Source organism: Nomascus leucogenys, chromosome 19 (genome assembly GCF_006542625.1).
Source record: "Nomascus leucogenys isolate Asia chromosome 19, Asia_NLE_v1, whole genome shotgun sequence".
NCBI classification, from domain to species: Eukaryota; Metazoa; Chordata; class Mammalia; order Primates; family Hylobatidae; genus Nomascus; species Nomascus leucogenys.
The window spans coordinates 62,745,259-62,889,437 of record NC_044399.1 but is presented as its reverse complement, the minus strand read 5'-3'; the positions used below and the strand labels follow the sequence as shown (position 1 = coordinate 62,889,437).

Below are 144,179 nucleotides of genomic sequence, written 5' to 3'. Positions count from 1 at the left end.
GCTAATTTTTATATTTTTAGTAGAGATGGGGTTTCACCATGTTGTTCAGGCAGGTCTCGAACTCCTGACCTCAGGTGATCCACCCGTCTGGGCCTCCCAAAGTGCTGGGATTACAGGTGTGAGCCATTGCGCCTGGCCTGCTTTTGCATTTTTAAGGCATTTAGTTAAGAAAGCTAGTACATACAATTCAATGTCTTTTTCACACATCAACTCTTTTCACTTGAGATATTCTGATTCCCCGCACATCCTCAAGAGCACACCATGGTTATGGGAGAAGGGCCAAGGCGCACCGTGACGAGGCAGGGCTCGGCGTCATCCAGGTGGCTCTCCAGGAAGCGCAGCATCTTCTGCTGGAAGGTCTCATAGGAAAAGTTCTGGATAACAGGATGGGCCAAGTTCTTTTCTCGAATAATATTCAGGAGATCATTTCTCAGCTTCTACACAATGGACCTATATTTGCAACATGAGAAAGTAGAACTCCAGTAAAAATTCAATGATGATGAGGTGAGACAGACACTATGAGAACTTCTGCAATGCCATCAATGCAAATCACTGGCACACATACAGGAAGGGAAGCCCAACACAAAGGATTGGTCAATAAATCAGGTTCAGCCACAGTGGGTTACTATGCAGCTATAAAAAACAGATAAAGAAGTTCCTTATATGCTAACATAGAATGATTCCAAGATATAACATTAAGTGAAAAAAGCAATTTAGAAAAGTGTTCACGTTAGTGTGTAGGATATGCTATCACGTATGTGTATGAGAAGAATGGGGAAAATGGATCTACGTGGATGTCTGTACACACACACACACAATTTACTTGCACATGCATAGAGGATCTTTGAAAGGATAAAAGAAAAAAAAAAAGAAATTGGTTGCCTCTGAAGGGAAGAAGATGGCTGAGGGTCACAGATGAGAGTATTTTCACCAAATTCTTTGGTTATACCTTTTGAATTCTGTATTATGTACAAGTATTACCTTTTCAAATAATAAAATTTATATAAAGGCCAGGTGCAGTGGCTCACACCTGTAATCCCAGCACTCTGGGAGGTCGAGGCGGGCGGATCACTTGAGGTCAGGAGTTTGAGACCAGCCTGGCCAACATGTTAAAACCCTGTCTCTACTAAAAACTTAAAAAAATTAGCCCAGCATGGTGGCACACGCCTGTAATCCCAGCTACTCCAGAGGCTGAGGCAAGAGAACTGCTTGAAAACTGGGAGGTGGAGGTTGCAGTGAGCCAAGATTGAGCCACTATACTCCAGCCCGGGCAACAGAGCAAGACCCCATCTCAAAAAAAAAAAAAAAGTACATAGAAGAAATAGTTGGGCATGATGATTCACGTAATCCCAGCACTTTGGGAGGCCGAGGTGGTAGGATCACTTGAGCCCAGGAGTTCCAGACCAGCCTAGGCAACATAAAGAGACCCTGTCTCTACAAAAAATTTAAAAAATTAGCCACGCGTGGTGGCATGCAGCTGTGAACCCAGCTACTGGGGAGGATGAGGTGGAAGAACTGCTTGAGCACAGGAAGTTGAGGCTGCAGTGAACTGACTGCACCACTGCACCCCAGCTTGAGCAACAAAGCGAGACTCTGCCTCAAAAATAAATAAATAAGCAAATGAATAAAAAGGAAGAAGAAAAAATAAAAGCAGGGGACCAACAGAACTTTCGACATCAGGAAACAGGTGCTATGTCCTCACCAAAGAAGTTTCCTCGCATCTGCAGGATCAACATTTAATGTAAATAAAGTTAGAAGCGTTACATTTGTCAGCTCCATACCTGGTGCTGATCATTTAAATCAATGTTCTGTTATAAACTAGACAGAAATAAGGCAAGTGAATAGTTTATGTAAATTTCTCTAATAACAACTAAATTTTGAAAAGCCAATCTTACAGTGAGTTATCTTGGATATAAAAGATAACTTGCTGCAAGTGTTACATGTTGAAAGGAGAATATTTAGGTAATATTCCTGACCAAGAACCCTTTCCCTATTTCCCCACAAAAAGCAAGGAGATGAATTTAAGTCACAGGAGCAAAAATGTATCAAATTTACCTGAGTTGTGGGGTCCTTGGACATATGTTTTTTCAAAACTTTTGAAGCCTTTTCAAATTCTTTGTTTTTGATACAAATAATGACAGCCTAAAAGGAGGGGAAAAATCTTTTTTTACTTTTGTAATGACAGATGTAATCAGAATATCAAACATCAAAGTAACTCTCTCTCACATCATATTTCTGTACTTAAAAACTAACAATTATTAAGCCAGGCACGGTGGCTCACGCCTGTAATCCCAGCACTTTGGAAGGCTGAGGCGGGTGGATCACCTGACGTCAGGAGTTCGAGACCAGCCTGACCAACATGGAGAAACCCCCATCTCTACTAAAAATACAAAATTAGCCAGGCATGGTGGTGCATGCCTGTAATCCCAGCTACTCAGGAGGCTGAGGCAGGAGAATTGCTTGAACCTGGGAGGCAGAGGTTGCAGTAAGCCGAGATCACGCCACTGCACTCCAGCCTGGGCAACAAGAGCAAAACTCCGTCTCAAAAAAAAAAAAAAAAAAAAACACTAACAATTATTGTTCAAGTGTTATGAACCACTGGAAGCTGTCTCTTTCTGCTTGTAAGGTTGTCGCTTTTCAACAATACAATGGCTTTTGTTACATGGCTGATAGAGCAAAATCTGATCCCCTGGATTACAGACCATTTAACCAATTTCAATAGGGCCTCCTGAGGAAAGACAGAATGGACAGGAGTCATTCTACGTCTTGTAATTTCAGGTCCCCAGAACAATTGATTCTGTTCTTTTTGGATGCAAAAGCTTTAAAGCAAGGGGGGGATGAGGGACGGAGGACACACTATAGGGGGAAAAAAAGGGATTTGCTGACCACAGAGTTCCGCTAGTTCCATTCTGGAAAGGCCTAAGGCCAGTTCTGTAGGAGAATGAAAGGACAACCCCTTACTACCATAAACCCTAGCTGGCAACTTCAATTAAAGCACCTAGGGAACTAATGAAGCCAAAAAACCCAGGTCATTCACAAGCAGCAAATAAAAAGGGCAAAGTTCCAGGTAAGATAAGGTCTCACCAGCCACAGAGAGAAAGTAGAGTCCTTCCATAAAGAAACCTCAAGAGAATGAGGTTCTCTTGAGGAAAAATAACAGTGACTGAACATTTACAAGGAAGTTATAATATATATGAACATTTTTAAAAATTAGAAAAGCCAACAAAAAATTGGGAGTATTTGAAGGTATATGATAGGATAAAGTAGCTACCTCAAATCCTGTCTGAGAGAGACACAGATTCTTTAAAAAGACCACCATACAAAAAAAGGCAAGCAGACTGGGTGTGGTAGCTTACAACTGTACAGCTGTATTCCCACACTTTGAGAGGCCAAGGTGGGAGGATCGCTTGAGCTCAGGAGTTTGAGACCAGCCTGGGGAACATACGGAGACCCTGTCTCTCCCCCCAAAAAAACCACCTAGCCAGGCATGTTGGTGTGTGCCTGTGGTCCCAGCTACTCAGGAGGTTGAGGTAGGAGGATCACTTGGGTCTGGGAGATCGGGGCTGCAGTAAGCACTGACTGTACCACTGCACTCCAGCTTGGGCAAAAGAGTGATACCCCGTCTCAAAACAAACAATAAAAGGAAAGTTGGTTCATAGATATTTTCGATCTTCACAGGGAAGAATGTACAGAGACACAGACTAAGAGGAAGAATAGCAAGGAAATCCATTAAGTACTAATCTCTGTTGCTTCTATCTTCAACGTGCTGAGCACAGCCATATAGGGCAGAAGGCAACTGAAGTCAAATGCCCTTGAATATGCAGGCACAACTGTTAAGTTCTTGCTGTGCAGGGAAGGTACAAAATAAGTCTTCATTTTATTCAGATGACCATATCCATTTATACGTCACTTTCAGCAGAAAAACATATGCTCAAACTACACTTAGTTGAATACAAAGTTTTTACTTTTTTAATCATACAGGTCTTACTATGTTTTAAAATTCTATTTAACTTGCATACAACAAAATTAACTTGTTTAGGGCATCTGGTTTGGAATTTTAACACAGGTAGACCCCTATATGATCCACTACAATGAGGATCCAAAAACCTGCCTTGGCTGTCCTGTGTAGTCACACCTAACCCTGGCAACCACTGATCCCAGTGGCTCATAACTGTAATTCCAGTGCTTTGGGAGACTGAGACAGGAGAATCACTTGAGGCCAGGAATTTGAAATGAGCCTGGGAAACACAGTGAAAACCTATCTCTACAAAAAAGTAGCCAGGCATGGTGGCGTGTGCCTGTGGTCCTAGCTACTCGGGAGGCAGAGGTAGGAGGATCACCTGGGCCTAGGAATTTGAGGGCAGCAGTGAGCTATGATCATGTCACTGCACTCCAGCCTGGGCAATATAGCAAGACCCTCTCTCTAAAAAAAAAAAAAAAAAGGGCTGGGTGCAGTGGCTCACACCTGTAATCCCAGCACTTTGGGAGGCTGAGGTAAGCAGATCATGAGGTCAGGAGTTCAAGACCATCCTGGTCAGCATGTGAAACCCTGTCTCTACTAAAAATACAAAAATTAGACGGGCATGGTGGTGCACACCTGTCATCTCAGGTACTTGGGAGGCTAAGGCAGGAGAATTGCTTGAACCTGACAGGCAGAGGTTGCAGTGAGCCGAGATTGCACCACTGCACTCCAGCCTGGGCAACAGAGCGAGACTCCGTCTCAAAAAACAAGAACAACAAAAAAGCTGTTAAGTATGTAGGACTTTTTTTTTAAAGGATGTAGCCTTGAGCTTGGCTCCTTTCACTCTGTATAATGCCTTTAAGGTCCATCCATGTTGGTGCACTATCAATAGTTCACTTTTTCTTGTCGTTGAGCAGTATTCCATTCCATGGATGTACTATAGTTTATACATTCATCCACTGAAGGACATTTGAGATGTCTGCAATTTATGGTTATTATAAATAGAGATGCTAAAACATTCATGTACAGGTTTTGATATGAATAGAACTTCTCATTTCTGTAAGGTAAATACCCAAGAATAGGATTGCACAGTCTCATGGAAAATGTGCTTATAAGAAATGGCCAAACTACTTTCTGGAGCAGCTGTATCATTCCGCATTCCTATCAGCAATATATGAAAGTTCCAGTTGCTCCCCATCCTCACTAGTGCTTTTTAAAAAATAGGCTAGGTGTGGTGGCTCACGCCTGTAATCTCAGCACTTCAGAAGGCCAAGGTAGGAAGATCATTTGAGCCCAGGAGTTCAAGTCCAGCATGGGCAACACAGTGAGATCCCATCTCTATTTAAAAAAACAGATGAAAATTGTACATACTTATGTACAACGTGATGTTTTGAAATATGTAACTAACACTTTTTATAGTTAGTTTTTTAAATTAACTTTTCTTGAGATAGGGTCTATATCACCTAGGCTGAACTCAAACTCTTGGCCTCAAGCAATCCTCCTACCTCAGGCGCCCAAGTAGCAGGGATAACAGGCATGTGACACCACGCCCCACTATCAGTATTTTTTAAAGTTTGGTCCATTCTAATTGGTATTTGAATCTACTGTGGTTTTAATTTGTATTTCCTTAATGAGTAAATGATGTTGAACATCTTTTCATGTAATTTTTTTTACCATCTATATTCTTTTGGGTGAGCCTTTTGCCCATTTAAAACTAGGGTTATATAGGCTTGTTTCTTTTGAGAGCTCTTTATATATTCTAGCTATCAGTTCTTTGTCAGGTGTGATTTGTAAATATTTTCTCCCAACCTGTAGGTTGCTTTTCCATTCTCTTAACAGTGTTTTTCACAGAGCAAAAGTTTAAAATTTTGATTAAGTCCTATTCATCAATTTTTCTTCATATGGATGTTTTTAAATTCTTATCTAAGATTTTTTTGCCTAACTCCAGGACATAAAGATTCCTTCATGTTTCCTCTAAGTTTTATGGTTTCACATTTTACATTTAGATTATAATTTTGAGTTAATTTTTGTACAAGATGTGAGCTTACGGTCAAAGTTCATTTGGTCAAAGTTCATTTCTCATATGGACATTCAACTGTTTCAACACCATTTGTTGAAAAGACTTTCCTTTTCCCATTGAATAGCCTTCACATCTTTGTCAAAAATCAATCAGCCATATTTGTGTGGGTCTGTTTTAGATGCTCTCTTCTGTTCTACTAATCTCTATAGTTGTTAAGTACTGTAACTTTCTCATAATTCTTAAAATTGGGTAGTATGAGTCCGACTTTTTCTTTCAGTATAACACTTTTTGGTTATTTAAATTCCTTTGCCTTTCCATATAAATTTTAGAATCAGCCAGTCTGTGTCTATAGAAAATCCTGCTGAGGCCAGATAGGGTGGCTCAAATCTGCAATTCCAGCACTTTGGAAGGCTGAGGTGGGAGCATCACTTGAGCCCAGGAGTTCAAGACCAGACTGTGCAATATGGGAACATAGGGAGACCCCATCTTTACCAAAAAAAAAAAAAAAAAAAAACAAAAAATTAGCCAGGCAAGGTGGCACATGCTTGTGGTTCCAGCTATTCAAGAGGGTAAAGTGGGAAGAGCACCTGAGCCCAGGTCGTTGAGGCTGCAGTGAGCCATGATTATGCCACTGCATTCCAGACTGTGACAGAGCGAGACCTTGTCTCATTTGGAAAAAAAAAAAACAAACAGAGAGATGAAGAAAACAAAGAAAATCCTGCTAGGCCGGGTGTGATGGCTCATGCCTGTAAATCCTAGCACTTTGGGAGGCCAAGGCAGTCGGATTGCCTGAGGTTGAGAGTTTGAGACCAGTCTGGCCAACATGGTGAAACCCCATCTCTACTAAAAACACACAAAAATTAGCCAGGTGTGGTGACACACACCTGTAAATCCAGCTCCTCAGGAGGCTGAGGCATGAGAATCGCTTAAACCTAGGAGACAGAGGTTGCAGTGATCTGAGATTGTGCCATCGCACTCCAGCCTGGGCAACAGAGCAAGACTCCATCTCAAAAAAAAAGAAAAAGAAAATCCTGCTGAGATTGTGACTGTAATTGTATTAACTCTATAGATCAATGGGAGGTAAGTGACATCTTAATTTATATTATGTCTTCCAATCCATGAACATGAACATTCGGTCTTAATTTTTTTTTCTTTTTTGAGATGGAGTCTTGCTCTGTCGACAGACTGGAGTGCACTGGTGCAGTCTCGGCTCACTGCAACCTCCACCTCCCAGGTTCAAGCGATTCTCCTGCCTCAGCCTCCCAAGTAGCTGGGACTACAGGCGCATGCCACCACGCCCAGCTAATTTTTGTATTTTTAGTAGAGACGGGGTTTCACCGTGTTGGCCAGGATGGTCTCGATCTCTTGACCTCATGATCCGCCTGCCTCAGCCTCCCAAAGTGCTGCCTGGCCTTAATTTCTTTCATCAGCATTTTACATTTTTCCATATACAGTTCCTCCACATTTTGCTAAACTTACACGTATTTCTTTTTCTTTCTGTTTTGAAGCCATTGCAAATGGCACTGTTTTGGTAATTTCATTTTGAATTGTTCACTGCTAGTATATGGAAATATGACTGACTTTTCTTTTTTTACTTTAAAATGCTGTTTTCATGTGAGGTATGACTGATTTTTGTGTTGATCTTGCTAAACTTACAGGATTTTGTTTTTGTATACTTCATGAGATTTCTACATAGTCCTGCCATCTGCAAAAAGAAATAATTTATTATTTCCTCTCCATTCTGTATGCTTTTTCCCCCTTGCCTTACTGCATTGGTTAGGTCTTCCAGTATGATGTTGAGTACAAGTGGTGAGCATTCCAATTTTTACCATTAAGAATGTTAGCTGTGGGCTTTTTGTGGACACCTTTTATCAGGTTAAGGAAGTTCCCTTCATTCCTAGTTTGCTGAGTGTTTTTATCATGAACTAATGTTGAATTCTGTCAATTTCAGCATCAATTTATATGATCATATGGTTTTTCTCTTAATATGGTGGACTACACTGATTGATTTTCAAATACTGAAGCAGCCTTGCATTCCTGGACTTTGGTTTCCCCACTCTGTCACATACTAACTGCATCTGCATCCAGGGCCAAGCAGCAGGACAGACAGTGGAAGGCTATGGAATTTGTTCCATGTTCTGGGGATCACAGCTCCTTTGGCGAGAAAGAGTTCTCCTCCTTCAGTTTTAGATGTCTGCCCTGTTGCCACTGTCATTGCTAGGCAGCTGCTGCCACCAGGATAGTATTGCCTGGGGGCCAGGGCAAGAAAGAAGCGAAAAAAGAGAAAAAAACTGGGATTTCTTTCACCATCTCTGACCCTTAGGAGATCCTTCCTTGCTCCTCAGACCAGAAAGAGAAAGCTTCTCTTGGTGCTCTTTCTGTTCACACCTGGAGTGCACTTCCAGGTTTCAGGCTGCCTTTGAGTCTGGGCTGGGTGATACCAGAGAAGGAAAAAATGGTAAACTATTCATCACTGGTTTGGTGGAACTTCAAATTCTGGTCTCCTTCCCTATATGCCTATTTCCAGACAGAATCCTCAGATAGCTACTCCATGCATTCTGTCCAAGACTTACAATTACATTAAGAGGGAGGGACAGAAGAGAGTATGTTTGCTCTCTGTTCTCCAGAACTGGAACACATATCCTTCTATATTTAATGTGTGAAGCAAGAAAGGAAATATGAATGCCTTCAAATTGAAATGTAGAAGTCTGCTTCAAAGGTTGTGCTATGAGCTTATCTTTTAAAACTATGTATTAATTTCCTGTGGGGGGAAAAAATTAAAAAGATGAATCACTGCTTTTTCACTTGGCAGTTCTCAGAAGTATAATTTCTTCTCTTACGTGTTTGTTAAGGTTTCTAGGGTATAAGCAATATCGATGGTCTCTGGATAAGTTAAATAAAAGGGAAATTCCAAGCACAGATTTTCAAAATAGGTAAGGTAGGTCTATGTTGGGAAGAAATGGCAGAAAGCACATATATTAACGAAGGAAGAGAAGACGACCAAAACTCACAGAACTGAAGCGTAAAGAAGCAGATGCAAAAAGAAGCAAGGCTGTTCTGGGAAGTAGCAATGTTTAAAAAGCCTCAACGAATATTTTTCTTTCAAATGTAAAGTTCTAAGAGAGTGTATCTGATATACAGGCACCCCAAATGGGGTAAGGCCCTCAAAGAACATCAAGCTGCTGTTGCCAAAGGTGCAGGGGACAATACTGCATAGTAAAAAGCAACACGTAAATGCTTCAAGGACACGCTATACGTGTTGCTACTCCTTGTTCTCCAAAGAAACCTAACAGAGCAATCTCTCCTTTAGTTATGAGGAGAAAACAAATATAGTCTTGATATAATTAACAGCTTGCAGAAGCAGGTCTCAAATTTTTGGTCTCAGGATTCTTTTATATTCCTCTTAAAACATTAATGCAGACCCTCAAAGAGCTTTCTGTTTATGTAGGTTATATTTGTTGATATTCACTGTATTAGAAACATAAATCAGAAAATTTTAAATATTTATTAATTAAAAAATGACAATAAACTCATTACAGGGTAACATAAATAACATCTTTATGAACAATTACGGCATTTACTAAGATAAAAGTTTAATGAGAAGGGTGACATTGTTTTTCATTTTGAAAATCTCTTTAATATCTGGTTTAATATAGAAGATAGCTGGATTCTCATAACTGCTTCTGTATTCAATCTGTTGTGATGTGTTGTTTCGGTGGAGTGGGGTTTTTTTTTGTTTTGAGACAGAGTTTTGCTCCGTCACCCAGGCTAGAGTGCAGTGATGTGATCTCAGCTCACTGCAGCCTCCTCGCCTCCTGGGTTCAAGCGATTCTCATGCCTCAGCCTCCCGAGTAGCTGGGATTACAGGCTCGTGCCACCACACCCGGCTAATTTTTGTATTTTTGGTAGAGACAGGGTTTCACCATATTGGCCAGCCTGGTCTCAAACTTCTGACCTCAAGTGATCCACCCGTCTTAGCCTCCCAAAGTGCTGAGATTACAGGTGAGAGCCACCATGCCCTACCCTTGGTTAAGGCATTTTAAAAAATTTGGCTTTATACACAAAGTTGAAAATGGAGGAGTATTTTAATAGCTTTTTCAGAAAACTATGGCTATTCTTGTTTGATTCTACACGAAACTGCAGTAAGTAAACTTTTCTTAATCTGTCACATTAAAATCCATCAGTCAGCTGGACGCAGTGGCTCACTCCTGTAATCCCAGCACTTTGAGAGGCCAAGGCGGGTAGATCATGAGGTCAGGAATGCAAGACCAGCCTGGCCAAGATGGTGAAACCCATTTCTAATAATAATACAAAAATTAGCCAGGGGTGGTGGTGGGCGCCTGTAATCCCAGCTACTTGGGAGGCTGAGGTGGAGAACCGCTTGAACCCAGGAGGTGGAGCTTGCAGTGAGCCGAGATCACGCCACTATACTCCAGCCTGGGTGACAAAAAAATCCATCAGCCTATCTTGTAGTTTAAATAGATCTTTCATCCATGGATGACTTCGTAACATCATGCATTGGTCATCTGGAAAATATTGGTTCACTGAGTTACAAAGATCTTCAAATGTTGGCACATTCATTAATTTTTTTTTTTTTTTCTGAGATGGAGTCTCACTGTTGCCCAGGCTGGAGTGCAGTGGCGTGATCTCGGCTCACGGCAACCTCCTCCTCCCGGGTTCAAGCAATTCTCCTGCCTCAGTCTCCCGAGTAGCTGGGATTACAGGTGCCCACCACCACGCCTGGCTAATTTTTTTTGTATTTTTAGTAGAGACGAGGTTTCACCATGTTGGCCAGGCTGGTCTCGAACTCCTGACCTCAGGTGATCTACCTGCCTTGGCCTCCCAAAGTGCTGGGATTACAGGCGTGAGCCACCGCGCCCAGCCTAAAAATTATTTTTTAAATGTCAGCTGTTAATATTACCAATCTTCAGAAAAGACTAAGTATTGGGAAGCTATCAAGCACACAAATACAAGTTTTCCAAAATTCTGTTTTTCACTAGAAAGCTTAAACTTTATCACTGGCTACAAATACTGTCACTTGTTTTGTGTGACAGGTTTGCTTTACTCATTCTCAAGAAAATGACTGCCAAATACCCAAGTGTGAACAACTATAATTTGTCAGTTGTTCTTTCAGGTAAAATAGTATTCCATAAAAAAAGCAGCTAGTTCAGCATGCAACTCTAATAATAACACAAGTGCTTTTCCTGGTAACCATCACGTCTTCGTACACAGCAGAAACATTTTAGGCATACTTCCTCTTTTTTTTTTTTTTTTTTTTTTTGACAAGGTCTTCACTCTGTCATCCAGGCTCGAGTACAGTGGTGTGATATCAGCTTACTGCAACCTCCACCTCCCGGGCTCAGGTGATCCTTCTGCCTCAGCCTCCCAAGTAGCTGGCACCACAGGTGTGCACCACCACACCCAGCTGATTTTTTGTATTTTTGTAGAGACAGGGTTTCACTATGTTACCCAGGCTGGTCTGGAACTCCTAGGCTCAAGCGATCCACTCACATCAGCCTCCCAAAGTGCTGGGATTACAGGTATGAGCTACTGCACCTGGCCCATACTTTCTATTTCAACACACAAAATCCTGAAAAGATGTTTACTCATGGCTCTAGAGTTAATAAAATTCATCCAGTTTTTGCTGCTTTACCAAAGACATTCTTTCTTTTTTTTTAAATTTTTTTTTAATGGGAGTTCTGGGCTTTTAAACAACTGTGACTAACATTCTTAATTAAAATTGGTAGTTTTAAAAAAAATTGTGGCAGCCATAAGAAATGATGAGTTCATGTCCTTTGTAGGGACATGGATGAAACTGGAAACCATCATTCTCAGCAAACTATCGCAAGGACAAAAAACCAAACACTGCATGTTCTCGCTCACAGGTGGGAACTGAACAATGAGAACACATGGACACAGGAAGGGGAACATCACACACCGGGGACTGTTGTGGGGGAGGGGGGAGGGATAGCATTAGGAGATATACCTAATGCTAAATGACGAGTTAATGGGTGCAGCACACCAACATGGCACATGTATACATATGTAACAAACCTGCACATTGTGCACATGTACCCTAAAACTTAAAGTATAATAATAATAAACTTTTTAAAAAAAAGGAAAAAAATTGTGGCAGTGAAGAGTACAATGACCACTAGTACAATTAGTACCATCTTAATCATGCTAAGGAATCACCCATTTTACTCATCCTTGCTTTTGCACCATCAATGCAAATGCTAATGCATTGAAAAAGTCAAGTAATGTTTTGGTTTTGCTTATGAAAACAGTTTTGACCTCATGGCTTCTCTGAAAGGGTCCTGGGGACCTCCAGAGATCCCTAGACCATGCACTGAGGGTTCTAACTTAACAAATAACTTACTTGATAAACTTTGCGAAAGATTCAATATACTTTTAAATAAATTGTTTTGGCACTTTACAAAGCTTAAATGCATGAACAAGGCTCACTGAACCTAGGCATCTGCGGAATTTTCCCGATCATTAACAGATTCTGTGACTCTAAGTGAGAAACTTTTACAAAGTAAATTGAAGAGATGGATGAAATAATATCATTTAACAACTAGGAGATCAAGGTAATTGTGGTTGCCAACCTCAAAGACAGCCCCCAATGCACCTCACCTCTTGCAGAGTCCCATTCAGACACTCTACCAGAGTAAGTCTAGTCTGTATGACCAAAAGCATATGGCGGAAGTGATAATGTGTCACTTCCAAGATTAGACTATACAAGAATGAGACTTCTGCCTTGGGTTCTTGCTCTCTTGCATGATTTGCTCTAGGAAAAGAAAGCTGCCATGTTGCAAGCAGCCTTATCTGTGGAGAGGCCAGGAGCTGAAGTGTCCAGCCAACAGCCAGTAGGAAAGTGAGTCTTGTTAACAACTATGTGAGTATGGAAGCAGTTGAGTCTTGAAATGACTGCAAACCCAGCTGACAGCTTGACCGTAACCTCATGAGAAACCCTGAGCCAGAACCACTCAGTTAAACCACTAACAGACTCCTGATCCTCGGAAATTGAAAGACAGTAGTAACTGTTTTGAGCTGCTTAGTCTTGGAGTAACTTGTTACACTGCAGTAACAATAAGCATAAGATCTAGTACCTGGTGGAGACTGGAAAAGCAGAACAGAGTCAACGTAAGAAAATGGCTACTTTGAGAGCTTAGATTTTTCTAACAGATTTTTCCTAATGAACCACCCAAATAAGGAGCTCTATGAGCCTAAATAATAAAAAAAATACACAGCTGAAAGATGAAAGCCCACAAAGACTCTTCCAGAAAAGGGGCCAGATGGCAAATCTATAGCCCTTGTGTTCTAAAGGAGTTGCTACAGGTTGAGCATCCTAAATCTGAAAATCCAAAATCTGAAATGCTCCAGTGAGCACTTCCTTTGAGCGCCGTGCTGGCACTCAAAAAGTTTCAGATTTGAGGGCATTTGGGATTTCAGATTTTGGGATTTGGGATGCTCAACCTAAATTTAATGCAAATATTCCAAAATCTGAAATCCAAAATGCTTCTGTTCCCAAGCATTTTGGAAACGGGATACTCAATGTGTACTTAATAGAAGTTAAATGAATTACTCTGAACTGGTACCCATTCAAAAGATCCTTAACAGTTCTGAAAGTAGGCATGAATTTCTCCTCCCTTGATAATGTCTTTTCTGGCATATGCACCCCCTCAACCTAAACCTGATTTTCCTATACTAAAAATGTACTCTTGAAATTATTCTTCCTTGGAAATGACTACTATTTAAGCATTTTTTACAAAACCAAAAGTAGTATCTGCCCAAGGTCCTTAATTAAATAAATAAAATATGTGCACCTCATGCACACTAGTTGTTTTTAATAGGGTACCCAAGTACCTTGTACACAGCCAAGAGACAGGTTTTCCTTGCGAAGCAAGGTTTTCTCTTTCTACCCTACCCCCATCTCTGGGATCCCATCCTTTTAGGGGTGCTCTTTTCTTAACCATTTCCCTATTTTCTACCACCAGGGCAATGCTTAGCTGATGTCTTCTATCTTCACCTCTGCATCTGCTTCCACACGCCCCAGCCTTTATTTTGGGGGAAGAAAAATCTTTTTCTGACTGGTTCCCACAGCCGCTTCTGTTTTAAACTAAAATAGGCCGGGCGCGGTGGCTCACGCCTGTAATCCCAGCACTTTGGGAGGCCGAGGTGGGCGGATCACGAGGTCAGGAGATCCAGACCATCCTGGCTAACACGGTGAAACCCCGTCTCTACTAAAAATGCAAAAAAAAAATTGGCCGGGCGAGGTGGCGGGCGCCTGTAGTCCCAGCTACTCGGGAGGCTGAGGCAGGAGAATGGCGTGAACCCCGGGGGGCGGAGCCTGCAGTGAGCCGAGATCGCGCCACTGCACTCCAGCCTGGGTGAAAGAGCGAGACTCCGTCTCAAAAAAAAAAATAAATAAATAAACTAAAATAATTTCTACTGTTTGAAGCTACCTGAGCCACAACACAGTGACAATCCCAAATTCCTAGACACTCCATTAGCTTTTTCCTTGAATTCAAGAACACTGCCTGTGCCAGCTTTGTATCATTCTTCTACCATTACTATTTTGCTAGCTGGCTCATTATCCCAGCACTTCTGATTCTAATCTATCTATTCAAAAGGGATGTTCTCTAAGCCCCTCTTTCTGCAGACAGAAAGAACTCAAAGTCAGTACCACATTTTCCAAGGCCCCAGCTTATCTCCTTGGTTTATTATAAACAAGGGTGACCAAACCCTAGGCCAGAGTTACTTAAGGCCCTTGCAGAGTGCTCCTGAATGGCGCAGTAACCTCCAAAATGTCAGAGCTTCAATGCCAAAGCCACAAGGAAGACCACCCACATCACAAAAACTGAGCACCTGCCATTACTTCCCAAGCCTGGGTGGGAAAGGAGACACCTGAAGAGATAACGTCTGTGTGTGTGCTTTCTTGCTTGCTCAATCTCTCCCCATTCCTGTTTTCCTCTGCCCCACACAGTAAAGAGTAAGTGCTGTATCCTCAAAGACCCCTGATTTTTGGTCAAAGAAAAAAGAAATAAAAATAGCTTACTTACAGCTTCCTTGACCAGTTTTCTACTGGATTCGACCACTGCTTCTGTCAGTGTAAATTCCATTTTAATCATCTCCAGCACATTGACAGCTGATTCCAGTGGTGTCAGCTCAGCCTCCATATCAAAGGAACAGTCTAGGACAAAGCACAGTTTTCATTTTAAGCTCTTTTCTAAGGGCAAAAAAGTTATGTCCAAAAATTACATATATTTATGGAAACGGAGCATGCAAATATGGTAAGATTTGCATTTAATTTTTTGACATATTTGCTACAGGTTGACATACACGATAAGGGTCCAAATTCAAATCAATGAATTTAACGTGACCATTTTTTAATACCTGTCAAGACAGGCAAAAAAATTATTTTTAAATACATGCATTTGCCTCTCAAATTCAGAATATACCCATCCTCCTCAGATACGAGTGGCAAGAAACTGACAACAGCCTAATAGCTTTCAAGTTAAATTCAGAGCGAAAAAATGTAACTCTACTCTGAAATACACTCTACCATGGGGGAAAAAAGATGTCTATTATGAACATAACTCACTTTAGATAGGAGCAAAGTTGGGGTGAGCAATTAACAGGTGGGAGAAGATTTTAAAAAACACAGAAAGCAGCCAAGACAACCTTAACCGGAGAAAACTAGAGCCAATAGAGCCAGAAAACAGACCCATCGTAAAATGGAAAAGACCACTCTGATGGAAACTATCGCACTTTAACCTGGAATCCTTCAGTTCCAGATACAAGTTTTTAAACAAAACCCTACGCAAGTAAGCCCAGAGAAGAACACAAAAATAGCCATACCTAAATTTTCCTTCTTCAATGCGCGACAGACACTGCATAACCCGCAGCAAACGGGACACGGTGTGCTCCTTCCCCAAGGGCCTGACAAGCAAAGCTGGGAGAGAAGACATCGCTGGCTGGGCGACCCCCAGTCCCGACCCCCGGTCCCCCCGGCCCCCCTTCCCCGGCGCTCCAACCCCCTTCCCCCGGCCGGGCCCTCACCCTGCATGATGTCCCGGATCTGTCTGAAGTCCCCGTACCGGCTACCCCGAAAGGCCCGCAGTGCCTCGTGGAAGTAGAACTTGGGCATCCAGCGACTGACTGCCTCTTCCAGTCGTGCCTCCCCCGCGCCGCGCTCCGCCGGGCCCCCCAGCCCCGGCTCGTGGCGCCCCCGCCGGACCCGCCCGCTACTGCGGGACGCCCGCCTGCCAGCTGCCCGCCCGCTGCCGTCGCTACTCCCCCCTCCTCCCGCCATCGCGTCCGACCGCCGCGCGCCCTCCCCGCCCTCCCGGCCCGGCCGCTTCCTCGGCTGTGACGGCGCTGGGTCACGCACGACGCCCGGGCCGGAAGCGGGGCCCGCCGTCCCGGCTCCCGCGGCCATGATAGAAACAGCATTCCGACCCGCCCGCGGGCTTCTGGGAGGGAAAGGACCGGAGGGCCCGGCCCCCTTCTCAGACGCCGTAGTTCCCGATGTGCCGGCCGCAATGCCTCCTGGGGCTTGAAGTCCACGCCGCCCAGGCCGGTGAACCCGGCCGGGTTTGCAGTCAACTTCGCTCCGAATTTACAGAAAACAGCTACTATGCTAGGGACGCGGAACAGTGTATTAGAGACTGAAAAACAGGCCGGGCTCGGTGGTTCACGCCTGTAATTCCAGCACTTTGGGAGGCTGAGGCGGGTGGATCGCCTGAGGTCGGAGTTCGAGACCAGCCTTACCAACATGGAGAAACCCCATCTCTACTAAAAATACAAAATTAGCCGGGCGTGGTGGCGCATGCCTGTAATCCTAGCTACTCGGGAGGCTGAGGCAGGAGAATTGCTTGAACTCGGGAGGCGGAGGTTGCGGTGAGCCGAGATCGCGCCATTGCACTCCAGCCTGGGTGACAGAGCGAGACACCGTCTCAAAAAAAAAAAAAAAAAAAAAGAAAAGAAAATGAAGAAAACCAAATATGTGCACCTTATTAAGCACTTTGAAAATTGTGGAAAAGAGCATACACAGAGGAAAGTCTTTGAACAAATTTGTATTTTAACAAATACTATAATTATAAAGCAAAGACCAGTGTGATACCAATAAATAGAATGCACCTGGTAACCCAGCCTCTAGACATATACTCTTTGTAATCACAAAAATAACACATTTTGTTGTAGAACAATTAGAAAAATAAGCAAAAGGACCACCCATAGTCCCATAGAGGGTCTGAGTCACTTTCAGATATCTCTGATACTCTTGGAATTCACCAACCGGCACTTGACCAAATGGAGTACCTCCAGCTCAGACCTTAGTTCAGGATGGTGGTTGTGGGTGCCTCTTCCTGAGAGGCCCAGTAACTGGTCTAGCTTCAAAGATTGTCCTGCCAGCCCCCCTAGTCTGGAACCTGCGAAGATCCAGTTTGGGGCCACTCAAAGACAACTCAGAAGGGCAGGTGGCCATGTCCTTGAGGATGTGAATCCCATGCTGGACCTGTGAATTAATTATATCAGGACCTTAATATGTATAGTATCCTGGAAAGCCGAAAGTTCCATGAGGTACACATTCCAGGATGAGAGAAGAGGCCTCTAGGTCTGACTGATCTTTGGTGATCATGGCTGCTTTTCTTTTTTTTTTTTTTTTTTCTTGAGATGGAGTCTCGCTCTGTCGCCCAGGCTGGAGTGCAGTGGCACGATCTCGGCTCACTGCAAGCTCCGCCCCCGGGTTCATGCCATTCTCCTGCCTCAGCCTCCCGAGTGGCTTGGGATTACGGAATTCCTCTTTCTCCGAGGCACATCATAAAAACTGGAAACCTGGGTGGGACGAGGTGGCTTATGCCTCTAATCCCAGCACTTTGGGAGGCCAAGATAGGCGGATCACCTGAGGTCAGGAGTTTGAGACCAGCCTGACCAATATGGTGAAACCCTGTCGCTACACTAAAAATACGAAAATTAGCCAGGCGTGGTGGCACATGCCTATAATCCCAGCTACTCGGGAGGCTGAGGCAGGAGAATGGCTTGAACCGGGAGGCGGAGGTTGCAGTGAGCCAAGATTGCGCCACTGCACTCTAGCCTGGGTGACAGAGTGAGACTCTATCTCAAAAAACAAAAACAAAACACCCAAAAATGTAGAACCCCTCTCCCCCAAAGCAAGCCATAAAATCTAGAAATATCACTTACTCTAACCTTTGCCCACCTTTCTATGGAGGAGCTGGCCATTAAGAAATTCTCTGACCTCCCTCATCTGATAGTAAGTCATAAGGCCCTCTTTCCAGAAAGGTCCTACCCTATATCTGAGAGGAAGAAATGCTACACAGAAAGGCCAAGAAGAATTGGCACAGACAGGCCTTGCTAGGTTTCCCCCTCAGTCTGTTTCCATTAGATCGTACCCCCTTGACTAATCACATCTCTATGCAGCCTCCCATTCTTCCTTGAATCTAAGCAGAAAAATGGACAGTTTTCCCTGGGTGTTTGGGTCTTCGTTGCTGAAGTTCCCTGTGTCATGTAAAACTTTGATTAAATATCATGGTAAAAACTCTCAATAAACTAGGTATAGATGGGACATATCTCAAAATAATAAGAGCTATTTATGACAAACCCACAGCCAACATCATACTGAATGGGCAAAAACTGGAAGCATTCCCTTTGAAAACTGGCACAAGACAGGGATGCCCTCTCTCACCACTCCTATTCCACAGTGCTGGAAGTTCTGGCCAGGGCAATCAGGCAAGAGAAATAAATAAAGGGTATTCAATTAGGAAAGGAGGAAGTCAAATTGTCCCTGTTTGCAGATGACATGATTGTATATTTAGAAAACTCCATCGTCTCAGCCCAAAATCTCCTTAAGCTGATAAGCAACTTCAGCAAAGTCTCAGGATACAAAAATCAATGGGCAAAAATCACAAGCATTCTTATACACCAATAACAGACAAACAGAGAGCCAAATCATGAGTGAACTCCCATTCACAATTGCTTCAAAGAGGGTAAAATACCTAGGAATCCAACTTACAAGGGATGTGAAGGACCTCTTCAAGAAGAACTATAAACCACTGCTCAACGAAACAGAAGAGGACACAAACAAATGGAAGAACATTACATGCTCATGGGTAGGAAGAATCAACATTGTGAAAATGGCCATACTGTCCAAAGTAATTTATAGATTCAATGCCATCCCCATCAAGCTACCAATGACTTTCTTCATGGAACTGGACAAAACTACTTTAAAATTCACATGGAACCAAAACAGAGCCTGCATTGCCAAGACAATCCTAAGCCAAAAGAACAAAGCTGGAGGCATCATGCTACCTGCCTTCAAACTATACTACAAGGCTACAGTAACTAAAACAGCATGGTACTGGTACCAAAACAGAGATATAGTTCAATGGAACAGAACAGAGCCCTCGGAAGTAATACTATCTGATCTTTGACAAACCTGACAAAAACAAGAAATGGGGAAAGGATTCCCTATTTAATAAATGGTGCTGGGAAAACTGGCTAGTCATATTTAGAAAGCTGAAACTGGATCCCTTCCTTACACCTTATACAAAAATTAATTCAAGATGGGTTAGAGACTTAAATGTCAGACCTAAAACCATAAAAGCCCTAGAAGAAAACCTAGGCAATACCATTAAGGCTATAGGCACGGGCAAGGATTTCATGACTAAAACACCAAAAGCAATGGCAACAAAAGCCAAAATTGACAAATGGGATCTAATTAAACTAAAGAGCTTCTGCACAGCAAAAGAAACTACCATCAGAGTGAACAGGCAACCTACAGAATGGGAGAAAATTTTTACAATCTACCCATCTGACAAAGGGCTAATATCCAGAATCTACAAAGAACTTAAACAAATTTACAAGAAAAAAAATGAAACAACCCCATCAAAAAGTGGGCAAAGGATATGAACAGACATTTCTAAAAAGAAGGCATTTATGCAGCCAACAGACACATGAAAAAATGCTCATCATCACTGGCCATCAGAGAAATGCAAATCAAAACCACAATGAGACACCATCTCACACCAGTTAGAATGGCGATTATTAAAAAGTCAGGAAACAACACGTGCTGGAGAGGATGTGGAGAAATAGGAACACTTTTACACTGTTGGTGGGACTGTAAACTAGTTCAACCATTGTGGAAGACAGTGTGGCGATTCCTCAAGGATCTAGAACTAGAAATACCATTTGACTCAGCCATCCCATTACTGGGCACATACCCAGAGGATTATAAATCATGCTGCTATAAAGACACATGCACACATATGTTTATTGCAGCACTATTCACAATAGCAAAGACTTGGAACCAACCCAAATGTCCATCAACAATATACTGGATTAAGAAAATGTGGCAGATATGCACCATGGAATACTATGCAGCCATAAAAAAGGATGAGCTCATGTCCTTTCTAGGGACATAGATGAAGCTAGAAACCATCATTCTGAGCAAACTATCACAAGGACAGAAAACCAAACACCGCATGTTCTCACTCATAGGTGGGAATTGAACAATGAGAACACTTGGACACAGGGTGGGGAACATCACACACCGGGGCCTGTCGTGGCATGGGGGGAGTGGGGAGGGATAGCATTAGGAGATATACCTAATGTAAATGATGAGTTAATGGGTGCAGCACAGCAACATGACACATGTATACATATGTAACAAACCTGCACGTTGTGCACATGTACCCTAGAACTTAAAGTATTAAAAAAAAAAACTTTGATTAAATAAATGTGTAAGGGCTAGGCGCGGTGGCTCACACCTTAATCCCAGCAATTTAGGAGGCCGAGACAGGCGGATCACTTGAGGTCGGAGTTTGAGACCAGCCTGGCCAACATGGTGAAACCCCGTCTCTACTAAAAATACAAAAATTAGCTGGGCGTGGTGGTATGCGCCTGTAATATCAGCTACTCAGGAGGCTGAGACAGGAGAATCACTTGAACCCACAAGGCAGAGGTTGCAGTGAGCCGAGATTGCGCCATTGCACTCCAGCCTGGGGGACAAGAATGAAACTCTGTCTCAAATAAATAAATAAACAAACAAACGTGTTATGCTTTTCTCTTGTTAACCTATCTTTTGTTATAGGAGTGTTGGCAGTGACCTTTATGATGGGTGAGGAAAGGCATCACACTTTCCCACGCCACACAAGTCTACTCAGAATCCTCTACGAGCTCCCCATTCCACTAGGAATAAACACCAACAACCTCACCAGGCTCTGCAGGCCTCCACAGAGGCTGGTCTCCTCTTCTCACCTCTCTCACTGCATTCCTAACTATCCTTGCCTTCACTTGTCCTACTCCTGTCACGCTGGTCTCCTCGTTGTTCCCTGAGTGCAGCAGGCACACTTCGGCCTCCGTGCCCTTGCAGTTTCCCTTCCCTCCATTTCAAATGCCCTTCTCTTTCCATGCCTCAGTCTTCTCCTTAGCTCTGAAGTCTGGTATCACCTTCCCAGTAAGGCCTGCTGCCCTGGCCACTCTGTGTGCAATTCTACCTTCTCTGACACATTCCCTATTTCCTTTCTCTATCTTATTTCTCAATTTAGCACTTATTGCTATCTAATACAGTTTTTTGTTTGTTTGTTTGTTTGAGATGGAGTCTCACCCTGTCACCTAGGCTGGAGTTCATTGGCGTGATCTCGGCTTACTACAACCTCCTCCTCCGAGGTTCAAGCAATTCTCCTGCCTCGGCCTCCCAAGTAGGTGAGACAACAGGTGTGTGCTGCCACACCCAGCTAATTTTTGTATTTTTAGTTAAGACAGGGTTTCACCATGGTGGCCAGGCTGGTCTCGAACTCCTGACCTCAGGTGATCCACTGCTTTGACCTCCCAAAGTGCTGAGATTACAAGCGTGAGCTACCACGCCTGGCCTTAATATAAATTTTTTATGTATTTATATTCTTTTTTTTTCTTTTTTTTGAGATGAGGTCTCATTCTGTTGTCCAGGCTGGAGTGCAGTGGCATCATCACAGCTCACTTCAGCCTCAAACTCCAGCTTCAGCCACCAGAGTAGCTGGGACTACAGGGACACAGCACCACTCCAGGCTAATTTTTATATTTTTTGTAGAGAGGGGTTTCACCCTGTTGCCCAGGCTGGTCTCTAACTCCTGGGCTCAAGCGATCTACCCGCCTCAGCCTCCCAAAGTGTATTTGGATTTTTGCGTGTCGATCTGCTTCCATAGAATGTAAAGTCCATGAGAGCAAGGACTTTTGTCTGTTCTGTTCACAGCTGGGTCTCCTAGAACAGCGTCTGGCATACATAGGTGCTCAATAATTATTGCACAAATGAATGATGATTTCAAAATGCCCTGCGAGGTGTTAACAGACTAGAGGAAGTCAGTCAGTTAAGGGAGAGCTCAGAGTGGGCTGCAGATATCCAGAAGGGGGTGGAATTTCCTTCAGTCTTTAGAGAATGGGGAGTCCTTGGAAAGGTGAGAAGAAAGGGAGACTCATTTGCACGGTGATTAAGGGTGTGGGCTTTTGGACTTGGTGGCTCACACTTGTAATCCCAGCACTTTGGGAGGCTGAGGCGGGCAGATCACCTGAGGTCAGGAGTTTGAGACCAGCCTGACCAACATAGAGAAACCCTGTCTCTACTAAAAATACAAAATTAGCTGGGCATGGTGGCACATGCCTGGAATCCCAGCTACTTGCTTGAACCCAGGAGGTGGAGATTGTGGTGGGCCGAGATCGCACCATTGCACTCCAGCCTGGGCAACAAGAGCAACACTCTGTCTCAAAAAAAAAAGAAAAAAAAAAAAAAGAGTGTGGGCTTTGTAGTCAGCAGCCTGGGTCCAAGTCCCGCCTCAGCTATGCACAAGCCACCTAATTTCTCTGGGCCTCAGTTTCCATATCTATAAAATGGATCTAACCATAGCACCTACCTCATTGGGTGTTTGTTTTCTTAAAGGATCCAGTGAAATACTATATACATAATGTCTAGGCAAGGGCAGAGTACTTAGGAAGACTTTGCTCAAAAAGTTGTAGTTATCACTGCATAGAACTTAGGATACTTAAGAGCTAGGACTTCATGTCAAAGGTGTCATGGAACCTCTCAAACAGGGAACAGAGAGATGGAGCTAGTTTAGACTTAAGAGGAACAGCCCCTAATGGGTATAACAGTTTCTGTCTCAGAACTATCAGTTTCTGGCCTCAGCCACCTGGGTTGAACCCAATTCCCATCTCACATTAGTTAAGATGGCTTTGCTTACAAGAAAATAAGGAATCAAAATTAGGCACAAACATGGCATGAGGCCTCTTCTGGGGACCAAGTAGCTGCCTGTCGCTGATGCAATCAGAGTAAAGAGAAATGATTCATTTCAATCCCTGCCACCAACCTCAGGATTTTGGCCAAGTGCAGGTTTGGGGTTGGTTGGTGGATTATTTTTTCCCTTCCTGATTTGAATGACTGACTTTGTGTTTCAAAAAGGCACTTTCTTTATGCAGAGAAACTGTGGTGAGGTTTTGCTGAGCTCAGTCTGGGATGGACTATCTTTGCTTATGTCTGGGGAGAGAATGAAATCTAGTGCCCCTATTTTTTCTTTCCCTTCCACCCAGTAAAGACACAGAGCTGAAAGGTGTCTTTCAGAAGGGCTGGAGACAAGGGAGCTGACTCCCAGGTTAAAGGACAGTGTACAGGAGACTGCCAGAGAAGTGGCTTCTTGTTTGTTAGCATGGGTTTGTGGTGAGGAGGTCTGTGAAGCCTTCCCCCAGAGTACCCGGGACTAAACAGAACAAATACAACCTCTATTTGTTCATCTCTACCCTGGCTTTAGATGGTGCTTTATGGCCAGGGTTATGGGGATCAGCTGAAATCCAGGCTGATGTTTATTCCTGGGATTGCAAAGACGGACAAATACCTCTCTGTCCTTTCATTTACCAGGCCAGGAGGGCAGGAGACATTTTTGATCAAGCAGGCAGGCAGTGAAGAGTTATTTTTTAGGTGCCCACTGTGTCCCTGTTGCTGAGCCACGTAAGTATAAATAGAAAAAGCACAAGATTCAGCCCTGAAGACACATAAAATCCAGTTAATAGGAGGAGGCTTGGTGGGCAAAACAAACTCAAGAGAAACTGTTAACAAACAGTGATGTGAGTTAGTAAGAATTAAACGAGGTAAGCGAGGAGAAAGATGAGCAGGAGATGGTGGGGGGTGGTGCAGCTCTTGGAGGAAGCTTCACAGAGAAGGTTTGTAAGACAATAAGCAACATATACTCTGGTTTCTCTTCAAAACGAATACATCTTTCCCCTGTATTCTGTTAGAAACAGAGTGTAGACTAGGAACACAAAACAAAACAAAAGAAAAAATCAAAACATGATTTTTCTGATTACTGATGCAGGACTCGGGTCACTGGATGCAGATTTGATGAGAAGTAAAAATGCAACAGCAGGAGAGTCTAAGGCAAGGTGCCTGGTGGAGAGCTAGATAAACAAATAGTGCTGTGCCTGGTGGCTCCAGGGGCAGATCAAAGCCGGCTTCCCCAGGACAGGTAGCAAGCATGGCAGGAATCTGGGAGACCTCTCACCCAGCCCAACCCACGCTCACAGATGGAAAGCCACAACCGTTATTGGTCATGCCTTTGCGCATTGCCAGCACGCAGGCGTTTGTGACAAATCTTTTATAATCTAGTATGTAGCTCTCTCAGATAGGCAGCTGTGATATGATTGGGCCCTATGATTTCTGGCTAGGCTGCCTGGGTTCAGTTCACAGCTGAAGTCGGGCCCACTTGGCAAGCGTCTCAACTACTTAACTGCTTTGTGTCTTAGTTTCCAAATTCGTAAAACCGGGAGAATAAACTCCCGTAGGGGGTTGTTGAAGGGATTAAATGAGATAATATGTATTTATGCACATGCATTTAATATGCAAAGCTATTAAAATAGTGTCTGGCGCATTGTAAGCAATTATGGTTACTATCACTGCTACCAAAAAAACTAGACTACAGAGAAGAGCTTCCAACCTGCAGGACTCTAAAGATGATTAAAACCCACAGAGAGTGACCTGTTGGTAGATATGCATTAGGAGAAATACCTAATGTAAATGATGAGTTGATGGGTGCAGCAAACCAACATGGCACATGTATACCTATGTATCAAACCTGCACATTGTGCACTTATACCCTAGAACTTAAAGTATAATAAAAAAAGTACAAGTAAATAAAACAAAAAAAAGAAAAGGGCTGAATTAACACATTACATTTTTTAGGTTTTTCTTGTAAGTATACATTGACATCTACTTATCTGATAGCAGCACTGCTGGTTTTGAGTGAGTTTTGTTTCCTTCCAGAGGGAATGCAGTATGGCAGTATTATCTTTGGAACAAATTAAGAAGATCATAACAAATAACAGAAGAAATACTTCTACACATATATTTTCCATGGGCAATAATAGGTAAGTATATAATTATGAAAAAATATGCTTCAACTATGCTTTTTAAAATTTCTCAAGGTTTACTGGTTTGTTTTTCTCACTAAAATATAATGCACTGTCACTACTATCTGTCCTGGGAAAAACAAACCCTGAGGTTTGAATTTCCTCCTTCAGCCAATGGAGTGATATCAAGAGTAAACTTGGATTGAAGTCAACCTGTTTGAGCCAGCAGAGATTTCTGTAATATAGCTGATTATTTTACTAATGTATACATATTCTAGGTTTTAATCAAGATACTCATCAAATATTTTCTATCAAAGTTTTGTATCTCAAACAGGTTATTTGATGATTTATCTTGCTACTATAGGAAGTTTGAAGAAATAACAAATTGTGTAACAGAAATAGACAGTGTCTACCTTTTTCTAGAATTACCTTGAACTTTAAATTTTAATTCATGTTTATTGCTAGAAAATTAAGTATACTTATTAAAACCAATGAAAAAGCACATTTCAGAAAGGAAGTTAGAGATAATCTCTGTGTTTTGCGAAAAGACATTAATAAAAATCTGAGAGTAGCTAAGAATTCGGAGGAATTTATGTAAAAGCAATCAAAGTTTTTAACTTATGGGAACCAAATAAAACTATAACCTCTTATAGTGTTTATAGAACTGAGAAAGAATATTTATTTAACTTTATTACAAGGCAATACATATTTTCCTGCATTTCTAGATACAGTTTGGAAAACTATCCTTAATAGTCTGTTTTATATGCCTTATATTTAAAAGTTTGTTTTAGTCATTTTTGAAAGATTATTGCTGCTGCAAATAGTTGTGTGCTTTACATTCTAAGCTTCAGTAAGTGTCTTTGTTTAAAAGCATCATAATCTGACCTGAGCATCCACTTGGAGAATGTTTTTTTTGTGTGTGGTCTGGGGTGACAAAAGACCACAAAAATGTGTGGTCTAGATTTTTATCAACTATATCATTAACTTTATGATCCAAGACCAGCTATAGGACGAATTCATATATAAAAATAAAGTCGTATTTATGGAAAGAATTATTCTAAGGGAAAAATACAGGGTCAAGCTGTATTTTTTATATCCTCTATATTGCATGTTTCTAGCTTTTTGATGTGGGCATTTAGTACTATAAATTTCTCTCTTAACACAGCTTTAGCTGGTACATTGTCTCTTTGTTCTCAATGGTTTCAAAGAACTGCTTGATTTTTGCCTTAATTTCATTATTTACCCAGGAGTCATTCAGGAGCACATTGTTCAATTTCCATGTAGTTGTGTGATTTTGAGAGAGTGTCTTAATCTTGAGTTCTATATTGACCCCCAACCTCTTCTGGCTTGTAGGGTTTCTGCTGAGAGGTCTGTTGTTAGTCTGCTGGGCTTCCCTTTGTAGGTGACCTGGCTTTTCTCTTTGGCTGCCCTTAACATATTTTCCTTCATTTCAACATTGGAGAATCTGATGATTATGTGTCTTGGGGTTGATCTTCTCTGGAGTATCTTACCAGGATTCTCTGGATTTCCTGAATTTGAATGTTGGCCTGTCTTGCTAGGTCGGGGAAGTTTTCTTGGATGATATCCTGAAGGGTGTTTTCCAACTTGGTCCCATTCTCCCCATCTCTTTCAGGTACCCCCAATCAGTCACAGGTTCAGTCTTTTTACATAATTCCATAGTTCTCAGAGGTTTTGTTCATTCCTTTTCATACTTTTTTTTCCTCTAATCTTGCCTTCCTGCCTTATTTCAGCAAGACAGTCTTCGAGCTCTGATATCCTTTCACTTGCTTGGTCTATTCGACTTTTGATACCTATGTTTGCATTGTGAAGTTCTCATGTTGTGTTTTCAGCTCCATCGGATCATTTATGTTCCTCTCTAAACTGGTTATTCTGGTTAATGGTCCCTGTAATGTTTTATCATGGTTCTCAGTTTCTTTGCAATAGGTTAGAACATACTCCTTTAGCTCAGCAAGGTTTGTTATTACTGTCTTCTGAAGTCTACTTCTGTCAGTTCATCCATCTCAGCCTCATACCAGTTCTGTGCCCTTGCTGGAGACGTGTTGTAATCATTTGGAGGAGAAGAGGCACTCTGGCTTTTTGAGTTTTCAGTGTTTTTGCATTGATTCTTTTTCATCTTCGTGGGTTTATTTATCTTTGATCTTTGAGGCTGCTGACCTTTGGATGGGGTTTTTGTGGGGCCCTTTTCATTGATGTTTCTTTCTGTTTGTTTTTCTTTTAGTAGACAGGGCCCTCTTCCACAGAGCTGTTGCAGTTTGCTGGGGGTCCACTCCAGACCCTATTTGCCTGGATTCCTCCTGCCCCTGGAGGTATTGCCAGTGGAGGCTGCAGAATAGCAAAGATGGCAACCTGCCCCTTCCTCTCGGAGCTCTGTCTCAGAGGGGTACCAAACTGATGCCCACTGGAATGGTCCTGTATGAGGTGTCTGGAGACCCCTGTTGGGAGGTCTCACCCAGTCAGGAGGGATGGAATCAGAGACTGCTTAAATAAGCAGTTTGGCAGCCCTGTGGCAGAGCAGGTTTGCTTCACTGGGGGGGAATCCCCCTTGTCTGGGCTGCCTTGACTCTCTAGATCTGGAAGGCAGAAAAGACTAATACTACTGATCCACGATAGTGCTGCCACCCCTCCTCCTATGGGCTCCTTTCAGGGAGATCAGAGATTTGTCCACAAACCCCTGGCTGGGGATTTTGAAACTCCTGAAGGGAGGCCCTTCCTGGTGAGGAGGAATGGGTTGGGGTCCCACTTAAAGAAGCAGTCTGGACATCAACTGTCACAGCTGCTATGCTGTGCTGTGGAGAATTGCTCCTGGTCCAAACTGCTCAGTCTTGCTGGCACTGGCAGTGGGAAAAATGGCCAACTGGAGCCACAGTGATGGTGGCCACCCCTCCCTGCCCCCCAGAACTTGGTCTTCTTAGGCAGTCTCCAGCTTGCTGTGCTGGTCAGGGGGGATTCCAAGCCAGTGAGTTTTAGCTTGTGGAGTTCTGTGGGAGTGGGGCCTGCTGAATGGGGCCACTTGGCTCTCTGGTTTCAGCCTCCTTCCCGGGGGTGTGGACAGATCTCCTGTGTCACTGGAGTTCCCAGAGCCAGAGTATGCAAAGACTCTTGTGTCTCAGTGCCTGCCTGAGTGGCTGCCCACTCAAGCAACTGCCATGAGTCTGCACAGCTCTGTGCTTGGGACCCAAGGCCCTGGTGGTGTTGGGCTCATGAAGGGACCTCCTGATCCAAAGGTTGCAAAGCTCCATGGGGAAAGCATGGTTTTCAGGGTGGAGTAGCACAATCCCTCACTACCTATCTTGGCTGTGGGAGGGAGTTTCTGTTGCCCCTTGCAGCTCCTGGGTAAGCCCTCACTCCACTCTGCTTTTCCTCATTCTCCATGGGTTGCACCAGCTGCCTGGTCAGTCCCCATGAGAGAACCTGGGTACCTCAATTGAAGATGCAGAACTCACTTGCTGTTTTCATTCTTCCCAGTGGGAGCCATAGACCAGAGCTGTTTCTATTCAACCATTTTGGCTGCTTCCCCCATGTAGTAGCTTTTTTTGTGGATTCCATCAGGTTTTCTGTGTAGATGATGATGTAATTTATGAGTAAACACTGTACTTCTTCATTTATAATCTTGATGCCTTTGTTTCTTTTTCAGGCCTTATTGCATTGGCTAGGACCTCCACTAACAATGTTAAATAGAAGTGGTGAGAGCATACATCTCTGGCTTCTTCTTGACCATAGTAGAAAAGTATTCAGTCTTCCACCATTAAGTATGATGTTACTATACATCATTTGCAGATGTCCTGTATCAGGTTGAAGAAATTTTCTTCTATTCATACTTTGCTAGAAGCATTTTTAATATCAGGTATTGATGGTAAATTTTGTCAAATCTTTTTGACAGCTGTCAAGATGATTAGGTGATTTTTCATTTTCAGTTCGTTAATATGAAGGATTATATTGATTGACTTACAAATATTAAACCAATCCTGAATTCTTGAGATAAACTTCACTTGGTCATGATGTATTATCCCTTTTATATATTGTTGGCTTTTTTTGCTAAAATTTTATTTAGATACAAGTAGACTTAATCACAAGCAGTTGGCTTGGTAATTGTGAGGATGGCCAAGCAAGTCTGAAATTCATAGGTTGGGCAGTCAAGAAGAGATAATGAACAGGCTAGCACCTCAGAGACACAGGCCAAAGCAGTTATTTACAGACAGTCAAGAAGGGAAGATCCAGTGAGAGAAGAACAATTGTAGATCCAACTGCTCTTTGGAGTCTGTTCATCAGGGACTGCCTATCTCTTCTTTTATGTGGCTTCCACTGATTCAGTCAGGCCCACCCAGGTAATCTCTTGTACTTAAAGTTGTCTTGTTAGGGATGTTAATAATTACATCTGCAAAATTCATTCACAGCAGCACCTAGACTAGTGTTTGGCTGAATTCTAGTTGGGTGGCAGAGCGTGGGATGGTTGCGTAAAGGAAGAAAGAGTTGAATCTACAAGCTCAGTGTGTCTGATACTTTTGGGGACAAAGGTGAGAGAACAGTAAAAACAGAAACAATAATAAAGCAAAGGTGGGTTGTGAGAAAATAGAAGAAGAGAAGAGAGAGAAGAGAAGAACAGAAGAGAGAGAAGAGAAGAATAGAAGAAGAGAAGAGAGGAGTTTTAAGTAGTCTTGACTGAATTGTACATTTAATCTCCATTATGATTCTTCTGTCAGTCTAAATAACACAGAGAGACTCTCTAAAAGAAAAGATGTTTAAGAATAGAGGATTGCAGTGGCAATACACATGCCATTGTAAACTATGTGTGCATTCAGGGAGGTAACCCGAGGTAAAGGAAGATAAAAGTTTTTAGAGGAAAAAGTGAGGAGGAGTACGTATTTGTCTTAAAATAATTATCCTTGGCTACAAGGATCAATAACAAGGATGATGCCAGTCTGAGGTTGGACAGAGAGCTGCTGGACAGATGTCCTTGCAGAAGTATTTTTTTTTTGTATGAAATTGTGATGACCTTTATGTAAGGTGAGGTTTTATAGAGTCTTTTTCATTAACAGGCAAATAAGCATAAGAACCGTCTCTTTGTGGCCTTCCCTGACTCTATTTGTCAGGGGTTTCTGAGTGACTTTATTTCAATTCTGACAACTTTCACATTTCAAAGAAATATTTAAATGATTTTTCAAAAATTACCTTTGATGGCTGCACATTCCCCTGAGCTTGAACTGCATAGAATCCCAGAATTTATTCAGGGTACAACTGTTCAACGAGGATGTTGGGCCATGATCTCTAAGGGTCCTTAGGGTCCTCACTGATACTTTAGGATGAGGCTCTTAATGCTGCCTTGGGTTTTAGAAGCATTCATTCTTTTTTCTCCAGAGAATAAGGAGCTGAACAGAATATGATGGTCTTCTGTTTCCCAGTCCATTGGAACGTGGTATTCTTCCTTTCCCTTATGTAAATACCTCTTATGACCAGGTCCTTACTATGCATACAAAACTCCACATGACCTGGCCCCTACATACCTCTTATATCTTCGTTCCTACCACCATTGCCCTCGTTCATTCTGTTTTGTACATAATAGTCATCTTGCTGTTCCCCAAAGATACCAAATGTGTTTCTATGCCAGGGCTGCTCCACTTGCTGATTCTTTTCCATGGAATCCTCCCTACTCAGATACTCCCATGCCTTCCTTCCTCTTGCTTTTTGCTTAGCTTTATGCTACTTAATACTTTTTTTTTCTATTTTTGAGAGGCAGTTTCAATCTTGTCACCTAGGCTAGAGTACAATGGCACAATCTTGGCTTACTGCAACCTCTGCCTCCTGGGTTCAAGCAATTATCCTGGCTCAGCCTCCTGAGTAGCTGGGATTACAGGCGCTTGCCACCACACCCAGCTAATTTTTGTTATTTTTAGTAGAGATGGGGTTTCACCATGTTGGCCAGGCTGGTCTCGAACTCCTGACTTCAGGTGATCCACCCACCTCGGCCTCGCAAAGTGATGGGATTACAGGCATAAGCCACCATGCCAGGTCTACGTGACACTTCTTAAGAGGGGAGTTCCATGACAAAACCTATTTAAAATTGCATCTCCATCTCTATCCCCTGGTTTATTTGTCATCATAGATAACAATACTGACATTTTATTGAGCATTCTGTATTTATTCATATGTTTACTTCTCCTTACTCTCCTTCAACAAAGCGCCAAGGGGAAATTACCTTGTCTTGCTTGTGGCTGTATTCCCAGTGCACAAAATGATGCTTATTAAGTATTTGTTGAATGAATAAAGAATGAACAAATGATGGGACTTTATTGCTCCGTCACTTTGGCAGAATCTCAAGGAGCATAACCCAATATAAGACAACATGAGAAGTAAAAGAAATGTAGGCATCTAAGCTCTCGAGAGATTTCAGACTAATGGAGTGCAGAGTGTGGGGGAAGGAAAGATAGATGTAGACTCAGAATCTCTGTGGCATGCTTATAGTTTGACCTGAGTTCAAAATGGTGTGGGTGTCTCCCTAACTGAGAAATACTACTGTCACCTACCATTTGTCTATTGCTTTACTGTGTACACACTAGAGTGTTTCTACACCCTATTTCTTTGATGATGTATGTGAAAATTGATATGAAAAGCTGAACTTACAAAATAGACCAATTAAAGGGTGACTGTTTGCATTACAAAAGAATTCTTTGTGGTATAAAAGGATTAGCTGTGGGGTTTCTTTAAATAGTATCTCCCCTAGTGCATTAAAGTGTTTATTTATAGATCATTAACTACTTGACCAAGATGCTGCAGGGCAGAGTAGCTTAAAGACAACTGGTCAGGAGGCCCTACCAGTGGAAGATCAATTAAACTCAAGACAAAGTGCCTTTGAAATAGTACTTCAAGTCAATGGGATAGAGGATTCAATTACCTAAATTTGTTTCATCTGGGTAGGGAGTGCATGCATTGAGTGAACAGCACACCTGTGTGTTCTCAGTCACATAGAACCAACACGAGTGTGTTCTCCAGTCTATGTGCCTAAACTCTGATATGTCCAGGGTCATAGCTATGTTTGGCCTCCTTTTGGTTGTGCTTTAATTAAGAGGTAAAATTATTAAAGTGGCAGATGTTTCCAGCCCGAGGACCTGGACCCAGTTATATCAAGCAGATGGTCCCAAGCAAGACGACATCCTTTAATGAAGAAGCATTTGCAATTCATGAGCATTCATGATGTCCATTTCTTTCCCTCTCCAATGTTCTGCTTGTCAGGGGTCCCATTGTGTGGCCTGGGAGCATGATGAATTAGGCAAACCCCTTCTGGTTTGAGACATACTCTTGCACTGATGAAAATTAAAAGTATTATCTCCCAGAAGATCAAGAGATTCAGTTCTCTAGAGTGGAGACTTCTGCCCTCCTTCCTATCAGCCTGGTGACAAGGCTGAGAGTCATCATCTGTGTCACCGGCATTTCCCAGTATGTGACTTGGCTCTGAAGACCCAGAGCTGTGAAAGAACTTACTTTCTCCTCCATTTGATTCCTGCATCGTTCACCTTGGGGTCATTTTGATCCTTTACCAGGAGGACTGACAGGTTGAGGCTCAGGAAAGACTATTATTTGCAGGCAAAATATTCTGGCTGGATACCAGCAAGGTTGGATTCCTCTTCTGATGTCCAGTGTGACCTAGGGCAAATAACACACACACACACACACACACACACACACACACACACACACGTCTCTGAATCAGTGTCTTCATTTTTATGTATTCATGTATTCAATAAATAGTCATTGACAGTCTACTCTGGGCAAGTCAACTGAGTAAAAAGGGGGATAATAAAACTTACCCTCCTTACTTGCAACAGGACAGTGAGAATCAAATGAGACAATTGAAAGGATGCTATTTAAAATAGTCATTAAGTTAATGTAGGAGTCGATAGAGATATAAGGCGAGGACATTACGCCATGGACTATGACCAATGAGAGAAAAATACCTTGGTCATAGACACATGGAATAAAGCCAGAGAACAACAAAATGATGGGTTTTACATTCATAGATTGGAGTTCACGTTTATCCCTTTTTAAAAGCCTGCATCTGTAAATGACAGCTAACATTTATAGAAAAAATCTCAGGTGCTGTAAATTCAAGTTCTCATGCGAATATCAAGTAGAATGCCCAAAAGAAAATCCAGGGCAGGGCTGGCCTGGAGCCGTGATGACTTCACAGGTGCGTTGTCTTCTGTTTTCCTCTGTCTAGCAGCCCTTCTAGCACCTTTGCACACCTCCTAGAGCCCACAACCTTCTCTGACCTCCGAGTTCTCAGTCTCCTGGCATTTTCACAGCACTTTTTGGGCAAATGATGGTGATTAAATACTTCTTTCAGAAATGCCCTGGTTAGGAGATGTATCACTCCCTTCTCCACTCCAAAGGCTTCTGTGCCTAATATCTGTTGACTGGGAGCTGAGAAACCGTCAGATGAACTCATTCACTCTGAGTCGTAAATAAGCAGCATAATCTGGCTTCGGTAGAAGGAGTTCATTGCCTTGTTTCCTTAACTCTCACGTGGCTCTACTGTATAATGTGCCATTGACTAGATAAGAACTCCTCAAGAAAAAGGAATTGATTCATCAAATGTATAATCAGTCATAGGCATATCCCAATTTAAAAAGTTTTAATATACAAAAACATATGTACTTTTATCAAAGAAAGATAGTATAAAAGATCAAAGATTTTCATGAAACCTAAGGATGGCAATGTAGTGTTCTGCACTGCGTCATGTTAACCTGACTTTATTACATTTCATCCCTGTGAGATAAATTAAGGGGGAAGGAGAGAGGAAGCAAGTGATTATGGCAAAAAGATTTTAGAATTCATTTTAGAAATTTTGGGGGTCTTCTTTCATAAAACTGTGAAAAAATAGCAACCTTAGAGTGGTTGTGAGAATTAATAACAAAGGATTGTTGTGAAAATTAAATAAGATAATTGAGATAATGGGCCCAGTATTTGTCCTGACACATGTGCTCAGTAAATATTAGTTTCATTCAATCCACCCCTTCTTGTTATTTTGTTCATAGTGATTGGCAGCTAGCATAGGAAATATGGAGTAGAACATGTAATTCATATAAATCAGGTGGAATATGAAACAGTTATTAAAAATGTTCATTGATGAGGAGATAAGAGAAATGGGAAGAAGGTAGGCTGCAGTTATAAAAAGGTCAGCACAACTTTGCATGCAAGTGACAGAAATCTAGCCCAAAGTACCTTAAATGAGGTAGATAATTTATTAGCAATTACATTACAAATGTAAATGGAATATCCAAGAAAGATCTGGCATCAGGCACATATGGTAACAGAGCCGGTAACATCAGTGTCAGGATTCTGTCTTTCTCTTCATATCCTGGAAATTATTGCCTCTGCCTGGCAACTTTCTCAGATAGCTTCCTGCCATAGAGCTGCAAGATGGCCTCCAGCAGCCACCAGCCCATATGGTCCGTAGAGCCCATGACCCCTGAGAAGAAGGACCATCCTTTCTCATAGCTCCTATAAAGCCAGGTTCTAGGGAAGACGCTCCCTCTGGATCACGTGTTCATCTCCAGACCAATGTGAGTGGGGACTGGACAACTGATTGGTGAGGTGTAGGTCATGTGTTCACTTCTGTGGTAGTGAGCATGACGTGAACCCCACTAAAAGACATGGATGAGGAACAAGGGAGTGGTTTCCTGAGGCAAGTCTGCTGGTCAGACGAATCCTATGTGCACAGCAGTTATACTTGAGTAAAGATGGTGGCTTGATCCCACACATTTAACTATTTATGGGTGGATGCACATAAGTCTCAATGTTTAAAAGTTATCGTATCTATTTAAAAATTAAGAAAATTTTGGGCCAGACATGGTAGCTCATGCCTGTAATCCCAGCACTTTGGGAGATCGAGGTGATATGGAAGGGAGGCAGAGAAGTGCTGGGTAGAAGAGGGCATGGTCCCTGATAAGGGCTGCACTCCCCAGCCTGTGACCACGGACCTAGGTGAGGACAGGCACTCCTGCCTTCGCACCCAAATGTTGCATTTCCCAAGACCACCCTGGCCCACTATGCCCCCATCCTGTGCCTATAAAAACCCCCAAGACCCTAGCAGACATGCACACAAATGGCTGGACGTCGAGAGGAATGCACCGGTAGGCACCAGCCCACTGGCAGGCCACCAACTGGCAGAAGCAGAATCATGTGGAGTTTCGCTGGGGCAGTTGGAGGAGAGCCCAGGCCATTGAGCAGCCTGACTCCAGGGGAAAACCTCCCCACTCTATCCCCCTTCTGCCTTCCCTCATCTTCTGAGAGCTACCTCCACTCAATAAAACTCTGTACTCATTCTCCAAGCCCAGGTGTGATCCAATTATTCCAGTACACCAAGGTGAGAACCCGGGATACAGAAAGCTCTCTGTCCTTGCAACCAGGTAGAGGGTCTAATTGAGCTGGTTAACACAAGCCACCTACAGATGGCAAAATTAAAAGAGCACATGGTAGCACGTGCCCACTGAGGCTTCAGGAGCTGTAAACATCCACCCCTAGACACTGCCGTGGGGTCAGAGCCCCACAACCTTCCCGTCTGTATGCTCCCCTAGAGGTTTCAGCAGCGGGGCACTGAAGAAGCAGCAAGCCCCTCCCTCTGTCGCACACCCTGCGAGGGGGATAAGGGAACTTTTCCCATTTCAGGGCCAGGTGGATCCCTTGAGCCCAGGAGTTCGGGACCAGCCTGGGCAACATAGTGAGATCCTGTCTCTACAAAAAATAAAAATAACAAAAAATGTGTATCCATATTAGTACATGACCTCACACTAGACACTTTGAGTTGCATATGTTCAATATACAAGAAATGTGTTCAATATACAACATTAGGAGAATGTTTAAACTAACATATATTTCCTGTGTGAAAAAGAATGGCTCATTTAAGAAATAAATGCCTTTCTGATCTAAAGCATCCTTTGATACCTTTTAATTTAGATCAGAAAGGGATAGTGGAGAGGGTGGGTATTGGGCCCTGTGGCCATGGAGGGATGAGCTGGATGCAAATGCTACCTACACCTCTGGGAAAAGCACCTCATGTTGGAGGTCGCACAGTGGGAAGTGCTCTGTGATGCATACTCCCAGGGTGGTCCTGGCTGGCATAAAGCAGGAGAGCTGCCACAGATGTGCCCCAATAAAGAGGCATGGTAGTGAGCCACCAGCCCACTGGCTACATATCTTCCAATTGCCACAACAAATATGAAAGAGGAGTTCTGTGAAGAAAGGAGTAAGCTCTCTTATTCTTCCTGCTGCTGAGTCTTCAATCTGACAAAGTGATGCTAGAGTAAATTTAAGCCATTATGTCCTCAGAATGATAAAATATTAAAATGGTAACTATGCAATTTCTGAGAAAAATCTATCTCTACTCCAAATACTAGATCAACCTCCTTTGAAAGGTTAGGAAAAAACATAAATCATGGCCATTGGAAAAGCTATAGCTCCAAGAAAAGAACGAATATGAGGATAAAACAATGCTCTGTCTTTCAACTGGTATTTTTATGAGACTCAAGGTGACACTGCAGCTATAAAATGTGCATTATGAAGAGAAAACAATGTGAGATTGCATGAGGATGAAACCACCGTCAAATTTCAAAAATGGAGGCAGTAAACAATGTTTTGATTTGTGCTGAAAGTCATCAAAATTAGAACACATAAAAATGATGAGAAAATAGATAAATGTTATGATGAACTGATCTAGGAACGTTTATCTATATATTTTTTCCAAATTAAGGAATTATCCACTTTAGAAAGCTTGGTACAATACAAATTTTATATGTAGGCTTCTTGAGCAGATAAGCAGGCCTGGCTGACATTGGAAAACTAGGAGCTGTCCCAGGCTTGGGTGGAATATTAAAGAATTCTATGAATGACACAGAAGAAACTTTGAAGCACTCTTGGACCAGAAGTGGTTGGACTCTAATTCATCAGTATTAGCCAACCCTGATGGCCAGACTGAATTCTGAGATGCAAGCTTGGATTTCAGATACCCCACTGACCAAGTGAGAACCTAGTTGTATTTCCTCAGGGCACTAGATCAATGTATACTAGCTATTTTCCCATGGCTGTTCCAAAGCAAAATTTTCACCCATGCAATAAACTCCCTTGGCTTCACATTAGTGTCCTGGGCCTTGGGCTACACTGGGTCATAGGTGTGATGCGACCAATCGGGACATATCTTTAGCCCCATTTCTGTGGCCTTTACCATCAGAATCATTCCTGCAGTCATCTGATTTCTTCCCAGCCCATAGGTAAAAAGATTCAAGAAGAAGTTAAGTTTTTCTTCTTGAGATATCTCTGCTAACTCAGAATATTCTAAATTAAGTAAAATGATATTAGGAATTTTGTTTTTTTCTTAATGTGAAATTGGATTTTCACATTTTAACTGGATTAAGACAAAAATGAAGTATCAAAATACATTGCAATGTGAAATATAGATTCTAAATGGAAAGATTTGTATCAAGAAAACAATTGTGTATGGTACAGTACCATTAAATAACATTTTGAATTGTGTTAGTAGTTTTCAAATATATCTTCTTCTTCCTCCTTCCTCCCTTTTTAGATGTCAATGCAAAGTTGTCATCTGTCCTTTTTGGGAGACTGCCATATATTCTGAAATTATATTCTTGTTACTTATAAGTTTCTCTTTTTAAACAAAGTGATAGTGATGGTAGAAGATCACCTTCAAAAAGTTCTATCTTGGCAAAATAAGGCAACTGTGGGAACAATTGTTTCTAATAGATTCAGTACCTCTTCTCTGCCTCTTCTGTTTACCTTCTCATTAAGTATCTGGCGGTCTTTGAAGGGCCATGGCCAAGGTGCTTTTTCCTAGGTTCTGGATAATCGGGACTCTTTTTTTTTGAGACGGAGTCTTGCTCTGTCGCCCAGACTGGAATGCAGTGGCACGATCTCAGCTCACTGCAACCTCCACTTCCTGGGTTCAAGTGATTCTTCTGCCTTAGCCTCCCAAGTAGCTGGGACTACAGGCACGTGCCACCACACCTTGCTAATTTTTGTATTTTTAGTAGAGAGGGGTTTCACCATCTTGGCCAGGCTGGTCTTGAACTCCTGACCTTGTGATCTGCCTGCCTCGGCCTCCCAAAGTGCTGGGATTACAGGCATGAGCCACTATGCCCGGCCAATCAGGACTTTTAATCTGGATGAAAGAAAATATTTTCCTTGTGGGAACTGCTGCTCTTGTTTCTTTCTTATTTCAGACTCCTGTATATGTGTCTGAATTCTTATATATGTATTTATATAATTATTTCAAATATTATATTTTTTAGTTCTAGAACCTCCATGTGGACCTTTTATTATTGTCGTTTTTTTTACTGAAATAATGATTTGCTTCATTCGTTGTGAGTATATTTTTATTTATTTCCTATAGCATAATTATAATGATGGTTTAACATCTTAATTCAAACTCTCCATTATTTTATTTCTTGAGAATGGGTCACATTTTCAGTTTTATGAATTTGTCATATAATTTTGAAATGTAACCTGGACATTAAAAATGTATTGTGGAAACTCTGGACTCCTTTATATTCTTCTTAAGAGGATTGATTTTTGTTTGTTTTAGTGGGCAATTGATTTGATTAGACTAAAACTGAACATTATGTTTCTTGGGCAGCAACGTGAATTTCAGTTCAGTTATTTTACTCTTATCTAAGCTGCTTGGGGTCTGTCCCACACATGCATAGGGAGGGGATTAGCCAGAAATTTGATCTAAGTATATATTCAGGATTTGGTGGTCCCTCTATGGCTCTGTCCTTTCTTTTTCTTTCCTTTTTTTTTTTTTTTGAGATGGAGTCTTGCTGTGTTGCCCAGGCTGGAATGCAGTGGTGTGTTCTTGGCTCACTGCAACCTCCACCTTCCTGGGTTCATGCCATTCTCCTGCCTTAGCCTCCCGAGTAGCTGGGATTACAGGCACCTGCCACCATGCCCGGCTAATTTTTTTGTATTTTTAGTAGAGATGGGGTTTCACCATGTTAGCCAGGATGGTCTCGATCTCCTGACCTCGTGATCCGCCCACCTCAGCCTCCCAAAGTGCGCTGGGATTACAAGAATGAGTCACCACGCCCCGCCTGGCTCTGTCCTTTCTAAGTCTCCCTCCTCACTGTCCAGGGTTTGTGGTCTCCTCAAACTCTTTCTAATAGTTCTTTGTACCAGAAAAATCAGCAACTTTTTCATTAAAGCTTCAGCCACCCCCATATGGTAAAGATTAGGGCCTGGCCTCAGCCTAAAAGTTGTGAAAACGTGAAACACCCAGTGCCATTCCCATTTATCAAGTGTCAAGGCCCTTCTGGTACATGCCTACTTTTGGTTTCTCTCCAATGCCTATAAGTAGTTGGAGGAATTTAAAAAAATGTTTTAAATATCAAATTTTAAAAGTTTGTTCAGAGTTTATAGTTGTCATCTGCAGGAGGGCTAGTCCAATAGGAACTAACTCAGCCATACCAGAAATGGAAACCATTCCTACAATTACATAATGTGCAGAATCAGAGTTTTTAGTTCCAAACGACAAAGCTCATTTTAGCAAATTCAAGCGGGAAATAAATATATTGAACAATATCAATGTATGAGCTTGCTAGAGCTACCATAATAAAATACCACAAAATAGGTAACTCAAGCACCAGACATTTATTTTGTCACAATTATGGAGGTCAGAAGTACAGAATCAAGGTGTCAGCAAATTCAGTGTTTTCTCTGGCATCTCTTCTTGGCTTGCAGCAGGCTACCTCCTTGCTTTATTCTCACATCGCCTTTTCTCTGTGTGTGGGCATCCCTGGTGTCTCTTTCTCTTTGTACAAGGACACCAGTCAGGTTAGAGTAGGTCCCTACCCTAACAGCCTCATTTTACCTTAATGGCTTCTTTAAAGTCCTTGTCACCAAATACAATCACATTCTGAGATACTGGGGGTTAGTGCTTCAACATGAATTTCGGGAGGTACGCAGTTAGCCCATAACAATCAGGTACCTCACCCATTCTCCAAGAAGGCCAGGGAATAAGGCTATGGAGACAGTTACAACTACCAGTTTAAGCCATTTGAGAGTTTCCATGGAGACGCTGTTACTACCACAACTAAGCATAGAGACCTCAACTTGTTACTTAAATCTGGGCATTTAAAGCCAATGTAGCCTCTGAAAGTTAGATGTTGTGTTCACTACCTGCACCAGAAATTGCTCTCAATTGGTGCCTGTGACTTTGCATCATGAAGTCCCAAAGTCTCTTGTAAATAAATCTTACTGGTGATGCTTAAGTCACGTATCTATGCCCTAGCTATATGGGAGTCTGGGAGAGTGAATTTCTGACCTCTCCCTAGGGGAATGCAGATTAAACAATGCAGTTGTCCCCAAATTTAAGAAAGTAGTACATAGTTTCTGGGTGGCCAAGTATAACAAAAAAATATTATGCCTCACGAATCAATTGCATAAGAACAAAACTAGTTTTCCTTTTTATTTACTTACAAAGTTTTTGGGTGTCATGCAAAGTTTTATTATTCTGAAAGTTCTTCTGAATGGATGAAAACAGGAAAAGAGAATTCTGCAAATAGTTCCATGCTAAAAAATATAAAGCTTTTAAGGAAATGAGTGATTTTTAAAGGAAATATTAGTTACTAAACTTGACTGAGGAAGAAGAAATCTAAATTAAAAAAAAACCATGAGAAAAATTTTAAACATTTGTCAAAGAACCATCTTATTCCTAAAATACTAGGCTAAGAGGGCATTAGAGATCAGTTCTTTGACCTTCAAGGAATAGGAAATTCTTGCAATATTTAATGTGCTCCAGAGCATAGATAAAAATAGCAAGCTTTCCAGCTCATTTTGTTAAGTCAGCTTAACCACGTGTGTCAGTCAGCTTCCCAGCAGGCAACAGATGTCACACTCACGTTAGGCAATAACGGTATGGGAAGGGTGTGGAAATGTCAGCTGGGTAGTGCAGTCCTATTACCAACCCAAGGCTTGAAGGGGTAGGGGAAAGTTTCCTTCAGAACCTGGAAGGAAGGCCGGACAGCAGCTGCGATATTTGCTCCTGGGACTCAGACAGCTTCTGTTGACCTTGCAGAGAAGGGGCTGGAAGAAAAAATGCTCCAGTCTCATTCTCCTTCCACCCTGAAATTTTCTTCCTGAGTTTCTCATTGGTCAAAGCCAACCAGAAGCCATAGGTCAAGGGAGTCACTGATGTGGTTACCCAGCTAAAGAGCTCATTGCCCTATGCACTAGAAGCCAGTGCTATGACACTGGGGTTTTGAGACAAGAAAAGCTTTTTATTGTAGGTAGACCAACAAGGAGACAGCAGTCCAGCTCAAATCTGTCTTCCTATGCTGGCTTTATGGCAGTACTTGTATTAGCCAAGGTTTAATGGGTGGATTCTGGGATTAGCAGGTGATTGGTGGAAGGAAAGGGGAGGTCTCATATGTCCTCATGTACACACAGTTATCCCTTCATGCCTCCTCATGGGTCACATGTGCAAATTCAAGGGCCGTTAATATGAAACATGCAGTGGAAATTTAGGCTGTGAGGTCAGCAAGCTTGTTCTGCACAGACTCCAGTCAGCCATATTGGTTCCGGCCAATTTCAGCCAGTTCTGTTATCTCATAAGCAAGGGAGTTTCAGCATTTCAGCAAATTTTTTTTCTTCTTATCTGCTGTCTTGCAAACTCAAGAATTTCTGTTAGTTTTTTGTGTCTTTAACTCTTTGGGACACTAGTTTCAATGTGGTTCATGGCAGTCAGCCTCCTAGGGCAGAAAGGGGATCAAGAAAGGAAGGGGGCGGAGGTCTGCAGGAGTAAACCAGAGTCATATGGCACTCCATGAAACCACAATACCTGAATAAAACTGGAAAAGTATAGCACAAAGGACACACATGGAGAACAATCTAAGCTGTGAATATAGATGCAAAATTATTGAAACAAGATCTTAGCAAACAGAATTCAGAATTTTGTTATAATACTATTAGTAAGTAATGACTTTGTATTAAATGGGATGTGTTTCCAATTCCATTTAATTTTCTTTTTAAAACTAACTGTTATAGGTACATAGTAGTTATATATATTTATGGAGTACATATGATGTTTTGATACAGGCATGCAATAAGTAATGATCAAATCAAGGAAATTGGGGTTTCCATCACCTCAAGCCTTTATCTTGGGTTAGGATCATTCTAATTCCACTCTTTATTTTAAAATATACGATAAATTATCAATAACTACAGTGATCCTATTGTGCTACCAAATTCTAGATTTTATTCATTGTGTCTGTGTTTTGTACCCATTAACCATCCCCACTTTATCCCCTGCTCCCTGCTACCCTTCCCAACCTCTGCTAACAATCTCTGTTTGGTTTTTCTTAGGACCCTTGTTTTACCTTCTTCTCTCCCTGATGACATGCTTAATTGGTAAGTGTCAAAGAGGATGCCAGGCCTACTGGATCTCTTTTGGAACCGGCCTCTCCTCAGGGTGTAAGTTTCCTTTGCTTCTCCATGGAGTATTGCACCTGGGAAGGCCCATAGGCTTCAGGCTGGACCTGTAACCAGAGGAGAAAATGCTTGATTCCCAGGGCAAAGAATTAGCAAGTCCATGTGGTTGTACATCTAGGCTCTGTCATTCAATCCCACTTTTATCAATAATCAAGCTAATATTATCTCCATTTGACACTTATGCCTTTTTTTTTTTCATTTTGAATTTGGTAGGAGAAGAATGAACAGTGTTAATTTCTTGGCTTTAACCAATAGATACCAGTTCCACTTACCTCTAATCCCTCTTTCGCCAGTATAAAAGAAAAACAAATTACTCAATAATACTGTTAAAGCACAGCAAGGAAGGCTTTATTCAGGAACATTGCAATAGAAATAGGGACCACAACAGTGGAATTTTGCAGTGGTGGAGAGAAAGTGGGCTCAACTCCAAACACAGCATGGGCAAGTGGGATTTACAGCCAAGGAGTAGAGTCAGTGGGTAGAAAGTTACTAAGAGGAGGCCGGGCATGGTGGCTCACGCCTGTAATCCCAGCACTTTGGGAGGCTGAGGCGGGTGGATCACGAGGTCAGGAGATCAAGACCATCCTGGCTAACACGGTGAAACTCCGTCTCTACTAAAAATACAAAAAAATTGGCCGGGCATGGTGGCGGGCGCCTGTGGTCCCAGCTACTCGGGAGGCTGAGGCAGGAGAATGGCGTGGACCCGGGAGGCGGAGGTTGCAGTGAGCCGAGATCACGCCACTGCACTCCAGCCTGGGCGACAGAGCGAGACTCCGTCTCAAAAAAAAAAAAAAAAAAAAGAAAAAAAAGAAAAAAAAAGTTACTAAGAGGGGGAAGGGGGATTCTGGATAAACTGACCTAAGAGCATTTTTGCTCAACACAGACCAAGGTGACCCGATATCACCTGGGTGTTAGTGGAGGATGAGGAATCTGATCAGATATTGAGGGTGATCAGATATTGAGGATGAGGGCTTCTTGTTAAACTGACTTAGCAGAGTTCTTTGCCATGGCTGAATCTTACACGGAAGTACACAGATGGCCCTCGAAGAAGGCTCAGGAGCCTGACTAAAGTTTGGCCAAGCCAAAAATCTTTGTCACCAGCTACTGCCACTATCGTCACCCCTAAACAGCCACGTAGCCATTGGGAGGCTCTATAAATATTGCCTCTGGCTAGGGAAAAATCAGCAAGAACAAAGACTCGCTCCATTGATTTTTGAGCTCTGAAGCAGAGCTTTATAAATCTATAACCAAAATATTAAAAGGCATGGCTATTCTGCAAGAGATAAAAAAGCTTGAATATTTCAGAAACTTGGCTTTAAGTGGAGGAATCAGATATGAAGTTTATACCATCTACCAGAGCATAGGAAGAATTTGGGATGAAATTAGAATCTTTGATGAAGTAAGAAGGATATAAACTTTCTGTTGTAAGATAAATAAGTTTTGGAAATCTAACTAACAGCATGACAACAATAGCCAAGAATTTCAAGTATTACAGACTTCAAATTTACAGAGTTATCTTAAGTCTTTTTAACATACACACACACACACACACACACACACACACACAGACACACACATACACACACAGTAACTACGTCAGCCTACGGATATGTAAATTACCTTGATTGTGGTAGTCATTTTACAATGTATGTGTATTTCATCATGTGCCACACCATAAATATATACAATTTCTATTTGTCAATTATACCTCAATAATATTGGGAGGAAAAGATTCTTTCCCTTGCCCAGAACAAGGGAAGATATCAACTCTAGGTAAAAAAGGAAGAATGAGAGGCTACTTGAGGTTGGAGGTGAAGTTAGGAGAATGGAAATTCTTATAGAATCTTCAGAGAATCTGCAGGAGGGTCTGGAGCGGATGGAGTCATTTTCTGGCTTCCTAGGGTATGGCCTTGGAAAGTACAAGCCTCAAAGAGAAGGTGAAAGCCCCAAAACCAAACCAAAACAAAACAAAACTTGTGGATGTTCAGTTCTGTTACTGAACTGAACTGGGGTCCGCTCACCTGGCACAATAAAGCAGAACTTTCACACCAAGGTTCTCTGCAGCAGGAGGAAGACTCTGATTTGTGACTGGTTAAGGAAGTGAAGCTTTGTCTAAAAACTTGGGGTTAGCAGGAAGGAATGTTGAGGTCTAGCCTGGGGATGTGACTGGCTCCAGGCCTCTGAGGAAGGAATTTAGAAAAAAGAATGGTCATCAGAATTCAGTCCTCAGCTCTTTATCTCAGGTGGATGTACCAGGGGAACCTTTGGTAGGGGTCAGGGCTTCTGGAAAACAATTCATGGATATATGTTAAGATGTTATCTTTAGTTTCTATAGGGAATCAAACATACCATCACTCATGGCTCTCACTTACTTGGCTATTGTTTTAGGCCACTGTCACCTTCTTGCTTATCAAGTTGTCCATTTACTTCTTAGGGCTAGTTAGGTACCTGGAATTTCTTTTGAAGGAACTCAAGATTTTCCTTTATCATTATGCTTGGTGGGCCCTGTAGGCCCCTAAGAGGGTTCCCTACTCCATCTTGGAAACTCCAAGCCTCACAAAGAAGGTCTGAATTCAAAAACCAAGCAAAAACAAAACTTGTGGTTGTTCAGTGGCACTGGCTGTGTCTGGTGAGTAGTACGTGGGTGTGAGGGTGGCCTTTCAGACTCTTGGGCTCGTTGGAGGAAGCTGCCCAGAATTTTCAGCTCCATCCTCCCTCAATGGTAGAATGACAACAGTCTGGAAGAATGAATGTTCTGTGGAACACTGACTTGCTGCTGTGCTTGGTTCCTGGTTCTCATGGAAGGAGCTAGAATTTGTGCAAAGGGGCACACCTGACTATCTGTATGCCTCTGAATGTCAGTTGGGTAGGGTCTGATCAACAGTCTAGAGATATTCTCAGCTGCTTGCACTGTTTCCTTTGTGGGGCTTGGGTGGGTTGCATGGACATCTGCCAGAGGCTAGAGCATCTTGCTTTCCCTATAACCTGTCTATATTTCTCAGAGGCCTGTGCAGTCTCAGGGCGCTTCACAGCGCTGTGATGCAAGAAATATATGCCCTCGGCAGATCCTAAAGAGCCTGAAACAACGAGATGAAGACAGCAAAGGGGTGGAAAACAAGAATAAGGGCACACAGGTCAGGCGCAGTGGCTCACGCCTGTAATCCCAGCACTTTGGGAGGCCAAGGATCACGAGGTCAGGAGATCGAGACCATCCTGGCTAACATGGTGAAACCCTGTCTCTACTAAAAAAAAAAAGTACAAAAAAATTTAGCAGGGCGTGGTAGCGGGCGCCACGCTACTCGGGAGGCTGAGGCAGGAGAATGGCGTGAACCCGGAAGGCGGAGCATGCAGTGAGCCGAGATTGCACCACTGCACTCCAGCCTGGGTGACAGAGACACTCTGTCTCAAAAAAAAGAAAGAAAAAAAAAAAAGAATAAGGGCACACAAAATACTAAGGCTTTCAAATCACGTTCTCACAGTGGCACAGAATTGGAGTTATTTAGAGACGAGAAAAGTGGCATTACCAAGAGATTAAAAATGTACCAGGAAGAAAACCACTGTGAAGTGGCAGAAAGAGTATTTAAACCCAGGTTTTACGCTTCTAGGCTGGCCCTGTCCTCCCTCCATCTCTCGGGCTGCAGTCATGGCTCCAGTCATGATGAATGTGAATGAACTTTTAATGAGGTCTTAATCAAGTGCTTCATTACTTGGACTCTCGGGGAGCAGAGCAACGGCCCTCGGGAGACAAAAGCCAGCATTCAAGCCAAAAAGGGTTGGGAGAGCTTACAGGTTCTGCTCCCTTTCAAGGACATGGCTGTCCGCCTTTTCACCCCTTAACTCCCACTGCCCTGAAGACCTCGATGCAAACAAAGGGAAACCATCAGATCTACTTTGCATTAGCTCTGGACTGCCCTTGGCCTCAGTGCTAATGAAGTAACTTAACAAATTCCCTCTGAAAAGGTTGTTCCTATTTCTCCACATCCTCTCCAGCACCTGTTGTTTCCTGATTTTTTAATGATGGCCATTCTAACTGGTGTGAGATGGTATCTCACTGTGGTTTTGATTTGCATTTCTCTGATGGCCAGTGATGATGAGCATTTCTTCATGTGTTTTCTGGCTGCATAAATGTCTTCTTTTGAGAAGTGTCTGTTCATGTCCTCTGCCCACTTTTTGATGGGGTTGTTTGTTTTTTTCTTGAAAATTTGTTTGAGTTCGTTATAGATTCTGGATATTAGCCCTTTGTCAGATGAGTAGGTTGCAAAAATTTTCTCCCATTCTGTAGGTTGCCTGTTCATTCTGATGATAGTTTCTTTTGCTGTGCAGAAGCTCTTTAGTTTAATGAGATCCCATTTGTCGATTTTGGCTTTTGTTGCCATTGCTTTTGGTGTTTTAGACATGAAGTCCTTGCCCACGCCTATGTCCTGAATGGTATTGCCTAGGTTTTCTTGTAGGATTTTAATGGTTTTGGGTCTAACATATAAGTCTTTAATCCATCTTGAATTAATTTTTGTATAAGGTGTAAGGAAGGGATCCAGTTTCAGCTTTCTACATATGGCTAGCCAGTTTTCCCAGCACCATTTATTAAATAGGGAATCCTTTCCCCATTTCTTATTTTGTCAGGTTTGTCAAAGATCAGATAGTTGTAGCACACGTATGTTTATTGCGGCACTATTCACAATAGCAAAGAGTTGGAACCAACCCAAATGTCCAACAACGATAGACTGGATTAAGAAAATGTGGCACATATACACCATGGAATACTATGCAGCCATAAAAAATGATGAGTTCGTGTCCTTTGTAGGGACATGGATGAAACTGGAAAACATCATTCTCAGTAAACTATCGCAAGGACAAAAAACCAAACACCGCATGTTCTCACTCATAGGTGGGAATTGAACAATGAGAACTCATGGACACAGGAAGGGGAACATCACACTCCGGGGACTGTTGTGGGGTGGGGGGAGGGGGAAAGTTGCATTTCATTTGCATATGTTTAGTTGCTTGTCCCTACTTCCTAAGGCTGATATGACCCTCATAAAACCACAGGAAGCCACGTTTCCCTTCTCTTTCTTCCTTCCCTCTCCATCCCATCTCAGCTAGCTCGTCTTGCTTGCTTAGGCCAATCTAACAACAAAGTTTAGCCCCTGACAGATTTTCCACACAATTGAAAGGCAAAGATTCATATGCCTTCATTTAGAGCCAATCATTGAGCTTGAAAATTCCAGTTTGACCTAATTTTTTTTTACTCTATTTTCTCCCTCAAAGACCAAAATGTGAATATGCTCACAAATTGATAACGCAGCTGCTAGATTAAGAGGCGTTCTCAATCAGCTCTTGGTTTTCAGTCGGTTTACTCAAATAATGTGGACCTGTCATAAGCATTAAGTCTGTATACCGAGATCATACTCGAGGAAAATTATTATAGAAGTTAGGAGAACTATGCAGTCATTCTTATCAGATGCCTGTAACACAGGACTCTGAAAACAGCAAGCTCTAAAAATTCAAATATTGATTCTGAGTTCATAATGCTCAAACAGAATGAACCAGGCAATCTACTATTACACTCCTTGAGGATTTTGCTCGGAATAACATGCTAAAAACATGATGTCTATAAGAGAACGGCCATTGTAGGTAGCATGAGTGGAATTAAGAATATTCTACTTACCCAGAGGGTAGTGAGAAACAGTTTGTAGTTTTAAAAAAGGGCTCCGACGCATTCCCTTTCCTGTTTCATCTCTAGTCACATGAGACACACAGTTCAGCGTCAGCAAGGAAATGACAGAGAGAGATTAGAGCCTTATAAGCCCACTCTAGGTGTATAGATTACAGCCTTGCGAGCCCACTCTAGGTGTATAGATTACAGCCTTGCAACACCACTCTAGGTGTGTAGATTACAGCCTTACAAACCCACTCTAGGTGTATAGATTACAATCTTACAAGCCCACTCTAGGTGTATAGATTACAATCTTACAAGCCCATTCTAGGTGTATAGATTACAATCTTACAAGCCCACTCTAGGTGTATAGATTACAGCCTTACAAACCCACTCTAGGTGTATAGATTACAATCTTACAAACCCACTCTAGGTGTATAGATTACAATCTTACAAGCCCACTCTAGGTGTATAGATTACAATCTTACAAGCCCACTCTAGGTGTATAGATTACAATCTTACAAGCCCACTCTAGGTGTATAGATTACAGCCTTGCAAGTCCACTCTAGGTGTATTTGTCTCTTCTATATGTCCTCTCTTCTGCCTTCTTCCCCAGCTTGCTTGCCTTCTGCCTCAAACCCAGGAAGAGAGGAAGCAAAGGAAAAGCAGAGTGCAGCATATAGCTGCATGGGACTATATGTTAATAAACACTAAGTGGTTGTTTTTTTGGTTTATTTGTTTGGAGATAGGGTCTTACTCTGTCACCCAGGCTGGAGTGCAGTGGCACAATCTCGGCTTACTGCCACCTCTGCTTCCCAGACTCAAGTGATCCTCTCACCTCAGCCTCCAAAGTAACTGGGACTACAGGCTCGTGCCACCACACCTGGCTAATTTTTTTGTATTTTTGATAGAGACAGAGTTTTGCCATGTTTCCCAGGCTGGTCTCGAACTCCTGAACTCAAGCGATTGGCCCACCTCGGCTTCCCAAAGTGCTGGGATTATAGGCGTGAGCCACCACACCTGGCCACACTAAGTGTCCTGTTTCTGTCATGCCCTTCTGTCTCTTGGTTCTTCTCAGCCACAGGATTGTGAATAGGAGAGTTTCAGAGCAGTTCCAGAAATGGGAAGAAGTTAGACACTGAGTGAAGAAAAAGATCTGACAAAAATACATTGTTTAAATTATATAGTGTAGTGAAGGAAAATATCTTTCTTTCTACCATGCTAAGCTCATTAGCTCAGGCCCCTATAACAAAAGACAGTTTGCTAAGAGAAAAGCATACACATTATTTAATATAAATTTTATATCACTCAGGTGCCTTCAAAAGTAATTGAAAACTCAAAGAAACAGTTGAACCTGAGTGTTTTTTATAGTAGGTTTGATGAATTGTGGAAAGTTGTGGACAAAGGGGAGTGAGCTAAGTGTAATAAACTGGTAGGAACTTACCAAGACCTGTTTGTGCAGATTCTTCTCTCTGTTTTTGTGTGTTCAGAGAGAAGGACGCTCCTGTCCTCCAGGTATAGGGAGGGCACCTCTCACATGAGGGTCTTGTGACCTACTTCTGGGGAGAGTCAGAAAATCCTCTGGAGGTTTTATAACCTACTTCAGGGGAGAAAGGCTGCGTGAGGGTCACAGTGACCTTCCTACTTGTGCAGTTTTCTTGAGTTTCTTTATCAGAAAATATTCAAGATGTCAAGGTGCCATATTTTGCGGGTAGTGTGTCCTGAATTCCCCAAAATAAGAAGATGTAAAATGTATGTCAATAAACTTACCTTATTATTTGATTGAAAGTTAAGATTCATTGGTATGAACATGTGTTGCACTATGCAAATAACTGATGTAACTTTCAACCGGGGGACCAGAACACTGCTGCACTGGATCAGCTTGGCTCAAAACAGCCAAATGCATGCATCTCTTCCCAACTCCGAGTTCTGTGTCTGCATGTTGGTAATCGGAAATCAGCCATGATGTGGGGAGTATTTACACCAAGGAGATCGGTAAATGCTACAAATCAGGGCTTCCCCGCCTCCCGCAAAAGGGCTGAGTTGCTGGTTTTGACAGGCATTATTATCCTTGCTTCTGCCACCAAACCAATTGTACCAATCTCCCCATTTTTATTTCTTTTACTCCTTTTCTGTGTTCAAGGAGAAGCACAGTGATTTTTCATTTACTAAGTATCCACTCTGCAGAACTGTGCCGGATCCTACGGAGAATTCCAGAAGACATGGACAGTGCTGTCAACCACTGCCAGTTAATTAACTGTAGTCTGAGGCAGAATTAAATGAGTCTGATAGAGAACTGCCTGTCAAATATTGTGAAGGCTTGATCCCCAAGAAAGAGGTGGCATATGAGTTGTTCTTTGAAGAACAGAGTTGGATTTCAATTAGCAGACAAACTGGAGTATGATAGGGAGAGGGAGGAAGGGCATTTGAACAGGGGAACAGCAAGAACAAATGGGTGAGTTTATGAAATGAAAGTGCTGGAGTCTTCCTGGAAGGGTATAGAGTCATCTGTGGCTAAAATAAAGAGCTTGTAATTCATAAAGGGCAGTGGTGAGGGCAGATTTTTCAGAATTTTAGTAGTTTTCACTTTTTATGGTGATTAAATTACCACTTTCTCATCTATATAGCTATTTCTTTTTCTTTTTCTTTTTTCTTTTTTTTTTTTTGAGATGGAGTCTTGCTCTTGTCATCTAGGCTGGAGTGCAATGGCACAATCTTGGCTCACTGCAACCTCTGCCTCCTGGGTTCAAGGGATTCTCCTGCCTCAGCCTTCTGAGTAGCTGAGACTACAGGCAAATGCCATCACACTGGGCTAATTTTTTTTTTTTTTTTGGTATTTTTAGTAGAGACAGGGTTTCACCATGTTGGTTAGGCTGGTCTTGAACTCCTGACCTCAGGTGATCTACACACCTCGGACTCCCAATATATAGCTATTTCTTAAGTAACAAAGGGTTAATTTTGTGATGAATCTATGTGCCAGTTAGCAAGTTTTCCAGCACAGAACACTCCTACAACTTGGTTTAATTTTATGAAACTCATTAGCTCAACATAAGATACAAAAAAGCAAACAATTAAGCGTTTCATTGCTTATAAACAATGCTTGCAAAATATACAAAGAAGAATCTTTTGTATATTTTATATTTGATGGTATTAAAAAACCATATCCATAATGACTATTTCTCCCAGTAAGATTCTGGACCAAAGGGTATGTGCATTTTAAACACAGATTGAAACAGCTGCATTTCCCTCTGGAAGTTGTGCAGGTATACGTGTGAGAGTACTTCTTTTATCACAATCTAATTCACAAGGTGTATTAGCAAAATTTTAAAATGCCAATGTGAATGCTGAAAATTGTATGTAGTTGTATTTTCAACTCACTAATTAGGAATGAGTTAGATCATTTTAGATCATGAATGGCCACTGTATTTCTTCTTTTCTGTAAGCTGCTGTGTCCCATGCTCATTATTGCATTTGCTTGTTCACCTTGTTATATTGATTTGTATAAATGCTTTGCAAATGAAGGGAATTACCATCTGGCCCTCCTGTGTATTGCTCTTGTTTTTGTTCAGTTTGTTGTTTGCCTTTGATTTTGTTTATAATTTCATTTTTCTGATAATATGAATATTAAAGACTTTTCTGTGTTCACATTTATTCATCTTTTTCTTTATGGGTCTGAACTTTGTGATCTGCTAGAAATAACTTGAAGACTTTAAATCATTTCTTTCCTGATTTGTTATAGAAAACTGATGGCTTTATTACTTTAAAAACTATTTAAATGTCCTTTTAAAAAATTTATAATAGATATGCATTTTCACAGCAAATTTGTGGCAGGTTCATTCATTTTAATTTGCATGTATTTTAAAACTTAGCTATAGAAACAGAGATGGAGAAAACACATCCTTGTCCTCAAAGAGCTCTCATTCTTGTGAGGAGGCATATAGCTAATTATAACTACAAATATTGTATAATTATACATTTTCCAGTTACATATAACTACATTATATAATTCATTTATGAGAAAACTAGGGAGATTCCTCTACGTTAATACATTATACATTATACACACACACACGATAGAATCCATTCATCAAACACACACACACACACGATAGAATTCATTCATCATAAAAAATAAAATAAAAACTAAGGGAGCCCTTTCATGGGGGAGAAATGGATGATAATCTGTTTTAAAAGAAACATTCTGTGTAAGGAGTTTTTAAGTAGTTTAGGACCTGGGAAGAAGTCCAGGGGCTGGAGTCACTTCAGGAGCAGATGGGCTGCAGGCCTGTGGGGACTTGGGGGTAGGGGCTGAGCTGCCAATTAGGCGATTCCCTGGGGGTCTGGGCTGCACCTTTTCATGTTCAGGTGAATTTGAAAACCTCATTTCTTTTTCACAGAAGAAAACTGCTCATTGAGGTAGCAAGGATGCTGACAAGCGTGAGGCGAGCAACCTCATGGAAATGTAAAGAATCCCTGGAGAGTTATCATTAAGCGGAGACACAGCTAAGAGATTTTGAACCCAGAAGCACTAGCTGAAAGCTCCAGAGCTGTAGACAAATAGATAACCTTTTCCCCGGTCTGGAAAACTTCAGTATTTCTCAAAGCAGTGGCTACAACATGCAACAACCCCACAACCTGCATACCTGTAACGCCTTCATTCACTGTGTACGCACAACGTGTAACCGAGTAGGGGCTGAGGGATCTCACTAGGTGAATGTCCACGGCCCTATTTTAAAGAAGAAACTGGGCCGGGCACGGCGGCTCACACCTGTAATCCCAGCACTTTGGGAGGCCGAGGCGGGCGGATCACAAGGTCAGGAGATCGAGACCATCCTAGCTAACATGGTGAAACCCCGTCTCTACTAAAAATACAAAAAAAATTTAGCCGGGCATGGTGGCGGGCACCTGTAGTCGCAGCTACTCAAGAGGCTGAGGCAGGAGAATGGCATGAACCTGAGAGGTGGAGCTTGCAGTGAGCCGAGATCGCGCCGCTGCACTCCAGCCTGGGCAAGAGAGTGAGACTCCGTCTCGAAAAAAAAAAAGAAAGAGAGAGAGAAAGGAAAGAAGGGAAGAAGGGAAGAAAGAAAGAAGAAAGAAAGAAAGAAAGAAAGAAAGAAAGAAAGAAAGAAAGAAAGAAAGAAAGAAAGAGAAAAAAGAAAGAAAGAAAAGAAAAGAAAGAAGAAACTGAGAGTCAGAGAAATTAGATAACTTACCCAGCGTAAAATCTCAGTGAAACCAAGACAACAATTGGCAATTGATGCGCTTAATGATTCCCAGCATCTGGGTTTCTGGTATTTTGCTGTGGATGAGTATCTAGTTTAAATATGAAATCCACATACTTTAAGCTCTGTTCCCTCCCCTTGGTTCTGAGCTGATGTTCTTGGCTTCAGCCCTGTGGGCTTAGAACTGAACTCTTCTTTTCATGGAACATTACCTGTTGATGGTGGAGTTGGTTCTACTAATGGCTAAGATTTTAACATTTCTGTTTTGGAAAGCTCCCTCTCAGATACCCCTGTCTCCAGCTCTGCACTCTTCCGGTCCAATGGCTCCAGGCTACTCCTTCCCATCCCTACAACCTTCTCCTGGTCCAGTCCCCCAGGCCCAAGATTATCTGGAGGTAATCTCAAAAGGATCTAGTTCAGACCTCAGAATCTTGAATTCATTTATTTTTCTTTAAGTAATGAAAAGCCATGGCTTGATCTGAACAATTTCAGTGGGCTGCAAGCTTAAGAGAAGGTATGCTTTGGGCAAAAGGCCTTCTTACCCCTGCTCCTAAAATCATTCCTTGTCAGTGCTTACAGCCATTCTTAAAGCTCAACCTCATGTGCTCCTTGTATGTTATCTTTGGTTGAAGGGGCCTTGGGTGCAACAAGTGAGCGCTTGTTCCCTCAAATCCCAACGGAAAAGAGGTGTTGGTTGCTGCTAGGAGGTTGCCTGTTTGGGGGAACTATTTGGAACAGAAGATCAAGGCCATACCTAGCTGTCTTCAGGCCCAGTCCCAGGATGGGCAGTCCACTCTATCCCCCACTTCTGGCTCATCCCTCCTGTGCTGTCAAATCCCAGTGTCAAGGTATTTTGGAAACACTGCCCTTCTTACAAAGTCTCCTTCTTCTCGGTCTACTTACTCCTCTCCCCTCTTGCCCTCTAACTTCTTCTCATCTCTTCTACCTCCCAAATTTGCTTATCGATCTCTGTCCCTCCTGCTGTTCCTAAGGTCACCCAAAGCTTCCTGGCTCTCATCTGCACTCCCCAGGTTGGCCAACTGCCCAGTGCTCAGAGCCACAGAGCTTCCCCACTGCCTGGGGTAGGGAAGGTGAACACTAAGTGTGCCCTCAGTCCAAGGAGGGGTGGAGGGCACCCTGGCTGCCCACCTGGCCTTTCAGTACTCTACATGAGGCCACTCCCCTTCCATCTCATTCCTCATCGCTCCATCACAACCTGCCATTACCTATGCCCTGGGTATCTCTCCTTCCTGGACATAAGTTCTGTGAGGGTGGAAGCCATGCCCACCCGATTCACTATTGTATCGTCAGCATCTAGCAATGTGTCTGGCTCCTAATAGACATAATATATATTTGCTGGCTGAATGAACACAGTGAAGCCATGTGTGTGTGTGTATGTGCATGTATATGCATATATGTGTACATGTGTATATGTGCGTAGGTATGCATGTATGTGTGTGTATGGGTATGTGTGTGTATGGGTATGTATGTGTATGTACATGTATGTGTGTATGTGAGTATATGTATGTGTATGCATGCGTATATTTGTATAAGTGCATATGTATGTGTATATACATACATATATGCACTGTGTATGTGTATGTGTGTATATGTACATGTGTGTAGAGAGAGAAAAGTATTCCATACAATAGAGAGTAAGATGATGCTTACAGGGAAAGAGTTCAAATTGCAATACTGATCACTTGAGAATGAAGAGAGACAATCTGTAACTATTTGGTTGGGCTATGAAAAGGTAACACTTATTGGTAGTGTAATTAGTGTTCTACTGTACAGTCATTTAACAACTCATCCCCCTATTTATAGGCAGGCCCCACCTCCCACAATAGGGATACCCGTGGAGTACTTTTCCAACTTCTCTTGCAGCTAAGACACAGCATGTGACCAATCCTGGCCAATGGGAACCCAGGACGAGTCTGCTGGAGACTTTTGGGAAAGGTATTGTCTTCTAATAAGAGAGACACAGAGGTGCAAATGTCCCTCTTTTCAGCAGGGCCTTGCTGTGTCTACAAGTGACCATGAGGGTCAAGCTAATACACTGAGTATGGGAGCTGGGGTAGAAAAAAAAAGAGCTTGGGTCCTTAATGACAATGTTGAGCTAACTTTGAAAACATATTGCTTCTGGACCTCTTGTTGTTTGAAATAACAAATGGTCTTACTTTTTCAGCCACTCTTGATTCTTCTGGAAGAAGCCATCCTCGCTTATGAGTTCTTGTATCCATTCACATGAACCACAGGCCATTCCTAATGATCACTGTGTATACCAGTAAATGTAGATGAACTGGTATGATTTGGGAGACTTTTAAATCTATTCATAGATGCTCTGCCTATGACATATACTCATATATCGTAATAATTAGTTCACAACTTGAAAGGGGGTGACATTCATGTAAGGTATGTTTTCATCTTCTATATTTCTACAATATCTATAAATTAAATTTCCTGAAATTCTAGATGGTACCAGAGCCACTATAAACAATCGCATAGGCCTGTGTATATCACTGTGTTACCTCTGAGACTATGAACCAATATGGGTTTTTTTAAAAAAAACATCTTTTTGATCTGTTGTTAATCCAACTGAGAATCGGGATTCTGGTTGTGTGATAAAAATCTGGCTCTGGGAAATGGTGAAATGTGTATGAAGGTCATGGGGTCTGGGAAGATTCCACATGTGGAGCTCAGAGACAGGTGTAGGGATGTAGAGATTCCAAAGTAGTTTCTAAAGGGCATGATTTATAATGAGCAGGTTCTTAGGATGGTTCTCAATGGCCTTTTATGATTCTCATGAAATAAAAGTCATGAATTTTAGAGGCATTTCCCTCTTCCACTTCCTCTGCAACCTCCTTATATCTCAGCAACAATAATGCTCAAGTCAGGCCGATACAGCTCCATTCATGGACATAGAAAAAAAACGTGGGTCAAAATCCACTTGCATAAATACCTTCAAGCCAGTTGCAGCCTGCTGCTTGTTGGGGATTGTTTCATGCCATGTGTGCAGTACCAGGCCTTCGCCACAGGTGGTGGAAATGGCCACAAAATGTGAGCTACTGGCTTGGCCTGGCCAGGACTGAGTGGAAACAGATCTTTAGGAAATGTAATCTTTTTGCTTTGCACAGCTCACAATCAATCCGATGTCTTATAAATGTGCAATTTTCTATATTCTTGAGCAAGCCTAGTTCTGCTTATTAACATAGAAAAGAGACAGACTATGAAGTGGCCTTAAGAGATGAGAGATTAAGCCTCAAAATGAAAGGCAGGGTGTAGAAACAGGAGACAGGCCAGAAGTCCAGGAGCCTGGGTTCTACTTGTCCCTCTGGTGTCATTATCTAAGTCACTTTATAGCTCTGGGCTTCGTGGTTTTCTCAGAAGAGGTGAGGAGAAGGGGTGTGATATTGATCGGCTATCAAATTCCCCTCCTATCTGAAGTCCTCTGATTTATGGTAAGGTTATTTACACAGCCTTAATGTAGATTTATGGTAAGGTTATTTACACAGCCTTAATGTAAGGCAAGGATCTGAACTAATATCGTGGTGGTAGGAAAGGAAAAGAAAATTGTAAAAAGTTATTTCTTCATGATACTTGAGAATAAATAAGTGTCAAAAGTCAAAAAGTCAAATCAAACCATACCTCCAGGACTCAAGGCCCTTGGGGAGGACAAAGCTTGCAGGAGGCTTACTCTTTTGTGGAATTTACTGGTTTACTCCTGAGAAAATCAGTCAGAGTTAATTTCTCAATTGTGGCATCTAACCAGAGCACATGCTCATTTAATTGTCCTGTAGTAGGGAGAAGCAAGGAAAAACAAAAAAACAAAAAAACACAGATCATATTTGGTGAGTGAATTTTTTTTTTTTTTTTTTTTTGAGATGGAGTCTCGTTCTGTGGCCCAGGCTGGAGTGCAATGGTGCAATCTCAGCTCACTGCAACCTCTGCCTCCCGGATTCAAGCCATTCTCCTGCCTCAGCCTCCTGAGTAGCTGGGATTACAGGTGCTGCCACCATGCCAGGCTAATTATTTGTATTTTTAGTAGAGATGGGGTTTCACTATGTTGGCCAGGCTTGTCTGGAACTCCTGACCTCGTGATCCGCCCACCTCGGCCTCCCAAAGTGCTGGGATTACAGGCGTGAGCCACTGCACCCGGCCTGAGTGAACGTTGTTGAGTCACAGAACATTGGGGAGAGCTTTTGGCATTATTCATTTCAAAAACACTGTATGGAGATGGAGAGGTGAGCAGGAGCTGCATTTCATTCATGCCTTCATTCATTCACTTAGTTTTTGAGACGTAGTTTCGTTCTTGTTGCCCAGGCTGGAGTGCAATGGCGCGATCTCGGCTCACTGCAACCTCCACCTCCCGTGTTCAAACAATTCTCCTGTCTCAGCCTCCTGAGTAGTTGGGGTTACATGCACCCATCACTATGCCTGGCTAATTTTTGGTATTTTTAGTAATAAACTCAGTAATACTGGTTTTCATTTGCAAAATCCACTTAAAAGTTAGCTGAAGAGGCCAAGAAACATTCTTTAAAATACTATATAAATTTTCATCAGACATGTATAATATAGAATATTTCCCTTTAGTAAAAATGTTCACATCATATACTTAATGGGAAACAAAATATCATGTGAATAGCCCAGAAATAAAATTGCCTTATCTTTCAGACTGCGTATTTTCTGCTAAAATCTGTGCATATTCTTTTGCTGCTTCCAAAACTGGATCTTGATTCAGATTTTCCTTGTGTGTAAATCCTAGAGGAGAAGCTATATAGGATCCAGGTTCATATTTAGTAGCAGCTGAAAACAAAAGGCAAGAATTATATTATTATTATTACTATTATTATTGTTATTATTTTAAGATAGGGTCTCACTCTTTCACCTATGCTGGAGTGCCGTGGTGTGATCACAGGTCACCATGGTCTTGTCCTCCCAGGCTTAAGCAATTCTCCTGCCTCAGCCCCAAGTACTTGGAACTGCAGGCATAAGCCACTGTGCCTGGCAAGTTTTTGTATTTTTTATAGGGGCAGGGTTTTGTCATGTTGGCACAGGCTGCTCTCAAACTCCTGGGCTCCAGTGATCTGCCTGCCTCAGGCTCCCAAAGTGCTGGGACTACAAACGTGAGCCAACATGCCTGGCCAAAGAATTATATTCTATATATTTCATAGTTAACTAAGTGCAAGTCAGTAAAAAAGAGTTGAGAGCTTTTTCAGTGTTAACAAGAATGAACAGTATGTATGACTACAATGCTAACTTATTATTAGATAAGAATCTGCCCAGAGTTGCACACTGAATTAATGATCATTGTGGTTGTGTATCACAGCTTCTGGTTTTCTCATTCTTCATTTATTTATTCAACAACCACGTGCTAAGGTACTAGACTATGCCCTGGAGTTACAAGATGAAGATGATACAGTCCACCCCTCAGCAACCATATGCTATAACCTGAAAAAGCAGACAACTAGGCAATTTCCATACCAAGTCATAGATACCCTGACAGGTATACAACAGGGCACTATTGGAACTCAAGAGGGACACCTATCCCAGTTTTGTCTCGATATTGTAGGCTTTTTGTTGGAGGCATGGTTAGTGGATACCTGAAGGACGAGAAAAAAAGGTTGGCAGATAGAGCAAAGAAGCAAGTGCAAAGAGCTGGAGGAGAAGGAAGAGCACTGGGGAATTCTGTGCAGTCCAGTTTGGCTGGATCCTAGAGCAAAGGGGCAGAGTACAGTAAGTGGTGAGAGATAAGCCTGAGTAACTTGACAAGAACCAAATGAACGTGGGTGTTTATATTCCATGTTAAGGAATTTGGAACTTTTCCTGAGGGCAAAAGTAAACCAATGACACTGTAAATGACTGGAGATTTAAAGTGTTACCTCTCAAGCGACTGCTTATAAACTGTAACTGCTTGAATAGGTTACTAGATGAGACTGGGATGTTTTGGCCTTAAAAATCACTACCATAACTCTGAGAAGTTGATGATGCCTCTGTTTTCTGAGAACAGTTTCTGTGTGCTGGCTGACAATTCCATAGGGATGGCAGAAGTGAAGAGTAGAGCCAGACTTCTTGAGTTATTTTTTTTAAGCTATGGAACGTGATGAATTCATGAGGCATAAGTATGCTCTTCATTATACATGTTCAAGTTTTCACATCTTTCATTAGATGTATACAAGAAAGAATATTTAATGTAGTATCTACTAGCCCAAGAACGGAAAGGGATGTCGTTCGCAGTTTATTTCAGATATATATTACTTAATCTAAATTTAATTCATAAATTTTGGTAACATACCTGCTACTTCTGTAGTTAGATCATTTTCCAACTTCTGCTGCATCTGAAATAAGTCAAATATTATTTACAATGTTTAAGAAGAGACATTATCATGGTAAGGAGCATCAATTACAAAATGTGGCCTTTAAATAATACTTTTACAAACTAGACCTAACTTGAAGATTGCTTAAATTAAAAAAAACATATAAATTCTTACCTATTTTAAGCTTAGATAATGGAGAACATATATGTGTTATGCTGTTTAGATTAATCTCACAAAAGTACAATTAATATTGGTGTGTTGGATCTATGTCATTTCAAAAGTGTGATGTTTTCCCTTATAGTACAGAGGTTAAACAATTCAAGTCATATTTTGCAATGAATGCATTACTTTCCCATTCTTATCAAAACTCTGCCCTTTATCAAGGTCTAATCAGTTTTTCACTTTAATGAATAGTTCCTTAAAATGAACTCTCCATTCTCCACTTTTAGAAAATAATAATTTCAAAGTATGTTCTTTGCTATTAATTCAGCACAGAATCTTTAATACATACTTGAAGAACGCAGTATTGTTGCAATGCCATGTGAAAGTTCCACTGGCAAAAGATTAAAAATATTATGCTATTATGATTAACACTTCTTTATTCATACGGACACAAAGATTTCAGAAAATTTACATGAAAACAAGGATAAATATAGGTTAGAGCCAGTGTTTTCAATCTTAGTTTCTTTGATTCATGAGTGTCCAGAATTAAAAACTAAGAAAACAATATAGAGTTATTTAACTGCAACTTTGATTTCTTTTCAGAAATTAGTACCCATTTTTTAAGCATCTGACAAGTTATAGTTATCTACTTAATTACGAAAGGTGTGGGAATATTTCAAACTTATTGCCAGTGTCCCTATCTAGAGTGCTCTTATTTAAATTTTTTTTAGAATAAGTATTCTCTCACTAAATGCCTAGAACAGGGTCTGAGATAGTTTGTGGTGATAAGGATAATGATATCTAATGCCTTTACAAATTTTAGGTGTCAAGTCAATTTTTTTGTTTTACTAACAGGTTTACCAATATTTTGAGACTCCTTTCCAGAACATTTCTGTGACAAAAACATTATAGATAGGCTTTATAGAGTAAGTAACACGACAACAGCATTACCATCCAGGCCTTATAAAAGTAATAATTCAAGAAATGATCCTTTTCAAGCTATGTCCCACAGAAATCTAAGGTTCCACAGAGGACGCTGAAGGATTAAGGGATAAGAAAGTCACAGCTTCAGAGCACTGATCCTTCCTTTCGTCAGGCAGCACTACTTCTGTTTTCTATAATGTGGTTTTATGCAATTTTAAAAAGTTCTATTCTTAAAAAAAAAAAAGAGTTTTACTTAACGTATGAATGTCACTGATTTAGTTAAAGTCCTTAATTTTACATAACAAACAAAACAGGCTCAGAGAGACTGCAGCTTGCCCGAGGTCACAAAACCAATTAGTTACAAGGTAGGAGTGGGCTTCAGATCTTTCACTGAGCCTGGAGTTATTCTATGCCAGCAGCTTCCTTCATATTCAGAAAAGAAATAACAGATTTTTAAAAATAACTCAGGCTGGGCGCGGTGGCTCATGCCTGTAATCCCAGCACTTTGGGAGGCCAAGGTGGGCGGATCACAAGGTCAGGAGATCAAGACCATCCTTACTAACACAATGAAACTCCGTCTCTACTAAAAATACAAAAAATTAGCAGGGCATGGTGGCGGGCGCCTGTAGTCCCAGCTACTCAGGAGGCTGAGGCAGGAGAATGGCGTGAACCCAGGAGGCAGAGCTTGCAGTGAGCCGAGATCGTGCCACTGCACTCCAGCCTGGACGACAGAGTGAGACTCCGCATCAAAAAAAAATAATAATAATAATAAATAAATAAATAACTCAGAGAAGCCGGGTGTGGTGGCTCACGCCTGTAATCTCAGCACTTTGGGAGGCCGAAGTGGGTGGATCACAAGGTTAGGAGTTCAAGACTAGCCTGGACAATATGGTGAAACCCCGTCTCTACTAAAAATATAAAAATTAGCCAGGCGTGGTGGTGTGCACCTGTAGTCCCAGCTACTCAGGAGGCTGAGGCAGGAGAATCACTTGAACCCGGCAGGTGGAGGTTGCAGTGAGCAGAGATCGCGCCACTGCGCTCCAGCCTGAGAGACAGAGTGAGACTCTGTCTCAAAAACAACACCAACAACAAAAAAGAGAAAATGCATCTATAAACTGTCATGATGCTCTATAATGTTTAAGCATGAGACAAAAAATAGTAGCTCTCCAAATTGTAAGTTATGAATCAAATTTAAAGAACAATTAATATCGTAACTTCTGGCTAGTACCAGTCAAGACACTCAATTTATAAAGAACACATTTTTCAAACTGCAGAACAGAAAACTTGAAGCAGAAAATCTTTAGTTGAACCAAGCAAGCAGAAATTAAGAAAACTGTTCCTTAAAAGAACTATTCAGTCTCCTCCAAATAAGACGTGGTTTAGGAAAATCAATCAACAAGTCAATTATCCATGTTGTGAGTTATTTATAGAAAAACTGAAAACACAAAACAGATTTCTCTTTACCATCTAGCATACGTCTGTCCAACTTCTCATCATTAATTAGTACATACAAAGACATGGGATTAATTTCAATTATCACTGAAATCCAGCCATAAATGATAGGAGAACCTTCATTTTCCTGGCCTCAGTTTCAAGTGATGACTTAGACCCTCTCTACCTATAGCTTCCTCTTGAGAGGATGTCAGATCTACCTAATGGGTGAATTTGGGAAAAGCACACAGTGTGCTTGCTTGGCTCAGGGTCTCTTTCAAAACATGTGTCTGCCCACAGTGACATGAGTTCAGGTCTGCTGTCATCTCTGCAGTAAGCAGCATGCACCTGCAATGGGTGTCAAGCATTTGTTTTCTCCACTTAAAACTCTGTGGGTTAGTGCCTAATCTGGGATAAAATACTGGGGCTGCACATCTGACCCACATCCTCCCACTAGTTATCATGAGTCTGTAATAGAGCTAGTGTGTCGATGTCCATCTATCTGACTCCTGTGTTCTGAACTCAGAAGGGAATGAGGAGCACCATTTGCTGCTTATCCACCACAGCCTGAACAAGAAAGATGACTGTATAACACTTATAGAAATAGTTTCTTCTTCCTTGACTTTTCTAATCTTACCATACATTCTTCACAACTACCTCCACTTTAAAGAGGGGAGGAGTTAGAAAATTTTTCTAAAGAAATGTAGTGAAATCAGTACCAATGGCAAAGTCCAATAAATACAAAGTTCACTCCTCAGCAATAACTTATTGACAGGCTACTGCTAAATTATACTTGAGATTACAGGCTGGAAAATAAGGAGCCAATAAAACTATAAAAAGTACTTCTGATGTACAGGACAAAGGATCCCAGGGTTAATCTAGAATGTGAAAACTGTAAGTAAAAATTAGTAAAACATAGGCATAGCAATCTATTATCACTACAATGGTGTTAAGTGGCAAGGCTATGTGGCAGGCCAGGTCTCACTAACGCAGGCCTCCATAACAACTGCTTTGGCACTGACTGAGTAGTTAAGTTATATTTAATAAAACAGTTATATTTAATAAAAGCTGAAAGAGCCAGTGGCCTTATACAGGCTGGACTGTAACAAAAACCCACCAAGAGTCTTGCCTAGGCCTTTCCTGGGCCTTAAAGTATGACAAAATAATGAAGGAATTCTTAATAGGACCTGTTTGGTATTAAACAAGTTTTCTTGGGGATCTGAAGAAACTCCCCAGGCCTCCACAAATAAGTTTATTGGGGGTCTAATGGAACTCCCAAACCTCCATGATTTAGGAGACAAGATAAGGGTAATCGCCCCAGCACCTGGACCCATTTAGATTAAATAAATTTACTGAAGCTCCAGAGGAAGGTCTTCAGGACTTAGACCTTAGTTACAGATTAAAAGAAGTTAATCACTTATGTCTATAGATGAAGCACACTTACATGTAGATATACAGCTTAGAAGGTATATAAGCTCTGGAAAACTTTGTAATTTTGAATTGGTGTGGTAATAATTTCCAGGACCTCCCTGTAACCCTGTAACCGGTTGCAGAAAATAAAACCTCTCTTCCTCCCCAATTCATCTGCATCTCATTACTGGACCATGATAAATAGCAGCCCGACTCTCAGTTTGGTCTGGGAACAGTCAGACTCTAGACTTTATATAATGGGGTGACTGATGCAATAAATGCTAAATGTCATGAATGTAGAGAAAACTTGTTTCAACAACCAGTTATAATATATTATTTCTCTGGTGTGTGATTTCATACAAAATTATAACCATTTTTCTTGAGGTTAGAGAAAATGCTGAGTATGATAGCACTTCACAGTAGGAATAGTCCAAAGTGTTAAAATCTTGCAAATAAAGGAGATGTATAAACAGATCCAATATTAGTGCTATTTTTAACATTTTGCTTTTGAAAATCATAGCTAAAAATTTCTAAATATCCTGTTGTGTAATGCCCCACCCAGAAACCCGCCCCACCCAGAAACCCACCCCACCCCCCACCTTTTTTTATAAATCTGTTTAGACGGTATGTTAACCACCTCCTCCTTGTATTAGCTGATGTTTTCCTATAGGAAATACTAAAGTTCCTAGCAACTCTAGAAGACACCTTCTTTCCGTAACTCTAAAAATTCTGTAGACAACAGCTATATAAGAACTCTTCCAAGGTGTGATTATGGAGACATGCCTTTGTATCTTTTTTTTTTTTTTTTTTTTTTTTGAGATGGAGTCTTGCTCTGTCACCTGGGCTGCAGTGCAGTGGCACAATCTCGGCTCACTGCAACTTCTGCCTCCTGGGTTCAAACGATTCTCCTGCCTCGGCCTCCCGAGTAGCTAGGATTATAGGCGCCCGCCACCACGCCAGGCTAATTTTTGTATTTTTAGCAGAGACAGGGTTTCACCATGTTGTCCAGGCTGGTCTCGAATTCCTGACCTCAAGTGACCCACTCGCCTCGGCCTCCCAAAGTGCTGGGATTACAGGTGTGAGCCACCGCACTCGGCACTCATATCTTGATATAATCATGCTTTTTAATCTCTTTTAGTAAATCTAACATGATTGGGCAAAAAATGCCCCACAAGGAAATTAGGTATGCTTTGGAACTACTACATTAACATTAACTTTAAAACAAACAAATTTTCTACTTACCTAGAAATACTAAAAAATGAACACCCCCTTCCCCACAAAACAGAAATTTTAAAAGTTCCTCAAAAATCTTCCCTTGCATCACATCTGCTTTTATTTATTTTATTTATTTTTTTTCCCCCACCCATGAGATGGAGTTTTGCTCTGTCACCCAGGTTGGAGTGCAGCAGCGCAATCTCAGCTCACTGCAACCTTTGCCTCCCAAGTTCAAGAGATTCTCCTACCTCAGCCTCCCAAGTAACTGGGACTGCAGGTGCACACCACCATGCCCAGCTAATTTTTGTATTTTTATTAGAGACGGGGTTTCACCATGTTGGAGGTTGGTCTCGAACTCCTGACCTCAGGTGATCCACCCACCTCGGTCTCCCAAAGTGCTGGGATTATAGGTTTGAGCCACAGTGCCCGGTCTACATCTGCTTTTTATACTCTCTCAGCACCATCTTGTAAAATGATACATTACCTTGTTTTTCTGGCAAGTATTGTGAAAGGAAAATATTTTGGGCCTCCAAAATCACTAAGCTAAAAGGAAAACTCAGGCTGGAAACTGCTTAGGGCAAACCTGCCTCCCATTCTATTCAAAGTTACCTCTCTGCTCACTAAGATAAATGCAGATCTGACTGTCTCCTTTGGAAAGGCTAATCAGAAACTCAAAAGAGTGCAACTGTTTGTCTCTCACCTATCTGTGACCTGGAAGGCCCCTCCCCGCTTCCAGTCTTCCTCCCTTTGCTTCAAGTTGTCCTGCCTTTCCAGAGCGAACCAATGTACTTCTTAAATATATTGATGGATGTCTCATGTCTCCCTAAAATGTATAAAACCAAGCTGTGCCCCAACCACCTTGGACACATGTCATCAGGACTTCCCGAGGCTGTGTCACGGGTGCGTGTCCTCAACCTTGGCAAAATAAACTTTCTAAATTAATTGAGACTTGTCTCAAATTTGGGGGGGTTCATAGTACTAATGAGAACATTATATCTGCATCTTGCTTAACCATTTACAGACGTATTTAACATTCATTTCCCATTAGTACCCAGTGGTACAATTTCGTGACTGAGGCATTTGGACGCTGATCATCTCATTTTTTTCAGAAAAATAAAACCTAAGCGAACAATATGATTAAAAATATCAGCTAGCTGGGCTCTTGTAATCTATGTATTAAAACAATCATTTAATGCATTCCCTTTTAAGCTATTTGGCCACAATGCTATCTAAGAAACCTTGGATTTGCTCTTCTATGATTTGTTAGGACATGAAATAGCCAGGTAAACACAACAAGGTTGAGGCTCATTCCATGTGGGCTTGTGCTACTTTTCTGTGCGCTAAGGAGATCATAAAAACATCGAAACTATAAGCCAATGTGCATCCATTGAAAATTTCAAAAACAACAATATACACAAAGAAAACTATTTATTTTTGTTCAAACAAATGTTTTATGGATTTTGTAATTTTTTTTAAGAGACAGAATCTTGCTATGTCGCCCAGGCTGGAGTGCTGCAGTGCTGTAGCTACTCACAGGAATAATCATTGCGCGCTGCAGCCTTGAACTCCTGGGTTCAAGTGATCTTCCTGCCTCAGCCTCAGGAGTAGCTGGGACTACAGGTGTGTGCCACTGTGCCCAGATTTTGTAATTTTCCCTCAGTTGAAAAATGGACAAATGTTAGACAAATATCTTAATCTGGGTCAAGCATAGTTGAACTACATTTTGTTTTGTTTTTTCCTTACCAACTCTGTAGTTGATACAGCTCATCATTCTTGGATCCATTTTGAAATCCCCAGAAATAGACTCTTACTCTGAGTGAAACCACATGGTTGGACTAAAAGGTTCCTGTTACATGTCCAGGGGAAATGTCCATGTGCAGCTTTACATGGAATTTGGGGTATTAAGAATAGAATTGATTCTGTTTGGTCACATTTGCTATTGAAGGACTGACTCTAGATATCATTGCCATCTTAGTCATCAATCACTCAAGTTATGGCCAGGTAGACAGACATAACTTATGTGAGCTTTACTTTAAAAATTCAAATATTTATTTGATTTAACTATTTCAAAACCACTGTACAATTGCATAGCAATAGACACATTTTACTAAAATTGGGATTAAAACACTAAAGTGCAATAGCAATTACAGATGTACTCATGTAAGAAAATCACAAAACTTTTAACTTAAAGAACAGATTAATCAAGTGTTGCAGGTTTATAACATATAAAAGTATTCACCTTGGATCCTTTTAAATAATAAACATACATGGGTGGTTAGTGTTTGGACATCAATCATTCACATATGATGAGGGGTAGAAAACCTGAGATGATGCAGAAAAACTTTAAAAGTGACCCCAGGCACACTAAACCCATTAAAAGTGAACCCCAGACAAACTAAAATCAATTATTAAGACAAAGCACATCAAAGTAAACCTTTGGTTAAAATCTAACTTAAATGCAGTTTCTAAAGAAATTTAAAATGTGTCAGTTAGGTTACATTTATTGAATAAAGTTAACAAAGGAGTAATCTCTTATGAATGAGAGCTCCAGAGACTTAAAAATAACTGTAAAATTTCTGTTTCCTCTCTATTAACACAGGTAATTATTACTTTTACTTACCATACACAAGACAATTAAGTAACTGAGTATTTTACCAAATAACATACAAGAATTATATCAGAAATCTGAACGCCAAGGGAAAAAAGATAGCTAACCTTCAACAAGTAGCTCTCCATGCTCTTAAGAGCAGAACTCCTTTTTCTTGGAATATGTTTTCTGTTGAGACCTTCACTATCATTAAAATTTCCAACGCAAGGTGACTCTAGGACTGGCCTTGTAGTATAAGCAGTGAATAGAGATCTGGATCTGGTCTGCTGTTTCTCCACAGTAAGTTGCGTACTGACCTCTGCTATCATCTCATTAGTTCTATGAAGATTGCAAAAGACAAATGCTTCGTATTTCATTTTTTCCTAAGTGATTCCTAAATGACTTCGATTGTTCTAAAAGTTGCCGTTAAGAGTAAATGGAATATACCATAAGCCGTGTTTTAAGTCTGAAAATGTGTTAGAGCATGCCTACTGTATCCAATTATAGTTTTAACATTGTTCTAAAGAAGTACATATATTTCTAGAAGGATTTCTAACAAACAAGTAGTTCAAAGAGAGGGAGGCGACAGAAAAGACTATCAATGATGTATGGCTTCATAGTTAACACTTGTTGCCCATCTGGAACGACTCTACTTATACGATTCTTAAGGATGCCATTAGAATTACTTGTATTCCAAGGGTAACTGTGTGAAATGATGAAGATATTAATTTGCTTGACAAAATAACCATTTCACTACATATAAATATATCAAAACATCAAGTTGTACTCCTTAAATATATACAATAAAAAAACTAAAAGTAAAAATAAAAGCTAGAAATACTTGTATTTAGTAAACCAGTTAGAGATTGTCTAAAGAACTATCTCTCAAAGACATTTTCAAACAATTGCTTTCACCGCCCTTGTATATTTCACCCATTATCTGGAAAACATTGAACATTTGGCACTGAGGAATCGTTCAAGGTGACTTTTCCTTGGGGAGAATAAGACTGCTGAAATCAAAGAGAACTAAAGCAGCATCGAGGACAATCAGCTCCTAACACTGTGGCCCATGTATCAGGGGTGAGGCCTGCCCTTTCTGTCTTCCACATACCCCCTCAGGCTGATCAAGGTGCTATTTTTTAATCACTTAGTAAGTTATACTTCCCTTCAACCCTAGTTAATCATTCTCTGCTTCACAAGTGTGCCTTTATGTGGATTGGAAAAACTATACAGGACACTTCTTTTCAAGGCACCCTCTAATGATCACAATCAAGCAAAGTGAATTTACTGAGTGCCAGAATGTGCCCAGAGTAGTCGTACTTGACCCTTTCAGTTTTCAGCTGTCATCTTCCAGAAATTAATTAAATTCATTAATATTTTGAATTAAGGGAATACTGACAAGCAGTTTTTATAATGGTATCACGGTCTAAATTATGAAGCTTCGTAAATATTTAGCTGAAACCCTAATAGATCAAGTTAACTATATAAGAATATTAAGGGGTGGGGAGAAGCCACATAAAACCAAAAAAACAGGAGAGACAGGAACTGTCCTGGACTAAGATTTTAAGGGTTATGTTCATTTACTATTTTCAATTTTACTTAAAGGTTAAGTTCATTTACTACTTATAATTTACAATTTTCCAAAATTGTATAATCTAGTTAGCTTTCACTTCCCACAAATCTCATGAACCTGTCTCACTAAAAGTTATGCTTTTGAAGGCAAATTAATGAGCTTAACTTATTTTCTATGATTCTGTGTATTGACTTACCTATTCAGTTCATTTGACAAGGATTCTCTAACTTTTACTTCTTCTAGGTAGAGTCTCTTATATCTTTCCAATTCGGTTTTATTAAAGTCGGCTTGCGAAGTTTTTATTCTGGAGATTTCAGATTCCAGATCTTTGATTGTGAGTTCCATCTGAGTTTTTATTGAAGTAGTATCATCCTCCCTTAACTGGGCTAACTGTTCTTGAGATACTGCTGCTTGTTTCTAAAATAAATTAAAAGAGAACAATTTAAAAGTAATTATAACCTGAATAATTACGGTGTATTTGTTTCCTTTTGTTTGGAGTCAGTGATTCAGAGAACAATTTTAAGTATGTGATTCAGAGAACAATTTTAAGAAAAATGTGAAGAAAGAAAGAAGCTCAAGCTTAACATATTTATCATCAGTACCAACTGAATTAATAACTGAGTCTGAATTGTTGAACAATTCTCCAAAGAATGACAGAACCAAGTTAAAATTTTAAAAGTGGAACAATGTAACTTAAAAGCAGCTCAAGAGTATGGTATAATTTCTAAATCACAATTTTTTTTTACTTTTTCTATTAGTCTTGTTTTATGCCAACTGGCTTTAGTAATTAAATGATTCTCTAGTGAGAATTATTCTTATGGAAGATCAATTTAGTTATAAGAATGATGGAAACGAAAATATTTAAATGGAGAAACAAATACCACCTTCCTTCTAGAAGTCTACCAAACAAATTGCTGTAAGGAAAGTAGAGAAAACATGTACAATGTATATATCCAAAATAAAATTTGCAGCGAAATGAATGAAAGCACATTACAGATAAACAAACCAACCTGCAAGGTAAGAATGGCTTCGTTTAATTTTTCCTCCATCTCCTTCCTTGCTCTTTCTTCAATCAACAGTTTATGCTGTTCAGCTTCACCATGTTCTAACATATTTCTCTCCATATAACTTTTGAGGCTTACTATTCCTTGTTTCAGCTGCCTCTTATTCTTCTGTAGTGTTTCACATTGCTTTTGTATTGCTTTCATAGAGAATAATGTCTGTTGAAGTTGAAGAACTTCATTCTCTGCATCCAGATGTAGACATCGTGAAGGTACAGTTTCCTGTGCTTCTGTAAGGTCAACCTGAATGAGTAAAACAATACAGTTTGGTAATGAAGAAGGTAGACTGAGAATGGTCTAACAAAAAACTAATAATGTTTTGTTTTGTTTTTTTGAGACAGAGTCTCACTCTGCCGCCCAGGCTGGAGTGCAGTGGCGGGATCTCAGCTCACTACAAGCTCCACCTCCCGGGCTCAGGCCATTCTCCTGCGTAGCTGGAGTAGCTGGGACTACAGGTGCCTACCAGCACCCCTGGCCAAATTTTTTTTTTTTTTTTTTTTTTTAGTAGACGGGGTTTCACCGTGTTAGCCAGGATGGTCTCGATCTCCTGACCTCGTGATCCACTCGCCTTGGCCTCCCAAAGTGCTGAGATTACAGACGTGAGCCACTGCGCCTAGCCAAAACTAATAATTTTTGAAATAAATTCAGTTGCAATAAAATGTTACCTATACTGTTGTAGATTCATAAAATACAGATCCTTGGACTACTCAGAAAATTAAAAACAAAGTTAAAACCACCAGAATTCACAAAAATATATCCTTTACTTTCATCATCTTTGCCACACAACATTTGGACTTGATCTTAGACTTCTGTTTTCCTATGACTGTTTCATGGCTTTCCTCCTTAAAATGGCTCTAAGTCACCCCTTTAGCACAAAGTCTCTTATTCCTTTAACCCACTCTCATTCTCCATAATTTGCAAAGAAGTTTTAGGGGTATCATACTGAATTATTTGGGCCTGAGTCAATAAATGGCTCCCATAATAAGACTCTGAAAATAAGACTCTAATTAATACATTTTGAAAAAAAAAAGATTCCAATACCATAAGCCTTTTGCTGAACTGCAAATGTCTTACGCTAATTTGAGTTACATTTCAAAGAGTAATGATACTTGGAGTTAAGAAGCAATCACATCTCCCAGTATAAAAGTTCAATGGCATGATCCATACCATTTTTCTGAAGAAAAATGCCTTAATTCAGTAGCACAATCTTGTAATCCATTGTTACTTTACACAAAATAAGGGAGCACATTAAACAATGACAACAAAAAATTGCACTGAAATTTCAGTGGTGCTGAGTTGGAAATTTCCTAAAGGAGGAAATTTCCTCCTTTAGAGGAAATAATTATGATTGTTTTTTATTTTATAAAGGTAAGTGAAGTGGTGGTTTTAAAACATCTACAAATTGCTTGCCACTTCTCCCATGACATTCCCTCTCCTGAATACAAGCTGGCATTGACAACTGGTTTCTCATGAACACAATGTGGCAGAACTGCTGTGTGACTTCTAAGGTTGGTTACAAAAAGTCACACAGCTTCTACCTGACTCTCTCTCTCTAGGGACGCTTGTCCTTAAAATGCAGCCAACATGCTATGAGAAAGCCCAAACCACACCGTGAATCCTCACGTAGGTAGGTGTTCGAGCTGACTTCCCTACCTAACGTCCCAGCCAAAAGCCAGCTTCGAATGCTGCACAGGTGAATAAACAAGCCTTTAGATGATTCTAGTCCCCAGCTTTAAGTCACCTCAGCTGATGCCAAGTAAAGAAAAAGTGAGTTGGCCCCACTGAGCCTTGCCTAAAACTGCAGACTGTGAACAAAATAGATGTTGTTTTGAGACACTGCATTTTGTTATATACCAAGAAATAACTGATACAGATATTGACACTACATATGGATTGCACAACAACAAAACAACAAAAACTACTAAAACATGTAGGATTACCATTGGACCAGGAGCTAAGCAGAAGCTGAAAGGACCTACAGAAGAATAAGCATAGAAACAAGAAGAGTTTTAAAGAGACTGTTAGTGGAAGCCTGATGGTCCTCGAAGAAGCTGGTAGGAAGGGCTTCAAGGATAGTGAAGAAAATGATACTGGAACCTGAAGGAAAGGGCACTGTTACTACACAGCCGCTGAAAGAAAAACCAATGCAAGAGATAAGCTAAAGAAAGACTACTACATATAAAGGAACCAGGAGTTTCTGGGTTCAAGTATCTGTTTCCTTTTTATAGCCTCTCCACATGTCAGATTCCCAAATATAGACAGTCCTTGACTTAGCATGGTTCGACTCACCATTTTCTGACTTTTTATAATACTGTGAAAATGATACGTGTTGAGTAATGAAATGATATGTGTAAGCCTCTTGGCTTACAGGGGTGGTTACATCAGGATAAAGTAACCGTAAATGGAAATTATCATAAATGGAAAACCCACTCACAACTTCTGATACTTGCAATTTATGATGGCCTATAAATTGCAAATATCAGACATAACAAATGCAAATGTCATCCATACACAAACCCATCCTAATCTGAGGAGCACCTGTATTGCTGAGATAAATGGCCTCTGAGATAAGGTCAAATCCAGGGTGCTGCCAGGAGAAAGTCTGAAGGTGAAGCCAAGACTGTCAGTGTAAGACCCTATTTAAAGACCTCAGAAAGAGTTAAGCTGGTGCCTCAAATTCCCTTAAAGATCTTAAGGGTATATGCACCTTAAGGCACTGTCCTACTACACAAAACAGTGTACTTCCTTCACAGGAAGCATAAGGTGAAGTGCTTATCTCAAAGAGATCTGGACAAGTGGTTTTTCCAATGCCAAGAACTCAAGTAAAATTCACAAGAGACTCTAAGAGAATTACAGTAACAATAGCACTGCTTGCTAGCTTGGCTTAAAAGACACCAAGACAGTAAAAATGACAAGAGGCCTTAGGACCTAAGAAGTTCTACAGGGAGGAAGCTGGCTGAAGAAACTACTTAGCTGAAAACACAGCCCATTGCTTATGAAAAGGATACAACAAAGAGCCAAGAAGGTACCACAAAAAGCCAGAGGATGGTTCCTATGAAGTCCAAATCAAGTAAGTGGAAGCACACATCAGGCTGTATTTCAGAATTGCCATGGTCTAGTATTTCCTTTGTGACTCTCATTTTCTCTCTGTTCAATAGGAGGGTCTCTGGCAGTTTAGGAGAATGCTGGGTGGGTGAGTGGTAGGCAACTTGTCCCTTTAGTTCTTAAGTCTTTGTGTTGACAAGAAATGCACTCAAGGGGTTATACCACAGAAACCACAACCCAGGGTGCATCCCTACTGGATGTGATAAAGATGGTAGGATCTTGCACTTCAAGCCTGAGCTTGCTGCCATATTAAATGAAACTTGTGTGTGTGTGGTGGGAGGTTAGGGTCTTGCACGTTAAGCCTGAGCCCGCTGCCATATTAAATAAAACCTGTGTGTGGGGTGGGAGGTAATAATTAGAAATTCGTGTGTTTTTCCAGTGGTAGAAATTTTTTAAATTATAGTTATAGGGTCAATTGTGCAGGTTTTAAAACATGTCTATACATTCCTTAATATGCACAGCATAGACAGAGACGTCATCGAGATGGCTGACTGGGAATACCCAGCACTCACCTCTTTCCAAAAGAAAAACCAAAACAGCAAGTAGGCAACCACACCTTGAGGAAAACATCAAAGAGAGTATACTGGAATTCAGCAGGAAATTGATAGGGATCCTCTGATGACTGAAGGAAAGGGAACTGAGGTAGCCAGCCCAGCCAGGATCATCTCAAAGCCAGGACCAATTCCCCCATATCCCTAGCCCCACAGCACCATATACCTGTGGAAATAGATGGTCACCTAATAGCCTACCAGGGAAACTACTCTAGATCAAAGGGATCCTAAGTGTGTGCTCTCTAGAGCCTAGGAGCCACCTGACTGACACCACTGCCACCAACAGCAGCCCTATCCCCTTCAGTGGCAGTGCTGTGCATACCTGTACTACTTTTAGGAGGCCAGAGGACTGGCCCACTCAAGTGTACCATGCAGGAGCCTGAGAACAACCCTGCCACACCCACCAGGGGCGGTGCCCATGTGAGCCATATGAGAGCCTGAAGACAAGGCCACTTTGCTTGCTGCTGCTGTTGTTGCTATCAGTGCTCACATACACTGTCCAGGACCCTGAGGAGCAGCCCACCCCACCCAGGCCTGTGTGCCTTTACCCAGGCCCCGTCTACCACTAATACCAAGGAGAGTCCTACTGCCCCACCGGCACCTGAACATGGCATCCAGGAGCATAAAGACAGGGCTGCCTCACCAGCCACTGGCAAAGGCTCCTGCACGTGTCTTCAGTGAACCTGTGGACAAGCCTGCTCCACACACTGCCTTAGGTACCCACCTAAATGTTCCTCATAGGGGGCCAGGGAAATGCCCACGCAGCCTGCTTTCACCACTACCTAGTGCCCATGCATGCTACCAAGGGATCCAAGGTCCGGCCCCCAGCTGCTACTGTCATCTCCAGTGCCACAAGTGTCACCAAGGTCCTTTGGGCTGGCCTGCTACTGCCACCTCTGATCCCACCACACACCACCTGGAGGCCCAAGGGCCAGCCCACTCAGGTAACCACTGCCACCAAAAGCTGGGATGCATGGCCTGGTGCTGCCAATCACACATACATCCTTATGTATGCCATCAATGTGCCTGAGGACTGGCCTGCTGTCCTCCCCATCACCATCAAGGCCTCACCACAGCATCCCCTGCTACTAACAACCACACCGTAAGCCACTGAGGAACTTACAGACACTGATATTGATTACAGCAGAAGAAAGCATAAGTATATGGAGACTACACCAATGCACCCACTCATCATCAATGCCAGAGCACCATACTCAACCGACAACATAGATACATCTACAGAAAAAAGTCAACCCCTAAAACTAGATGAAGTGACTGTTACACCAGCTGCACAGTTGTCAACATTAAGGACACAAGAAGTATGAAAAATCAAAGAAACATGACACCTCCAAAGGAACAGAGTAATTCTCCAGTAACAGATCCCAAAGAAAACAAAACCTATAAAATCCAAAATAATGATCTTAAGGAAACATAGTAAGATACACAATAATGCAAAGGAATCAGGAAAGATTCCTGATAGGAAAGATAGGTAATACAAATGAATCAGGAAAACAATTTATGATCTAAATAAGAAATTCAACAATGAAAAAGATAGCATTAAAAGGAACCAAACAGAAATCCTGGAACTTAGAATTCAATACATAAAATAAAAACAACTGAGAATGTTGGCAATAGACTAGACCAAGCAGAAGAATGAATTTCTGAACTTGAAGAGAGGTCTTTATATGAGGTCAGGCAAACAAAAAGCAAAAAGAAAATAAAAAGAATGAAGACAGTGTATGGGATACATGGGCCATCATGAGCCAAAATTTTTTCGGATATTGGGAGTTGCAGAAATAGAAGAGATAGGAAAAGGCACAGAAAACCTATCTAATGAAATAATAGCTGAAAAACTCCCAAGTCTTGTGAGAGATGTAAACATCTGGATACAGACGTCTCAAAGATCCCCAAAGAAATACAATAAAAAATGTCTTCTCTGCGGCACATCAGAGTCTAATGTCAAAAGTCAAATACAAAGAGCAAGAGAAAAACACCAAGTTACATACAAGGGAATCCATATCAAATAGCATATTTGTCAGCAGAAACCTTAGAGGATAGGAGAGAATGAGATGATATATTTAATATGCAGGAAGAAAAAGACTGCCTGTCAAGAATATTACACCTAGCAAACCTATCCTTTAAAACTGAAAAAGAGGGGCCAGGTGCAGTGGTTCATCCCTGTAATCCTAGCACTTTGGGAAGCCAAGGTGGGGGGATTGCTTGAGCTCAGGAGTTCAAGACCAGCCTGGGAAATATGTCAAAACCCCATCTCTACTAAAAATACAAAAAATTAGCCAAGCATGGTGGCTCATGCCTGTAGTCCCAGCTACTCAGGAGGCTGAGGCACAAGAATTGCTTGAACCTGGGAGGCAGAGGTTACAGTAAGCTGAGATCATGCCACTGAACTCCAGCCAGGGCAAGAGTGAGACTCTGTCTCCAATAAATAAATAAATAAATAAATAAAACTGAAAAAGAAATAACGTCTCAGACAAGCAAAACCTGAAGGAATGCATCACCACTAGACTGATCCTACAAGAAATACTTACAGGAGTCCTCAATCTGGAAGCAAAAAGACAATGTCTACCACCATGAAATCAAAAAACTGTAAGACTCACTGGTAGAGCAGGTACAGAAATGAAAAAGAGAAAGGAATCAAACATTATCACTACAGAAAACCAGCAAATTGTAGAGGTAAACAATAAAAGAGGAAGATAGGAACAAATGATAGACAAAACAATCACTAAACAATTAATAAAATGAAATGAGTAAGTCCTCACTTATCATAAAAACTTTGAATATACATGATTTAAATTCCCCAATTAAAGATAGAGATAGGCTGAATTGATTATAAAAAAAAAAGACCAAATAATATGCTGCCTACAAGAAACTCACTTTACCTGTAAAGACACATAGACTGCAAGTGAAAGGATGGAAGGATATTCCATGCAAATGGAAACCAAAAGCACACAGGAGTAACTATATTTATATCAGACAAAATAGATCTTAATTTAAAAAAAAACATAAAAGAGAAAAAGAAGGTCATTATATAATAATAACAGGATCAATTCAGCAAGAGGATACAACAGTCATAAAGGTATATATACTCAATACCTGAGCACACAGATATATACGGCAAACATCACTGAAACTAAAGAGACAGATAGCCTCCAGTACAATAATAGATGGGGACTCCGTCATCTGACTTTCAGCATTGAAGGGATCATCTAAACAGAAAATCAACAAAGAAACATCAAAATGAACCTGCACTATAGACCACATGGACCTAGCAGACGCTTACAGAACATTTTATTAAGAAGCTGCAGAATACACATTCTTCTCATTAGCATATAGAACAGTCTCCAGAATAGACCATATATTGGGTTTAAAGGCTCATATCAAATATCTTCTCAAACCACAATGGAATAAAAATGGAAATCAATAATGACAAAAACTTTGTAAACTGTACAAACACATGGAAATTAAACAGCATGCTCCTGAATGAACAACTGGGCCAATCAATAAATTAAGAAAGAAAATTTAAAATACTTTGAAACAAATGAAAATGGGGAAAAAATCAATCCCTATAGAAAGTGACAAAAGAAGCACTAAGAGGGCAATTTATAGCAATTAACAGCTACATCCAAAAAAGAGAAAGACTTCAAATAAACAACCTAAAAATACACCTGAAGAAACCAAAAAAGCAAGAACAGACCCAAAACTCAAATGTAGTAGAAGGAAAGAAATGATAAAGGCAGGGCAGAACTGAATGAGGTAGAGTAATAAAGCAAAACTGCAAACTATATTAAACAAGAAAAAAGAGAAAACTCAAGTACATAGGGAAACAGAAAAGGAGATAGCAAAGAAATACATGGGGTCATAAGAGACTATTATGAACAACTACATGCCAACAAACTGGAAACATAGGGAAAATGGATACATTCCTGGAAATGCATAACCAGCAAGAGTGAACCAAGAAGAAATGGAAACCTGGACAGACCAACAACAGTAATGTAATTGAATCAGGAATAAAGTTTACCAACAAAGAAAGGTCTAAAACTGGATAAGTTACTCTGAATTCTACTAAACTTTTAAGGAAAAACTAACACCAATTTTTCATAAATTATTCCAAAATCTTCCTAGTTTATTCTAAAGGTCAGTATTACTCTAAGGCCAAACCCAGACAAGGACACAACAACAAAAGAAAACTACATGCCAATATCCCTGAAGGACACAGATACAAAAATTGTCAGAGAAATAAAGGGGATCCAGATTGGAAAACAGAAAGTCAAATTGTCTCCCTGTGCACATGACCTGATCTCATACACAGAAAACCATAAACACGCCACCAAAATATCCTGTTAAAACTAAAGAATTCAGCAAAGGTGCAGACCACAAAATCAGCATACAAAAATATGCCAATAGCATGTGTAACATTTCTATACACTACTAATCAACTAGCATAAAAAAAATCAAGAAGGCAGTCCCACTACTCCAGCTACAAAATAATAAAATGCCTCAGAATAAAGTTAACCAGAGAGATTTTGTAAAGACCTTTACAAAAAAAAAAAAAAAAAAAAAAAAAAAAAAAAACTACAAAACACCGATGAAAGAAATTGTAGAGGACACAAATATGGAAAGATATTGCATGCTCACGGACTGGAAGAATATTGGTTAAATAACCTTATGACTGAAAGCGGTCTACAGATTGAATGCAAGCTCTATTAAATACCAATTTTGATGTTTTTAGGGGAAGACAAGATGGTCACCACATGCAGCCAGGAAATGCCTCTCTGTGAGAGAGAAACCAAAATATTAAGTAAATTATCACACTTCGAGCAGGTCTTTGGAGAGAAAACACTGAAATTTGATAGGTAATGCAGGCATCAAGGCTGAAGAGGAAGAAATCTGGGAAGCCTGCACAGAATCACTAAGCACTAGGATTGCTCCCCAATCCAGAAACTAAGGAAGGGGTGAGTGAAGGAACTGTGCAGCACCACACTCCCACCAAGGAACTCTGGGATACTAGCTCCCAGAGATCCCTGGACCCACACAGACATCTGAACTGGCAAGAGGAACTGGCTGGAGAATAGGCAAAGGCAGAGCTCAAACCCGCATACAGCCCAGAAGGTTTTGAACCTGGTACAGCTGCAGCAAAACATGACCATAGGCACCCATCCCCCAAGGCTCTCCATCTTGCTCTGAGTGACTCTAGCTCCTGCTTACTGCCAGGCCAGAAGACAGTAGGGCTGCATTTACCACGGGACTGCAGCATATCTGGTCTGTGTACCTTCTTGTCCACCAGCCCCTCCCAAGGCCCCTGCCTAGCTACTCACGCAGGGGTAAGCACACAGCACAGCCTCCACTGCCCCATCTGAGTGCTTTGCCAGAGGCCTGGGAGCAGTTCAGCCCCCACCCCCAGAACAGCCAATGCCCAACCCCATGGGACCAGAAGACAAAGTCATGAACCTGGTCTCAATACCCCCAGGATTCAAGCACACTGCTCAAGTATACTGAGCTGGTATCTGTGGCCTGAGCTCAAGAAGAGGAGTAGCTTCCTCTCTCACAATGCCGAGAAGAAAGGGCCCAAGTTCATATGCCAGTGTGGGAGCCGGGTGAGTTCCCTCTACAACAGCAGTCCCCAACCTTTTTGGCACCAGGTGCTGGCATTGTGGAAAACAGTTTTTCCACAGACGGCGGGGGTGGGGATGGTTTCATGATGAAACTGTTCCACCTCAGATCGTCAGGCATTAGATTCTCATACAGAGCACGCAACCTAGATCCCTCACGTGCACCGTTCACAACAGGGCTTGCGCTCCTATGAGAATCTAATGCCACCGCTGATGTGACAAGAGGCGAAGCTCAGGTGGTAATGCTCACTCTCCAGCCCTCCCCTCACCTCCTGCTGTGCGGCCCAGTTCCTAACAGGCCACAGACCAGTACCGGTCTGCCACCTGGGAATTGGGGACCCTGTTCTACAAGACCTGTCCGGGAAGGGTGTAACCTGTCTGTCCACAGCCTCTGCCTGAGGGAGCACCACTGCCTGAAACAGCTACAGTCCAGTTGATCTGGGCACGGAAGGCTGGGGGACAAAACTATCTAGTTGGGCCTGCCCTGGGGGCAGACACTGGAGGGAGGCCTGGTTGGGTGAGTGCGAGCTGAGTGGTCCCCACAGCTGTCTGCTGGGCAAAAAACCCTGGGCTGCAGGCACCACACCAGGTGCACACCCACAGAACCACAGTCCTGCCCGGGGATCCTCCCCCCTTGACCCACATTATATCAACAGACCACCCGCAGATCCGCAGACATACTCTACAACCTGCTCTGACTCTACCAAGCCCAGATGACCAGCACATCCCCAGAGAGTTGTAGGTCTCTCGGCAACCTAACTTTTGGCTTGGGCCACCACCCTAAGGGTGGGAGGTGTGCAGCCCTCAAAATTCAGGTGTGGCACCAGTGATTGGAGGGGGCTCTCCCAAGTTCCAGGAACTGATTTGGTGAGGGGGTTATCTCTCGCCTTCTCAATCCTACTTCTCCCCCTTCCCCAGAGCACTGCTGCCAATACGCTGAAGTAGAAAAGAGGCATGCCAGCCCGTACTCTAGAGCACCAACTCCTGGATTGCAGACTGAATTACACCACCAAACAAAAATCATTATATACCTTCAACACACATCTGTGAAACCCAATGCAGGAAAGTAGCCACAAGGAAGGAACCTGTGTAGAGTCCTGGCCATCTGAAACCACCCAGAAAAAAAGCCAATCAACTATACACGATACACACCACAAACCCTCAAGAGAAAAAAAAGAACATAAAAACAAAAATCCCCATCCGAATGACAGGAATTTCAAAAAGATAAAGAAACATCGGCATTTTCAGATGAGGAATAATCAGCACAAGAACTCTAGCAATTCAACAAATCAGAGCATTTCATTACCTCCAAAAAATCACACTAGCTCCCCGGCAATAAATTCTCACCAGATTAAAGTGTAATGACATGCTTTATGACAGACATGTGATTCAGAATCTCAGTGGCAACAAAGCTCAATGAGATTAAACAGAAAGTTGAAACCCAATCCAAGGAAGCCAGTATAAACATCCAAATGTTGAAACACGACAGAGCCATTTTTAAAAAGAATCAAATTGAACTCCTGGAGCTGCAAAATTCAACACAGGAGGGACCTTCAAAACCAGATGAGACCAAGCGGAGGGAAGGATTACAGAGCTCAAAGACCAGTCTTTTGAGTCAGCCCAGTCAGACAAAAATAAAGAAAAAACAATTTTAAAAATGAACAAAACATCTGAGGAATGTGGGATTTTGTAAAGACACTAATCTATGACTCATTGGCATGGCTGAGAGAGAAGAAGAGTAAGCAACATGGAAAGCATATCTGAGGATATAGTCCATGAAAATATCCCCAATCTCATTACAGAGGGTGATGGAAAAATTCAAGAAATTCAGAGAACCTCTACAACCATCCCCAAGATACACAGCCCATCAGACTTTCCAAGGTCAACACGAAAGGAATATGAAAGGAAAAATCTCACAGGCAGCTAGAACAGCTGCATCAGGTGAACAGCTGACCTCTTTCTGGCAAAAACCTTATAAGCCAGAAAGTGGGGCCTATTGTCAGCATCCTTAAAGAAATTTCAGCCAAGAATTTCATATCACTCCAATCTAAGCCTCATCAGTGACAGAGAAATACAATCTTTTCCAGACAAACACTAAAGAAATTCATTACCGCTAGACCAGACTTACAACAGATTCTTAAGGAGTTCTAAATATGGAAAAGAAAGAACAATACCCACTACCATAAAAACACACTTAAGTACATAGCCCATAGACCCTATTACACAATTACCAATCGAGAGTACAAAGCCAACAGCTAAAAACATCATGGCGGAATCAAAATCTCACATATAAATATTAATATTGAATTCAGTGGTCTAAATGCCACACTTATAAGGCACAAAGTGGCAAGTTGAACTAAAATAAAACAAACCAACAAGAACCAACAGTCTGCTATCTTCAAAAGACACATCTCACATGTAATGGCACCCACAGGCTCTGAGTAAAGGGATGGACAAAGATCTGTCATGCAAATGAAATGCAAAAAGCAAGGGGTTGTTATTCTTAGATAAAACAGACTTTAAACCAACAACAGCCAAAAAAGGATGAAGGGCATTACACAATGATAAAGGACTCACTTCACCAAGAAGACATCCCTATCCTAAATACATACCCACCCAACACTGGAGCACCCACATTCAAAAACAACCAAGTACTTCCAGACCTACCAAAAGACTCAGTCACACAATAACAGTGGGGGGCTTCAACACCTCATTGATAGTGTTAAGGCAAATCGTCGACACAAAAAACTAACAAAGAAATTCTGGGCTTACATTTAACACTTGACTAATTGGACCTAACAGACATCTACAGAATACTCCACCAAACAAACACAGAATATACTTTTTTCTCATCTGCGCAACGAACATACTCCAAGATCAACAACATGTTTGACCATAAAGCAAGTCATAATAAATTTTTAAAAAATGAAATCACATAACACCATTCTTTTGGACCACAGTGCAATAAAAATAGAAATGAATACCAAGAAGATCTCTGAAAACCACACAATTACATGGAAATCAAACAACTGGCTCCTAAATGACTTTGGGAAAAGAAAGAATTTAAGGCAGAAATCAAATAATGATTTGTAATAAGCAAAAAGAAACATCATACCAAAACTTCTGGGATACAGCAAAAGCAGCATAGGAGGAAAGCTTATAGTGCAAAACAAATAAGTCGAAAAGTTAGACAGATCTGTAATTAACAATCTGACACTGTGCCGAAAGGAACTAAAAAACAAGAACAAAATAACCCCAAAGCTGGCAGCAGAAAAGAAATAACTAAAATCAGAGCACAACTGAGAAAACTTGAGGCCCAAAAATCCATACAAAGGATCAATGAAACCTAAAGTTGGCTTTTTGAAGGGATAAAAATACTGATAGGCTACTAGCTAGATAAATAAATAAACAAATAACAGAGAACATCTAAATAAGCACAATCAGAAACAACAAAGATGACATTACACCCAATCCCATAGTAATACAAAAGATCCTCAGAGACTACAATGAACACCACTGTATACACACAAACTAGAATATGTAGGAGAAATAGATAAATCCCTGGAAACCAGCAAAGACTGAACCAGGAGGAAATTGAAATCATGAACAAATAACAAGCTCTGAAATTGAATCAGTAATAAAAAACCTACTAGCCAAAAACAGATTCAGATCAGACTGACTCATAGCCAATTTCTACCAGACATACAAAGAAGAGCTGTTAACAAACCTGATGAAACTATTCCAAAATATTGAGGAGATACTTCTCCCTAACTCATTGTATGATGCCAGCATCATCTTGATACTAAAAGCCAGCAAAGACACAATGAATAAAGAAAACTACAGCCCAATACCCCCAATGAATGTAGACACCAAAGTCCTCAATAAAATGTCAGCAAACAAAATCCAGCAACACATCAAAAACTTACTTCATCACAATCAAGTCGGCTTTATTTTTGTGATGCAATTGGTTCAAAGTACACAAATCAATTAATGTGTTTCACCACATAAACAGAATGAAAACGAAAAACCATATGATCATCTCAAAAGATGCAAAAAAGCTTTCAATAACATCCATCATCCCTTCATGAAAAAAACACCCAACAAATTAGGCATCAAAGAAACAGACCTCAAAATAATAAAGGCCACTCTATAATAAACCCACAGCTAAAACCATACAGAATGGGCAAAAGCTGGAAGTGGGGGCTAAGTGCAGTGGCTCATGCTTGTAACCCCAGCATGTTGGGAGGCGAAGACAGGAGAATCACTTGAGGCCAGGAGTCTGAGACCAGCCTGGGCAACACAGTGAGACCTTGTCTCTATGAAATAGTAAAGAAAAAAAATTAAAGAAAAAAGAACAAAAAAAGTTGGAAGCATTCCCCTTGCCAAGTGGAACAAGATCAAAGATGCCCAGTCTCACCACATGTATTCAACATAGTACTGGAACTCCTAGCCAGAGCAATCAGGAAAAAGAAAGAAAGAAAAGGCATCCAAAAAGAAAAGAAGCCAAACTTTCTCTCTTTGCTGATGATATGATTCTATACCTAGAAAACCCTAAAGAGTTTGCCAATTTATCCTGGAACTGATAAATGACTTCAGTCAGGACACAAAAATCAGTGTAAAAATATCCGTAGCATTTCTATATACCAATAAAGTTCAAGCTGAGAGAGAAATCAAGAATGTAATCCCATTTACAATAGCCACACACAAAAAAGCAAAATACTTAGGAATGCATCTAACTACGGAGATGAAAGGTGGCTACAAGGAGAACTACAAAACACTGCTGAAAAAAATCATGACGCCAAATAGATGACACCAAAAGAATGGAACAACATTCCATGCTCATGAATTGGAAAAATCAATAGCATTAAAACGGCCATACTGCCCAAAGCAATCTACAGATTCAACACCATTCCTATCAAACTACTAATGCCATTTTTCACAGCATTAGAAAAAACCATTCTAAAATTTCATATGGAAGCAGAAAAGAGCCCAAACACCCAGAGCCATCCTAAGCAAAGAGAACCAAGCCTGATGCATTGCATTACCCAACTTCAAACTATACTACAGTAAACAAAGGCTACAGTAAACAAATCAGTGCGGTACTGGCACAAAACAGACACATAGACCAACGGAACAGAACAGAGGGCCCAGAAATAAAGCCACATGCCTACAACCATTTGGTCTTTGACAAAGCCGACACAAATATGCAATGGGGAAAGGACTCCCTATTCAATAAATGGTGCTGGGATGACTGGCTATCCATACACAGAAGAATGAAACTTGACCCCTAGCTATCACCACATACAAAAATTAATGAAAGCTGAATTATACTCTTGAAAGACCTCTAACTATAAAAATCCTATAAGAAAACCTAAGAAATACACTATTTGAAATCAGCCTCTGAAAATAATTTATGAATAAGCCCTCAAAAGCAATTGCAACAAAAGTCAAAATGAAAAATTGGGACCTAGTTAAACAAAGGAGCTTCTGCATAGGAAAAGGAACCATTCAAGAGACTAAATAGGCAACCTAAATAATGAAAGAATGTATTTACAAGCTATGCATTGAACAAAGTTCTAATATCCAGAACCTATAAGGAACGTAAATCAACAAACAAGAATTTAAAAAAATATATAAAAGCGGGCAAAATACATTAACAGACACTTCTCAAAAAAAGACATAAAAGTGGAGAGCAAACGTATGAAAAGATGCTCATCATCACTAATCATCAGAGAAAAGCAAATCAAAGCCACAATGACATACCATCTCACATCAGACACAATGGCTATTACTAAAAAGTCAAAAAATTAGCAACAACAACCCAGATTTTGGCAGAGCTGCTACAGCGAAAAGGGAATTCCAGTACACTATTGGAGAAAATGGTAAATTCGTTCAGCCACTGTGGAAAGCAGTTTGGAGGTTTCTCTCATGGAACTAAAAGTAGAACTGCCATTCAACCCAGCAATCCCATTAGTGGGTTAAATACCCACTCCCCACCACCAAAAAATCATTCTACCAAAAAGACACATGCACCTAATGTTCACTGCAGCACTATTCACAATAGCAAAGATATGGAATAAAACCAGAAGCTCATCAATGATGCATTGGATTAAGAAAATGTAGCACATATACAATATGGAATACTATGCAACTATAAAAAGAACAAAATACTGTCCTTTGCAGCAACATGGATGCAGCTGGAGGCCATTATCCTAAGCAAACTGATGCAGAAACAGAAAACCAAATACTACATGTTCTCACTTATAAGTGGGAGCTAAACATTGGGTACACAAGGACATAAAGATGGGAGCAATAGACACTGGGGACTATAAGAAGGGGGACTGGGTTGGGACAATGGTTGAAAAATGACATGCCAGGTACTATGCTCATTAGCTGGGTGATAGGTTCAATTGCACCCTAAACCTAAGCATTATGCAATATACCTGTGTAACAAACCTGCACATGTACCCCCTGAATCTAAAAGTTAAGAAAGAGAAAGAATAAATAAGATAAAAATAAAATGCCCTTTATAACTTGCAACAAAAAAACACTAATAACATTCCTCACAGAAATGGAAAAAACAATCCTAAAATTCATATGGAACTGCAAAAAAGCTAGACTATACAAGCCAAGCCTGAGGGAAAAGAACAGAGCTGGAGGCATCACTCCACCTGACTTCAAAATATATTACAAGGTTACAGTAACCAAAAGAGCATGGTCTTGGTATAAAAATAGAAAATTAAACCAATGGAACAGAATAGAGAACGCAGAAATAAATCCACATACTTACAGACACCTGATTTTCAACAAAAGTTGTCAAAAACATACACTGGGGAAAGAACCCTCTCTTCAAATGGGGCTGGGAAAAGTGGGTATCTGTAAAAAGAAGAATGAAACCAGGTCCCTCTCTTTCACCATATACAAAAATCAACTCAAAATGGATTAAAGACTTAAACATGAGATCCGAAATTATAAAACTACTACAAGAAAATATAGGGAAAATGCTTCAGGACATTGGTCAAGGCAAAGATTTCATAGCTAAGTTATCACGGGCATATGCAAAAAAAAGCACAGGTATAAAAACAAAAATAGATAAGTAAAGCTACATTAAAACTAGGTTTCTTCACAGCAAAGGAAACAATCAACAGCATGAAGGAAACAACCAACGACTGTAGACTGGGAGAAAATATTTACAAATCTATTCATCTGAGAAAGGTCTAATATCTAGAATATACCAGGAACTCAAACAACTCAACAGTAAAAATAGTTAATAATCCCCCCTGAAATGTGAACAAAGAATTTAAATAGACATTTCTAAAAAGAAGACATATGAATGTCCACAAATGTATGGAAAAGTACTCAACATCACTAACAGAAAAATGAAAACAAAATCCCAAATGAGATATCGTCTCACCACAGAATGGCTACTATCAAAAAAACCAAAAAACAAAAAAACCAAAAGGAAAAAATCCTGGTGAAGTTGGGGAGAAAAAGAAAACTCTTATGCACTCATGGAGGGAATGTAAACTAGTATAGCCACGGAAGTTTCTTAAAAAGCTAAAAATAGAAGTGTCATATGATCCAACAATCCCACTACTAAGTATTTATCCAAAAGAAAGAAAATCAGTATATCAAAGGGATACCAGTATTCCCATGTTTATTGCAGCACTATTCACAACAACCAAGATACAGAATCAACCTAAATGTTCATCAACAGATGAATGCGGTTGATGAGTAAAGAAAATGTGGTATATGTACACAGTGGAATACTATTCAGCCATAAAAAAAGAATAAAATGTCATTTACAGCATGGATGAGGACATTAAGTGACACTAAGTGAAATAACTCAAGCACAGAAAAATAACTACTGTATGTTTTCACTCATGTGGGAGCTAAAATTTAAAAAAAAGTTCATGGAAGTAGAGAGTAGAATTGTGGGTATTAGAGGCTGAGAAAGGTAAAGGGGGGGTGGAAGATGGGGAGAGGCTGGTTGATGGATACAAAATTACAGCTACATAGGAGGAATGAATTCTAGCGTTCTGTTGCATTGTAGGGTGAATACGGTTAACTAATTTTTTTTTTTTTTTGAGACAGAGTCTCGCTCTGTCACCCAGGCTTGGCATGCAGTGGTGCAATCTCAGCTCACTGCAATCTCCACCTCCGGGGTTCAAGCCATTCTCCTGCCTCAGCCTCCCAAACAGCTGGGATTACAGGTGTGTGCCACTACACCTGGCTTGGTTAGCTAATATTTAAAAAGCTAGAGGAGAGGATTTTGAAAGTTCACAGCACAAAGAAATGGTAAATGTTTGAGGTGATGGAATATATTAATTAGCCTGATTTGACCATTATACATTGTTTACACATATCAAAATATCACTGTGTATACCATAAATATGTACAATTATACAGGTCCACAAAAAATCAAAGGAAGCCAGGTGTGGTGTCACATTCCTGTGGTCTCAGCTACTTAGGAGGCAGAGGAAGGAAGAATTCTTGAGCCATGGAGGTCAAGGCCGGCCTGGGTAACATAGTAAGACACCATGTCTAAAAAAAAATACATCAAAAAAATAAAAGCAAAATCATTCATCCTATATATAAACTATGGGTGAAACTTAGTGACTTGCTTCTAAACAAACAGAAAGTGTTGAAAGTGATAACCATGTGGCTTCCAACATTAGGTTAGAAGAGGCTCTCTACCGCAGACTGCTCACCCTTGGACCCCAGCCCCCATGTTGTGAGGAAGCTTAGGCCACAAAGAGAGCCTAGGAGTTCCAATGTAGATATTTGGGCAACCTGCCCTAACTAAAGTTCCAACCAATAGCCACCATCAGCAACAGACATCTTAGTGAACAAACCTTCAGATGATTCCAGTCCCTCAGCCTTTGATTTATCCCAAGTGAAGCTGAAGGGAGCAGAGGCAAGCTGTCCTGGCCAAGGTTTTCCCAAGCCACAGATTGGTGAACTAAACGAATGTTGTTCTTAGCCACTCAACTTTGGGTAATTTGTTAGGAAAAAAATAACCAGAAAAATAAATTTAAACAAGGAGACAATAAGAAATAGAATAACATACCCAGTAGAAATTAGTCTCCTTTAAAGTAAGATCTAAAAAATGTTGAGGCTAATTTATTAATGACAAACAACTCTAATGGGAAGCAGCAGACAACCAGGAGAAGGATGTAAGAACTACTGCAGGGGAAGTTTAGAAAAAGTTCCTTTCGACTACAAATTCTGATGACTAAGCCAGTGAGGCTTTTAGAATTTGTCCCCCAAGTTATGAAATAAGGAAGATGAAGAAGGAAGGAGATATATAATTTGAAGTATAAAGTTGAAAAAACTAGAAATATTTGATTAATAACCAAAAATCAGACATTGTACCTGATTTCAATGAACTGAAATTCTAAAAGTGATAAGCAGCTTTGGATATTATTAATCAATCTAGGATTCAATCTTCATTTCCATTTCCTCAATGAGAAAATTTAAAAAAAATTATGGAAACAGTTTTAACAATCTCAGAAGTAAAACAAATGTAGTGTCCTTCGAGTGTTAAGCTATTAAATGCAATTTCCCCTTTACCTTACTTCAAGCTCATTTGTATGGAGAAGGGAAGAGCATCTCATCTTTATGTTGTATCAAAATGCTTCTCCATATCATACAAATTGGCTCTGAAATTTTGAAATTCATACAACTAATTCAACTATTTGTTTCTGATAAATGCCTGGACATGACCTGATTTCCAGTGGCTGCACTCCTGGAAGTTGTTCTTTGAATGGGTTGAAGTATTTATTCAATGAATTATGTATTGAACTATAAAAGCATAGCTATGCATCTCTATTTAAGCAAAAGGAGGTAAATGCAGGGAACTCTGGTTTCTGAGAATGTAGTATCTGTGCCAAGAAGAGGATTCAGCTCCAGGAGTGTACAAGAGAACCAGGTGCTGGGTCAAGAGTATCTAACTGTAAACTGCAACATGATGAATTAGCTCAATTTCCAATGAGGAAAGATGACAGCCTAGACTTTATCTTGCCCTTCATAGATAGTTAAAATCTACACATGACTCTATGACTTATAATGAGTTAATAAAAACATAATGCAGTAAATAGTAGACGGAGTCAGCATATCCTGTGACCAAGATTTGATGGAAATGGGATGAAGAGAGAGGCACTGGGTGAGAGACAAACGGTATGACTGGAGAAAAAAAGTTAGTGGGATCTGTTTTCGTAAGCCTGACTCTCATCATGTCATAGAGTCAGCAAGGCATAAGCTGGCCATATACTCCTTCAAGAAGCAAAAAGTGAAATTAAAGACATTCTACTAATTGAATTTCTATTCTTACATAAGACAACTGGTAATAAGCAACAGGACTGAAAACGAATTTTCCTAAAATGTGATTTGCTACTGGCATCAGGATAGACATAGCTCAATAAATTAGAATTGAGAATCCAAAAACAAACCCACACTTTTATGGTCAACTGATTTTCAACAAGGGTGTAAAAAAAATTAAATGAGAAATGAATAGATTTTTCAACAAATGGTTCTGGGAAAACTGTATATCCACATGCAAAAGAATAAAGGTGGACTTCACCAAATGTATCTAAAAGTAACAAAATAGAACCGCTAAATGTAAGAACTAAAACTATAAAATTCCTAGAAGAAAACACAGCCATAAATCTTTGTGACTGCAGAACAAAAAAAAAAAATTAACTGGACTTCATCAAAATGTGAAACTTCTGTGCTTGAAACAGACCATCAAGAAAGTGAAAAGGAGGCTGGGCATGGTGGCTTACACCTATAATCCCAACACTTGGGAGGCCGAGGTGGGAGGATTGCTTGAGCTCAGGAGTTCAAAACCAGCCTGGACAACATAGTGAGACCTTCTCTCTACAATTTAAAATTATATAAATTTTAAAAACATAATAAATCGCCCCGCCGGTGCGGCCGCCGGTGCTGGGCGAGGTCGGAGAAAGTCCATGGGAGCCGGAGCGCCGGGAAGCCGAGCACTTCCTGCCGCGGGCAGCAGGCCGCAGCTGCCCAGGCCGGACCGGGCCGGGCGCCCGCAGTGGCCAGGGATCCTTTCGCAGTGGTCACACCCAGGGCTCGATGGTGCTGGCCCCGGCCTGGCGGGAAGGCGGCCGCTGCGGCAGAGGAGCCACCCGGGAGATCTCATGCTGGGAGCAGTGGGAGCTGGGCTGCTGCTACAGGCTGCGAGAACAGGCTCTGTTCTTTACTACCGGCTGCTGTTAGGCATGAGGCTGCATTATTCATGAAACACCAATGACGATCTTGGTGCTGGGCGGTTCTTCCAGGCCTGCACTCCTCTTGGCCTCTGCCTCCGGAGTCCTGCTTTCCTGGTTTGTGGGCAGTGTGGTCGCCCAGGCCTGAGGGATGGAACCGGGAACCAAGGTGTTGTCCTTTCCGGGATGTTGAGTTCCCAGGGTTCCACCCTGTGCCCCTTCCTCTGAGGTCTATGCCTCTGACCTGTGTCCCTGGAACGCACAGGGCACCGAGTGCCCAGTGGCCCCGGCCACCGTCAGTGGGGCAGAGCCCATGTTCCTTCCTTAGCCAGCCCTGTCCTGGCCACCTCCACACACTGTCCCCAGGCTGCCTCTCTGCATCTCGCAGCCCCTTGGGGTCACTCCATCCCCTTTGCAGGGTCACGCAATGGGTTCCGAGATCCAGTTGGGCTGTGGCCGGTGGGATGAGGGTCCGAGTCCACGGGAGGGCAGCAGGTGGCACTCCTTACTCCAGGATACACCAGCATGTTTCTCCAGAGAACCAAGGCCTTCTACAGACCCCAGTGTAACGAACACATTTGGGAACTTGACTACGGGGCCCCCTGACTGCTGCTCCTCCGGCCCAGTCCACCTTCACCTTGGTAGCACATGTCCCTGCCTCAGTGGGCCAGGCTGACGAGCCTCCCATTGTGGTTCTAAGGACAAGGTAGGCCACCTTCCATTTCAGGGTGACATTTCTGGCCTGGGCTGAGGAAACCTGGGGCTGCGCTTCCAGGCCTGGCTCGAAGGAAAAGCAAAGCCCCGTGGTGTGAGGCCGTGGAGCGTCCTCCAAGGCAGGGGAGAAGTAGCGCTAGCCGGTCTGGACGCTGGATCTGAGCCGCCGTCTGATGCGTGTGGGCAGGTGCAGGAGTTTGTGAGGTCTGATTGGGTCTGGTCTGACTAGGGGCTGATGAGGGGGGCTTGGGAACCTGTGTAGAGCTGGCTCGCTGGGACCTCTCACCCCATCTCCGGTCAGGCTCCCCGGCGGTGAGTGTCTGCAGACCCAGCTCCCTGGGTCCTGGACCTTCCCCGAAGTGCCCTCTCCCCAGCATTTTGTTCCTTTCCTGGCACCCTCTCTGGGCACGCCCTTGGTCCTCCCAGAGGTGAGCAGTCGGGCCTTGGGTTGGGGAGCTTGGCCAGCGTTTCTCTACTCTTGTCTCCCCACTGGGCCCCAGTTCAGAGCTGTGTGTGGCCCCCACGCCGGCCTCCCTGAGGCGCCCCCTAATCCCCAGGTGGATCTCGTTTCCCTTTCAGCCTGTCCAGAGTCACCGAGGAGATGTGACTGGAAGGTTGTTTGGGCCTTGGCTCTGGGGGCCGGGGAGCGGGGTTACCCAGGCCAGGGGCTGCTGCTCCATGCCTGCCCCCGCCTCTCTCGCAGGGCAGGGATCCTGGCGACCTTTGTTTTTGTTTGTTTTTTTAGCAAATCCTTGCTCTCACTAGCCCTGGCTCTTGGTGAGATGAGATCATTTGTAAAATATGCTTCCTGGCTGGCTGGGGCTCCCTTACTGTGTCACCTGCAGCTGCCCATTTGCTGGGAGCCCAGCTCCCTCAGCTGTGGCCTTCCTGCGTTTGCTGTTTACAGTTTGGGTTTTGGAAGCACACACCCTTGTATAGGGTCTCAGCAGGGAGCAGTGGGCGGGCGTGAAGGCATCTGTCTGGAAGTATTAGATGCTTGTCATTCGGGGACATGAACTCCGGGACCAGCACTCACCCCTGTCCACACAGGGGATCAGCCTGGGAGCCAGTCTGAGTAGGGGAGGGCATTTGGGACCCTGACCTAGGGCTCCTGGGGCCCCACCACATCCCCAGTGTCTGCTTGCTGGGCCTGGGTCCTCACTGGAGCACTTGGCAGCCAGAACCCTGGGCTCAGGTCTCCTGGAAGAACGCCCAGCCCTTTCTGCCTTCATGCCGGCTGGGGCTGGCTTGGGGGCTGTTGGGCCAGTGAAGCCGCTGAATCCCATGTGAGGCTCATTACCCTTTAAGAGGAGGCCACCATGGAGTCTCCAGGGAGAACGAGAGGCAGGCTTTTCTCCAGACGTTGTTTGCAGGGACCCACGGAGAGGAGAGGCTGGCTCCAGGTCTCTCTAAAGGAATCTCCCCTCCCCCAGTGCGGGGCCCTGGCATCCAGGAGGGCACAGGGCCATGGACGGCCGTGAGCTCCTGAGCCTGCCCAGCTCCTGCCCCTGTGCCTGGGAAGCAGGCAGGGCTGGGGGCGGGGAACAAAGGGGCCTGAAAGTGCCCATATATAGTCACTGGGGTGAACAGCAAGCCATGCTGCAGGGATGTCTCCCAAGCCCAGGGCTAGCCGGCCCCAGCCCAGCCACCGGGGCCCCGAGGGCAGCCTGGCCCTGGGCTGGGGGTGGCCTCCCTGGTAGTCTGTGAAGGGGTAGAGCATCAACCTCAGCAAAGTCATGCCTCAAGAAATCCTTGTTGATTGAAAATAAAAATCCCCCCAGCCCTCCATAGTCAGGCTTGAGTACATTTCAGGAGCTGATGCTGGAAGCTGGAGGCTGGAATCCAGGCTGTGCTGTTGGCCAGAGCTGCCTGGGGTCCCTCATGGAGGGCGTTGGGAGCTGGGTGCCTGCTGAGAGGAGACTTGCTAGCAACGCAGCCCCCACCCCACAAAATGCTAGTGCCCCCTTCATTACAGTGACACTTTAGATGCTCTCTCTCCACCCCTACTGTCCTGGGGCCTCCTCCAGTGGGCTGGTGTTTTCTGGAGGAGTTACCTCCTCACTCCTGGGCACTGCCTGGAGTCAGGGGGCAGCTGTGGGCCTTCCTTGGTTCTTCTGGGGCGGTCTTTGAGGGAGTCAGCGTTGGCCCTGCCTTTGGATCGGAGCAGAAGGAAGTTGTCCCACATCTTTCTCCTCCCAGGGACCCCTGAGGCATCCCCTCTGGCCAGGGCCCCCACCCAGTCCCTGGGCATCTGCCCCGGGGGCTGTGCCTGTCTCCCTTCTACCACCCAGTTGGTGTCTGTGCCAAGAAAGGGGAAGTACCATCTTTGCTGAATTCTTGACTTTTGTGCTGTTAAAAAATCAGCTTTAACAGAGTTTTGCTCATTTAATTTCATTTCCATTGCACAGCTAAGCGCCTTTGTTAAATTTTGTATATTGGTACTTTTTGTTGTTGTCAGCAGTTTTCTCTGTTTTTTTTTGGGGGGGGGGTATATAAAGCCATTAGGGTGAGAGAAGATTAAGAAGATACATTACAATTAAAATGTTAATGAAATCTGCATCACACAACTTTTGAAACCCTTTAGGCATTAATCTTGCCTGTGTCATGTCCATTAACTTTGGCTATTCTTATTCCACACTGACCCCTGCTGAGAGATTTGTGCTATAATTGGATTTTTTTTAATAAAAAAGGAAAAAAAAACATAATAAATCATAAAAAAGAAAATAAAAAGGAAAGCCATTGAAAATATTTGGAAACATATCTGATAAGGGACTTACACCTAGGGTATATAAAGAACTCTTAAAATTCAGAAATTTAGGACAACCCAATTTTAATGTGGGCAAAGGATTTGAATAGACATTTCTCCAAAGAAAATATACAAATGGCTCATAAGCACATAAAAAGAGGCTTAAAGTCATTCGTCATTAGGGAAATGTGAATCAAAACCACAATGAGGTACCACTTCATACCTCTAGGTTGGAATCCTTTTTCAATCAAAAATATGAAAAATGGTGACAAGGATGTGGAGAAATTAGAACCCTCATACAACGCTGATGGGAATGTAAAATGGTGCAACCACTTTGGAAAGCAGACTGGCAGCTCCTCAAAAGGTTAAGCATAGAGTTACCATATGACCCAGAAATTCAACTCATATGTATACACCCAAGAGAAAGGAATACATATACAAACACAAAAACTTGTACATAAAAATTCACAGCAGCATGATTAATAATAGCCAAAACATGGAAACAACCCAAAGGTCCATCAACTGATGAATGGCTAAATGAGTGGTATGTCCATACAGTAGAAAATTACTCAGCAATAAGATGAAATTAAATACTGATACATGTTACAACACAATGAACCTTAAAAATGTTATGCTAAGTAGAAGAAGCCAGTCACAAAAGACCACCACATATTGTGTGATCCAATTGATGTATGTCTAGAATGGGCTAATCTATGGAAACAAAATAGATTGCTGATTCTTTTCAGGGTCATGAAAATGTCCTACAATTGATGATGGTGATGGTTACGCAACTCTGTGAATATACTAAGAGACCATGAATTGTACACCTTCAACGGGTAAACTGTATGGTATGAGAATTATCTCTCAGTAAACTTGTTTTTAAAAATTCAGTGGTAGAATCTAGATACATCTCTTAATTCTCTACTTTGGATGTACATACTATACATGATTTGTAAAAGAGCACAATATATTTAAAATGAAAGGAAAATGAAGAAAGTACCTAACATTTCAAGTAGTTTGTAAATTAAAACATTTGCATTTTGGAGAACAGTACTATGGCCTTTCTGTACAAGTTATCCTAAAATTCATGAAATAAACATACACAGATTCTGTACCCATTCACAAAAGTAAAGATAAGAAATAAGACAATTTTCTGGAACATTCTATTAAACATTATCCTATAATTTAATCTGGCTTGCCTCACCATGGCAATAGAGAAATCACTAAAAAAATACTACTTCGCAGGAAAAAAAAAAGCCTCTCAACTTCTGTGAGGCATACTGAATAATTCCCAATTTTCCTAAGGATCTTTGGAAATGATCCTTATTTTTAAAATGTACGTACTTATGAGGAGAAAAGGACAGAATGAAAGCCAGAGGTTAAGAAACAAGTGTATTATAAAGATAATTAAATTGTAATAAAATGAATTATAATAAAAATACAAAAAAAAAGCTATCCACTGCAATTAGGATCCTAAAACATCTGACATTATTTCACCACCTATAGATTAACTGTTGATATGTTATGTTTCATACATACTTCACTTCTGATTTGACCCAATTTCTTCTTTGAATCCTGTGTCTCATCTAAATTAATGTGACAACGTGAGGTAGCCTCTGATGTAGGTTGTTGTTTTAGGAGATTGGTCCATTCTTGTTGGAATTGTCTCATAACTACCTGTGAAGGTATTTTTTGTTACTGATTTATAAATCACCTTATTATTAAATTATGGTAGTAAGATTTAACTTTAACATATATACTTTGAAAAATATCAACACATATATGATTCACCTTCTTTTCCTCATGTGCATACATTCTTGTTTATTATTGAATTTAGTTAAGGACAAAGAAGGTGTTATCTTCCTGCCAAATCAGTTTTCTGTTAACTTAGGCAATAAATTCAGCCCACTACTCACTCTTCCCTGAAACATCTGCAATGCTTAACAACCTACTGAAGTCTCAAAAAGAAATTGGTATGTGGGTGGGGCTGCTGGTGGTACATCCCACACTGTAAAATGTTTTCCATTTTTTATTAGAAGCTCAAATCAACCTCAGAGTTCCTTGCATATTCAATTGCCTGCTCAGATCCTTCTAAAAGATTCCTATCTCAGAATACAAGTAAAATTCCAATGGCCTTTGAGGCCCTAGGTAACCTGGCCTCTACCTCCCTCCTGACCTCAGCTCCTACAACTGTCTCACCTGTTCAGTCCATTCCTGCTATATGTGAATCCTGCCACCTCTGATTAGTTTGAAAATGGGGCTCAATGCCAAACAAATCACAGATAGCCATAATTACCTTTGCACTGGTCAAAGTTATATCCGAATGATAGGCAGTGAGCCTTGAAATGAAAATTATGAGCAAATTCTTTGTAAAAACATTCAAAGTAAATTATAAACACCAGTGGTAAGATTAAATGTAACATGGCTTTGCTGAAATTCACATCTGTCCCAAATTATGATTTAATAAAAAGAAAATGCCTTTAGGCCGGGCACAGTGGCTCACGCCTGTAATCCCAGCACTTTGGAAGGCCAAGGCGGGCGGATCACCTGAGGTCAGGAGTTCGAGACCAGCCTTGCCAACATGGCGAAACTCCGTCTCTACTAAAAATACAAAACTTACAGAGCAAGACTCCATTTCAAAAAAAAAAAAAAGTAAATGCCTTTAAAGAATTGAGAGGTCATAACAAGTAACTTGAGACTGAAATCGTCTCAGATTTAAGTCAAATTGATATGAATAAAAATAAAATTATACCAACTTAAATACATTACAAAACTACTGAAGGAAAAGTATTATGAGATACAGTAGTATACTTCAGTTCACCTGGGAAATCTGGAATTAACAGTCAAAGCAACCCTCCTCACTGAATCTTAATTTCAAAATACTCATGTCAGGTATGAGCATTTCTGTTTACCTGCTTCATCATGGTATTAAAACACGGCCACATAAAGGCATTGCAATGATCATTTCAGCAGCATAAGACTACATTATGAGTATTAGTCTGTACCTATTAACACTGTAACTGAACTTAAAATTTCATAGGTGACACAATTTCTTTACGCAAAGTAAAGCATCTTTCAGGTTTAACTTCTTTTTCACTGGTACATTTCTAGGCTGATACAGCAAATACATTTATGATCTATATATTTTATATTCAACTAGATATAACATTTAGCCATAACCAAATATTACTTTACATTTTCTTTCAGGAAGGTTGAAAAATATTTTATCTTTCTTAATACTTACTTTTCTTCCTTTCTCTTTCTCACATCGATCCGTTCTTTCTTTTAAATGATTATATTCATCCATCAGCTCCTTGTTCTTCTCTTGTAGTGAAAGAATCTGCTTTTCACTCTCAGCTCGAAGATTTTTGGCAGCAGAATGAAACTGGTCTTGGATAGTACTGATTGCCTTTTCTTGACTGTTAGCTTTCTTGTGAGCATCATCCAGTTGCTGTCGAAGCAACGTATTTTCACTTTGTAGTTGAGACAATCTCTCCTCTACAGATTCCTGCTTGGCAATGTATTTCTTCAGTTTGCTTTGTTCAATTTGGTACATTTGTTCAATTTCTTTCTTCTGACACTGTGTTTGGCTGAGGTCTCTTTGCTCACGTTCCAAAATCAAACTCTGTCTTCCAAGAGCATCTCTTTTGTTATGGAGCTGAATTTGCAGGCTGTTGATTTTACTTGCAGCATTAGAAAGTTTTTCAGAAAGAATCTCATTCTTAGCTTGTAGGCCAGACATATCAACCTTCATTTTGTCATGTAAACGAATCCACTCTTGTATTGTTCTCTGGAAATCCAGTTTTAGGTCTCTTGCTGTCTGACTTTGATCACAGTCACCTAGAGCAGCAGCCAGTCTACAACAGTATGATTCCATTTCTATTTCCAGTCTTTCTTGGTTCTGTTTCCCATTCTCCAGTTCAGAATTGAGTATTTTGTTCTCAGCTGTCAGATTGTTCTGCTGTCCACTGTACTGGAGTATTGTTTCTGTTAATGTTTTCTCACTTAGTTTTGTAATTTTTTGAAGGTTATCATTTTTTTCTTTCACAACCTCAATGTCCTCAAAATATTTCTTTTCCTTTTGCTTGTTCTGATTTTTTATTGTATCTATTTCCAGTCTCAACAAGGCAATTTCTTCCTGCAACATGCAATTTTCATGAAAGAGATCCTTTTCTTTCTGATGCCTATGAGAAATCTAAGAAAGGAAACATTCAGTAGCACTCAATAAAATGACATATTATGATTTTCTCTGAAATTAAAGAATAACCTATATATGTATACAATGAAAAGATTGCCATAAGTGGATATCCAACTGGAAAAAAATATCCTATCGAAACTTCAAACCTCATAGAGCATAAATTCCCAAAACTTCATAAGTTTATTTGAAGACAATGAATCCATGAATGTAAAATATAAATAACTAGAGAATTTTTAAGCATCTCAGAATTGGAAAAGACTGTCTCCAAATTACAACAAACTCAAAGGCATTAAAGATTAATAAATTTGACTACATTAAAAAATTGGCTTTACACTCTGACATCTAACCTATACACCACCCTATAGTAAAAGCTGTAGCTTTGCATATATCCAGACAGAGGAAATGTTCCAACGTTCTTTTTTTCCTGAGAATATTCTATAGCTATTGATTTTTCTAACATTTTTCTCATCAGTTATATAAGAATTACATTTATTCATAAATGCTAAATCTAAGCATTACATTAGGCTTTTTTTTTTTTTTCGAGATAGGGTCTCCACTCCATCACTCAGGTTAGAGGGCAGTGGCGCAATCAAGCCTCCCGGGCTCAGGTGATTCTCCCACTTCAGTCTCCTGGGTAGCTGAACTAGAGGCACATGCCCCCACATGCAGCTAAATTTATCTGTACTTTTTGTAGAGATGGGGTTTCGCCATGCTGCCCAGGCTGGTCTGGAACTCCTGGGCTCAAGTGATCCACCCACCTCGGCCTCCCAAAGTGCTGGGATTACAGGCGTGAGCCACTGTACCTGGCCTTGTACCAAGCACGTGTACATATATCACTGAACTCATTTATATCACAATTCTGAAAGGAGAGGTCAAAAAATATGCAAGTTGCAGGATTTTCCCTAGGTCCCCTTTCTTTACTTCTAGTGCTCTTCCACCAAACCACGATTACTTCAGTGTTGTAAATATATAAATATAAAAGAGGCTTATTTCAAAACACCAGTGGTAAAAAAGAAGTTACAGAGATTTTCTTAGAAAATCATGAGATTATCTGTTATTACAATAACTTATGTTTCCTCTTTATAATGTCTGAAACAGAAATAAGCATGAAACGGGGAAATACACTGAACTATTTTTATTTTCTTTTTTTTTTTTTGAGACGAGTCTCGCACTGTCGCCCAGGCTGGAGGGCAGTGGCCCAATTTCGGCTGACTGCAAGCTCCGCCACCCGGGTTCACACCATTCTCCTGCCTCAGCCTCCCGAGTAGCTGGGACTACAGGTGCCCGCTACCACGCCTGGCTAATTTTTTTTGTATTTTTAGTAGAGACGGGGTTTCACCATGTTAGCCAGGATGGTCTTGATCTCCTGACCTCGTGATCTACCCACCTCAGTCTCCCAAACACTGAACTATTTTTCTAAGAACAAAACACTTACCAATAAATTATCACCAAGTTTATATTATGGCATATCATTGTTTTCAAAGCTCTTTGCACTGAAATGAGATGCTACTTGGAGCAAACTGTTACTCTCCTCAAAAGTAAGGGAAACAGCATCTGAAGTATGGCCTCTGAACTGGCTATACATTTCATCCTTACTACCAGTGGAAATAATAATCTAACCTCTCCAATAATATATTAGGAAGATGAAATAATGTCTGAAAACTAGAACATCTGTTGTTAGTAGCAAGGATTTTGAGATTGTGGAAAGATCATTAATTCTATGAAAAATAACAAATGTTTCTCCTTTGGATAAGGCCACTGTGAATGTCACTACTTGACTCTTGCAAACAAATGGAGTTGAATTAAGAACATGACTTTATTCAATGAGCCAAAAATGCCAGAACCACTATCACCACCCCCAAATGTGTGTGTGTATGTGTGTGTGTGTGTGTGTGTGTGTGAGTTCAAAAATCCATTGTACTTTCCAAGTTGCACAGAGTTGTTTTTTAAAAATATATTCACATACAAAAACATATTTGAAAATGACTAAAGAAAATACCTCAGAATTAATTTTCTTTTGAGCCATTTCTAGTTCCTTTTGTTTACTCGTCAGAATCTGATATTGTGATATTCTGGCATTCTGTTCTTCAGAAAGTTGCTTCTGGGCATCGTTTCTCTCCTGCACAACCTAGAGATAACATGGAGGTTTTGGTCTAATAGCACTGAAAAAGAAAATCTAAAAGGTTAAGAGCAGAGCCTCTCTTATAAAACAGTTAAAAGGAAGTAGCCTGTTAAAACACAAGAACTTTTATCCCTCAAGAATCACTCAAATCTTAATTGCATACATGACAGCTAAATCTGTCAAAGAGGAAAAACAGTTCTTAAATATGGGAAGATACAGCATTGTGAAATAAAATTTCTTTCAAAACATTTAACTAGTGTCCTTATAGTTTCAAAGCTATTTAGCCTGTATTTTAACATAAAAAAAAGTGTAAGTGAACAGCTATGTTGGTGATTAAACTCAACTTATCCTCCATTCTAAAAACACAGACTAAGCATCTAATAGATGCCAAGGTTTACAGTAAATAATTTTATCTATAAATGTCATAGTTCATTCTTAAGAGGAAATAACAGTTTTGGTTTGTTTTAAACCTAAATGATGTACATGAAGCCAAAAAATTATAAGTAATACTGATGAAACATAAAGTTAGAAAAATGAAGTTTACACCAAAGATTAATTTACCAGATCCAAGTTATTTCTTACCGTCCTCAATTTCTTAACAAGTCTGCTCGGATTCCATTTAAGTTGTTGCTGTGTTTCAACCACTTTCCCACACTCTTCTTCTTTTATTCTCGACTGTTCACTATCTTTATTATACAACATATAGGCATTTCTTTTCTCCACTTTTTCTTGTTTTAAGGCAAGTCTGCAGTTAAACATGGATTACATTAAAATGTGTTTTGTTAAAAAATAAGAAAGTTTATTTTGTGATCTGGCTCTTCCCATGTGGGTTTATTATCCTCATAAAAACTCCTATGCTCTTGTTTCCTTTCTAGTTCTCACGTTTTTAATTTCTCACTTTGATCTCTTCCAAGGGACATATATATTTGAGAGGTAGTGAGGAAAGAAATATTCCATCAACTGGTAAGTTTCTGTTACTAGTAACCCTGGTAAATATTATGGAAAAGCATATTTGAAATTTTTCAGTAAAGTTACAAGTTGAAAACTACTTCTTTTTCACATTATGCAAGTTGAAAATTAATTAGAACAGATCATTTAGAGTTAGCTAATTTAAAATAAGTTACTGTTTACAAACAAGTTTAGAAATTCACTAGAAATGCATTTTCATCTTCATGAAATAGTGTATGTGTAGTCATAAAAATGATTTACAGTGTAAGATAACACCTTCAGATGTCATTCACACAACATGTATCTGCAGATTACTATAATCCAAGACTAGCCTAAGCTGTCTATAACTGTTACCCCATCCTTTTTATGTTTCTCTTTTTGGTAACACTTTCAACTTATCTTCTTGATTCTCAAGTATTTTATGACCAATTTTAAAATCCCTTTTTGGAACAAGACAGGATCTAATATTTAATTTAAAAGTAAAAGATAATATGTGTTTCAACCATGAATTTGGAATTAATTTTATCTGCATATGAGAGATATGGAATAAAATAATCATCAATTACTGTCCACTTTACTTCTTATTTCATGCATATTTAGAATAAAACTGGGAAGTCCTAGCCAGAGCAATCAGGTAAGAGAAATAAATAAAGGGCATCCAAATTGGAAAAGACAAAGTCAAACTATCTCTGTTTTAGCTTAGAAAACCCTAAAGACTCCTAGATTTGATCAATGAAATCAGTAAAAGTCTCATGTTACGAAATCAATGTACACAAATCAGAAGCACTAGTAAACATCAAGAATGACCAAGGTGAGAATCTAATCAAGAACCTAATCCCTTTTACAATAGCTGCAACAACAACAACAACAAGAAAATCCTAGGAATATACTTAACCAAGGAGGTGAAAGATCTCTGCAAGGAGAACTAGAAAGCACTGCTGAAGGAAATCATAGATGACACAAACAAATGGAAATATGCCCTATGTTCATAGATTAGAAGAATCAATACAGTGAAAATGATCATATTAACCAAAGCAATCTACAGATTCCATGCAATTCCTATTAACACACCACTGTCATTCTTCACAGAATTAGAGAAAGTACCCCTAAAATTCACAGGGAATCAAAAAAGAGCCTGAATAGCCAAAGCAATCCCAAGCAAAAAGAAGGAGGCCAGAGACATCACATTACCAGATCTAAAACCATATGACAAGGCTAAAGTAACCAAAAGGGGGGTACTTGTATAAAAGTACATATGTAGACCAATGGAACAGAATAGAGAACCTAGAAATAAAGCCAAATATGTATAACCAACTGACCTTTCACAAAGCGTACAAAGACATAAACTGGGCAAAGAACACCCTATTCAATAAATGGTGTTGGGAAAATTGAATAGCCACAGGTAGAAGAATGAAACTGGATCCCTATCTCTCACCATATATAAAAATTAACTCAAGATGGCTTAGACCTAACATGTGGCTCACATCTGTAATCCTGGTACTTTGGGAGGCCAAGGCAGGAGAATGACTTGAGCCCAGAAGTTTGAGACCAGCCTGGGCAACATAGTGAGACCTCATCTCTACCAAAAAAATATATATATACACACGTATATATATACGTGTGTAGATATACACGTATATATATATACGTGTGTAGATATACACGTATATATATATGAAACTACCTACTGAGGTACAATGTGTACTACTCAGGTGATGGGCACACTAAAATCCCAGACTTCACCACCATACAATTCATCAATTTAACCCAAAACCAAAATATATATATATATATATATATATATTTTTTTTTTTTTTTTTTTTTTTTTTTTTTTTTTTTTTTTTGAGACAGAGTCTCGCTCTGTCACCCAGGCTGGAGTGCAGTGACACGGAGGCCTAGGTGGGAGAATCACCTGAGGTCAGGAGTTCAAGACCAGCCTGACCAACATGGAGAAACCTTGTCTTACTAAAAATACAAAATCAGCCAGGCGTGGTGGCAATGCCTTCAATCACAGCTACTCAGGAGGCTGCGGCAGGAGAATCACTTGAACCTGGGAGGCGGAGGTAGCTATGAGCTGAGATCACACCATTATACTCCAGCCTGGGCAACAAGAGTGAAACTCTGCCTCAAAAAAAAGAGAAGAAAAGAAAAGGCTTCTGCACAGCAAAAGAAATAATCATCAGAGTAACAGACAACCTACAGAATAGGAGAAAATATTTGCAAACTATGCATCTGACAAAGGACAAACAAATCAGCAAGAAAATGCAAATAATCCCATCAAAAAGTACACAAATGACATGAACAGACATTTTTCAAAAGAAGATGCACAAACGGCCAACAAACATATTTAAAAATGCTCAACATCACTAATATTCACGGAAATACAAACTAAAACAACAAGGAGATATCACCTTACTCCAGCCAGAATGCTCATTATTAAAAACTCAAAAAACAACAGATGTTGGTGCAGATGTGGTGAAAAGGGAATGCTTATACACTGCTGGTAGGAATGTAAATTAGTACAACCTCTATGAAAAACAGTAGAGAGATTTCTCAAAGAACTAAAATAGAGCTACCATTCAATCCAACAATCCCCTACTGGGTATCTACCCAAAGGAAAAGAAATCATTATATCAAAAAAGACACCTGCAAACGTATGTCTATTGCAGCACATTTCACAATTGCAAAGATACAGAATCAACCTAAGTGTCCATCAACCAATGAATGGAATAAATATGTGGTATATATATGTCATGGAGTACTACTCAGCCATAAGAAGAATGAAATAATGTCTTTTGCAGCAACTTGGAAGGGACTGGAGGCCATTATTCTAAGTGAACTAACTCAGGAATGGAAAGCCAAATAAAACCACGTTCTCACTCATAATAGGGAGTTAAGCTATGGGCGCACAAATGCAGACAGAGTGGTATAATGGACATGGGAGAATCAGAAGTGAGAGAGTGTGGGAGGAGGGTGAGGGATGAGAAACTACCTACTGAGGTACAATGTGTACTACTCGGGTGATGGGCGCACTAAAATCCCAGACTTCACCACCATACAATTCATCCATTTAACTGAAAACCACTTGTATCCCTAAAGCCATGAAATTAAAAAAAAGTTTTCAGAAAGAATAAAACTGTATAAATTTTTTGAAAATTACTTTGCGTCTAGAAAAGTGACCAGTTCATGCTCTGTTGCTTGAACTATAAATTAACACAAACATTCTTGTGAAAAATTAAGAAATATTGATCAAAGGCCTTTTTAAAAAGTTCCTATATTTCAACCAATAATTCTATATTGGAGAATTTATTCAAAGCAAACAGTTTAGGAACGTAGAAAAACATTTATATAAAAAATGTTCTGGGCTGGGCATGATGGCTCATGTCTGTCATACTAATGATTTGGGAGGCCAATTTTGCAGAAGGAATGCTTGAGGTTGGGAACTAGAGATCATCCTGAGCAACATAGTGATACCCCGTCTCTACAAAACACTTAAAAAGTTAGCCAAGCATGAGAACGTGCACCTGGAGTCCCAGCTATTTAGGACGCTGAGGCAGGAGGATGGAGTTCAAGGCTGCAGGGAGATATGATTACACCAGTGAATTCCAGCCCCAGGCACAGAGTGAGACCCTGTGTCTACAAATAATAGTAATGATAAAAGACGTTTCTTACATCATTAATTATAAATACAAGATAATTTTAAAACCCAAATTACAATTTGTTAAATGAATAACAAGATTTTATATGGTGGACTTCTATATGGCCATTTAGATTGCAAAGAATATACATTTATTTATTAGAAGAGTTCACAGTTAATAAATTTGTTTTATTATTTCCAAGAATTTCATATTCCACAAGACCAAAAAGGTTTCTCCCCCGTTAATCTGCAGAAGGTAAGTCAGCAATTACAAAAATTCTGATATATTGTCTTTAGTATAAACATTTCTTTAAAACTAGAACGTCGTACCTCAAATCGTACAGCTTTTTCTCCCATTCGATTTTTTGAAGTTTTAATTGTAATTTTGTCTTTTTTGTTTCAGATAGCTCATTTTGTAGTACACTGACCATATTTTCCATTTGTTTAATTTTTACTGTAAGTTGGTCACAGTGATTATTGTTACATTTCAGTAAGTGTTCCCACAAACAAAATGTGTCTTGGATTCTTGGTAGGCTAACAGAATCTGTGTCAGGGAGAAAACAAGGTAGAAATAAAATATATGAGTACTTTTTAGGTATTAAAAAACTGTGCATTTTTAACATTGTCTTCTTCATACATTGAACAAATAAGCACTGAGTGCCTACAATGTGGCAGACATTCTACTAAGCTCTGCAGATAAAACAGACAAGACCTCTACTCTCATTTAGCCTTAAGTGAAGTGAGGAACAAACACAACAAAAATGACAATTATAAATTCAGATAGATGGTGTAAGAAAACAGAGTTCTATGACCACATAAGAGAATTTGATCTATAATGGGCCCATGGAAGATTTCCCTGAGGAAGAGATGGCTACACTGAGAAATGAAGGCTGAGAAGGAAGCAGTTAAGCAAAGGGGTGGAAAAGCATTTTTGCCAGTCGACAGCAGGTGCTGAAGCTCTGCTGCAATCTGCCTCTGGCCACGATGGACAGCAAGTACTGATTTACCTTCTTGCCTGAAACAACCAAAAAGAAAACAGACAAAATATATTATACAATGATTTACCAGGCAGTGGACTTTAGGTAATGAAGACAATGATTCCCGTAAGACAGGAAACAAAGGAAATTCATCCAACACTCCAGCTCCCTGCCTTCACGGAGTTTCCAGGCTACCGCACAGAGAGAAAAAACTGACATAGAGTCCACCAGATTCCCTGAGATGAGATGATGAAGCTGAGAGTCTGGTAAAGCCAAGGCAGACAGAGATCACAAAACAGAACACCGGAAAGGAGACAGAGTACAGGGAAAGAACACTGAAGATCTGCAAAAATACCTCCTGGGTATCTAGCAGAGTAACAAACAGCACATGTGTGCCAGAAAACTGCCCCAGACCAAGGGGAAGAAAACATCTAAAAAACACTGGAAAGAAACATGTCTGGTGCTTACAATGTGCCAAAAAGAGTGTCCATTCCCATGAGTGACGCTGGGAAAACTCAGACTTCGCATGGCAATGAATAGAGTCATCACAAAGATCTTGCCTCAGGAGCAGGAAATTAGACCAAATCATAAAAGCAAGATCAGAAAGATCAAGCTGTTCATATGGAACTCAACTGTATATTAAAATTAAGCTCAAGCAGACAGGCAGAGGCATGGAAGATTTTTCTTTAAAGCAAACTACACTTGTAGAGATTCAAATTACAATGTGAGGAATGAAAGCTAAAATGGATGGAAGTGAACACAGATTAGACATCACCAAAGAGAAGATTCATAAATTTGAGACATCAGTGAACTATGAGAAAACTTCAAGCAGGAATAAGTCCCCAAAGAGGGAAAAAGAGAGACAGAAAAATAAAAAAAGAATGGCCAAAACTTTCTAAATGTAAAGAAAACTATAATCCTACAAATCCAGAAGTATCTGGCTGGGAGAGAGGAAATGAAAGTATACTATTCCAATTTTCTTTTTTAAAAAATTTCAATCGGTTTTGGGGTAACAGGTGGTCCTTGGTTACATGAATAAGTTCTTTAGTGGTGGTTTCTGAGATTTTGGTGCACCCATCACTCAAGCAGCATACACTGTATCCAGTCCGTAGTCTTTTATCCCTCACCCCCCTCCCACGATTTCCCCACAAGTCCCTAACCTCCACTGTATCATTCTTAGGCCCCTGCATCCTCATAGCATAGCTCCCACTTACAAGTGAGAACATACAATGTTTGGGTTTTCATTCATAATTTTCTTATGCCATATATGATATGCCATAATATTTTTTGAAGGTGGACTGTGATAAGTTAAAATCATATACTATAAATTGTAGTGCAACTGCTAAGATAGAAAAAAATAGTTATCGCTAATAAGCCATAAAAGGGAGATAAAAATAAATCATAAAAATTACTGGACTAATTGAGAAGAAAGCAGAAAAAGAAGAGAACAAAGAACTGGGGGGATCAATGGAAATCAAACAGCTTGATGACAGACAAACCTCACTGTATCAATAAGCACATTATAAATGGAACTGGCCTAAAAATCTCAATTAAAAGGCAGATTGTCAGACTGGATAAAAATGCAAGAACCTACTCCATGCTTCCTATAAAAAAAAAGCACTTTAAATGTAAAAACATAAATTGTTCAAAAGAATGGAAAAAGATATACTAGGCTAAGAGTTGACAAAAGAAGCCTGAGAAGAAATGGCTATGTTAATACCAAAGTAGATTTCACAGCAAAAAAAAAAAAAAAAATTACTAGCTGTAAACAGTCATTTCCTAATGACTTTAAAAAGTTCAGTTAATCGGCTGGGTGCGGTGGCTCACGCCTGTAATCCCAGCACTTTGGGAGGCCGAGGTGGGTGGATCACAAGATCAGGAGATCGAGACCATCCTGGCTAACATGGTGAAACCCCGTCTCTACTAAAAATAAAAAAAAAAAAAGTTCTGTTAATCAGGAACATATAATCTCAAATGTCTGTGCACCTAATAACAGCTTCAAAATATATAAGGCAAAAATCAATAGACGAAATAGACAAATTCACAAGTACAGTCTGAGATTTGAATATCACTTACTCAATAAGTGATAAAACAAGGGAGCAGCATATCAGCAAGAATGGAGTACACTTGAACACCATGCTTCTCAAGTACCCCGTGAGCACTTACCAAACAGACCACATTCTAGGTTCTGCAATCAATCTTTTTTTTTTGAGATGGAGTCTCACTCCGTCACCCAGGCTGGAGTACAGTGGCGGAATCTCGGCTCACTGCAAGCTCCGCCTCCTGGGTTCACCCCATTCTCCTGCCTCATCCTGCCACCACGCCCGGCTAATTTTTTGTATTTTTAGTAGAGACGGGGTTTCACCGTATTGGTCAGAATGGTCTTGATCTCCTGACCTCGTGATCCACCCGCCTCAGCCTCCCAAAGTGCTAGGATTACAGGCGTGAGCCACTGCACCCGGCCTGCAATCAATCTTAACGAAAGAATTAAGTCAGAAAGATTTAAGTCATACAAAGTATGTTCCCTGACCACATGGCAATGAAATCACAAATTAGTAACAAAATATCTCATCAAAATATTCAAATATTTTAAAACAAAGTAATACACATCTAAATAACCCTAGGTCAAAGACATGATGCAAAGAGAAATTAGAGAGTATTTTGAACTGAATGAAAATGAAAATACTACATATCAGGATTTGTAGAACACAGCTACAACAGTACTTAAAATTTTTTAGCACTTAATGTCTATATTAGAAGACTCTCAAGTCAATGGTCTTGACTTTTATCTTAATAAACTAAAAAAAGAGAAGAAACTAAAAAAGAAGAACAACAATTAAACTCAAAGCAAGCAGAGGAAATGATATAATAAGCATCTGCTATGGTCTGACATTTGCATCCTCCCAGAACTAGTATGCTTAAACTTAATCACAGAGGTGATGTTATCAGAAGGTGGGGCTTTGTGGAGGTAATTAGCTCATGGGAGCCAAGCCCTCATAAATGAGATTACTGCCCTTATATATAGACCCCAGAGGGCTCATTCACCTGTTCTGCCATGTGAGGACACAGGGGGAAAAAAGAGATCTATGAATCAGGAATTGGTCCCTCACCAGACACCAAATCTGCCAGCACCTAGATCTTGGACTTTTGTGAGAAATCCATTTCTGTTGTTTATAAGCTACCCAGTCTATAGTATTTTGTTACAGCAGGCCGAACAGACCACAACATCAAAGATGAAACCAATAAAACAGAAAAACAATAGGAAAAAAAAATCAGTAAAACCACACACTTTGAGGAGGTCAATAAAAGTGATAAAACTCTAGACAGGTTGATAATAAAAAAGAAGATGCAAATTACTAATTTCAGAAACATAGTAATATGACATTTTTATAGATTCTACAGATACTAAAAGAATAGCAATATAATAAGGTGAGCTTTACGTGACTAAACATGACAACTTTGATAAAATGGACACTTTCTTTGAAAAACAAAAATTACCAAGGTCCAATTTAAGAAGGAATAACATGAACTGTCCTATATCTATAAAAGAAAGCATAAGTAAAGCCTTCCTAGAAAGAAAACTCCAGGCCCAGATAGCTATGCTGGTGAATTCTACCAAATATGTAAGAAGCAATATAACGATTTTACATGACCTCTTCCCCTGCCCTCAAAAAAAAAATAGAGGAGAAATACAACTCATTCTGTCACTCTAGCATTACCCTGAACCAAAATCTGACAATGATACTACAAAAAGAGAAAACTCCCTCATGAACATGGACGTAAAAATTTAACCAGTTTCTCAAGAAACCAAGATATCTTCCTTTAGGTAAGTGAACAACTTCTGGTACAGCCATGCGGTAATGAGCGATCATGCCATGAGAAGACATGAAAGAACCACAAAGGCATATTACCAAGTGAAAGATGCCAGTCTAAAGGCTACACGCTGTCTGATACCAACTATATGACATTTTGGAAAAGGCAAAACTATAGACACAGTAAAAAAAGTCAGTGGTTGCCAGGAGTTGGGGAGCGAAGGCAGGAAAGATGAACAGATGAAGCGCGAAGGAGTTTTAAAGCTCTGAAATTACTTTGGATAATACTAAATGATAAATACATGTCCTTATACCTTTGTCCAAATTCACAGAATATAAGACACCGAGACTGAACCCTAATATAAACTATGGACTTTGGGTGATTATGATTACCAATTCAGGAACATCAATGAGATCAAGTGTACCACTCTGGTGAGGATATTGATAATTGTGGAGGCTACGCATATGCGGGGACAGGGAGTACAGGGATAATCTCTGTGCCTTACTTTCAATTTTGCTGTGAAGCTAAAACTACTCTAAAAAATTGTCTTTTAAAACGTTCTAAATAAAACTTTGGCAAATCAAATCCAATGATATATTAGAAGGATAATACATCATAAACAAGTGGGGTTTATCCCTAAATACAGGGTTGATTTGACATTAAAATATAAGTTATTCACCACATTAAAAACTAAAAGAGAAGAACCATATGATCATCTCAGTAGATAGAGGCATTTGATAAAATACAACATTCAGTCCTGATTTAAAAAAAAAAAATCCCTCTCAGTAACCAAAGAATACAAGGGAACGCCATCAGCATGATAAAGAGCATCTCTGATAAACCTAGAACTAACATGTGTCATGATGAAAAACTGAATGCTTTCCCTGTAAGATCAGGAACAATACAGGAATGTCTCCTTTCATTATTTTAGTCAGCATTGTACTGAAGCCAGTGCAGTTAGGAAACAAAAGGAAATAAAAGCTACCTGAGTTGAAAAGAAGAAGTAAAACTGTCTTTATTCACAATCATGATCACATAATAGGGATGGGTAAAATCCAACCTGCGGGGCAGCTTCTTATTTTTGCAAACAAAGTTTTAATGGAACGCAGCTGTGTTTTTTAACATATGTATTGTCTATGGCTGGTCTCATACTACAATGGCAGAGTTGATTGGCTGTGACAGAGACCATTTTGTCACAAGTTTCAAATATTTACTATGTTTAGAAAGATAACAGTTTGAAAATGAAAAGGTTTGACTATCTTTGCTGTACGTAAAAAAGCTGATTGAATCGAATCTCAATTTTAAATGTTCATAAGCTACATAGATTGGAAAAGACAGTTCACAGGTGGCAAATAAGCATATACAGGATGCTCAACATTATTAGTCCTTAGGGTAATGCACATTAAAACCATAATGACATGCATAATACACACCCATCAGAATGGCTAAAATTTCAAAATTTAAAAACAGCAATAATAAGAGCTTGTGATGATACAGAACAACAAGAAATGTCATATACCTCTGGTTGGAATGCAAAATCAATATAAATACTTTGGAAAACAATTTAGCAGTTTCTTAATAAAGAAATACAAAGGGACAAGAAGAGACTTTTATGGATGATGAACATGTTAACTCTCTTGATTATGGTGGTTTCAAATGTGCACATGATTGTATATTTTATATACGTGCAGTCTATCATATATCATTTATACCTCACTGAAGCTATCAGTGCTGGAACAAACATCTAAGACACAGGGTGGGACACAGAGAAAGAGAAGAGTAAAAACGATGCAGCATAAAGCTAGAGGATTCAGATCTCTAACCTTATAGCAATAAGAAGTAGTAGCTGAGTGATAAGCAAAGGAGTAACATGATCAGATCCAAATTTTTAACAATTTATCATTATGATTGCAGAGTAGACCATGGTTTTAGGAGGTGGGGTATTTGGGAAAACAGTTCTAAGATTCCTAAGATTCTTGCAGTATTCCAGGTGGAGAAAAAAATGGTAACCTTACATTGGGGGAAGGATTAGGAGAGAAACAGAGTCAACAAAAAGACTGGGAGTGCCACTCACACTGAGAAAAGTACAGTGGAGTTATCATAGCTCTTTGGTGTAGAGTATAAGTTAGTTCTCTATTTTAACACTGAGCATATTTCTGAGATGAGCTTCACTATCACACGTCAGTTCTCAGCAATGTATACACACACTACTGCAGGATACATCAAAAGGCCTTGCATTTATGCAATGGTCCTACCTTTACACTCCTCTTGAAGTTGTTCAATTAGCAATATAAAATTCTCACAAACAGAGTGAGACAACTCACAATCCCCTGAGGCTATTTCAGATGGCTCCATTGAGTCGGCAAAGTCAGCCTCAGGATGTGTTTGGTTTTTGACCTGTAAGATAAATAATACTGTTTCAAAATGTCCTCGAAAGATTTATAGCATGTACTAAATGTACAGAAGCGGTATTTCTCCATTTTTTTGTATGAGCAAAAATACAGGTACTTCTTAAAGCAACAGATTGTTCTTAAAAGGTATCATTATCAATGGTTACTGTTTCTTAATCACTTTTTCTAAGCAAACAGCTTTACAACAAAACATCTTGTTTTTTTCATTTTTACCTTTTAGAAGTTGTGTTTTAAAAATAATATTTTAGATCATTTACTTTTTTACAATACCTCATTCTTTTCATTAGATGTTTTATCTGCAGGCCTGAAAAAAAAAAAACAATTCCTTTTAGAAAAATAGCAAAGATGTAAAATACAAAGAATATCTAATACAACTGTTTTATCATATAAAATGTCTGCATTTGTGTTACTTCTATTCATCAAGTGTATAGGTAATTTTTTTACAGGTAATGTAAAATGCAGTAATTTTCTACAACAGACATTAAACTATAAACAGAAACAGCAACATTAAGGGATAAAGAAACTTACCACTACTAATATCATTACAAAGAATTAAATTTAGGTCAAGATTTCTCATAGTAAAACCAAAAGAAAAAAACATGTTACCTGTATTACATGATAAAAATAAATATACCAGGGTCTTCTCATTGTTGTCCTTTTCAATAAAAACAAGCTTTTACGGGCACTAAAACCTATTTGGAAAATATTATTCACATTCTTACATAAGGGAAACCCTTTTTTTAAGGATGATATTAGTTAGCTTTTTCTGGACTTACTATGCAGGTACTGTGCATCATTCTGAGCACTGTCCATGTGTCAAACTCATATAATCCTCATAACAATTCTGTGAGGTCAGTAACATATTAAGAATTTTATAAAGAAAGAAAATAGGCACAGAAGGGCCAAGTGACTGTCCTCAGCCCATACAGCTGCTCAGTAGCAGACCCAGAACTCAAACCCAAGAATTCTGCCTCAAAAACATGTGCTTCATGATATGCTGTGAAGGTAACATTTATTTTCAAGTGTTTTTTTTTTTTTTTTTTTTTTTTTCAGATTTGAACCACACAATTTATTAACAAGCATGATTTGTGGCCTCATTTATAACCGGCCCCCACCCCAGCACTTGGTGCCCATTCTTCTTAAGCACAGAAATTGGCCTCAATGTAATATTTTAGGAATAAATAAAAAGAGGCCGGGCACGGTGGCTCACACCTGTAATCCCAGCACTTTGGAGGCCGAGGTGGGCGGATCACGAGGTCAGGAGTTCGTGACTAGCCTGGCCGACATAGTGAATCACCGTCTCTACCAACAATACAAAAAAATTACCCGGGCGTGGTGGCAGGCGCCTGTAATCCCAGCTACTCGGGAGGCTGAGGCAGGAGAATCGCTTGAACTCAGGAGGCAGAGGTTGCAGTGAGCTGAGATCGTGTCATTGCACTCCAGCCTGGGCAACAAGAGCAAAACTCTGTGTGGAAAAAAAGAAAGAAAGAAAGACAGAAAGAAAGACAGAAAGAAAGACAGACAGACAGACAGAAAGGGAAAGGAAAGAAAAGAAAGGGAAGGAAGGAAGGAAGGAAGGAAGGAAGGAAGGAAGGAAGGAAAGAAAGAAAGAAAGAAAGAAAGAAAGAAAGAAAGAAAGAAAGAAAGAAAGAAAGAAAGAAAGAAAGAAAGAAAGAAAGAAAGAAAAAATTTCCCCTTAGGTCTGGACCTTTTGATACAAGCGGATGCTCAGTGGGTGTTGTTGACTGACAGGTGGATGAATGGCCCACGCTTGCCGGCAGGTGACACCTCCAGGTGGGTGCTCTGCAGGAAGGGGAGGTGACAGTCCTGGGAGTCCTGCCTGGGGAGCAGTGGGCACCCCAACATTCACCCATGCAGGGACTGGCAAACACACCCCCACTCTGCAGCTCTCTCGTTACCACCTTGAAGCCAACACGAAGGCCAGACCAGAGCTGGGTGTCCCTCTGTGTGGGCTTCTGGAACAGATACTCGCCTGGGAGAGGTGGGGCTCCTTCTCCCAGCTCCCTCCCCTAGCCCTGGGGGTGGGGTGGACAGACCTGGGCTGAACTCAGCCCTGGCTCCCAGCGCTGGCTAGCCGGTCCTGCACAGCCCCAGGAGGCAAAGGTTTCCTGGTAGCCCCCACCCCCACCCCGTGGAGCCAGACCCCTCCCCGAGACTCCAGGAGCAGCGGGGGTCCTCAAGACCCTCTGGGAAGGACGGGGCAGCCCTCTCGCCAGCGCTCCCGCCCTGGGCCCAGGACCTGCGTGCCTGCCGAGCTCGAGCTCGCGGGAGCCGCTGCCATCCGCCCAGAGATCCCAGACTTTCAAGCGGCCTGAATCCCCGTCTCCACTAGACGGCCCTCGCCCCGGACCACAGACACCAACCACCAGGTCGAGAATGGATGCGAGGAGGGGGAGAGAATAGGACACCCTCCGGGGACCCACAGGACCTCTGCTCAGGGAGCTAGCGGGGCCCCTCTAGGGACACCAGCGCTGGTGGGCACGGTCTTCGGGCTGAGTTCAGGCCTCGGGGCTGGAGGATTCCCACTTGCCAGGGACGCGTGACGTGTGCGCTCGACTCGGGGCTTCTGGCGCCGCCCCGCCTCCACCTTCACGGTGCCCCCACCTCGACTGCGCCCCGAACCGGCGTGAAACCTCCTCGCTGCCCTCTGAACCCCTTTCGGGACCGGTCATCGCCGCCCGTGCACTCCTCCCGGGCAGGCCCGGGTTGGGACTGCAGAGGGGCCGGCGGCGGGGACAGAGGCTAGGGGCGGCCTGGGGGACTCAGGGCCCAGCTGCGCGCTCCGCCCCCGGCGACCACAGAAGCCACCGGCTGGGCTGGGCGCGCCACAAGGCGGCAGCAGTGAGGCTGCCGGGTGCGTCCCAGACACCGGGGCTGCGGGAGGGGGCGAGAACCGTCCCGATGCAACCGCCGCCCCCGAGGAGACACGGCGCAAAAAGCACCCAAAGCACCTTCCCCTAAAGCACCCGTGGGCGCGGTGGGCCCATCCACGGGAGGCGTCCAGGAGGGCTTCCGGGAGGCGGAGCGTGGAGACTGTGGGGTCGACTGGCGTGAGGATGGCGCTCTGCGCAGAGGGTGCGGGTGGGCGGAACTCGGGGCACAAAAGGCCCCAGGGAAAGGGAGGTCGCGCAATCGTGGTGACCAAGGGGCTCGCCACGGGCTAAGGGTCCCACGTGCGGAGAAGAGGAGGATGGGGAGAGGCCTAGGCACCTCCCGCTTGCCCCGCGGGCTCTCGGTCACCCAGTGAGCCCAAGCCAGGGCTGGTAGGCACGGGGTTGGGGGGTCCAGGAAGGAGGGGGAGAGCCTGCCTGAGACGCCTCCGCTCCCCTCACCTTAGGGTCAAGACACGCAAGCCTTGAGCTCCTGAAAACACGACCTGAGTGAGGGGTGGGGTGGGTGGAGAAAACAGCCAAGACCCCAGCACTGTCATGGTTGGCTGTGGCCTCCTCCGGGGTCATCTCCAGGGGGGCCGGAATGAGAACCCCACCCCAGCACTGAGCAACACGTGACCACCCCCAAGAGGCGGGGTCACGTCCCAGCTGTGTGATTCCGGGAATTTCTGGCCCTGAGATCATCCTTGTACCATGGGAACCCACCTCTTGGGGCCACAGGGAGAACGCACCAGACCATGCCTGGGACGCCCAGGGCAATGGGCGAGTTCAGGAGGGAAGTGGCTGCTGTCCTGCCGCCCCCAGGGACAGACTCGGGACTCTGAGGCGGGTGTGGACCTGGAAGCAGAGCTCCAAGCTGATCCGCACCCACCAGCCGGGCAGCCACAAATTCACTAGAAACCTCAGGGGCCTGCACCAGCCCACAAGGTCCCTGGTCGCCCTCTTACTGCCGCCATTAACCCAAACGTCCCGTCCTGCGCCTCCACTACAGGAGGTTCACCGTGGCCACCACCTGCTTGCAGCCGGTGACAGCAAACTCGCGGCCAGCCACGCGGTAGAAGCTGAGCTGCGCAGCCAGGTCCTCCGCGCGGGCCTGGTCAGGAAAGAAGCCCTCGCCCGCCATCTCGTCCCCGAAGCGGCTGACCACATCCCACTTGTCCAGCAGCAGAAACGGCACGATGGCCGCGGCCTGCCACAGCGGATGCTCCCGGGACAGCAGAGCCAGCAGGCTGGCGCGCAGGTCTTCTTCCGCCTGCGCCGCTGCGGCCTCGGCACTGCGGAAGCCGTTGGGGCGCAGGAGCAGCGCGCTGGACGTGTTCTGCAGCACGAAGCGCGTGACCTCGGCGCCACTGAGAAGCACGTAGATGGCGCTGTGGAAGTGGTGGGAGCGCTGCGGCTGCAGGAAGCCGTGCAGCTCGTCCAGCAGTGGCCGCGGCATGAGCTCCACGTCATCCAGCGCCAAGAGTGGGGTCTTCTCCTCCGCTTCAGCCTGCGCCACCACGTCTGCCACGCGCCGCGCCAGCTCCTCGCGGCAGTCCTGTGCGGCGCGCGCCTCGGGACAGTGGTGCCGCACATGGTATTGCAGCACGAGCTGCCCTCTCCTCCAGCACCGAGCGGAAGTGGCGCGCCAGCAGGCGGCCCACGTGACTCTTGCCCACGCCACTGGGCCCGTGCAGCGCCACGACTGTGCACATGCGTGGCCAGGTAGTCCCGCATCAGCGCCACGATGCGCGCTACGGCAGCGGGCTAGCCGAACACCGCGCGCTGCAGCGCTTTCTCCAGCCCGTCGAGGTCATAGCGCTGCGCGTTATCGTCCAGGTTCTCGATAGCGTTGAGAACTTGGAAGCCCACGATGGCGACTAGCAGCAGCAGGCAGCGCTGCGCGCAGCTCCTGTGCTCCACGGGCGACCGATACTTGCGCGAGGTCTCCGGGTAAAGCACCAGGCGGCTGCGCCTGCGCTTCTTGCGTGGCGTCCTGGAGGGTAGCTCCGCGGGGCCGTCGAAGGTGAAGAACTGCGGCCGGTCCAGGTCCGCGCGCGGCGCCCGGGGGCTGCAGCCCGGCCTGGGCGCCCCGTTCCCGACGTCGGGCCCCTCACCCAGCTGCAGGAGGTGTCGTTTGCGTAGGACACACACCCGGCGGCGCAGGCGGAGCACAGGGCGCACGGGCGCGATGACGCACCGGCCTGAGGCTCGGGGGGCCGCGGCAGCAGGCTCCAGGCTGGGCTGGCCGCGGTCCATGGCGCAGGAACGGCGCTCCGCATAGAGGTCGCCCTCCCCAGGCCTGGCAGCAGGCGGAGGAGCACGTTCTTGTTCCTCTGCTTGGTGACGTGCAGGACGTAGTACAGCCCCATCTCGCAGGCCATGCGCTGCTCCTGCAGAAACTTAGTGAAGCTTTCGGGAAGTGTGTTTGGATATGAGACTGGAGCTTTCTCCTCAGCTGGAAGTTTCTGATCCACATTGAAAGTGTAGTCATCCACCAGGAAGGACATGAGCATCGGGAGGAACCTGGTGATGAGCTCTACCTCCATCTTGGGCTCCTTGAAGACCTGGCTGTCATCATGTCCCAGGGTCCCTGGCCCAGCGCCAGCAGCTGGAGCAGCAGCAGGAGGTCGGGGTTGTCCCTGGGCAGCGTCTCCTGGCCGACCAGCTCCTGCAGGTGCCTGACAGTGCTCAGTGCCAGCGTGTTGATGGCGAAGGGGTCACACAGGATCATGGACAGGTCCCCCAGCACCTGCTCCTGGCCCTTCTTGACTCCATCGAGAAACCCCTGCAGCTCCCGCGCCCTCTTGCTGTCCACGAACCGCTCTCGGATGCAGGCGTCCAGGCACCAGGTGAACTCAATCATCAGTGACCATTGGCCTCTCTCACCAACCAATATCAATGTGGGCCACTTGCTTCGGAAAGACAGCCAATCAAACACAAACTCACTCCAATCCACAAGCCTGGGAGTGTTAACCAACCCACAGCAGCCTCACTCAGATAGCCATGTTTCTCCAGATGATGTCAACCCTCTTATGCCACTGGGAGTCTGCCAATGCTTCCAGTCCGCTCTTCCCACAACCCTGTGTGAGGTCAGCAGATGCTCTGTCAGAATACAGAGTGCCTGATGAGCATAGCTCTCTTATACAAAGCAGCACATTCCAACTTGGTCTTTTAACTTCAAATACTGAAGGTTCATAATCGATTGGAAACAATTTTTAAGTCCATTAAATTTACTACCCTTATATTTTAATTTTCTTTATAAATTACCAATGAACTATGTAATTCCTTTGATCCATTTTATCATAAGTAAAACTATCTTGATTATTGGTAAAAGAATAGTGAGTAACCACAATATTGAGCTTTTCTCTCTAAATGGAAAACTGTTAATACAAAGAATGTAGCTTATTACAAAGAGCCAAAAAATCCAAAAATGCATATAATTTCCAGGAAAAAGTGTTAGAATGAATCCATGTGAAACCTTTTTTTTTCTTTTTTTTTTTTTTTTTTTTTACCTGAGAATCAATCTGTTTAAAACAATACACCGAAGGGTAAACTTCAGTTGCTCATTTAATAAATATTTATTGGCCGGGCGCGGTGGCTCACGCCTGTAATCCCAGCACTTTGGAAGGCCGAGGCGGGCGGATCACAAGGTCAGGAGATCGAGACCATCCTGGCTAACACGGTGAAACCTCGTCTCTACTAAAAATACAATAGCCGGGCGAGGTGGTGGGCGCCTGTAGTCCCAGCTACGCCGGAGGCTGAGGTAGGAGAATGCCCTGAACCCGGGGGGGCGGAGCCTGCAGTGAGCCGAGATCGCGCCACTGCACTCCAGCCTGGGCGAAAGAGCGAGACTCCGTCTCAAATAAATAAATAAATAAATAAATATTTATTGAGTAGCTACTTATTGCAGGCTAGGCCCTTTTCTAGGCACACAAAAATCCTACTGATGGGAGTGAAATAAACACAATAACCGTAGATAGATTAGGCAAAATATACAGTGTTAGAGGAGAAAAACTAAAGCAGGAAAATGAAATGTTTACAAGTTTGAGAGGAGGGGTAGTGGGAATTCTAGGATGGCCAGAAAAGTCCTTACTGAGAGAGGGGCTTTTAAGTAAAGAACTGAAGGAATGGAAAAAGAAAGCCAGGAGGCTATCTGAGGAAAAGGCATCCCAGACACAGGGAACTGCCCAGTACAAAGGTGTGCCTGGAGTGTTTAAGTAACTGATAGATAACGAAGAGCAAGAAGTTCAGTGTAGCTGAAGCACAGCAAAGGGAATAAGAAACAGAAGTTAAAGTGAGAGAGAGAACAGGGCATATCGTGTGTTGCCTTCTAGGTATGAGGAGGAATCCTGACACATACTCAGAGTGAAATGGGAGGCAATCAGATGGATCTGAGCAGAGGAATGACATCATCTGACTTATGTTTTAAATATGGCCACTGAGTTAAGGATTAATGAAAAGACGTTTCTTTTAAAAAAAAAAAAAAACCAGACCAATTAACAGTCTATTACATGCATCTAGACAGCAGATGGTGGTGGCTTGGAAATGGAAGATATGACTGGCTTCTGGATATATTCTTCAGGTGCTCCCGACAAGATCTGCTGACAGATTAGATGTGAGGTGTCAGAGAGAGAGGTGAGTCAAGGACGACCCCTTAGTTTCTAGCAGAGGAACTGCAAGAGTTGCCATTAATGCAAGTAGGAAAGACTATGTGAGGTGTAGGTATGAGAAAGAATATCGGTACCCCAATCTTGGACCTGGTAAGTTTGTGATACCCAACAGTTCGTGACCAATCAAACAGAGATGTCAAGTAGGCAGGTTGGTATAGAAGTCTGGAATTAAGGAGAGAGATCTAGGCTGGAGACACGCATTTGGAAAACATTAGCACACACAAGGTAGTAAAAGGCATGAGAAAGAAAATTGAGGATTGAGTCCTGGGACATATCAGTCCTGGGACATATCAATGTGTAAAAGGTGGGATATGAGAAGAAAGCAAAACAGACTATGATAGATGGACTAGAAAGGCAGGAAGAAAAGCCAGGTGGGTGAGATCCTGAAAGCCAAGTGAAGACACTGTTATGGAGGAGAGAGTTTTCCATTGGGTCCAATATTGCTGACAGGTTAAATAAAATGAGGTCTAAGAAACAATGTCTAGATTTACAGATCAGTGGTAAACTTGAGAACAACAATCTTGGAAGAGTGGTGGGAGTGAACATTACTGGTGTCAGCTCAAGAGTGAATGGACAAGAAATCTGAATCCATGAGTATAAACCATTCTTTCAAGGCCAACATACCTAGGGGCATGACTGTAGATGATCTAATTTCCTTCTTGTTTAGCTGTATTTTTCAATTCAGCTATATACTATAGCTGTATTTTAAAATTCAATATATACTATATTTTTACCCTTTAAAAGTTTTTTTAAATCCTATCTATATGGCATTTTTGAAATGCCAGATGAAGGTATTAAATAAAAATTCATTAACTTATAAAACCAAAAGGCCTCTTGAACATTTCTAGATTATATAAGCTGATTATCATTTTGCTCATGCTTAAACATAAAGACTAAGGAAGACTAAAAGTTTCAGAAGTATTTCTTGCTTGATAAAAATCATCTAACTCTAGAATATTTTATACTCATCAAATATACAAAGTAATAGTCAAAATATGGAATTCTACAACAAGAATAAAAGGGGACAAGTGCAGAAAATAATCTTATTTTGTAAATCAAATTTGTCTAAATTATATGAAGCTACTGTTGAAAAATATGGTGTGTTTCCTACTGAAACACATTATCTTTTAAAAGGAAGGATAATGGCATGCATGTAGGGTACCTTTAAAAAGAGGATTCACTGCATAACAGCACCTTGGTTTTAGCACAAGGATCAACAAATTGGTGCTTGTGGACCAAATCCAGCCCACTGCCTGTTTTCATAAGGAAATTTCCTTGAAATACAGCCACACTTACTCCCTTTATAATTCACAAGGCCTAAAATATTTACTGGCACTTTACAAAAAGAGCTGTCCAATTCTTGATTCAGTAGAGCTAAGATCCTCTGTTGTATTTTAGTAAGTTTTACCCAGTATATTGAAATGCTTATACGGAATATGAATCCCCATGTGCGATCCCTTGGCAATATTCAGATTAATTTGAGGATCTGTTATTTCAGCACTCACGCATTGAGAACAAAAAACAAAAATTAGTAACTAGAATTCTGTTGCTAACAAGGTACAGTGTCAATGTAGCATGTAGCTAGCTTCCTTTTGTAACTCAGCAGATATTACGAGAATTCCAACAAAACTGGCTTAAGATGTGTCATCAAACTAAAGGCTTTAAATAGACTTTAATTGTGAAATAATCAGTACACTCCTGGTCTAACAACTTATTAAAATGATTGCATGCTACATTATTTTCGGGGTATGACAATTGTACTATTTCCTTATTGCTAAGGATGTAGACTATCTCCAACTTTTTGATATTACAATGCTATAATAAATATCCTTATACATAAGTATATATGTAACATAAATATCCTTAACATAAATATATCATATATACTTAATATTATATATATTTAACCTATTAGCCTATTGTATGTCACATACTACATGTAATAAATGTCCTTAACACATACGCGTATGTGTTTACACAGGTCATATTTTCCTGTAGGCTCTCATCCCAAGAGTGAAGTTGTTAGGTTAAAGAAGTGACATATTTGAAATTTTGATACATGCTACTAAATTACCCTGCAAAAAGGATTCATCAATTTCACTTAACAAGTGTATGAAAATGCCTTTTTCTTCACATTTGCCAATACTTCCTATTTTTTAAATAAAATATCAACATGATTGGAAAACATGGTGTCTCATTGTTAGTTTGCATTTTTCTGATAACCAAGGAAGGCTGAATATCCTAGTAAAAGTATAAAATTTTTTCATCATGAATATTAGCCCAAATTAGGATTCATTTCATAGCACATAATTGTCTCCTGTTTTTTTTTTTGTTTTTGTTTCTGTTTTTGCTTTTTTTTTTTGAGATGGAGTTTCACTCTTGTTGCCCAGGCTGGAGTGCAACGGCATGATCACGGCTCACCGCAACCCCCACCTCCCAGGTTCAAACGATTCTCTTGCCTCAGCCTCCTGAGTAACTGGGATTACAGGCATGCACCACTACACCCGGCTAATTTTGTATTTTTAATAGGGATGGGGTTTGTCCATGTTTGTCAGGCTGGCCTTGAACTCCTGACCTCAGGTGAATCACCTGCCTTGGCCTCCCAAATTGCTGGATTACAGGCGTGAGCCACCGCGCCTGACCAATTGTCTCCTGTTAAACGTTGCTATAGGCTTACCTGTCATGCTCTCCATTTTCCTTCCTAGGAATCTGCTGATTTAGTCCATCATCATCACTGCCAACAGTAGCACCATCAGTTAGGGTTCCTGATAATTTTGTGCTATTACTTCTGTGCTTCTCCATTTCTTCTTCAACCTTGAGTGAGAGTTTGATGTTCAGGATGATTGTTATTGCTTTATTCAATACAAAGAACTTTTTTCTGTTTTCATTGATTTCATCACTTGACTCAGTTTAATTATCATAATTTTAGTCATTAAAATATTTGGTGCTTACTTTAATTTTACCACATCTGGAACTATCATCATATAATTATAATTATTATAATTTTATCATCAACATTTTTGTAAAGTCAGCTTCATTTCTGTTTCAATGAATGAGATGGCATTTTCCAAAATTTCAACCAGGGCCCGTCTTAATTTTGTGCTTTTATCCCAACCACCCTTCACTATGTATTATGAATTTTTACCTCATTTGACTGGCACAAACATGGAAATAAGAAGACAAAGACACAAAGCATGTCTTCTTCTGTCTTTGCCACTTGACTTTCATATTAAACAGCCAGATTGAGAGGATACGACACTGTGGGGTTTCAGGAAAAGAAAGGAAGCTTTCCCTTTTCTGCACTAAGCTATTCTTTTCCCCCACTAACTTTTGTCTTTTTTTTTTTTTTTTTTTTTTTTTTTTTTTTTTCATTTGAATCCTGGGATATCAAAAAGGTGAAGGTGCTTACTGAAATACAAGTCTGCCACAACACAAAAAGCACAGTGAAACTGCTGAGCTAGGGTGGAATTCTGAAAATGAGATGCTTCCCAAATTTCACATTCAATAGCCATAAAAGTTTATAGCTGGAGGATATACAGTATAAAATCCACTTTAGCTCACTGTCTATTGATAACTGGGCTAAAGCCAAAAAAGATTAAAATGATTGATCCAAACCCCTAAAGTGCCATTACCTAGCATTTTGTGGCACCAAAAGAGACAATACAATTCCATAATGCTGAATCAGACAAATTCAGCAAATTAACCAGATGGGTTAAAAGTGTGACTTGGGCAAAATAATTTAATGCCTTAGCGGAGGGTGGGAGAACTGCCCTAATCAATGCAGAAGACTCAGCTTTCTACTTTGGCATCATATACTAAGTGTTTGGCTGAGCATTTATGTTACTTATATGGAAAAAAATATATATGCCAAAACTTACTGTACTTTATTAAGCAACATAACATAAAGGTCTGATTCAACAGAAACAGTGGAGAGTGGTTATATTAACAAATATATTAAGGTGTATAAACTTGTTGTTGAAAAATATTTAAAGTGGTCATGATGCAATTCTAAGTTCCAACAGTTTGAGTTAAACAGATAAACCTGAAAAGCACAATAAACAGATTCATTGGCCAGGAATATTTGCTGCAGCTCTCAGGGCTGGATACTTTTTTTTAATTTCTTTTTTTTTTTTTTTAGTAAGAGATAAGGTCTCACTATGTTGCCCAGCCTGGAATGCAGTAGCTATTCACAGGCACGATCCCACTACTGATCAGCACGGGAGTTACTTATGACCTGCTCCATTTCCAACCTGGGCTGGTTCACCCTTCCTTAGCAAATCTGGTGGTGCCCCGCTCCCAGGAGGTCACCATATTGATGCCGAACTTAGTGTGAACACCTGATCGGCATAGCACACTACGGCCCAGAACGCCTGGCCTCAAATGATCCTCCTGCCTCAGGCTCCCGAGTAGCTGAGACTACAGGTGTTTGCCACCATGCCTGCTAGATACATTTTTATATCTCTTCTTAGTCATTGCTTCCTTTCTACTGTATTCCCATCTTATTGTTAGACACAACTCATCTTTAAGTCAGTAAAAGGAAAAAGCCCTCAAGCTCATCACATTTCCTTTATCGATTTTCTTGACGCCTCTCCTGGTTCTGAAGGTCACATGATATATGGCTAAATGAGTTTCACAATCCATACGCCACTTGGAAGACTGACAGAGAGACTTAAGTCGATTAAGAAACAAAGATTATGAGAAAATTTTCCTAAACTCCCATTACTTAGAAGTCATCTGTTTCTACACACAATTACACATGTAGACAACCAAACTGTATGCTTTTCATATGCTTTTCCTAAGTGGAAAATCAGAATGGACCAGATAATTGATAGAGAAAAAACAAAGAGTGGCAGCAAGTAAAACCCTACCTCTTTATGAAGTTGAACATTTTCTTTCTTCAAAGTCAGGAACTCTTCTTCTAATGTGTAGACCTCATTCTTAGACTTTTGCATGTCTTGCTGTAATTCTTCATGTAGATATACTTCTGATGTTCTGTCAGAATCTGGTGGTAAAGAACTCAGATTTTCTAATTTAGGTTTCAGGCTTTTATAGTTATTTGTACTGCCACTGTCACTATTTTGGTTCATATTTTTTGTCATTTGCAAATCAAACTCTTGGTCTTCTTTCATTTCAACTGTAACCACTTCTGGGTTCCTTGCTTTCTTAGTGCCTGCATCACTATGAATGTTCTTATCTGTACTAAAAATATGTCCAATGCCTGGTTTGTTATCATTGTCGCAGTCTAATTTATTTTCATGTAAATGAAGCTCAGAAGATAACTGGCAAGCATGTTTCTGGGACCCAGAGTATGGATGATAGTATGGATGGATGATATTTTTGAGGCTGGGTTCTTTTTGTTCAGGAAATGTCTCGAATACCACTGAGACAGATACTTCAGATGCATCTTCTTCCTCACAACCAGGTATGTTATTTGTCAAATTAAAGGGAATATCCTTTACATCTGTTCCCCTTGTAGAGTTATCAAGTAGTGGCTCTTCCTCAGGACAAGGCGGAATTTTGTATTTTTCACAAATTTCACCAAACCTCTGCTTTAACTTATTTGTGATGAGTTTTAATTGGTTTTTCCACTCTAATTTGCCTTGTTCAATCCAGATTTCCTCAGATTTTTGCACATGAGGAAGTACTGGATATATAGGTATATCCTCTCTATCACAATCCTTAGCCATTTCTGGTTCTTGAGACGTTTTCTGCAGATGCAAAAGTGGAAGATTAATTTGCTTGTTTTGTTTCTTGGGTGTCTTCTCTGTTGGGCTACATGTTTTAAAAATAGCTTTGTCTTTAAATAACAGGTATGAACAAAGAAAAATTCACAAATAATTAAAATGAAAATTTAACTGTTAAACTTCTTCATCTAGGTTTAGCTACTCCCATATCACTGGCTTGTAACTAAGAAGTTAAAAAAAAAAATTGTCTTAGCTGAAAGGAGGAGAAAAATATGAACCAGCAAACTTAACTTTGCCACTGTTTGTTTGGAATAAACTTAATTCATTATGTGTTAAATCTACCAAAAATGAATTAGCAGATGATTTCTAGTGTTACAAAGGCTTCCTCACTTGAAAAGTGAGCCCCTACAGTACATGTAAAGTCCTCTTTCTATAGATTACTAACTGGAGTGTAGGCAATCTTTAAATTATTAGGAGCCCGAATCAACACCAATCAGAAAGAAAAGCAAGTTCTTAAGTTTTCATTCAAATTATATACTGTAACATCATAGGGTTATATATCTAGACTGTCTTCTTCAGTTCAGTTCTAATATATACTACGATCCCCTAATAACACTAACTAAAACTTTAAAGATCGTTCTTACTAAGTTTCTGCATCTAAAAAGTTAGAAAGTTATTGTTTGTACCCTAACACCAAAGATCCCATTCTGTAAGGTATGATTCCCTTAATAGGCAGTTGGGTTGATTTCATAACCCCACTCTCACTGAATGTAGACCGTGAAGTCAGTGAAAGGCCACAAGGCAGAATACATCTTTAACCTAGGCATTAGTAACTGGCAATATAAAACTGCAAAATTTGAGCCACTGGCCATGATTACTCTTTTACCATGAATCCAACTCAGTGGCCATCACTGTTAAATTGTTCATAATTTCTGTTGCTTAATAATATAAGTCAATAATTGACATTACCTTCTTTATTCTGTAAGGATATTGTAAGAATGGAAAAGCAAACAAAATTCTGGAATGTTTGCCTCTACTCCAAGGGTAAAGATTAGCTATAAGTTATGATAGATTCTAACAATATTGTGTTTTATAACTGGTTTAAATGTATTTAAAATTAAATATTAAGTAAGGATCTATTGATTCTCAAAGGCTAGTCTGAGAGGTAATTTCATTTGGGCTAGCTTATATTATTAAAGCAAAAAAAAAGACTATTAAACCAGAAATTTAGATTTTAGTTTAAATGTTTCCACACCTGTGGCTGCTTATTTTCACATCCTTTAAGTCTTTCTTGCGCTTCCCCTGATATCAGCTCCAAGTCTAGTTCTGCTGCAAAATCCAAACGTTCAGTTAAACTACTTAGAACAGCTAGATAAAAGACAGAGTCTTCATAAAAATAGATTTTAAATTACATTCCATTTTATTTCATAAATTGAGAGTTTAAATGAAGCTTGATCTTTGGTGGAATACTTAGTTCTTTAAGAAATACTTCTAATTCTCCAAAACTTCAACAAACCACTTTCTGGGAGACACTAGATGCCACCAGGTTAAAGATATACAATCATGTTGAAGATTCACTCACGGATTCATCCACCCAACATCAATGAACAAAGCCATCACAAACAAAACAAAATTTTGGAATGCAGTAGCAATATTATTAGGCAATGCTGCATACTGTTCTCCACTTCATAATAGTACCTTATTAATGATTTCCAAAATGACTGTGGACACCTTTATTGGTGTACAACCTCTTCCTAACATCTGAAATGTTTCCCTGTATTATTCTGACAAATGTATTAATGTTTTCATCTTTTAAAACAGACCGCTAAAAATAAATAAATAAAATACATAAAATAAAAAACAGACTGCTAGGTGAAGTTGACCCTCATCTTGGCTATCTTTCCCCAGGTAAACAGGTATCTAGGTATCTCCTTCCTTAGGGCTGCCCTAGAACTTTACTGATTTTTCTACTGCATCTCCACCACCCGAACTGTCAATTATTGCTTTACACATCTATTCCCTTTGCTCCTTGACTGTAGGGAACAATCTTGAAAATCATTTTTGTACGAAGAGTCATTATCTATTTTACTCAGCAATTATGTATTGAGTCTTGCTATGTGCTAGGCACTAGGATTTAAAGAGTGAAAAGAAAGCATGTCAGAGATGACTTTTCTAGAGATCCTGTCCAAGCTGAGGCTTAAAGAGTGAGGCTAGCCTAATTAGAAGGGGTAGGGGACAGGAAAGAGTGAGAGCATGAGAGGCAGCAACAAAAGGCAGAAGGAGGCCTGAAAGAGTGTATGTGTTTGCCTGCAATCAAAGGATGGGTCAGCAGGACAGGACCAGCAGTTCAGTAAGGCCAGAGAAAGGGCACACGGGGGAAAGGGCTAAAGATGGAGAGCTGAGCAGAAGTCACATTATGAAAGCCTTATGTATAATTTTAAGATGCTTGGACATTAATATTCTCAAGAGTGGTCCCTGGTCTTATTTGCATTGGTGATAGAACACTGTCAATGCCAAAACCAACATCCCTAGCGAACACATTTATTAACGCAAGGTGGTAGCTCATGTGGACACAGCCAAGGAGATACTGTGCAGCAAATTCTCAATAAGTCTCATTAATTACTGACTTGAAAAGTCAATTATATAATACATAAAGTCATAGAAACGATAGGAAGTCACTTAATATTTGCTTTTGGAAGGTGTTTTTTTGTTTTTGTTTTTGTTTTTTGAGACGGAGTCTCCCTCTATTGCCCAGGCTGGAGTGCAGTGGCGCAATCTCGGCTCACTGCAACCTCCACCTTCTGGGTTCAAGCGATTCTCCTGCCTCAGCCTCCTGAGTAGCTGGGATTACAGGCGTTCACCACCAAGCCCGGCTAGTTTTTTTTGTATTTTTAGTACAGATGGGGTTTCACCATATTGGCCAGTCTGGTCTCAAACTCCTGACCTCGTGATCCACCCGCCTCAGCCTCCTAAAGTGCTGAGATTACAGGCGTGGGAAGGTGTCTTTTAAGTTATAGTGCATATAGTTACAACTAACAGCTGTGAATTCAGAGCTGTAAAAATAAAGCAAAGAAACCACATTGTGTTTGAGTCAGCAATCTTTAGGTCTCTACTAAGTTATCCTAAATATAATCCTATGTTAGTCCCTAAACATACTTAGTCCCTACATTCTAAATATAATCCTACTTCCTAAAGAAAATCATGCTTTCCCCTAATTCTCTGTTATCTAGATGTTGCTTTGGTTAAAGGAAGAATACAAATATCCTGCCAAAAGGTATTCTGTTCAGTGCAAAAGGTGAGTAAACACAAAGCACATTTTACCAGAAAAAGTTTTTTTAAGTCAGAACTATAGCACTATGCAGCCAAGCAGAGGCACTCTAGGACTGAATTCTCTATGCTTCTTTGTTACCTTCTTTGCTCTTTTTGTTTTCTGGTAGCTGTGATTGGCACAGGTCATGGGAAGTACCATTCCCTAAGAGAAGTACAACTCCAATGTTCATCTTTCTTTGTTCTGTTAAGTTCATCTGTCCCAATTCTTTGGTTGCTGACTGATTTTCAGGCATTGATGGTGATACAGATGGACATTTATCATCAACTTTCAGATTCTTGGATCTCTGACAAGTCTCATCACTAAGGGTCAAATTAGTAGGATGCCAATCTGAAAAATGTGAAAATGAAGTTTTCATTTTTAGGATGTAAATAACACAATAATTCGACTAACTTGTATACATGCTTTCTTCACAGAAACAGTCCCACATCCTGCTCTCTCCCACAACACATTACGCATTCAGGCTTATTATATTTTACATGTCCTGTGCTTACAATTCATTCAGGTAAGTTTAATTAACTATCATCTCTCACTTTTCTACATTTTTACTGTTTACTATTACTTACTTTCATTCACTCAGCAGTCTCTATTATATATTTTGCTTTCCATTAAGATTCTTCATGGATATAAATTTTTTAAAACAGAATTTATGTCTAACCATTTTAAGCTTAAATATACATGACAGCATTGTATGTATGTATTGTAGAGACACAGGATTTATAAAAACATAATAAATATACTTTTAGCACTATTTTAATTATGAGATGGTCTTTCCTCAATGCACCACTATCTTCAGAATTTACTTTCAAATACTTGGATAAACTTCATACATTGATTTGCAAAATAAGAGCTGTAAGGGCAGGGTTGCAGTGAGCCAAGAGAACGCCACTGCACTCCAGCCTGGGTGACAGAGTGAGACTTTGTCTCAAAAAAAAGTCTGCCATGAGCTTGCCTTAGGTATTCACTTCATTCCCAACCATTCACATCTCATACGTTTTGCACTGGCAAAACTGAACTGCTCATAAACCCTGCAAAGTTCACTCAAGCATCTTACTTTTGCACTCGCTGCTCCTTCTGCCAAACACACCATCTTCTGCCCACATCATCCTTCTGCCTCTTCGCTGCCCAGCAGCTATGCCCCTGACTAAATTTTTGGTTTTATCTTAAAATTTTATGTAATATAATAGCAAATAATATGATAGATCATAACATGGTACTGGTTTCAGTTGCATCATTCATATTAAATAGCAAGGCTGCTTACAGTTTCGACATTTGGTGAATACTTAACAGGTATTGGTACATAAGTTACTATGGCAATATTAGGTAATTATAATCTGTCCTTCTTATCTGATTAACCTTTCAGTAAAATTGTGGGATAAAGTAGGCATAATAAGTTCTGACTTAAAATTAGAATAAAAATTGTCTTTCATTTTATTTTCATGGGTGGACCAGTTTTGATTCATATTGTACTAAATCCCTGTTTACAATTATGAAATAAGATTAGATAATCAATCATTTTTGTGAATTTTTTTTGCCTAAGTATGCAATTAAAATTAATTGCTTTATGTGTTTTTATATGCTTCAATTTGGGAAATAGTACTCATATTCTGTTACCTTGATCTTTAGTGATTTGCAATTTTCAAGGTGACTCTGTCTTTTTATAATTTAGGGTAATAGCAAGTTCAGTGAGTATGTGCTTTAAAATTAGTAATATTATTTTCCGAGCAGTTTTAGATTCACAGCAAAATCGAGAAGGTACAGAGATTCATGCTGAATAAATAATTCAGCAAATAATTAAAATGACAATGATAATAACAAGCTCCTGGGTTTTGTTGGTTTGTTCGTTTTTTTCTTTTTTGAGACAGGGTCTCACTCTGTTACCCAGACAGCAGTGCAGTGGCATGATCATAGCTCACTGTAGCCTCAAACACCCAGGCTCAAGCAATCCTCCCTCCTCAGCCTCCCAAGTAGCTGAAGTACAGGCACTTGGCACCATGCCCAGCTAATTTTTTTTGTTTTGTTTTGTTTTTTTTAATTTAGTAGAGATGAGGTCTTGTCATGTTGCCTGGGCTGGTCTCGAACTTCTGGGATCAAGTGATCCTCCCATCTCAGCCTCCCAAAGTGCTGAGATGACAGGCATGCACCACTGTGGCTGGCCCCAACAGTATTTTTGAATGTTTGTATTCTGTAACATTAGAAAAAAAATGCTTAGTACCTAAAAGACATTTGATAATTATTTGTTAAGTGGACAAATGAATAAATGATTTCCTTGAAAATTCTGTTGAAAAAACAGAAATTAGAGAAAGCTCTATTCTATTATGAGCACCTCAAAGACCAAAACTATGTCTATTTCACGTTTGTCTCCCATAACGTGCAAAACCTAACTTAGAGAAGTTCTTTGATTAATATGTACTAAATTAAAGGTGTCCTCTTACAGTTCAGATTGTCCAATGCATTAGGCATCAAATCTTGGTAGCACAGAAGCATTTTTTGTTATTGTGAAACATTTTCATACTTTTATTATAATTTGTTGAGCCTAGAGTTGGGCTATTTGAATATTTATTATGATAATCTTTTGGCTAATGGTAACAGCATATCTTGTTCTAACAAAATTACTGTTAACATAACAACTAACCAGCAGGTAGAAGAACACATCTTGTTCTAATGAAGTAAATATACCTCATTCGATTTCAGATTAGGGGGAAAGTCAATAATAGTGACACCTTGTTGGTTTATAAGTATGTAACATGACCTGTTCTTCTCAACAAGGAATTGCTTTTCTGACTTCTGCACTCAGAAGGTATCTTTAAAAAATAATTTCCCATTAGTATTAGTGCACATTGGGTATGTTTGGCAGGGTTTTGTTTTTGTTTTTGTTTTTTTCTGAGACAGGGTCTCACTCTGTCATCCAGGTTGTGATCATGATCACAGCTCACTACAGCCTTGACTCCCAGGCTCAAGCGATCCTCCCATCTCAGTCTCCCAAGTAGCTGGGATTACAGGTGTGCACCAAAACACCCAGCTAATTTTTTATTTGTTTTTGTAGAGATGTGGTCTCACTATGTTGCCCAGGCTGGTCTGGAACTTCTGGACACAAGCGATCCTCCTGCCTAGGCCTCCCAACTTGCTGGGACTACAGGTGTGGGCAGCACACCTAGCCATTTCACAGTTCTTATTGCCATTTGTTTATGGTGCCAGAAGGGCATGCTGAGTTTCCAGTTTTGAAACTAATTTCTTTTTTTTAGTGACACAAATTACTGTGTAATATAGTTAGCCTTTGAACGACATGGATTTGAACTGCAGGGTTCTACTTATAAGCAGATTTTCTCCCACCTCTACCACCTGAGACAGCGAAGACCAATCTTCCTCTTCCTCCTTCTCCTTAGCCCGCTCAACTTGAAGACTATGATGAAGAGTTATATAATGATCCACTTGCATGTAATGAACAGTAAGCGTATTTTTTCTGCCTTATGATTTTCTTAACAGTTTATTTCCCTAGCTTCCTTTATTGTAAGAAAACGGCATATTAACACATATACCATACCAAACATATCTTAATTGACTGTTTATGTTATCAGTAAGGCTGCTGGTCAACAGTTGGCTATTAGTAGTTACATTCTTGGGGGAGTCAAAAGTTACACACAGATGTTTGACTGCAGACGGAATCAAGCATCCCTAAATTCCATGTTGCTAAGGGTCAACTGTGATTGATATTCATTTACTAAACATAAGTCATTTATTTTAAAAATTAAACAGAAGTTCCAATTTCATAACAAGTCTCATTCATTATAATGTGACTATAAAGAAAACATACAACTTACTAACTTAAAAATATCTTTTTCTTATTTATACAAATATATCACATAGGATTTTAGGGACCATAATTAAATTTTTTTCAGACCAGATTGTTTGAAAAAATAAATGACCTACAATTAACTTTTTAAATAATTGTGAAATCTAACCTACCAAGAAATCTAACCTACCAAGAAGGAAATAAAGATTTTTTTAAACTGCTCTTTCATGATCAAAACTTCCTTACTCTTACTTCTTTTTTTATCTATGGTAGGACCACCAAAAATAATTCACCATCAGAAGTCTTACCTGGATTGTTATTTTGAGGAAGAATTTCAGGTGTCTGTTTTTCCTTATATTCAGGAACTAGTTGCTGAATGCTATGGATAAAAATGTAATAAATGAAATTACTATTTTAAAACAAATGAAAAATACCATATATATTAAATTTTTAGAGTATTTCAAACAATATCAGAGTTAATATCAGAACTTTAATTATCCCATATACTTCAATTTGTGAGTTCTACCAACTTCTCTTTAAGCTTCTAAAGAAGAAAAAAAGATGAAGTACTCATGAACTGAAGGGAGTATAGCTCAGTAAATTAATTCACATTAGCTTGGCATAATGGAAAGCGTGCTAGCTCTATTACCAGCACCTATTTGTTCTCTGACAAGTCGCTTCTCTTAGGCTCAACGTATTCTTCTAAAAAGCAAGGATTTTACTGCCTTATTTCACTAGGTTGTTAAAGATTTAACGAGATAACATTTTGTAAATGCTCAGAGAAACAGTGAAGCAATGAAATAATTTGTTCTTGAGCTTTATTGCCGAAATGGTTTTGGAATCACAAATAAAACCCAATGTGTATTTTTTCCAGAGGTTCTAATATTAAAATGTTGCAGTTTTCCAAAACTGTTATTAAGTTCTAGTTTTATGAGTTCTATTCTTTGTGGCTTATAATTTGGGGCATCACAGCTATTTCATAGTTTGTAACTAAATTTACTTATAAATATATTACTTCATCAAACTAGATAACATCACAGTCCACTATTACTGAGCTCATCAATCACGCCAAGGGGAGAAAGCTAATAGATGTCAAGACCTAGCTTGGACTACTGTTCCATACAGACTCCAACTCTGAATCGGCAGATCTTTGTTAGAACGATGCTCAGTCCCCATGTTCATCTCCAACTGACATGGAAAACAACATTCTACTTTTTTTTTTTTCATTTCCATGAAAGAGATCCAAGTTGACATTCTCTGAGATACATACTAAAATGTATTTGCACACAACATCCCACCCGTTACTCAGCTCCATTGATCACCTTACTGCATATTTTTGTAGTGAAAAATCACAATTTTAATATTAGGTGATACCCAGTTTGCTTTGACTCACACTGTTTCTTTGGAGCTAGTCAGCAAATAGTCATATGAACTTCTAGTGACTGCGCGAAATAGGGACCACTTCAAAAATCTGTGCATCACCCTTATGCAGGCAGGGGCCATGCTAATTTCTCTCCATTTTATTCCGATTTTAGTATATGTTTGCTGCTGAAGCAAGTTTTTTGTTTGTTTGTTTGTTTGTTTGAGACGGAGTCTCGCTCTGTCACCCAGGCTGGAGTGCAGTGGCGCGATCTCGGCTCACTGCAAGCTCCGCCTCCCAGGTTCACGCCATTCTCCTGCCTTAGCCTCCTGAGTAGCTGGGACTACAGGCGCCCGATAATTTTTTTTGTATTTTTAGTAGTGACGGAGTTTCACCGTGTTAGCCAGGATGCTCTCGATCACCTGACCTCGTGATCCGCCCACCTCAGCCTCCCCAATTGCTGGGATTACAGGCATGAGCCACTGCGCCCTGCCAAAGCTCTCCTTTTATACATGGATATTCATGAGTCACGGATGAGGCTTAGCTCTGTTAAATCCAACTAACATACTTGAGACTCAGAATTCTGGTGATGGCTTCCTGCCACAAATCTGGGAAAGGATAATATGGGACATTCCACGATCTAAGAAAAGGGTCCTCAGCATACAGAATATTTATTATGATAATCTTTTGGCTAATGCTAACAGCATATCTTGTTCTAACAAAATTACTGTTAATGTAACAATTAACCAGCAGGTAGAAAAACACATCTTGTTCTAATTATATTCAGTAGAATATGTCTGCTGTATAATAGGTATTCAGCTTATGTTTGATGAATAAATTGAGAAAATGGATAAACACAGTTGGGAAGTGCAATATTTTTAAAGAAAACTCCTGTAAAGTAGACGAACACTTTTGCAATAGTGATAATCATTTATATTTGATCCCGTCTCACTAAGAGGCCTGGGGCCCTGGGCCCCTGACCCCTCTGACCCCTTTCTGACCCCTTTCCCCATCCCGGGTGCCGTGGGGCCTGCGGGCACCAGAAAGCCAGTGTCCTCGACAGGACGGCGCGCCCGCCTCCTTCGCCTGGCCATTACCTCTTCTTCCCATCCCTCTTGTCCACGCCAGTGTCTCCAGGAGCCAGGACGCCCTCCACCCCAGGGACGTCGCCCGACCGCGCAGCTCTGTGGAGCTCGCCAAGATCTTCCAGGCGGCCGTCATGCTGGGGCTGGTCTAAGGCTCCCTCATCGTGCTTGCTCTCGCTGCCGGCGCTGTTTTTCCACCAGCTGGAGAAGGAGTCCGAGGACCACTGGTCCTCCTGGCTCCCGACGCTAGGGGTCTTCCTCATGGCGGAGACTGCCGGCTTCGGAGACCCCTCAGCCCCTCCCCGCTTTTCTCCACCCCAGGAGGCCATCAGTAGCGAGCTACTGCCTCGGCCACAACCTCCCAGCAGGATAGCCCGCGGTTTCCAATCTGCCAAAAGAGCACCGCCAAGCCAGAAATGCCAAGCCAAGCGATCACTGCCACGCCAAGCCAAGCGACCACCGCCAAGCCAAGCGACCACCGCCAAGCCAAGCGAGCACCGCCAAGCCAAGCGACCACCGCCAAGCCAAGTAACCACCGCAAAGCCTCGCGGGTAAGGCCAAGCCACGCGGGTAAGGCCAAGCCAATCCGTTACACACCAGTGCGCCTGCGCACCTGTGACGTCACTGAACCTGTGCCTTCACTGCATCCGCAGTTCCAGCCTCCCAGAAAAAAACTCCTTGGCCTGCAGGTGGCGCTGCAGCTCCAGCGCCGGCCTGGGCTGGCTGGTGGTCCCTCGGAGGTTTCCGGGTGGCGGCGCCCAGCCTGCCTGTCATGAGTGCCGCTTCACAGCGCCGCCGGCGCACCTGCTCCTAGGCTTGCTCGGTTCAGGGGTGCGGGCCAGTTCCGCCCCGGGCTTGGCCACCGCAGCGAAGTTGCCCCAGGGTCCGCGCTGCCAGGACGCAAGTGGAGTCGGATGGCTGAATGAGAGCGGGTTGTCTGCCCGGCTGGAAGGGCCTGCCCGACGCCTCTGTTCGCCCAGCTCCTACTCGGCCTGCGCCCAGAGCCAGGGACCAGCTCTGGGCATTCTGCTGCCTTAGGATGGGGCCGAGCAGCCGCTCACCGCCCTGTGCCGCAGCCGCCGCGCGCATTTGCCTAGGGTCCGTTCTGCTGGCGACCCGGGCGGGTGGGGAATGCCTGGTGCCACCGGGATTGCTAGCCTCTCGTCGTTCCTGACCCTTCAGCCCGCGAGCACCAGTGAGATTTAAGAAGAGTGACGGCCGGGCGCGATGGCTCACACCTGTAATCCCAGCACTTTGGAAGGTCGAGGCGGGCAGATCACTTGAGGTCAGGAGTTCGAGGCCAGCCTGGCCAAATGGTGAAACCCTGTCTCTACTAAAAATACAAAAAGTAGTTGGGCGTGGTGGCGTGCGCCTGTAGTCCCAGCTACTCCAGAGGCTGAGACAGGAGAATCGCTTGAACCCGGGAGGTGGACGTTGCAGTGAGCTGATATGGTACCACCAAACTCCAGCCTGGGTAACAGAGCAAGACTCCGTCTCAAAAAAAGAAAGAAAAGAAGGAAGGAGAGAACGAAGGAAACAGAGAAGGAAGGAAGGAAGGGAGGGAGGGAGACAGACAAAGGAGAATCTAGAGAGCACTCAAATACTAATTCCTGAGGACAATTAAGACAGATCGCATTATGAAAAACAGATTTGGTCACTGAAGCCTCAGGGCTTCAGCCCAGATCCTGCGCTGCTCACCCACAGAAAGCCAATCACTGAGATGAGTATTGCAAAGGAAGAAGGCTTTCATCAGGTGCTGAGCCGAGGAGATGGGGGAGCTCAGTCTCAAATCCATCTCTCTGACCAACTTGAGGTGACCAGTAGGGTGCGGGGGCAACTGCATTCTTCTTTGTTAATCATAAATGGGCCTTCACCTCCCACCCCTAAGGGCTTCTTTTTCCCATGTTATGTCAGAGGCCTGGGGAAGCACTGAAGACCCAGTCAGTCTAGAGCTGAAATATTGTCGGGATTTGCTGTCAGCCCAGCGTCCCCAGAGGCACACACCCTCAGCCTGCTCAACCCTGCAAAGCAGACACAGGCAATTCACACACATGTGACTTCCTATCAAGTTCTGTGGGGGACAAGCCTGTGTGGGTGTGAATGGGAGTGTGAAGGAATGGGAGGACAAAGGCATGGGTGACGAGGACTGCAGTTTCCCTAGTGTGAAGGCCATCAGCTGCTTGGGAGCACACAGACTGCAGTGGCAGAGGTGTGGGGTGCCTCCCAGGGGCTCCAGCAAAGCAGCCAGGGGCTGCCTTGCATTCTCACAGGCTTTCCTTTTGCTACGATGAATCGAATAAAGGCCTGTGAAATCTGAAAGTGAATCAAGTTCTAGGTGTTAACATTGTTACCTAGAACTCCCATCTTTCCCCAAAAGGCTGAGTGCCAGGTTGCCCTTAGAACAAATGTTTATTTTTTGTGGTTTGTTGTTGTTGTTGTTTTGGGGGGAGGGGGGAAGGGAGGATTAACAAGGGCAAAGTTTTGGGTTTTGTTTATTTTATTTTTTTTGAGACAGGGTCTGGCTCTTTCGCACAGGCTGGAGTGCAGTGGTATGCTCACAGCTCACTGCAGCCTTGAACTCCTGGGCTCAAACGATACTACTGCCTTGGCTTCCTAAAGTGCTGGGATTACAGCCACTAGCTACCACACCCAGCCAAGGGCAAAGGTTTCAAGGTACCTTCCAGAAGTGGCAGATCTCAGGGGCTCACCCTGCCCCCCTCCCCCAGGCTCCTCCCTCTCTCCATCCTGTGAGTCCTGAGGGGCCGGCTTCAGGCTGGGCTCCCATTACCAGGCCCAGGTCCCTTCCCTGCACCACTCCCGGGGCCTTCAGTTGCATGCTCTGTTGTCACCCTGGCCTCAGTGAGAAGCCCAGGCCAGGGCCCTGCCCTTCTTCTTCCACAACCTACCAGGGCCAGGGCGAAGGCCCTCACAGTCCCTGTGCCCCTTCCTCATGGCTGAGCCCCTTGAGCCCTCAGAGATCTGCTATACCACTGCCCAGAGGCCAGGCCAGGTGCCCCTTTGCCCTATGGCCACAACCCTCAGATCTCACCAAGGCAGGCCCCAAGGGAACAGGGCCAGATCCTCAGGCTACTCCCTCCTCTCAGGCTTACTTGGAGACAACAGTGCTGAGAGCCCACGGGCCAGCTCTAGTCCCCTCTCTGTCCCTACCCCCTCTCCTGAGCTTCCTAAATGTGTCATGAGGCTGTGCCCTAACCCTGACCACAGGCTGGACCTGCAGGAGAGCCTGGGAGGAGTTCTCACCCTGGAGAGGAGGTTGGCCCAGCCAGGGAGACATGTCCTGCTTCAGAGAGGCCTTTCTAAAAACAAAACCCATCCCTGAGGTGAGATTGGTGGCTGGGGTTGGGGGGACAGAGGACTTACTGCACAATCCCGAGGTGATTGGTGTATTTCCCGACATCAACCTGCTCATGCCCCATGTCCCCAGCTCGGTGTCCCTGAAACCCAGAGGAGGCCAGGGTAGGGGGGGCAAGGTGAGAGGTGTGGGAGGCCCAGGGAGGTGGGCAGCCCCTTCCCACCCTGTGATCTTAGGAAGCCCAGGGCCCTGTGACCAGGTTATAGCGGGAGAGGCGAGGCCCTGCCTCCCTCGAGGGAGCGGCCCAACCTGTACCTGCTCATACTTAGTGATGATGATGTTGCCTTGTCCCTGGGCAGGCAGGTTATCCGGGTCCTCATCCATCTCCATACTGCCAGACAAAGTCATCCCAAGGCTCTCCCGCACCCAAGAGCTCCAGAGAACAGCCAAACCACGTGCGCTGCACTCCCAGACACACTCCAGTCTGGTGAGCCCCATTCCACTACCCCTCCCAGAGGACAAGGGGCCAGACTCAGTGGCCCCACCCCTGACTGGATCTCTGAAGTCCTTGCCTCCAACCAGTGGTGGGCTCCCTCCTGAGGATTTGAGCACATGGGGACCTGCACAAAGAGGCCTATTGTCCCCAAACACCCCAAGGCAGACACACACCTGCCCCGGCAGGACAAACGGCGTCCACTTGCTGAGGGTGAAGTCCCCACAATGGGCTGTTCTGGGCACCTGGAGGCAGGTGGAGTCAGGGACTGGATGTCTCTATAGGATCGTTCAGGGACCAGGAAGATACTCAGTTTTCTGTAGGAAGCAAGACATCTGGTGACTGCTCCGTTCTACCCCAATTCTCACTCACTCTGGCCGGTGAAGCCGCTTCAGGAACAACACCAGCCAAGCAGTTTGGTTTGGTGAAAAGATATCTGTTGACTCCAGAGCAGCCTCTGTGCTCGTGGAGACCCCGTCTCAGGTCGAGAACGGTGGACACCACAATTTCCAGCTGTCAATACAGGAGGGGACTTTGTTTTCCTGGGTCACCAAGAAAGAACAAGAGAACGCTGGGGCCTTAGTCCTAGAGAACACCCAGGGAGACTCTCCCCTCCAGGAATACTCGGGGCAAACGGAGGGCAAGGCCTCTAGAGGATCAGACAGAGAGAATGGGACGCTGCAGGAGGGTTCCAGTCCCCAAGCCCCTTTGACCAGGAGAGATGATCATCACCCTCCGGGCAGCCCTCCAGGGCTCCTTCATTTTCCACAACTGCCCGAGGGCAGAGGGCTCCCCACCCCACTCCTAGACGAAGGACCCCATGTGTGCAGTGGGTCCCACAGCAACCATCAGTGATCATACCTTAAGTCTGAGTTGGTGAGACCTCCTCCTGTGGGGACCCAGCTTAGGGCACAGACTTGGACCAAGAATTGGACCCTCCACCCCACCCACAGGGGCTCTGTCCCAGTGGCTCCTCCAGGACCAGACCCTGCATCATTGAATTCCAGAACTCCAGGAGGATTTGGAATCTAGGGTAGGGAGGCCTCAGCGGTCAAAGCTCAAGTCCAGCATGGCAAAGGGTAGGGCTGAGTGCACGGCCCGGGTCACATCTGGGTCTCTGGGCCAGTCACCGCCTCTCTGACTCTACACATCTCACCTGTGGAATGGCTACATTTGGGGACAGCACCCATCGCCACAGAGTCGCTGTGAGGACAAAGGAGAGGATGGTCCACGCCGTCAGCGCAGAACATGCACCCGGTGAGTGCCCAGGGATGATCCTCCTCGGCGTCTGCCCAGAGGTCACTCACCTGAGTCTGCTCAGGCCACTGTGTCTCTCACTTAGAAAAGCCGTTTATGCACAGAACCAGACACCTGTGTGTGTCTTGTGTGCAAATGCTGCACAACACAGAGGTGGGCGGGTGGGCAGGTGGGCAGTCACTCAGCACCAGTGACATTGTGAGGTCATGGCACCCATCACAATGGGCCATTGCCCAGGTCAAGAGGGCCCAGAGTCAGTGTCCTCCAGCCCCTAAGGTGTCAAATTGTGTTTGTGCAGGTGGGCATGCACGTTTATGTGGGTGAACGTGTGTGTGCACGAGTAACGTCTCTGGCCAGGGCTGGCTGTCCCACTTCCATGTGCACCCAAGTACTCATCAAGTCTTAATCAGCGTCACCTTCCCTTGAGGCCTGTGGCCAGCATCAGAGCATCCATGGGTCCTCCCCAACCCAGACCTCCCCACACGGGGCAGTCCTGAAGATGCAGATGGGGGCTAGGGGGTAGAGGGCACAGGACAGGGCCTCTCATTAGGGGGAACTCAGCTAGACTGTAAAATGCTGGGTGTGAGTGGCAAGGTCGGATTCCACACATCTTTTCACCTCCTCCTCCCAGTAGCCTTCCAGGGTGCCATGACTCATTTCTGCTATGGATGGAGGCAAGGAGGTTCTAAGGACAAACCCCGTGCCTGAGGTCACCCAGCAACCATCTGGCCAGGCCCCCACTAACCAGACCCCTGCTGGCCAGGCTTTCACTGACCGTTTTCCCAGTGACCAGGCCTTCTGACTAGGTCCTCACTGATCAGGCCCCTGATGACCAGGCTCCAACTGACCATGTCCCCACTGACGAGGTTTTCACTAAGCCCCAGTGACCAAGCCTCTGCTGACCAGGCCCCTGATGACCAATTCCCCGCTGACCATGTCCTCGCTGACCAGTCCCCCAGTGACCAGGCCTTCCCGAACAGGTCCCGACTGTCCAAGTCCTCCCTGCCCAGGCCCCAGAGCAGCAGTGTTCAAGGTCCTCCACCACAACTGCCCACAGGCAGAGGGCTCCCTACTCCCAGACAAGGGACCCCATGTGTCCAGTGGGTCCCACGGAGACCCTCAGTGACCGCACGTGAAGTCTGAGTTGGTGAGACCTCCTCCTGCGGAGACCCAGCTTAGGACACAGACTTGGACTGAGTAACACCTCCCTCCACCACACCCATAGGAGTTCCATCCCAGTGGCTCTTTTAGGACCAGACTCTGCCCCATCAGGGGCCAGAAAACCCTGGGCAGATTTGGAATCTAGGGCCACAGAGGTCAGGGCATGCACAGGGCAGGGCTGAGAGCACAGCCCAGGATCACATCTGGGTCCCTTGGCCAGTCACCTCCTCTCTGACCCTAGACATCTCACTTGTGGAATGGGTACATTTGGGGACAGCACCCACCCCACAGAGTCCACCAGGTCAGTGCAGAACAGGCACCTGGTGAGTGCTCAGGGATGACCCTCCTCGGCACCTGCCCAGAGGCTAGCACTGCCCATCAGGTAATGACTGTCCCCAGGTCAGCAGGGGGGGAACAGAGCAGGTCACACTCACCTGAGTCAGTTGAGTCAGCTGTGTCTCTCACTTAGCAAAACTTCCTCTTCTCAGAACCAGACACCTCTAGGTCTTATCTCCAGGAGCTCCAGACACAGAGACGGCAGGTGGGCAGGTGGGAGAGTGCTCAGTACCAGTGACATTGTGAGGTCATGACACCCATCACAATGGGCCCCTGCCTGGGTCACCCGGGACCAGAGTCAGCACCCTCCACCCCCTGAAGTGTCAACATGCGTGTGTGCAGTGTTTGTGCATGTGAGCATGCACGTGTATGTGGGTGAACACATGTGTGCATGCGTTTGTCACTGCTCTGGCTAGGCCCGGCTGCCCCACTCATATGTGCACCCAGGACACTGGGTCACCCTTGTCACTCTCTCCCCTCTCGGGACCCATGGCCATCATCAGAGCATCCACGGGTGCTCCCTAAACTCAGACCTCCCCATACAGGGCATTCTTGGGATTGCAGATGGAGGTAGGGGGCAGAAGGTTGACGGTTGGGGGCAAAAGACAAAGGGCAGGTCCCCTCCCTAGCAGGGGACTCAGCTAGGCTGTAAAGTGCTAGATCTGTTTGGCAGGGCTGGATTCCACACACCTGCTCACCTCCTCTTCCCAGCAGCCCTCTGGAGTGCCATGATTCGTTCCCACTACAGATGGTGGCAAGGAGGCTCCAAGGACAAACCCTGCCTGACGCCACCTAGCGGCCACCTGGCTAGGCTTCTGCCAGCCAGACCCCCACTGACCAGGCCCCCACTGACCAGGCCTTCACTGACTACGTTCCCACTGACCCCACTGAGCAGAACCCTGAGCCGCGGTGCTCAATGTCCCCTGCCAATGACCCCCCTCAGTCCACAGACCTCCCCTCCCCGCATCAGCACCCACAGGCCATCCCCTGAGGGTCTTCTCGGGTCAAGGCCCCCATTCCAGGACACAGGGAGAGACAGTCGGCCTCAGGCTCTGGGTGCCCAGCTTCATGCTTGCCCCCAAAAGCCCTCTTGAGGTGATCAAAGGGGGCAATGAGGTGGCCTGGCACTGCCTGGACATGATATCTCAGCCTACTCCTGAGCCGCAGAGCCAGAGGAACGGGGGGATGTTTGTCAGACCAGGCACCCCGTTTTGCTGGGTCTCCCAGGGTTCTTCCTGCGGAGGCTGGATCCAGAGGCACAGCACCGAGGCTGCAGGGTGACCGGCCCAGAACCCTCGAGACTGGGCTGGGGACCACATGAGAACTGTCCCCAGATGGCCAGAAGACCCTTTGCTAATTTCCTGGTACCTCATTTCCCACCAGCTACCCTTGCCCCACCAGGAATCCCCTTCTGGCAGAGTCAATGAGGAGAGGAAGATGGTCACAGAATCCGTTGAAAGAAAGAAAACAAAATGACAATGGAACATCATCTATTTCCTGTCCATCTAAAAGGAAAGCCTAAGGAAGCTTATTGGGTTCCATCACCCTGAGGGCCCTGAGGATGGCATCACACAGTGCAATACCCAATGGCAGGGGCAGTGCTCCATCCCTGCAGACATCATCGAGGGCACACCTGGGGTCGTCCAGGGTCATGGACCTGGCCACAGAGCAGAAACTGGGTCAACAGGAGTGCACACACGCACACATGTGCACACTCACACACTGGAATGAAATGAATTGAATTTTGTCGCAAGTGTCCACGTGCGCGCGCGCGCACACACACACACACACACACACACACACGTTGCTGATCTGCTGACTTATCTCATTGGCATGAAACAGCAGCTAAGCCTGTAATTGCTCTGCTTTTCCCTGGATTTTTCCTTTAGTTTCTCTGACTGCTGGGTTACTGGCCTGTGTTTAGCTTCATGAACATGGGTTTCACTTTATTTTTATGGGGTTCCAGCTCTTGCTCATGGAATCCCTCCCTGCCTGTTCTGTAATCTTCCCTTGTTTACTGCCTGTGGACTTCAAGTATCAGACACAGAGAAAGATTTGTAGAGACTGTTTACTCAGCCCCCACAATTTCCATAGCAGGTCTCTTAATTCCCATCACCTCCAGGGAGGGTCATTGCTGGGATCCTAGGAATCAAGTGCCTTGTCTTGATGGCCACAGTGGTAATCATAATAATCAATTTTTCCCTCTGTGCAATTCTGGAACATAAAAATCTTCTCTGGTAACAAGACTACAGAAAGCAATGAAAGCAACACTAAACTGAGAGTTTGCTAGCCTAT

General features: G+C 42.0%; 2 protein-coding genes and 1 pseudogene across 2 annotated transcripts in view; all 3 read right to left on the bottom strand.

The window, feature by feature from the left end:
- Positions 1–16,425, bottom strand: part of LOC100594708 (telomeric repeat-binding factor 2-like) — a 20,223-nt gene extending 3,798 nt beyond the window's left edge. Inside the window, 5 exon segments of the mRNA XM_030799887.1 lie at positions 291–437; positions 2,056–2,142; positions 15,047–15,177; positions 15,841–15,939; positions 16,047–16,425. Of these exon segments, the coding sequence (XP_030655747.1) occupies positions 291–437; positions 2,056–2,142; positions 15,047–15,177; positions 15,841–15,939; positions 16,047–16,425 (843 nt within the window).
- Positions 16,426–59,082: 42,657 nt separating this feature from the next.
- Positions 59,083–135,806, bottom strand: CCDC144A (coiled-coil domain containing 144A). The gene is made up of 17 exons (XM_030799886.1): positions 135,337–135,806; positions 133,188–133,258; positions 129,168–129,416; positions 127,014–127,087; positions 124,943–125,782; positions 122,752–122,888; positions 112,781–112,814; positions 112,355–112,496; positions 105,640–105,853; positions 101,286–101,469; positions 100,602–100,730; positions 97,649–98,599; positions 70,380–70,673; positions 69,566–69,786; positions 67,925–68,135; positions 60,046–60,088; positions 59,083–59,463 (listed from the first exon to the last, which is right to left on the bottom strand). Exons 1-17 carry the CDS (start codon positions 135,651–135,653, stop codon positions 59,282–59,284), a joined length of 4,293 nt encoding a protein of 1,430 aa, XP_030655746.1. The 5' UTR covers positions 135,654–135,806; the 3' UTR covers positions 59,083–59,281.
- LOC100590948 lies at positions 116,378–117,804 on the bottom strand (annotated as a pseudogene).
- Positions 135,807–144,179: the final 8,373 nt, after the last annotated feature.

Excerpts from the sequence above, each read along its gene's own strand:
- CCDC144A (XM_030799886.1), bottom strand. The coding sequence starts at position 135,653 with ATGGCCTCCTGGGGTGGAGAAAAGCGGGGAGGGGCTGAGGGGTCTCCG. Across the intron at positions 112,815-122,751 it reads GAAAATGGAGAGCATGACAG|GCCTGCAGATAAAACATCTA; the intron begins GTAAGCCTATAG and ends TTTTTTTTTCAG. Across the intron at positions 100,731-101,285 it reads TAAGAAATAACTTGGATCTG|GTTGTGCAGGAGAGAAACGA; the intron begins GTAAATTAATCT and ends TGTTATCTCTAG.